This window comes from Erithacus rubecula (assembly GCF_903797595.1).
Source record: "Erithacus rubecula genome assembly, chromosome: 3".
Taxonomy (NCBI): domain Eukaryota; kingdom Metazoa; phylum Chordata; class Aves; order Passeriformes; family Muscicapidae; genus Erithacus; species Erithacus rubecula.
In genome coordinates, this window is record NC_136689.1 from 14,554,623 (window position 1) to 14,698,801 (window position 144,179).

The 144,179-nt window shown below is 44.2% G+C and overlaps 3 protein-coding genes across 8 annotated transcripts; 1 reads left to right on the top strand and 2 right to left on the bottom strand.

Annotated features, from left to right (window-relative positions):
- Positions 1–271: 271 nt before the first annotated feature.
- Positions 272–57,781, bottom strand: JCAD (junctional cadherin 5 associated). Of its 5 annotated transcripts, none has more exons than XM_079302914.1 (4): positions 28,032–28,157; positions 15,474–15,835; positions 5,569–9,224; positions 272–1,604 (listed from the first exon to the last, which is right to left on the bottom strand). In XM_079302914.1, exons 2-4 carry the CDS (start codon positions 15,773–15,775, stop codon positions 1,570–1,572), a joined length of 3,993 nt encoding a protein of 1,330 aa, XP_079159040.1. In that variant the 5' UTR covers positions 15,776–15,835; positions 28,032–28,157; the 3' UTR covers positions 272–1,569. The 5 variants fall into 5 exon arrangements, with proteins under 5 accessions (XP_079159040.1, XP_079159041.1, XP_079159042.1 ...); XM_079302915.1 differs by lacking the exon at positions 28,032–28,157 and having other exon boundaries at positions 15,474–15,698; positions 15,796–15,835; XM_079302916.1 differs by lacking the exon at positions 28,032–28,157 and having other exon boundaries at positions 15,505–15,637.
- A 43,843-nt stretch (positions 57,782–101,624) lies between these two features.
- Positions 101,625–114,310, bottom strand: MTPAP (mitochondrial poly(A) polymerase). Its single transcript, XM_079300014.1, has 9 exons — positions 114,169–114,310; positions 112,281–112,453; positions 111,474–111,707; positions 110,973–111,197; positions 107,796–108,007; positions 105,655–105,881; positions 104,378–104,470; positions 104,209–104,282; positions 101,625–102,514 (listed from the first exon to the last, which is right to left on the bottom strand). The coding sequence occupies exons 1-9, from the start codon at positions 114,305–114,307 to the stop codon at positions 102,176–102,178; spliced, it is 1,716 nt and encodes a 571-aa protein (XP_079156140.1). The 5' UTR covers positions 114,308–114,310; the 3' UTR covers positions 101,625–102,175.
- Positions 114,311–117,716: 3,406 nt separating this feature from the next.
- MAP3K8 (mitogen-activated protein kinase kinase kinase 8) lies at positions 117,717–136,340 on the top strand. Of its 2 annotated transcripts, none has more exons than XM_079300047.1 (9): positions 117,717–117,933; positions 120,962–121,088; positions 121,899–122,259; positions 125,343–125,507; positions 126,963–127,224; positions 129,622–129,728; positions 133,655–133,807; positions 134,421–134,667; positions 136,092–136,340. In XM_079300047.1, exons 2-9 carry the CDS (start codon positions 121,054–121,056, stop codon positions 136,223–136,225), a joined length of 1,464 nt encoding a protein of 487 aa, XP_079156173.1. In that variant the 5' UTR covers positions 117,717–117,933; positions 120,962–121,053; the 3' UTR covers positions 136,226–136,340. The 2 variants fall into 2 exon arrangements, with proteins under 2 accessions (XP_079156173.1, XP_079156172.1); XM_079300046.1 differs by having other exon boundaries at positions 117,825–117,929; positions 120,961–121,088.
- The last annotated feature ends 7,839 nt before the right edge of the window (positions 136,341–144,179 follow it).

The following is a 144,179-nucleotide window of genomic DNA, read 5'->3' on the forward strand; positions in this document are numbered from 1 at the left end:
CAGATACTAAGCAGGCTAATTCAAGATCAAAGGGCAGAATGCATAGGCTTTATTATAAATTCTGTAATTCATGCATTTGTGTGTGCAGATAAAATATATTTAAAGCCATGTATTTAAATGCCATCAAAAAGACACTTGAACTTCTCCGAGCAACAGCTGGTGACTTCAGGGAAGAGTCCAGTTTTGCTTATTTTTATACACTGGCCTAATCCAAAGTCATAATCTGAAAAAAGGAACAAAGTATAAGAAAGCAAGCAGGTATTTTATCTGAGCCACTCAGCAACACTGGGACAAAGATCCAAACCCATTTTTTGGTAATCAGCGTCCCTGGAATGGAATGGCAGCAGCACCAGCCTGGAGAATTCTCAGTGTGTTTCAGAAAGTGGCTCCAAGGGTTGAGTGGAAAAAATTAGAAATTAACCCTGTAGTAGATAGATAGATAGATAGATAGATAGATAGATAGATAGATAGATAGATAGATAGATAGATAGATAGATAGATGGATGAATGGCTTTTTTTTCTTTTTTTCAGAGCAAAATAAGGTAGCACTACTGAGTTAAGTGGCAATATGGTATGTGCATTAAGATATACAAGTGAAATCTGCTTGGGGCACCTTCACTCAGAGGAATAAGTCTTCTTAAAATATAATAATAATTATAATAATAATAATAATACTTCTTTATACTTGCCACTTGTTAGCAATTGTTTACATCGTAGAAAAATAGATAGTATTCTGTAACAAGAAATATAGTTACTTTGTTAAAACGGGCTATTTTAAACCAGCTACTATTCTTTCATATAAAGAATTTCTAAACAGCAAAACAAAAATAGGTAATACTGAGTGCAAAACAGCCAGTGGTATACTTTGCATTGGTTTGAAACATAGTTGCCAGCTACTATAATTACATGTTCTGTACACTGTACTACAAAAGTCTTCCATCTTTTAGAAGCTTTTGGGTTTTGTTTTTCTTCTTTCTAGGTGGCAAGTAAGTATTTAACCCAAGTTAATTCAAAATCTGGAAGTCAGAGATTATTTCACAATCAGTCTCTGCTACCATTCTTTCACATTCCTTTCCCCACACAGTGCAGCAGCACTTTCTACTTATGGCAAAAGATCCCTTAAGTTAAACAAAGTTTAGAATGTAGATACTTAGAAGTTTAGCTTATAGATTCACATTCTTTTAAAAGTAATTTCACTGATTTCCCACATTTACATTTACACCAATGTAACACCTCACTTGATGCATTTCAACATCCTTGCTAAAGACTGAAATAAAGTTCAGAAGAAAATTCTTTGCAAATGGTAGGTATTGTCTTAAACACTAGAAAGCCAGACAGTTCCAACGTAGAAATCAGATTTTTCTGTGGTCTCCACAACAGCTTCAGACATGAATAGCTAATTCCTAGTGGCAGTGGTAAAGGCATTATCAGTACACCATGAACATCACAAATGGAGACAATTTCCAAACATTAAAGAACAAAAACCAAACAAAAAGCACCCAGAAAATAAAAAATCAGTGAAACATTCTTAGTAGAGCAGGAATTCCTCTGTTCTCCTCTTCATTAATCTCACACCTTTTCAACTTTGGTGGGGTCATATGTATCTGGAAAAAAAACCCAAGAAAACACTATTAATAATGTATTGTGAAATCTATTCAATATTGCCAGGTGTGGAAATGACACATATTTTCCCTAGTTTTTATTTTAAAAAAAAGAAAAGCTGATAATGAACTTGCTGCATTAAAGATACATATCGCATTCCTGACACAAATTCTGTATTTTTACCAGTATAATTGAGGAACAACTCAGATCAAATGCATAAAGATAGAATTTGGGAAGGCCTTGGGTAGGTAGGAACAAGCACACTGAATGCTAAGTGATTACTTCCAGTTTTCAGGCACTTTGACAGGAAGAAAAAGACATGAGATTTTTTTCCCCCTTGTACTGAACACTAAGGTTCAGTAAACACTTTAAACATTCTAGCGGGGTGTGTAAGGTTAGCTGAAGGAGTGGTTATGCCATACAGCCATCAGGGACTTTTCATTTGATTGCAAAGCCTTCATTTCAGATTAATTCAACAGAAAACAGGAAAGCACAGCTGTGTTGCATCACTAAGGTTAGCCTGTCTCACTTCAGTCTGCAAAATTGCAGCTCATGTTTCAGCCTTTTTCACTAAAGCACTGGACTGGCTTATTAATACTCTCCTTCACTTCCAGCCTCCCTCCTGCCAGTTCACAGGACATACCACAGGCTGGTTTTCCCTTTCCCAAATCCCCGAGGACACTCTTCTATCAGATTTGTTAATCGGATTTATCCCACTGCTGGCCATGAAGTGAGCAGACCTGAGCCTTTTCCTCCACCCTGGTCATGTGGGACAGGATTGCCATGAAAAGGCTTTGCCCTGTGAGTTCTGCCTGCCCAGTGCCATCATGCAGACTGCTGGCTCACCCTTGGGGTGCCCTGTCCTGGCATGTAGGGCTACCTGGGGAGGAGCGTGCAGGCGCAGTGCCCGGCCAAGGCGGCACTGCAGCCGCGCTGCCGCGTGCTGCTCCTGCTCTTACGCAAGCTGAGATCTGCGCTAACCTCAAACGTCCCTCCCGTGGGCTGCACTGCCACAGCTCGCCTTCCAACAGCTGAGCAGGAAAATACTTCCACACAGAAATATCACACTTCGGAGTAAAACGTTCATCCTCAGGACTTTCGCGCTGATGTGAGTGAATGTCTTCATTCAAACATAAAAAGCGTAAAAATCCTCCAGGGAAATTTTTGCTCCTACGTGCAACTGTCCATCTGCGACATCCACACTCATGTCAAGGGGGAACTGGCTAAAAAAGAACTTCTGGATTTGGTCCCAGTGGGTGGATTTGTGGTGCAGAATCTTTTATCACTTCTCTTGCCCACCCTCCCCAAGCTGCTAGTCCAGCCAAGAAAGGAGTCTGTGCCAGCCTATGATTTCTGCTAAGCCTTTTCTGGTATTTCCAAATAGACACCACATGAATGTAAAAAATCAACAGGAATTAAGTTTTTGAGGGCTAGTTTGCTTTAGGATAATGCTGCACCTTTTTAAGTTTAATGCACTGATGGTGTACGAAGATGCCTCTAAAGCAGTAACATTTTTTTGATTGTAAATATTTTGCCATGTAAACTGTTAGAACATAAAATTCTGAAGTGTTCTGTGACAGGTTGACCTAAAAATAAAAATGGATTTGCATTTCAGAAACCTGATTTTCCTAAGGCCAGACACATTCACATTAACAGAATTCCCCACAAAATTTCAGGTGCTAGCTGTTTCAGGGAGTGGCAGGACAGGGTTGGGGAGGAAGGGAGAAAACCAGGCCACAAGACAGGGAACCTCTGCATGGCTCAATGTATTTCCCTGACAGCTTACCCATGCCCTCAGCACCTAAACCAAGAACACAAAAGTGCCAGACTGACAGGCCAGGTCACCTTTTGGAGGGGGACAGAGCTCTAGCACTGATACAGAAATGTTTATTCAACATCTGGTTACGCTCATTCAAAATGCTCTCTACAGAAACAAAGCCAGATTAGCAGCCTCATGCCTTCAAACAGCAAAGGAGAAAAGACATCCAATGCATTTGGGAACACTTGGAGATGTTCTCCTAATGGCAGTATTTGCATAGTAAGATGAGCTTCTTGCATTCAGTTTTGGCAAGGCTCTTACTCTGAGATGATTGTTCGTCTGCCAAGCTACATTATACATGTGAAAGCCTGTTTCTGCTAAGGGCTGCAGCCTCTGTGACAGGCCCAGCCTGCAATTATGAGACTAACATCACCCTACCTTACTCCAAATAAAGTGGCCTTTTACAATGGAATATTTGCTCTTTGAAAGCAACAAATGCAATGTTTTCCCAGGATTAATTCTCATTTGGGCTTTCAGTGGTACCAATGAGCTATTGAGAAAATTGGAGTGAGACTTAACAAAGGAAGACACAACATCAGGCCTTTTTACAGACATGAATCTACAGTCCCTCTGTAAGGTGAAGCTTTTGGGGCCATCACCAAATCAGGGTCTCTTTGGATGGGAAGAGACCAGTAGAGGAGCCACCTGCCCAGCCCATGTGTGTCACCCTGCAGTGCTGGACAGTGCAGCAGGAAGGGATGTTCATGCCATCCACACAAGGGCAGGGCTGTTATGGCTGTGAGGGAACTGCTGCAGTGGGAACACGCTGCAGAATACAAGCCTGGCATTGTCAGCAAGAGGGATAAATTTAGACCTAATTTACTGCAGAATAACTCTCCAATAAAATGCACACAATCTGTTTTGATACATCCCTGAAGTCATGTCACCACAACAGTTATTTTCTTCACTCCAGCAGAAACCCCAAGGGAGGAAAGCATATGAAATCCATGTGGGGCATACGAGACCTGATGGGTTCAAGAAAGCTGAATCAGCCTGTTTGAAAAATCTGGTCTGGAGAAATACAGTTCAGAGCAGAAAGAGACAAATATGTGGGATACAGAAAAATGCATGGAGAAAAAGGCTGAAAGGCTGCAGGAGTCACTGCTTAGAACTCATACAAGCATTTCTTTTCAGCTGGAAATATATAAATCCAGTTTAAAGTATACTCCATTTAAATTCAGTCCCTCTGTACTGAAAAACTGTGAACAGATTTATATCAATCAGGTAAATGAATAACCTGTGCAGATTTCAAGATAAAGTGTCAACTGCAACAGAAAGGATGGAAAAAGGAAGAAGATTAATACTAATTTAACAACTTTCATGCTGTATGTTTGCTCACTCCAATCTATTTAATGGACTAAGCAGGTGGCCTGAGATCTATCCCTTTAAACAGGTCTCTAGGAACAACTGATTTTCGGTTGTTCAACAAAATGCTAAATGAAAAATGTCTTAGAGAGGGAACAGCTCATGGTAATTTAGGGATTCATATGGACTACACAAGTTTATATGTTTTAGAGAGATCAGAAACACCAAAAAATAGGGGAAGAAAAAAAGGTGTTCACTGAAAAAGTCTACTTTCCATTTGTCCTGGGGTTAACAGTTATTCTCAACATCTGATCTGGAAAATATTCATGAAAGAGAATTTCCAGGCCCCTACATGCAGCCATTTCCCAGAGGCTTCACAGAAGAACATCAGATATTTATTTTTAGTTTCTTCTGAACTATGATATAGTATGTGTCTACTTAAGTATTAGAGAAGGAAAAAAATTGGCATTCAAGGAACAGCTATGATTAAATCACCACATGTTCCCAAACACTGGCATTAGAGTGACTGTCTTTGAACTCCACTGTTTTAGCCTGGCCATTCCCTGAAACAATTAGACAGAGATAAGACCTAAGGGAGCACTCCAGTCTCTGTGAATGAATTTCCATATCACAAGTGAGTTTTACAGTAACTATTCCTAAAATGGGAGCAGAGAACACTCATCTTTTCCACAAGGAGAGCATAGTGGGTGGCTCCCAGATGAGGATAGTACCACCTACAGCCTGTTACTATTTGAGCAGCATTACGTGGGCATAAGCAAACTGGTCATGCCCATTACATAAGGAACGAGTACCCATCTGGATCTCCCATAACGGGATCTTACCTAAAGAAAAATCTCTGTCGATCCTCTTCTTGTCCATTCCACCTAAACATCCATTTTCACTGAGAGAGATGACACGCTTGGAAACAGCCCCTGAGCTTGCCAGCTTGCTTCCTCTCTCCTCTGGTACCTTTGACAGCTTCTCCTCATCCACCTCCTCTCCCGAGTCTGCGCTCTTAATGCTCAGACGCCTCATCCGCGACACAGAGTCAACTTCCTTCATCCGCACCAGCCGATCCATGGCGGTCCGGCTGGGGGGGGACGTGAGCTTGCCTTGGAGGGTCTCGATCACTTTCGAGGTGCTCCTCACTCTCTTTTCCGAATGCTGATAAGCAGATGACTTGCAAACCAAGTTTTGGTCCTCACCTTGGCTGGGACTCACAGGCTGTTCAAGAACTTGCTCAGTTACCAGTGGTTTAATGCTGGCTTCCTGCAGAGTGGCCTGGCATTCATCAGGGTATAAAGATCGTCCTGCTGCTCTGACAAAGAGAGCACTCTCTGTCCAGCCACACTTTCGTCTGCCTTCATAAGAATCTTCTTTTTTTCCTTCTTTCTTACTTACTGTGCTCCCTGTCGTTGATGACTCAAAGTCCTGAGCACCATTGGAAGGGCTGGTGCCTGGGTGGGGCCCAGCATGGTCATCTGGAAGGAGAGACTCCACTGCTATATCTATACCTAAAATTCTTGCAGCTCTTGCCTGCAATGACTCATTTACAGGGATTTCCACTGCATTTGCATCTGAAGAGTGATCAGAGTTGTTAGCACCAAGTTCTGGGGCCACATCAAGTCCCACTGACCTCAAATCTGGCTCAGAGCACCTTTGGTTCCTCTTGGTTAGTGACAAGCGTACTACTGACCCTCTCTCTAATACACTATCATTTGTGGGAGTTGCACATTTGCTCAGTTTAACAAAGTCTAGGTAATTTTGGTCTTCGCTCATCTCCTGCAAGACAGGGTTGTTAAAAGGATTACTGTGACATGAACTACTTGGACTACTGGACAAAACTCTTTTGACAGGGCCCACATGAACTGGCTGTTTGCTTGTTCCTCTCTTGGCTTCCCCCATCCCCATTTCTGCTATCAGATTTCCATCTGCTGGCCTGACTCTTTCATTGCTCCCTCCTGGCTTTGAGGAGCCTTGGGAGCCAACACATCTTGGCTCGCCACCATGCTCTGGCCCTATGCTCCAACTTTCAGACTTACTTTTAACCCTTCCTGACCTAAATACAGGCACCTCTGGCACAACCATTTCTGATTTCCCACCATGTTTTGGCTCCTGGATTGATTTCTCATTTCTGAACTCCCTCCTTTGCATAAAGGCACCTGCCTGCAGAGGAGCTGCAGCACTTTCCAAATCTTCTTCACTGCTTGCGCTCTCCTCCTGCCCTTGCAGCTCCTTGTTAAAACTTTCTAGTTCACTTATTGCATCCCAGGGACGGCGACTTACAGGTTTCAGCAGGAACTGCCCAAACGGTTCTTTACTGTTGCAGGAAGCACCTGGTTCTCCCTTAACTACATCTCCCTTGGAAAGAAGGCCATTTTCCCTCTCTTGGACAGGCACAGGCTGGCTCTGGTGGGCTTTTGGGGAGGGAGACTGAAGGACTGAGGTTCCAGTCCTGGAAAATGCACTGTTGCTAGACTGGCTGAGGTGTGTCTGGCCCTTCATACCGTAGCCACTCTGCCTGCAGCCTGTCTCACCAGAAGGAGACCCTGTCTGTTTTGCCCCCATTGTGGCTACTGTACATCCCGGGAGTTTTGGAGATAGAGGTTTGCTATTATCAGGCTTCCCAGGCTTTGTAGCATGGAAAAACTCTGGGCTCTCAGGTTCTTCAGAGAAACTGGTCTGTGTCTGCTGGTCTTTGTACTGATCACCTGGCCAGGAGCCAGAATATTTGAGCTCTCTGTGTTTTGTAGGCTGAATAAATCTGAGGTCATTCATTTGTTTGAACTCTTCTGGTCTCCACAGCTCTTGTTTTTGTAACTCATTTTTATTGGTCATGCTTCCTGTAAGCGCTTGTAACTCCAAGTCTGTTGAAGACATACTTAAGAGACTTTGTTCTTGCAAAGCTCCATTGTTATCAAACCTATTCTTATCAGGGCTCTGAGTTATGTTGTTGTTCCTATCTGTATCTGGCAGATTGGATTCTGATTTAACTGGGATGGAGACCAAACAAAATATAGTTTCATTCATTTTTTTCTTTGAACTCTTCTTGCTCTGCATCCCAGTTCCAGGTTCAAACTTTTTCACTTTTGTAACAGTCTCACAGGTGTTGTCCATATGTGAATTTCTTACAGAAAGTTTGCCTTTTGTGTACTCTATGCTGGCTTTGTTATGGGGGCTGTGATTGGTTGCACTACAATTGTCTCTTTGGTCCATCAAGGCACAATTTTCCTGATCTCGGATGGATGGTGCCAACCATCTGTTGCTGTGGGTGGAGCTGTCGGAAGTTCTTTCTCCCTTTGCAGAACTGGACAAGTTTGATGCATCCACAAAGGCACTGTTGTACTGTACTTCAAGATTTCTCTCTTGCAAAGCACCAGAACTGGGACTACGTGCATTTTCAGTGTGGTTAGAGTTGCCCTGCAGACCTTCCAGTGGCGCAATTTTAATATGCCGTATCCGAGGATCATCAAAGGGAATGTACTGAACGGAACGCAGGTGGTCAGCAGGGCGCCTTGCATGGCTTTGCTTCCCATGAGGAAAATGGTTGTCTTTGCAAGGGTCACCCCCCACTTCAGAAGTATTCATGGCTGGGCGTTGGCAGGGGACAACCCGCTCTGCAGGACCCTGCGGATCACTGCTGGCGCACGTGTTGGTGTTAGGCACTTCACTGGGGGAATGTGGGGTCACGTGTTGGTGAGGTGGGGATTTGTAAGAAGGAGGAGGTACGTACACTGGGGGCTCCAAACCAGAGTCTGGAATGCCAGCATCTTGCCTCAGCTCACTGACTTTGGCTAAGTAGGAGACAGGCTCCTCTTTCTGGTAGTGGTCCTGGAAACCCACATTTTCTGCAGGTGCCCTGGTCTGCCGCTGCAGTTCATAGGATGGAGGCTTGAGAGGTCTCCCATACTTGGGCTTCACCAGGGGAAGGACATGGCCTCCTGTTCCATGGTGCTTGGCTGGTTCCACACTCAGTCTGTTTGGGGGATAGGAGGGGGTTTTAGCGGTGCTGAGCGAGTTGTTACTGTTGGTCAGGGAGGGCATTTCCACGCACCTCATGCTCTCGGGTGAAAGGACCCTCGGCAAGGACTGCGATTTGCCCCTGCTCTGGGTGCTGAGTACGTTGTCTCCCATGGTCAGCGAATACAGCTCTTGAAGCAGCTTCTCCCTGTCACCCTCAGACATTTGCCTTCCAACCTTTTTTGGCTGGCTCCAGCTTTCTACTTCCAGGCTTCGCCATTTGCAGTCGCTGGGCACTTCACAGCTTTCCTGCAATCCGCTTCTTCTGCCATACCCTGCACCTGTCCCCACCTTCAGCTGAGTCTCCTTGGGGTGCCGGGGTGCCCCTGGGGTTGCAGCCAGGCCTTTCATCTCCACACTGGCTTTCTGGGAATAGCCCAGGAGCACACTGAAGTCCTGTCCCCGTCTTCTCCAGTAGGCGAGATCTTTATCAGTCTTGGGCTGAGGAGACCATGCTAAATGAGGCCTGTCATAAACCCTGGAAAAAAAAGCAGTGTCAGAGGCAGTGTGCACAGGTGCTTGTTCTTTCCACCATGGGTAAGGTCATTAGGAGGTCAAATGATGAGTTATGCCAATGGGGTTTTGTGTAATCTATTTGCAAACAGATGACAATTTTAATGATAGGATTTAAAAGTTAGTCAGTTAAGATGGGTAAAGGAAGGGACAGAAGCTCTTTTGACATGTTGTTAACTATGCAAAGGTTTTAGAAAGAGAGACAAATGCACCAGTTACCTGCTGTGCAAACATGCACAGCTCTCCTTGATGGACATTAGAAAACTCCCTGCTCACAGCGGGCGGCTTGGAACTAGAAGATCTTAAAGGTCTCTTCCAACCCAGACCACCCTCTGATTCTAAGATGCCATTCTAAAACCAGAAATTACTGTCTTGAATTACTTCTGTATCCTGCCAAACCAAAATCTATATATCTCAAGGAGACTACTGCAGTATTCAAGTATAATAGGATTTCAAGAAGCAGAGGTAGGGAGAACAGGTAGATGTCAATATCATAAGATTTCATAAGATACAGTCTGTAAGAAAAAGGATTTGCATTCTGGTAAAAGTGCTGAAATTAAACATGTCTGTTTCAGAACCAATTTCTGTTCATCTTTCTGAGGGAACAAATTTCTTCAGGGTACTTTGGAATAAATGACACATGTCGCAACAATGGTGATGTATCAACACAGTTCTGAATAAGATGGAACCAATATTTAAAATGTAAAATACTTCAAAAGAAGTATAAAATTCTTAAATAAAAGAATATATTAGTGAAACATGAAAGACACTAGACATTGCAGATCAGAAATTCAGAGCACAGTTTTACATGAACAGAATAGGTTCTCTGTCTGTTCTGAAGAAAGTGTAAACTGTTTTATACATTCCTGCAGAACAAAATTGGTATCCTTCTACATAAAAAATTAATTTTCTACTTGAATTGCATTCTGCTATTCTTGTACCTAAGGTGTCCAACAATATAACTGCCTTTACACTATGTGGCTGCCACCAGCATAAGACTGGAAAGAAAAATCAAAATTGACAGAAATAGGACAAGTATGTAGATAGAACCCAAGAATTTCTTCCTCTTCCCTCCACCCCAAGGTATATAAACAGTATCATCAGGCTCTTTTTTTCCAAAAACAATTATTTGTTTAAATAGGACTTTGCGAAGACATAATACAAGTCAAAATTCAGAATGAAAATTAAACCATCCAGATTCACAGCAATTTTATTTTATGTATATTACCTTCATCCTATGAGTCTAAAAGTTTAAAAACCAGACTGGGATAAGGAGCATCTTGTTCATATTAATTCAATTGGATTAAGACTGAACTTCTGAACAAAATGTTCTGCCTCTGAAGCATGAAATAGAGTTTGATTGCTGAAGCCCAAGAAGGAACAGACATCTTCATTAATCAATGAAATATAACAGGACACCTCCTATATCAGAATCTGATTGTAGTAACAACCAACACTTCCATCTGGAAACACACAGCTGAACAAATTCTGTCTTCTACATTTTCATCTCATCCCCATACTGCTGTGGCACCATTTGCATCTGTGCTTACAAAATGAGCTGAGAAACGGGGTGCAGCAAGAGTGAGGAGGAAATGGACAGTTGCTCTTTCTGATTGATTTTATCCAGGGAGAACAGAAATTGCAGGAAGTACCTTCGTAGATTCCAAGATCAGAAGAGACCATTACAATTATTTAGTTTGACATCTTGCTCAGCAGCACAGACCATCAGAGTTCTTTGTGATGATTCCTGCTTAAGTGGTTGCACATCTTAGAAAAGCACCTAAAATTCTCATTTTTTAATTTCCAGTGATGTTGCAAAGCTGAATTCACCATTTTAAAAAAAAACCATACAAAGTAACCCAAAACTCTTCTCAAAAAGAAAGAGAGACCCTGCATTTATTAAAAGCTGTTTAAAAGATTAATTTTATTTTTAAGGTTAATACCTAGGTTCCAGTAATGAACTTTAGAACATTATACAATCCACTGTGTAAATTGTACTATGCCATCATTGCAACAAGAGTGTAAAAAAGACATTTAAAAGGAGGCATTTAGAGCATTTTAAACCTAATCCTTTCTAAGATCTACTCACAGGACAGACAGTATCTGTCTCTCTAAGTCCTGGCTAAGGCACTAGAAGTGGTTATGCAGCCAGCTTCTATCAGAGACCCTGTAAACTTCTGAAGGTGACACTGCACTGTGCAGTGGGAAGAGGATGCTCCAAGGACCCTCCAGTACAGCTCCATCCTGGAGTCTCCTCTGCTGTCCCTGCTGCAGAGCAGCTCCTGCACACCTGCATGCAGGCATGGCAGGCAGGAGGCAATGGGGCAGCACAGCACAGCCACACTGCTTGTGGACACAGCTGCAGCTCAGTCTGCCTCCCTCCAGGACATGTGGCACTTCTGGCTCTTGCAGTCAATAAAGTGGTGGAAGGGGAAACTTCCAAGAGCCACTCCAAGTTTAAAATGCTTCACTGCAGCCTCAGCAATGCTAGATCCCTGAATGATGAGTACCAGCCATGGTGCAGTCTTTCATGCCCAAGACATATCACCAAAGAGAGACTTCACAGCCCCTCTGTGCAGCTGCTCATCTCTGACTATGCCACTAACACAACCCTGTGTCTCTGCACATGTGCTGGTGCTGATGCACAAAGAAATGCACACCTGGACACAAGTGCCTGACAGCTGAAAGGAGGATGGAGCCAAGGATGGAGCAGTACCATGGGACCAACTGTGGAGATTTAAGTTCCAGGGGCAGAGTGGTCCCAAGGGAACAAGGAGGTGGATTTTAACATTATGAACTCTTTTATAACAGGCCTGCTTCTCACAACTATCACATTTGCTCTCATAAAGTGCACTGAATTGATTCTACATAAAGCTAACTACATTTAAAAGGTTTTAAACCCCCAAAACTATCTCTAGCTTTCTGTGAATTTTAGGCTTTTACCAGAAATGAGGCCATCAGTCTACCCTCCCCTGGCTGCATGACCACATTTGACTGAGCTGTCTTGCTCAGAGCCATGGGTTGAAGCTGCCCATTTCTCCTAGGGTGACACAGGACCAGCAGGACCTCACATGATGCAGACAATGGGCCAAAAGCAAAGGAGTGGGGCAAAGGCATCGAAGTCCAAACCCTGCAGAGTTAGGCCACTGCAGGGCTGTGTAGGGAATGTCTGTCCCTACTGCCAGCATGCAAGGGGAAAGTGTTGGGCACTCAGTGGCTCATCCTGCATGAGCTGCAGGCACTGCCACAGACTATGTGCCCCACAGAAAGCACTGTTAAGAAAGTCAGCAAGGTGGAAAAATCTTCAGAGGGCTGCTCTGGACTCTGGCAGCTTCTGTTCTATTTTGAGATCCTATCTTCACATACAGTCTTCTGAGACCAGCATTGGAAAACACCAGTATACTTTTTTAATTATTCTAGCAGGTGATCTCATTATTATAGTATCTATTTATTGCTAAATTTGCTAGCTACTAACATAGTTCCACCCACACAAACAACTAAGCAAAATGCCTCTTTACTTAGAACAGAATCAGGAGGGAGTTCTCCTGTGAAGAGAGAACTCTCATCTACACCCATAGGATCAGCTTTCCCATTTTCTTTGACTTTTCTCCTCCTCCAAACCTTTACTATGTGGCCTCTGAATGCTCAGTTAATCAGGACAGCCAGGACAGCCCTCTCACCATCTGCTCCCTCACACTTTGCCTGAAGAACAACAGGATGGAGCCAAACACCACTTCTCCATTCCACCAGGGAATCACTCTCCCCTCACAAGCAGCAGGAGCAATGGCTGTGAAATCTCTACCTTCCTCAGCAAGGTTTGATTAGCAGCACAACCTTAATAAGCAGAGACAACAGTGTCATTCCCTGGTCATCATCCCCTTGGTCATCACAAAACACCACAAGCCCTGCAAACCTCCCTGCAAAGGCAGATATGAGGCTGGCAACATCACTCACTTCCATGGTGGATGGGAGGTGATTAGCTCTTCTACATCAGTGGTGTAAACAAGAGTATGGTGCAGATAATTCCCTGGACAAGAAGCCTAAGCCATGCTCTGAGTTGCTGTGGAGCTGTCACCATCTGTGAAAGACACAAGGTCTGTTCTTGCCCTCTCCTGCTCTGTGCTGACTGGGAAAGCAGCACCAGGAAATGGTGGCAGGCAGCCTGTGATGCCCAGAGAGTCTTGCTGGATGATCATCTCCTCTTTGGGCCCAAATTGTCCCCAGGTCTCTGCAGTGTGCCAGCCTGGCAACAAGCAGCTGATTTCCCATAGAAGTCCAGAATCCAAGCAGAGATATCAAAATCTCTGTGGGAGGTAACCACAGCCCACCTGTCACTGGCCATCACAGGTATCTGCTGCTGAGTTTTAGAGCAGCTCACACACACAGCAGCCTCGTGACTCAGGAGTGGCTCTGGAGGAGGACTGTCCCCTGGGCTCAGGAGCTTACACAAGGTGCTGCAGTGCTGCAGCTTCCCAGATCCAGCCTGGAGAGCTCCCTCTTCTCCTCCAGGACCAGCTGGGCCACGCTGCATAGCAGAAGCACACCACACTGCCACGCATGGCAAGGAAGGGATGATACAAAGGTTTTCCCAGCTGCTAGTGCCTTGTGAGAGTTCCCAGTAGGCTCACTGGGAATCAGAGTTTGCTGAAACAGTAATAGCAAGAAAATATTTCTATTTTTATGGAAGTGTGACAAAGCCATTTCCAAGGTTGTATTCCCTATTTTGTGCGGAAAAGCCATTTTTAAAAACCAGGATATAATATTTAACTATGCTGTAGACTGACAGGTCCCACCCTTTGCACTTAGAGATGTTTAAACTCTTAGAGAGCATTATTTGGTATTTAGCCAAGGCCAGCAATTACAGATATCTCTGCCATATCCAAGATGTGAGCCCCTGTAGATGCACCCAGGGGAGTGGGAAGCAGGGAGGCAGCAGCTCTCCCAAGCCCCTGTGAATCTACACAGGCTCTGACTAACAGAGTGCAGGAGCAGCAGTGCTGTGGTTGCTTCCAGCCTTGCACAGCAACAGTATTTCTATTTCTCCACACTGTTAACTCAGCACCAGCTTCCTCAGCATCACTCCCCTGCTTCAAAACCTTTTTCTCTTTCTTTGTTTTTCAGTGTCTTTTCTCACTTCTTTTGTTGTCCAGTTTACTTCATCCAAAACACACCAGAAAGGATCCTCTTAATTCTGTCCTTCCTTCTCTAGAATGAACAGTTCCACCTGGAGACCTTCACTAGGATTTGCTGTCCTGGTTTAGAGGGCTCACATCTCTTCCTGCCCATTATCCTAACTGGCAACCAGCAGCCACTCCTGCTCCAGGCACTTGCAAGGGGAAAGGATGTGGAGGGAAAGAGCAGAAGAGCCCAGGAGCAAGGGGACACATGGCTTTGCCACATGTTACTGAAGGTCTTTGTAAGAGGACAAGCTCCCAAGGCGACGGTGTTTTGCCCTGCTTTCAGTTTCAAGCCCGCTCAGCCAGAGGAAGGGGCTTTTCCTTGTAAACCATCGTCATACTTGGGCTGTTTTCCAGTCCTGCTCGAGCCCCTTCCTTTGTTCATCTGCAGCACTCAAATAGCAGCAGAACAATGGCTGAGCCCCGGTGTGTACACACAGCCCTTCCTGCCCCGCCGCGCACGTACGCGGGGCTGAGCCAGCAGGGCAAGTGCAGAGTGACCACAGCAGCCTCCACTGGCCTGAGCTGTGCTGAAAGAGCAGTGCACAGGCACCTTTCATGCTCACTCCACTTGCTAGGAGAGCAAGCAAGTCCTCAATGCATGTAGGAATACCCACCAAGAGCTGCATGTGGCTGAACCCACAGTAAAACACGGGTGTGTAAGCAGCAGAAAAAGCTGTGTGCAGTTCTAAATTTGAAGAAAAGGAAGACCTTTTTCCCCCTTTTTTTACCCCTGTGATAGAACTAAGGTTTCCTAAGTCCATCAGAAAGGCCTTTCTCATACAGACCACATTAGTAAAACATACTTTCCCACATTCAGCCACTTCCCATTATCCCAGTACTCCCAGAGGCCTTTCTCCAGCAGAAGGTGAATGGATGTGTCACTGGACGTGGACACCCAGTGAATGGAAACGTTACTAGGATGGGAGCAGGAAAGGATCACAGGAAGATGGTGTTAAGGGTTAGAGTCATGATTAGTTATCTGTCAAGACCAAAAGAAAGAGAAAGCAAAGCCATGGCATGATGCTGAAACTTACCCCCCTTCTGAAGTATGAAAAGTGGACAAACCCTGAAGGTCATGGTGGTAACCAGGACCTGCTTGCCTCCCTTGGCTCCCGTGGCTGCTTTCAGTGCTGCTTGAGCTGGTTTTCACCAGCGGTCTCTTGCTGAAGGCCCCAGCTCTGGATTCTGTTTCGATCCCGTTCAGTGCTGTTCTCTGAGCAGATCTGCTCCCCGTGATTTCATGCTGGTATCCATCATACCTGGTCTCATACGAAACAGGGGGATTTTTTGACAATTTGTATCCATGAGAAATCAGGAGGTCTTCGACACTGAACATGTTGTGCTGGTTTCACTCACAGTTGTGCCATCAGAAAGCTCTTTCCAGATGGACCCATCACTACAAAACAAAACCAAAACCAAGCAGAAGGCCACGTTAGACAAGGACAGATACCTTTGATCAGACAGTAAGCTACTGAAGCTAAAAGCCTCATCTCCTGTACTCAGTTTTTCACCCTCTTAATAAAATAGATGAAGTAAAGTACATGCAGATGCTGATGAATCATGTGGTGTCCTTCCCTAGACAATACACCTCCCTGCATTCAGCCAAGCAGCAGATGCTGTGCTGCTGCTGCTGACTCAGTCCCTTTCACTCAAGAATTCACTGATGATTGCAGCTTTCAGATTTCACTAAGGCAATCTCAAAAACTTTGCACTGGAGGTAAGCCCACGACTTGAGCAGGCACTTCCTTAGAAAACTATTTTTCTTCAGTCATGGAAAGGTGTGCTCTGTATTATGTTTTAAACTGCTGCAGGAGGAGGGGGTGGATTACAGAGCAATAAGCCTCTCCCTACAGCTCTGCATATTCCAATTAAAAAAATGTTCATATGAACAAGGACAAAATATGCATAAGAACGAAAATGAATTATGCAACCACATGAGAAACCCAGGTAATATCATGCAATACCCCAGTTACAGAGTCCTTTTTACAGATTATTTTCTTTTCTCCCTGCATTAGCCTGCTGCAATCCTCACCTAGAATAATACAAAAACTAAGACTTAAGTATGCTGTTTTCACAGCACACTTCCATTGTGTGTCATGACTGGAAATAACACGTGATGCCCAAGTGTATTGCATCTCAAGAATCTGCAAGACACAGGATGGAAGGTTTTTCTTCCCCCATGACAGCCCTCAATTCTGCACTGACTGGAGCAAAGATCCAGCAAACTGAATTAGTTGGCTGAAAACAGTCTCTATTATCTATATCACTCTCACAGCTTATAATGGCAATTAGAGAATGCCTATTCTTCCAGAATTTTAAAATGTGTGGAAGGTAATGTTCTGTTCTGAAGGTTGTACAAAACAATGGACCCATCCTGACACATGCCTCGCTGTTTGAACTGTGTTACCAAAATAAATAAATTTTTAAAAGATGGATAAAAGGTAAAACACACAGAAATAGATTTATGTAAAATATAAACCACAAGATTATTTTCCCTTCATGAAGAGTTCATTTAACACACCTAGTGAGTACTGCATGTCCTTAATAGTAGCAGATCCACCTGAGGATCATGAGCTTAAAAGTAGACTGTCTGCAAAGATCATGACACAAAAGTGTGTTTTATACACTGGTCTCTACTGCTCTTCTTGGGCATGAAGAAAGAGAGAAGTCTGTTCACTACTGTTCACAAAAATTTACTTGAAGTGGAACAACTACTGAGATGGTTGTTGCATGTTTGTTAGTACTAAATCTCTCAGGCTACATACACACAGAAGTGGATGGCTTGGCATGCTATATAAACCAGTTTCTGTGCTGCAGCACCCTGTGTTATGGCCACCTTTTGCCTATCCAGTGCCCCATCCATTTTCTGTCCTGCCTTGACTCCAGGATGCTGTGCCAGCTGTGGAGCCAGTCTGGCCAGCTGCTCTGGTGTGCATCTCCCAGGCATCCAGGGACCCTCCAGCTGCCTCCACCTGCACTGCCCACAGTGGCCACAGCACTCGCTCAAGGAGAGCTCACAGTGTAGAAAAACAGACATGATTTCTATGCAGAGCCACAATTTATCCTGCAACACCACAAAAGTGCATTTCCAGCCTGAGAGCCTCCTGAACGCCTAAACCGGTTTGTCCCTAGAGCTTAATGAATCTCCTCCCTTTTCACGCATGTAACACTACACATCCTTTAAAAACAGAGAAATAAAGCTCTGTGCTGAAGATATTAGCCCATGATAGAACAAGACTCCAAATTCCCAGTAAGAGCTCTGAGTAGGTAAGCCAGCAGAAAACAGGGAGGAGTGGGACCCTTCCCTCATGGAAAGAAGGGAAGGCTTTATGGGTTATTTTTGAATACTGACCTAAAAAGCTGATTTTCCATCCACCCCCTGCCCAGACTGTGCAAGGAGCCAGGTATGAGCAGAGCAAAGGGAACAGCTGGCTGCTAGAACTGTTCAGCTTCTAACAGGAGAAAGATCCAATGCGACTACCAGAAACAGCAGAAAGCCCATCGAAGCACTCACAGGTGCAAGGAAGAAATGTGCTTTTCCTGCTATTATCAGGCTGGCTTGGAGAAGAGTTTAACCCTCTCTCTGCCACCCACTGCAGCCATCAGAGAGGCAAAGGTGCGTGGGTGAAAAACCTCCAGCCCATGGGGTTTACTCTGATCCTTCTTTTGGCACCAGTGGTGAGGAGCAACAAGTGGAAGTGTGCCATGTGGAACTGGTACAACTGTCTCTACCTGCTCTGCAAACTCACCATGTGTACAAGGGGAAACCCCATGCTGTTATGTGGGAGAAGGATGCTATCATTATGCCCATCACAACTCTGTAATAGGAACAAGCAAGGGGGAGAATCCTGCTCCATGGTCATGGCACAAGCTCCAAGGAGCCAGCAGTAATGGTGGCAGGCAGCCATTAGTCAGGACATTGTCAGGACACAGCCTCAAAGGGCAGTGCAGAGGTCACAGGGAAGTAGCATCTCCTGCCCTGGACCTGAACAGGGAAGCTGGAAGTCCTGCCTGATCAAAGCTTGCAGGACATCAACCATGTCAGCACCCATCCTCTGCAAGGATGCTGGCCAGCTTTCTAAATCTGGCTAGAGTTCTGGGACACTCATCCCACCCTCCCTTAAATAAATAAACCTAAAAAAAAAGATAAAAAATATCAAAGTAATCGGATTGGCAGGAGCACCAGACCATTGCTGCAGCACTGCCATGTAAATAATCTGTCAGACTGGACTGCAGAGTAAAGGCTGTGCAGAGCTTCTAACTTGAGGGAAGATCAACAGGGCTGTAAAACAGTTTGTTTTTTCAGCACTCATTTGTTTTGTTTGCAATGACATCAGTGCTTTCTGATAGGGTTTGCTTCCTGAGGATGCCTGCTATCTTGCCAGTGTTTCCGACTTGTCCCCAGCAGCCGGTACAACTCTGCACTACCTTGGAAACAGGGGCCAAGCTTTTCTCTGGAAACTTCTCAACAGCACTGTCAGATGCAAAGAAACAAGCGTGAAGAGCGGAAATCAGCATCAGCCCCCGTGTAGACAGACACAATGGAGACCCAGAGCCTGGGCGAGCAGCACACAATGGGTCAGCAGATGGAACCCTCATCAGAGCACCTCAGCTTGGGGTGCTCTGCTCACGAGCACACATCTCACCTCCGGCCTGAGCAAAGCCCAAAGCTCTCCTGAAAAACACTCTGAAGAAGTTGGTGCTAGTTTCCTCTGAGCTGCTTCTGGAACTCATTCTCAGTGGGGGAAACACATTGTTCCCTATTTATGATCTGCCTTTGTCTATAGTGTTTTTCAGTGGCAGGGGTTCCCAAGCCTTGTTGTTTTGGGGGGGTACCACCACCATCTGATGATGACCAGCACCATTGGGGATGGATGCCAGCACTTGCAGCAGTGGCAGAAGCAGGTCTTACCTCCATGCTCTGAAATTACATGCATGGTGCACTGAGCAGCTCCTTGGCAGCCCCTTTAGCCCAAGTTCCAGAGAGTGTCCTGGCACACACTGGGTGAGAGACCAGAAATGACAGAGGATTTGGTCCTGGCTGCCCTCTGTAACATCTCTCCTGCCCTCCACTGTTCGAAAGGTAGGGGAGGTGGTAACCCTTTAACTGGCTGAATACAACCCCTAAAGTCCTTCTTGAGCATGATTTGCCCTGCCCACCTCTGCAGAACTATTTATACCCATATTGTAAATGATTTTGTACAACTTTCAAGAAAAGAAAACATCGAAGGAACGTGATTCATACTGCAAAATGAAGCACACAACATCAAGAATTGCCAAAATCAAGGCACCCTGCATGGACACACAATTTGCTGCAGTTTCTAATTACATGACTTAAGGCTACTGAATTCTGCAGGACTCTGGCCTCAGTTGGTGTGCAGGCTAGGTGATGGTAGTTCTTCCTGGGCTGTCTCTACAGCAGCTATTCAAACACTGCTCTGAAGATATAGTTACTAACAGATATTTGAATTACAAAGTGTATTATCTAGATGGGTCACACATTAAACTAGCTTATCTTCACTCATGTCTGGGTGACATTATTCCCATTTCATATCAGACATGTGCCAGACAGAATATTTATGCAGACAGACTAAAGTGAAAACAGTCCTCTCCACTCTAGGCACCCAGTCTGAAGCGCTTACAACCTGATTTTTTGAGAGACTCAGCTTTAAAAGTGAATTAGGTACATTCAAAGCAACTGCTGCAAGAATTTGCCTCTGCAAATGAACCTACGTGTGGCAAATAGTTGTTCCCATCCTTATTTCTGCACCCCTCACAGCTTCTGCTGGCCAGTCCTCAGTTGGTATCCATCACCCCAATTTCTGCCTTCCCCTCCTGAGGAACACCTACTCTCCTGTCTGCACTTCCAGCAGAAGCACCTCTGTGCCTACTCTCTGCTCCCAAACTTGAGACCCCATCTCACCTATAGGTGGAGGAAGCAGGAGCTATCATTACAGGGATGATCCCACTCCAGCAGCACAGCCCTGGGCTGGGATTACACGGGCATGCTCTGCTGACACATCCCTTGGAGCAGGGAGGGAATGAGCACAGGGCTGGGTCACCAGTGGGCTGCTCAGCACCAGAGGCTGGGGTGTGCTCATGGATGGGGAGAAAAGTCTTCAGAAAATGAAATAACTCAAAACAGAGATGAGTCTGCCAAGAGCACTCACAGATGTCTCCAAGCCTTGTCACCATCGATCCTGTTCCTGAACATGATGGCACCACAGCTCTCAATCAAAAAGCTGGAGCATTTATTTTCTTTCCCTTTTCTAATGTGGGCAAAACGACATTCTTTCTCTCCTCCCCCCTAGTTCTTCTTAGAAATGGTTGAATTGGTTTAGCTGACAGTATTAAAATAAACCTAGCCTGAGAGAGAGACACAACCTGAAAGTCTCAGATCAAGTGATAAAAGCCTGACAGACTAGAGCAATGGAAAACAGGTTCTTATGGTTGTTTTAATACTAGATGGTGCTACTTGTTCCATCTAAATATAACCCTGAGCTACATCCCAGGAGAATATCTAAGGCTTTGGACATTTTAATTGCTCCTGTTTTCTCACTCTGGCTTTGCATGTGTGCGTATAAAACAGGCTATCAAAAACACATTAAACAAGGCTTTTACCTTGCTAATTTCATCTTTTGCAGGACAATAAAGTCAGATAACCAGCAGGCTGCAGTGGTGCTGTGCAGGCAGCCACCCCAGAATGCCATGGCCCTGCCCTCTGCTATGGAAACAATGGGCACCACATCCACTCACTTGTAGACACACGCTCCATCGGGAAAGATAACATTAGTGTGTTTGAAGAGCCTTCAACAATAATGCTCACTATCAAATGTTAGCTATTTAATGCAAAGATACACGGGAGAAAGAGATGGGAGAACATTAATGCAAGTTGGATGGATCCAACTTGGTGGGGCTTAATGAAGCATAGGCTAGGAGTAAGGAAGGAGTAGGGAACTAACCAGGGCTGCCTCCAAGCCATGAGTAAAACCTTCTAGAAATTCTCAAAGGAAGAGTGAAAGGCAAATATATTATCTAACTTCAAACAAAAGGCAGAAGGAGACAGATCTGGGGTATCATAGACCAAACAGCCTTGCTTTGATATCAAATCAGACAAATTATTATTCAATTCCCTTGTAAATACTTATAACAAGTGTTGATTTATCGTGGAGCAGGAGGGAGTGTGCAATCCAAGAAGAGTTTCCATCTCCCTGCTTGCTGCCTTGCACTGCAGCTGCATCCACTCCCACATGATAAAGCCATGAGAAAACACAAAATACAGACTTGTCAAGAACAAATTAAGCCTAATCTATTTAATTTTCTTCTTTGACAGAGCTGGGAGAACAGTGACTAGGGAGGGAAAAACAGTAGAAGTCACACATTGGAATGAGGAAAGCTTTGATGAATGCATGTGATAGTCCTATATGCAAACCAGGTGAATACAACAGGTATAATTTACTGTGGGCAGGCATACAAATGCTTCAAATCTGTACTCAAGGAACAGTAGCACATCCAATGTCAACCTGAAAAGACACATAAGGGCTGTGCCTGGGGTCTGATTCTATTCGGTATTTCCATTAATGACTTGTAAATTAGGAGGAAGATTACAATTACAAATCTCTGGGGAATGCTGTAAGCATTTTCAGGAATTAAAATTAGAATAAAATCTTAATAAATCAAAGACTCAGTCTGAAATGAATGACTGAGATTCAATACAGGCAGGTGTAAAAAAACTTGTTGAAGAAGAAGGATGTAATGCAAAACAAAATGGAGCAGTACAGAAAAGAGTCTCTGGGGCTAGAGTCACAAAAAGGGAAGACATAATTTGATTCAGTGATCTTAAAGAACCTTTCCCAAGTTCAACAATTCTATGGTTTCAGGATAAGAGCAGTGCAGGGCTTGGTACACACAAGTTCTTGGAGACATATCAAGAGGAGCATCACACATCAGGCTCTTTACTCCTCTCAGTCGTGTATCCAATTTGGGTCCCACCTCAAGCAAGATGCTCACAGCAATGATAAAAAAATTGAGCCAAGTGTGACCCCTAGAGAAGAGGGCACAAGAAGTGGGCTTGTTTATTTTAAAGAAATGTGTGGAAGAATGAGGGTGAGAGAACAAGAGATGATTACAAGTTTTAAATATGTCAGGCTGTTAAAGGCTGTGATAACCTTGTCCTGCATCCTGCAGATGTGGATAACCAAAGGGACCGACTCAGGAGGCAGCAAGGTGATTTAGATTAGATATTAAGAGGAACTGTCTAGCCATAATGATAGTTATCCACTGTTGATGCTGGCAGGCTGTGAATCAATATAGGTTTTCAAGAACAGACTGAATGAACATCTATGAGAAGTGGTGCAGATGAAGCAGTCCTGCCTCAGAAATATGGGATTTGGGACGGAGTTAAACTTTTTAATATTCTTCCTCCACCTTTCCCTCCCCAAAACTACTGTTTTGTTGGCATGCTCCACACATTTCCAAGAAAATCAAAACTCTTTTGTCCAAATCTCTGTGTTGCAAATGGCCACCTCACCTCAAATACAAAGTGACCTTCCCCTCTATTCCCAGCCCTCCTGCTACCACTCTCTTTGACCCCTCCCTTCCTGACATCTCTGCATTTCAGGGAAGAGCCAGGGGGATGCTAAAGGGGAGCAGGTCTGGCACAGGGGTAGAAAAAGAAACTTTGCTTCTCCCCCAGGGATGGGAGGGACAGGGAGGCTGAGACACGCACTGTGGGTTGGAGATTCCTGAGCAGAGAAAAGGCAGCAGATGAGAGGAGGCACCAGAATGGGGTCCTGACCAAAGGACTCTTATCAGATCATGGATATGCACCAGGCAAAATTTCAAGAGAGTTCCCATTGCAGTCCATGCCGCTCTGAAGGCTTCAAAGCCACCAGTGCTACCTGCATAATCAACTCTGCAGACTACACGGGAGAAAGATGTGCCAAAGCCTCTGCTGGAACATAAGCCAACTTTATGTTGGCTCTGCATGTCTTCCCAGGCCAGTCCCTCCCATTCACCTCAAAGAAATTAAAAAGAAATATGTGAATTTTTGTGTTCAACTCTCATTACCTGTGGGCAGGAGAGTTAACATTTTTTCTGTAACACAAAGATTCACAGACAGTGAAAATTACAGCTCACATCCTCTTTGCATTCTTTGAGCAAAAAAGACCTCACTGAAATCCTGGAGGAACTGTGCCAGAGAACAAATTAATGATACAATGTGTCTCCCATAAAATTAGGAAGTGGGGAGGATGAGAGGAGCAATCTTAAAGAGCTTATTTAACTATGAGAAGGTAGTTATTCCTGTCCTGTATCTCACTGGTGCAGATGCATCTGCAAACCCACCATGGCATGAGAGAGTGCACAGCATCTCCCAGGGCAGATCCCAACCAGGGACAGCTGCTCTTCAGGTGCTGCCATTAGTCAGGAGGTTTCAGATGCTGCTTTCTCACATTTGCCAAGAAAAAATGGTAGGCAAAGGGATTTTATATATATATATTTTTTTTTTTTTTTTAATAATGTGAGTGTTTGAGTATTGGGTTCACACAATGCTGAAAAACATGTCTGACTGTGCATGGATGGGAGATGGTATCTGAAATAAGTTTGACTTCTAAATTTGCCAATCCAGGACCAATCCAGGCCTGACTGAGCACTGATGGGCTGAGGCTCTTAAGCATCCAAATAGATGTAAATGCATAACAGGGAGAGAGGATATGTCCAAGCATGCACAGATACCACTGTTTGTATTAGCTGGTTTCCAAAATGTCAACAGCTTGCTTTCACTGATGATAGTCAGCACACTAGTCCACTGAAATTGGCCCAGATTTTTTTTTCAGAGAAGGAACAATTGTTAGAGAGGACTCAGTGATACTCTGTGCTCCAGATAGAACCAGTCCTTACACCAATTGGCAGCATATGGTGTATTTCCTCAAATGACAGCTTTTGTCTGTCACAACAGGAGAGCAAAATAGTACATTTATTACACAAAGCATAATTAGTCAACTCTTTGCCTCCCAAAAAGGAGCTGCAGAAGAGGATATTTTTGAGGACTCAGATGAATGCTTCCATGCTGTTTACAGTTTTGTATGGAGTAGTCCACTCTGTTGGAACACAGCACAGGGAATAACATTTGTTGCTCACATCTTAAAACCAAGATATTACAGGCTGGTCATCCCACCTAAAATACCTATGGGCAAAGTCCTAATAAACTACTGCCACATTAGGACTTCAGAAATAAGTATTATTTTTTGTATTTTTTTTAAAGAAAATCTCTTCATCTGTACAAGACAAAAGAAAAAAAAAAGGAAAAAGGATCTCAATAATAACTTTCTTTATTAAATCTTTCAGAGCAAAAATTTTTAATAAGGGATCTATCACATGGCTGAACTTCTTTGAGGTGACAGTGACATGACTTATAGAGCCTGGGTTCTGTGATCAAAAGGATTACACACATTAGCATCCTACTAATCACAGCAGGACAGGCCAGCCCATCAGGCCAGGACTCCAGGAGGAGGGATCCATAAACAAACACTTTCTCCTGCTCACAAATGTGGCTAGGAGCAGGAGCCTTCCAAGGTTGGTGTGGTCTTCTCTTCCTTCAAAGAGATAAGGATTGTATGTTCTGGAGTAAATAAATTCTCAGCATAGTCTTACACATCTGTTTGTTTACTCATTTTGGACACCACCATCCTCTCCTGTGTGTTATCCCTTGCATATTACCCTTGTACATATAATCAAATGCCCTCTCTTCCGGACTGACCCTCTGCTTCTTCCTGTATTACAGATGCCTTTGATCTTTCCTTCTTGGATCTGTGTGTCCTGACTGGTAGTCTCAGCAGGATTTCCCTCCGACCCCTTGCTCTACCAGAAAATAAATGCCTAAGTAGCATTTTTATGCATTAGCATTAAAAAAAAAAAAAAAAATAGACAGATGCTCCAGAAGGCTACACACAATCAATGCTGTGCTGCTGAGGACCTGTGTGTGCTGGGCAGGGCTACACACCAATAAGGCAAGCCCAGGCTGGTGAAGGGTGACCCACTCTCTGAGCATAGATAAGCCCTGGACCAACAAGGTGAGCAGTTATCATCACAAGGGAGATGGATCACCCTTCTGAATTTCTGAAACAGCTGTTCATTTCCTCTCCCTTCATCAGCTGCAGAGTGCTGTGAGCATTTTCAAAAAGCAGAACCCAACCTTTAACTTTTTTTTTCCTTTTTTCAACTATCTCTGATTTTTTTCCCTTGCCTCACCATTTGAGACAGTCCAAGTTATGGCTGACAAAATCCATTAATATCCTAACTGCAATACTCTTGGGCAAAGAGGCTCCTTCAGCTTTTTGCTCCCTGCAGGCACTGCCTGTACCAGAAGAGCTGAGGGTTATTTCTAGGTAGATGTGAAAAGAAGCCATCAGTTCACACGGAGACCTTAACAATTGCATCAGGACTGCTGAAAGGCTGACCAGCCCCTTCCTCCACAGCTGGAACTGGAGAGCAAGTTTCCCCAGCAAGCCCAAGTCCACTGGCTCTTGCAACAAAGCACAATAACAAGGTAGCAGAAAGCGAGATAACCCTTCCACCCAAGGATTAGAAAACAACATCTGTTAAAAAACAAATAAACTGGTGTAATGGCTTCAGCAAGAGACCCAGAGGATTTTAGAGATGCAGCCTGTGGCTTGGTCAACACATTGTGAACGGCAAATTACAAGAGAACAATTGTTTCATACCAAGCTCTCCCACCCCTGAACTCCCACAAGGTTAATTAGGATGGCCTCTGGCCAAATTAATTAGAGGAGAAGATTTGGGCAGGACTTTGCTATGCACTCGCAACTAGTTCCAAGGTGACCAAGAAGTTCAGAAATGCCTCACTTTCCAAATAGAGCTAGCTTGGCAAAAAACAAGCTCACATGTGCCATGCCATTCTTCTGACAATCAGGAGAAACACTTAAAAGTAATGTTTCCCTAACTAACAGCTAACATAGAAGAACTTTCTGCATCCTTCCCACTGAACAATATGCCCTTGTTTATTTTCTGTGTGCTTTTTAGGTCATAAGAGGCCAATGAAGTTATGCATCTAAAGAACAATATAGTACTGTAATATGCCAGTTGGTACACACAGCCTGGCAGACCCTGAAAGATCTGTCTTTTCCAAGAGCTGGCAAACGCATGTGGCAGCGTGGAGAAATACTGAACATCAGCATAGGAAGGGAGGATGCAGAAGAGCCCAGCCTTTGAAATGACAGACTAAATTGGTATTTTACCTGGTGTTCTAATGTGCCCTGGTGGTACATCTTAGAGATGACCCTGCCTTGAGAGGCACAGCCATGTCCAGCTTCTCTACCCCACGGCCTCAACTTCCTCCTGCTGCCCAAAGCATCTTTGGAAAAGGGAACAGCTGTCAGGACCACAGAGTTTCCTCCAAGTGGCACCATGGTGAGTGGTAGAACGGCACAGCATAGCAGGGTAGGGCAGATCCAGCCTCTGTGATTACAAACCAAGTGCTGGCACAAATTAAGGCCCTGCCAGTGGCTGCATCTCTGATCTGTAGAGCCCTTCTCTGTCATTAATCTGATATTGTTTAGTTTGAAGCCGGAAGGTTGCTATTTTCCATGTGTCTGTTACCCACAAAAAGCAACAGCCGTTCTGGGCAGAATCGGAACTTCTGAAGTAACAATGAGAAACGGCTCCAGCTCACGCAAAGAAGTGCAGTTGAATACTTTTCAGCAGGACACAATTCTCATTGTCACTAGCCAAGATTTAATGTCTTGACTCTGTGAATCAGACTGACTACTCAGAGCAGTTACATCGTGTGTTCCCTTAAAGACATGGGCTGGAGTAACTTAACATGTAGAGTACACGCTAATAAAACGGCATTATTCTCAACTCTTGACCAAAAGACAAGGAAAAAAAAAAAAAAAAAAAAAAAAGGAAAAGAAAAAGAAAAAGAAAGGGAAAAGAACCCAAACAACCACTCATCCTAAATAGATGCAAGAGTCCTTTGGCACAGATCCAGTGGCAGACTAAGGCCATGATTTGCAATTCTGAGGCAATTATGAAATGACATAACAGCACAGATCTCCATCTGACAAAACAGCTGGGGTTTTGTCTCCTTTGCAACAGGACATGGTTTAAAACAACCACCAGAAAGTAAAATAACCCGAAGAGCCATTTGACTACTGTGTAAATATCGGAGTGCAGATGAACACCAAGAGGGACGGCGCTTGGTGTTTGAGACCCCGGTGCCACATCCCCTGGGTGGGTGAGAGCCGGCACCGAGCGGCAGCCGAGCCCCGGTCCGGGCGCACGGGACCGAGCGCAGCGAGCGGCGGCGAACGAGGGGGAGCGGCGGCAGCGAGCGGCACCCACCAACTTCCCCGGGACTGGCGGGGACTCGGCTCGGGGCGGAGAGCCCCGCCAGAGACCGCGGCACGGGGCAGAGCAGAACGAGCAGGTGCAGAGGATGGGAGCCCGAGGGATGTGCCCCCAGCGCCGCGGGTCGCTCCGGGACACTCCGGGACACTCCGGGACACTCCGAGCGCCCCTGCCCTGCCCTCCCTCCCTCCCGCAGCTCCCCGGCCCCTCCGCCCCGCACTCACCGCTCGGCGCCGCAGGACCCGGGGCGCGGGATCGGGATCGGCGCCGCGGCTGCGGGAGGCGCCGGCCCGCGGCGGGCGGGGCTGCAGGGACGGAGGGAGGGATGGAGGGAGGGAAAGAGGGAGGGAAGGATGGAGGGAGGGATGGAGGAGGGATGGAGGAGGGACGGGCCCGCGCCCCGCCCGTCCCCCCGCGCCCCGGCCCGCCTCGGGCTCCGCGGGACGCAGTGTTCACTCCGGAAAGTTGGGCGGGCAGCTGCTGCCCTCGCTCCCTCTCCACAGCCGAGCACAACTCACGGCTCGGCTGAGATGAGCGGCATCAGCCTTCTCAGCACAAGGGAAAACGGGTCTATCAAGGATGGAGAGGACACGAGCAGATCTTTCCAAAATTTGCTGCTCCTGCTGGCACCGGCCACGCACCCAAAGGGTTTATTTTCCACTTCGTTTTCAAGCGTTTTGGAAGCATCATTGGCTGCTTGCTTCCCCACCTCTCCCCTCCCGATTATTTATTCAGCCTCTAGAAACAGGTGAATAATTTGCAAATCTCTTTTGGTTTAATGACACTCTCCAAAAGAAGTATGTTTGTGAATCATTTACTTTAGTAATTGATTGTGCCCATCAGCTGCTCGCCCCGTCTTAATTGACTTTTACCCCAGGCTATCAAAGCGCTTTTAAACATGTTCATAAATTGAATCCTATTCAATATGTGCTGTAGTTAATAGTGAGGAAACAAGGGCAGTAAAGTTACGTGATGAGTCCAAGGTCACGGCAGAAGTCTGCAGGAGAGCCCAGAACTGAACACAGGTCTCCTGGTGTCCCGGTTTCACAGGGCTCTGGGACTAATCGTCATTGACCTGCTTTTCTGTGTACATCTCCTTTTGTCTTCAGCAGTTAGAGCCTGCAGCTGCTGACACATGGTGCTGCCACCAAGGACAATGACACCAGCAGCAGGGGGACCTTGGGCAAGACCCCTTGAACCCTGCCTCTGTAGGGTACATGTGGAGTTCTTTGTGGCTTTGCTGGCTGGGAAACCCCTGTATTTTCTCGTGGTAAAGCCTGGTAGCTGACACAGCAGTCAATCAGAAGAAGGTTTAGGTTTTGCCACAGAGCAGCTTCATGTGGGTGTGACAATAGCAAGGGTTTCCATCAAGGAAGCTATGTTGCCAGAACTTGCAGGGTTTTTTTTTTTTTTTATTTAAATATCTCGACTCCAACAGGCAAATTTGGAGTTCTGGATTTTTTTAAATACTTGTCTCCTCTGTGTTGTAAGAAAAAAATTGCAGAATTACTTTCTCGTCAGCGTGGCTGCAGCTCTGAGCTGCTTGCTCTCCTCGGTTGTAGGAGACAGTCCTGTTTATATCCCTTCTTCCCAAGACAAAAGCTTTTGCTCTGGTGGGGTAGTCATTGTGTGTCACACAGAGCAGGTCCTTGCTCCTGAAGATCATGGCTCTCTGTTGGGAAAGATGCTTTCGCCCTGGATTTAGGGGATAGAAAGAGGTGAGAAGGGGGAGAACAGGCTGGACCATTCCAATGTCAAAGTGAAGGGACATCTTTTTGTCTTCATGATGTCACAACCTGTAAAGAGCATGATAAGAGAACAGAGGACAGCAATCTCAGAGCTGCCTCTTTGCACCTGAGGCTAACTTTTGCTACATCTCTTCTGAGAACACTTTGTGGGCTGCAAAGGAGGGTGCAGTCCTTGGAAGGAAGCACTCCTGCAGATTTGTCTGGAGTCCTACAGTCACTGAAGATTCCCCTCAGGTGAAGTCAAAGGACCTTGAAGTTAAAAAAAACAGAGGAAAAGCTCCTTTAAAAAGAAAACAGTGCGCATGCTCCTAGGCCTCCTGGTACAGAGAAAAACCTGAAAATGTGAGATGAACATGCTCCACAGTCAGACAGCAGAAAGCAAACATGATTTTTGAGGCAATCAGAGGGATGCCTTGGGCTGGGCTCACAATTAACAACAAATGATGTCTGGTAGCCCCAATCCATGTCCAAGGCAGATTGCCAGAGGGTTGGTGTAACATGTGAAGCTATTAGTCTGTGATTTGGGAAGTCTGAGGGCTGAGCTTCTCATCATCAGTGCAGCTTTCAGGGAGTCCCTTTGCTCCTGCAGCATCTTGCCCTCTGCCTGTTAGAGAGCAAGTTCTTTGGGCAGATGTTGCTTCTTGTTTTGTCTTTGCCCAGTGCTCAGATCAGGGGGCTGTGGTCTCAGGTTGCTACTGCAGTTCCAACTGTGACTGCCAGAAGGGAAACAGAGGAGGCAGGAAAGCAATTCTGCCTTTTGATGGTCAATGTGCACAGCTGATGGAGCATTGCTCGCCTGCAAAGCCCACACTCCTGCAGCTGCCTGAGGAGATCTCCCTCTCCTGGCTCTTTCCAGAGAAGGGGACCATAATCAGGCATTCTTGAGGTTAGAGCTTCATCCTTAGAAAGGCTGAAAGAACTAAATGTTGGCTGAGAGAGAAGCATACAAATGACATTTGTGGAAGAGAAAAAAGCACTAAAGCCATGTAGGTAAAAATCAGTGTGTTGAGGCAGGGTGGCTCAATGGGGCAACAGAGGAGAGAACTATTATTGTTCCCCTGCAAGAGGAGAGCAAAGGAACCATGGATCAAAAGCTGATGGTGGCTGTATGCACAAAGCTGAACAGGGGCACAGTGGGGCTGCATGAGCCCAGCAAGCAGTAGAGCATGGCAGGTGTCACAGCAGACAGGCTCAGGCCAGGATCCTGTGGGACACGGCAGAGCAGGTCTGCGTGCCTGGGCGAGCGGCGAGCGCCAGGACTCGGCTCCCCAGGAGATGAGCAGCGCCTGCAAGTCTGGCCTGCAAGTGCCATTGTGGACAGAAATTGTGGAAAACAGAAACACACAAACATGAGCAGGACAGCCAGATGGGGAAAATGCAGATGAATTAATTTACAGGGAAGGGAAAAAGAAAAACACAGAGAGGTGCTGCACAGCAGCCAACTCTTCAGCAACAGCCCTGCAGCGTGTCATCACTGCAATAAGTGAATGGGAAGTCAATGAAAGTTATTGCTGCTCTATGCCTTTATAATTCTCTCTGGCCTCAAAACCTCCCTGATTTGGAACCCTCTGTTTATGTTTTATGTCCCATCAGCAGTGTTGCTGCTTAGGGCCAGAACTTTCCTGCCATTCCTACAGAACTTGTCGTGGGCTTGGAGCCTTATTTCTGGAGGTGATCATTCATCAGTGCTTTTTACAGTGAAATCAAGCATACTTTTTCATTATGTGGTGGGGTTTGAAGTGATTAGGTGTATTAATTACTCCCCAAAAGACTGTAACAGGTCTTGTTTTAGATCCAGTTGCTGGGAAAATATTTAGGAACATATGCTGAAATCACCACATACCTGAAGTTTACCATAACTAACTAGGCACAGATGTGCTATTAAACCCGTGGTTATTTTTTCCTCTTGTCCATCCTATATGGCATGTTACAGCCATAAGATAATAAACTTACTTGGCACAGCTGCTTGTCAAAAACATATAGCTATTACTTTTTTGCAAGAAAAAATTCACATTGCCCATCCTGACAGTAATCACCTGTTTATACAATTGGCACCTCTTTTTAGCTTGGAACAGAGAAACTTCATATGTTTTATTGCTACGTCAAGGGAAACACTAAGCATTGCTGTGGAGAAGGGAAGTTTTCATTTGCCAGTTCTCTGGTGCTTCTTTAGCTGTATTTTGACTTGGTATTAATATAAAGTATGGCACATGAAAGTATGCTTGAAGGAGGAAAAATGGGGGAAAAAAAGCTAAAAGTAAAAGACTAGTTAACACAGAAGAAGCATACACCCATATCGTGTGAGCTCCTGAACATTGTGAAAACTGACAAAAAGGCTGAGGGGTGTGGCACACAAATTACCCTGCAGAATCTCGCTGGTTTACATTTGGGAAAATTAGGTAGTGCTTCCAAAACTTTTGAAGTGCTAAATATTGTTAAAACAATCCTCACAGCTCTTTCATACAAGGACTTGGCTCAGGGTACTCAGAAAATAACTAATGAGTTTCTCATCATAACACCCAAGAGAGAGGGGAAGTTATGACAGTAATTACCCCTGCCACCCAGCTGAGGAACAGAAAAGCTAAGCCTTGTTTTTCAGGGGTGTTTCTTGACTGAAATATTTGTACAGTCATTCAGCTGAGAAGGATTAGAAGCTCCAGCTGGCCCCTCAGCAAGGTGTTGAGGGGAGGAAGAGTGCCCCCCAAAGGTAGGGGAAGATAAAAGGAGAAAAGTTATGCAGTAGGAAGGCATGCTGGTGTTGGATCTACCCTACTTTTCTTAGTTAAAATTTGAATGCTTTCTACTTCAGAGAAGACTAATTCCTTCATTCCCTTAATAATGTACTATAGATTTGACAGTACAAGCATTATGTAACAGGATACAGAGTGGTACTGTACAGTTGTTGTGGCAGCTCCATCCATCTCCATGAGGCTCAGCTGGGACTGCCACACTGGCATTCCTGCAAGAGGTGTGAGCTTCACTTGGTAAGGAGGGAAGACTCACAGACACTGGGAAGTGAGACATGCAGCTGGGAAAAGGTCTTTTTTCCAAGTACAGGTTTTAGCTTGATTTCTGTAATAAGAAGAAATTAGTAGGAGCTGTGGATTCCATTAACATCGTTGTGTGCTCTAGTGAATGGGGAAAACAGACTTCAAACAAGATGAAAGAAGAGCAGCCTTTGGTCAGATCTCAGGAGTTACCATAATGTGTTGATGATGTCTGTGGAAAGAAATGCCCACCTCACATTTGGTTGTGAGTGCTCAGCAGCCACAATGCCCCATGTCCAGTGTAAGCCCAGTCAAGCAGTGGGTTCCACCCTGTTCTCCCATCAGATATCTGGTACAGCTCAGCACCATCCCACTGTGCCTCCAGATTTACTGTGTTAAGTTCAGATACTGACCTGTTGGAGTTACAGTGAAGACTGAAAACAGACTCAGGTCACCCATAGGCATTAGCTAAAAATTCTTTGCCTTTTTCATCAAATAAATTTCAATTTTACTTGCGAGAAAAATAAAGAATCAACTTCATCTTCAAAACAGCTGCAATCATATTCTTACTAATACAGATAATTTATCTTGCAAATACATGATGGGTGCTGAGCAGGTCTTTATTTGGTCCTTTCTGATATACTGCCTCCCTCCAGTGGATCTACATGAGCTGGTTTTATGAGATCAAGGGGAGAAAGCTATCTACAGTAGGTTGTTTGAGTTTTTTAAATAAGAAAATTTGAGCACAGTGGCAAGGGCAGAGAGTGAAGAAAAGCTTGTTTGCAATGGGAGCACTCAAAAAGTTCAACAAGAGTTTGCAAGACCCCTTCATGTCAGCGCATTCCCACAGAGAACCTCACCCAAAAAGCTGAAATTACAGTCCTTCCTAGTTAAACAAAAAATAGGAGAATGGCTTGTAATTTTTGAACCAGGAAAGCTATGTTTATCTTCCTAAAAAGAGCCCCTTGAAGATGTGCCTGTCCTGCAGGGTTAAGGAGCAGGCAGAAAGCCCCAAGCCTTGGCTGCTCAGCACCAGCACCAGGCACCCTGGGCTGGGGATGTTCCTGTTATCTATCTGACACAGAGCAGTGTGGCAGCTTTCCGTATCCAAACACATCTTGACACTGGAGATTGCACAGATCCCAGCTCTGGAGGGAGGCCAGGGATGTCACCCACCCCAGGCAGCTCAGGGAGCGGCAGGGGGGCGTGGGGAATCCTTATCAGGGGGCAGGGACGAGTCACGGCCGTCTCCAGCGGCTGCGGGGTCAAGGGACTATGACTCAACTCCATCCTTCATGGGAAAACCTCTAAATGCCTGGCTACCCCATGGAATCACACAGGAGTGTGCTGTTATCTGTGGGGGTGGTACAGACCCACCTCTGCTTCATGCAGAAAACCAGGAAAAGGAAAATGCAGCTGTGAGAACATCCCTGCTGTACAGAGTCAGCTTTCCAAGCTGCTTTCCTCCTTTCTGCCTGCCTGTAGACAGGTTTAGTGCAGTGAGTGGGGCTGTGTTTCAGTCCCACAGTAATAAACTTGCCCTGTGCATGCATATCTTAATCTTGAATTAAATTCTTCTTATTAAACCCTCTTATTCTTTTACATGCACTTCTGCAGATACTGTTGTCATCTCCATTTCTTATCTACTCTCCACGGGAATTGCTTTTTGAAGAGATTGGAAAGGAGATGCTTTTTTGGAAAAGTACTGGTACCAAGAACTTCTCTGAGCAGCATTATGGAAGCACAGTTTTGTTGACAACCCTTTAAGTTACAGCAACTGTGAAAAGGATTGCAGCACCAACACCACAATGTCAGCTTGCACTGGACTTCATTTCAGTTTGGAAGTCGTTGAAATCTATTAGCTATGTTGTAGAAGTTTATACTGGTATTACAAAAAAGTCCTACTTGGAAAGCAAAGAAATTCAAATTCTCTGGCCTGAAGATCTTCCTAATCAAGCTGAATTTTTCTATTTCTCTTCTTCCTTCATTTCTCCTTTTCTTCCTTCCTTCCTTCCTGGACCAGAGAGAAAATGGAACCAGGAACCAAAATAATAGAAGTTTTATTTTTTTTTAGGCAAAGTCTCATTCAGATGAATCAAAAGGCATCCATGTGCATTTTACTAGATGGGTTTATTCTGAGGTCACCTTATGCACAATTTATGCAGCCCCCAATCCACTAAAGGACTTCCAGACTCATCTGTGGAAATTACACCTCTACCTCACCATATTTTCTCTACTTCAGATGAGAAACAGACACCACTGATGCCTTATTTGTCACACCCTTTCCTCCCCTGCATCAAGCTTCACCCTGCCATTTGGGCATACTGCAGCAGTGATACAGAAGCATCATTCAGGCATCCCTTAGAGGAGACAGGCTGTTTAAAGACCAGGGTGCTGTGGGACATTTACATCACAGACACTCTTTAATTGCATCTCCACTGTGCCCAAACCCAGTCATCCCCTCAGGCAAGTCCCTGTTTTGGGGGTCCCACATTCCCCTGCCTACATGTGAGGCCACATAAGTTCTGCCTTCACCTGACAAAGACCTGAACCCAGAGGGAGATCCTTTGTTCAGGCTTTTCAGAGTGCTCTGGGAGAAAAGCAGCCAGCAGCCTCTGAATGAAAGGAGATTAAACCCTCCCCTGGATGTGCAACTCCCAGCCAGGCAGCCTACATCAGAGAAGTCAGGCTGCATCCACTCCAAGGGGAAAGTTAAAATAGAACTGAATCTTCCTACTTCAGCTCCATCTTTTGTTGTGCCCTGCAGGCAGCGTTCACCTGAACGTGTATCCTCCAAAGTCAGAGTGTGTTTGCCTCAAGTGAAAAATGGCACACACATTTTTGCTCCTATCTCTTTTTATTCCATCAGCCTCTCTTGTCCTCTATTTTGCATTAATTTAGTGGTCATGAGCAGCACCACTAACCATGTCGGTTCTTACCATATTTCAGAATGGAAGCTGAAGAGTGAGTTGCAGAAGTTGTCAGGTCCTTGCAAGTGGCCACTCCATATTTGAAAATAGAGGCAAACAATCCTTGCTGAACTAACAATGCTGCTTTAAGATGCTGTTGTCTACCTGCCAGGATCCACCTTCCCCTCTAACAGAGTCAGATGTATGGATAATGGGACCTGCTTGCCCATTTCAACACCAAGTCAGTTTTTCTAGCCTGGTTGGATTTCTGGACTGCACTGGGATGAAAGTTTTGCAGTGAACTTCTGCTGAGGGGTGTTTCCTTGTACAAGTGAAGGAAACAGCTTGGGGCAATGACACAATAACCCAGTACAGCTGTTTCTGCAGTGATCATTATTTTGCATTCTAGGATGCATTAAAATAGCAGCTTGGAGCATTTCTGTTGCTGCTTATCCTCTGACTGGGCTGTTGTTAATGCAACACTCACTCAATGAAGTGTTTGGGATAAAGTCCAAAAAAGCACTTAGGTGCCTAAACCCAAGACAGCGATTCACAGCTGCCTAAGGACTGAGCTTCCCCCTATTGTATGCCCCTTCCCTGAACCTCTTTAAAATCCTGGACTTCTGCAGTAGGTGTTGTCACCTTGACTGGGCTTGGCCACCAGAGCCTGCCTGCTGTGTCTGTGCTGTCCAGCAGATGAGGTGTCTGTGCTTGGGATACTCAGACACTCTGTGCATGTGCCAGAGCTCTGAAGTAAGCAGCCACAGCTGCTCTTGCTCAAACTGTGGCCAGTGCTGGCCTTTCCAGCTGGCATAGCCACCGTGGGGCTCTGCAGCCAGAGGGTCATAGAGAGAACAGCATAAAGGTGATTTTATGCTGCTGAGGGAGGAGGCAGCCACTGACCTGGCTTGAGTACGTTTTCCCCATGTAACACTCTCCTTATCCCTCTCTCTAGCAGGGCTCCACAGTAGAGCTGATGGAGATGCCTTTCACAGAAAATGGGTGATTTCTCCTCCACTGCTCTTCCTCCTGGTGGCCTGATAGTGAATGGTGGAGTCAGGTCTGATATCTGCTGCTTGTGTAGAAATTGGATGGGTCATGGGATTCCAGGCTAAAATCCACTCACACTGCCATCCATCAATAGAAATCTATACAAGAACAGCTGAAAGGCATTCCTAACAAGGTACAAAATTCCTCCAATAACCAACTCTTCTATTACATTGCAGAGTATATCTGTCCAAGTGCCTCTTTTTCCAAGATAGAGCTTGAAATAGCTAGAGAAATCTATCAAATTGCAGTGACAGGGAGTGAGAAAGAGCATAGCTGTTCTACTACAGCTTATTCACCCTTCTCCTGAAAAAGCCACTTATGTCCAAGATAGCTCTGAGTAAACGACAAATGGAGGCACAGAGTTCCCAGTGCTGGGAAGTGGTTATTTGGGATGGCAGCACTCCTTGCTGCATTATGTTTGGGTGCTCTGACATCCTGACCACATTAACGTGTCTTGCCATGAGAGCATTACACTTTTCCAGGTTTCTCCTCCTGTCTGATAAAGCAGTTAGGGCTCTGTGTGACAGACATTTGCACTTTTCAAATACAAATCCCAGGTAGGGCTCTACATGCACAGGCTGTTTTCCTCATTAAGCCCTTCAGTTGCTGCTCTTCACCTAAATCCAAGCTGGGCTGTAAAAGGCTTAATCGATGCAGCACATTCACTCCTGATGATGTCAGGGAGCCACTCTACCCATCTAACAGATGAGCTGATCTGCTAGCCAGTAAATTTTGGATGACAAGCAAAGTTTATCATGTTAAACCAGATGCCATCAGCACCCTTCAGTTCTGCAAAAATGCTCTAGTTCTTCAAAAAGCTATTACTGAGATGTGTAAGGAAAATATGAGATCTGAGCCACTTCCTGCTCCAGCCTTCTGCAGTTGGCACATCTTCCCACAACCAGGAGAAGAGCCCAGTGTGGAAGCATGGCTCTGAAATGATTACAAGGATGAGATTTTGTGTCTTCTCTGCCTACATGTGTCCTCAGCAGGAAAACTGCAGAGCAGCAGAAGAGGGAAGATGAGAGCTACTGTGGGACAGAAAATGTATCTCCTGTAGGTCTGTCCATCCATGTGTGTCTGTCTGGGCTCCATCCTCCAGCCCTGCTGTGATCCATATTTCAAAGGGGCCATGATTCCTTCTCAAGTTACTGCTGCTGGCAGAACAGCAGAGCTGGCAAGTGAGCTCTCAGGAATGTCTTTATCCTTCACAATCCATATGAAATAGGTCCAAGTAGTAATATTTCTGGAGAGCCAGATACACGGACTTTGCAAAGGTTGGGAGCAGCAAAGCACACCATTAATAAAACAGTCACACTGCTCTTGGTTTTGGTCTTATTGTGATAATTATAAGCAGAAGTTTTCTTTTGTCTGGTCAAAGATTTCTGCTGCTTCAAATTTAGAGCTGTCAGAGACACTGAGCAAGAGGGCTTCATTCAATAGATGGCATTATCTGCTTCAGTAAGTGCCATCATTCTGCTCTGGTAAGATCAGTGGAAGAATAAAAGAGGAGCTTGTCTGAGCACCCACTCTCCCATCCACTGTTGACACTACGGTAGCTCAAAGTCACCTACCAATGGTGTGTTGCCTTAGAGGAAAATTTGATTTTATATTTTTATATATATATATATATATAAGAGCATATTCATCCCAGTATGCAATGAAAGCTAGAACTACTTGAATTTTCTCTTTTTTTTTTTTTTTTTATTAATGCTGACTTATTTTAACGTGGTATCTTCAACAGGGAGGGAAAAAAAAAAAGATTCTCAAAATACTGGGAATTAGATGCAAAGAAGAAGCTGCTCATAATTGTCTTTTTTTATGCTCAGCCAAACATGAATAGAAGTGCCTTCTGGCAGCATGAACCTGCCCAGGAGTGGGGATTTTGTTCTGATAGTCAATAATTTTCTCTTCACATTTTCAACTGGTAGGTCTCAACAGTTACCCTTAAGAATCAAAATCTTGATGCTCCAGAGGCCAAAGCACCCACCATTTCACCTCATTTGTAATAACAGGTTTATCATTTACACTATGATGCCTCTTTTAAAGGAAATCCCAGTGGAATTAACCAATACTCAATTTCAGGTGCAGGAGGAAAATGTGCAATGGAGCATATTTCTGCTAGAGACAGACTTTCGTGCCTGGGTAGGCTGCAGTGGATATTGCTGAAAAGGGCAGCTTTTCTGCAAAGTTCTGTTATATCCCCTCAGCAGGAAACAATTATCTGTAATACCAATTTCCCGCAGAATTTTGCAAATCCTTCCCTACAGGGATTTCACCTTTCTTTGTTTCCCCTGCACAGCACAGAAAGTCTGACTGCAGTGATACAAAATCAGATCTGACTCATTTTTATTTTCAGCCTCTGGCAGCTGAAAGGAATAATCTCATTTTTGACTAGAAGGAGATGAGCAAACAGGGTGAGGGCTGGTGATCTGACTCCCAAGGGGACCTCCAGCATTTCCTTCCCACTGTGTCCATTTAGTGGTGAGATGCCCAGAAGGAGGGAAGGGTGGAGGATGCAGTGGGGTGGTCTCTGCTCTAGGGGCACTCATGCCTTGGAAGGAGAAGGGGCCCAAATCCAGGCATGCCATGGCCCCAAAACATCTGTGAGAAGGAGCACTGTCATAACCAATGCCTGCCTGGAGATGCCCCTTGCAGCACCTGCTGTCACCCCGTATGTTGTCTGAACACTACAAAATCCCCATGGCAGAGCCTGTGGCTGCCTTCAGCTGCTTCTCTTTCAGCTGCAGCACGGTGTTGTGAGGAGGATTACAGCCATGGTAACCAGGAGTCACATTTTCAGCAGTTTTCTGCATTTTTTGTCTTTGTGCTGTCCCCTCTTCCAAAGCAAGCTATCTCCCTGCTCAGCTTCCTGAGAGTGTGGGCACAGCCCTGCCTGTGCCAACAGCCCCAGAACCCACCCATGGCAATGGGAGGACTCTGCCTTTTTCTCCCACCCTGGAGAGGCACTCTGGGCTCAGTGTGGGGAGGCTCAGGCTCCATGCTGGGCAGGACATGCCCAGGGGAAGAGGATGTGTGGGGTTCATTGGGGAGGGGGCATATGGGGCAGGAACACTCTCCTTGAGCAGAGCTACTGTATAGGAAGGTTTCCTTGCATAATGCACTTTGCTCCACCTCTATGGGCATTTTTAGAGGCCCTTGGCCATGTGGTTAGGGATGCAGGTATGGTGAGCCTGGGATATTTTCCCGTTCCCACAGTCTGGAAGCCCAGCAGCACTGGGGCCTGGCCACTGGCTGACAGGGACAAGTAACCAGCTGGGTTATTTGGCTGCATTTCTCCCTGAGAGGAGGTTGTGTTGTGCTGCCAGCCCATCTGCAGCAGGCAGTGTGTGGCTCTGCCATAGCCAGGGGTGCCCCAGGCCATGCAGTCCCCGTGGGTTTGGGACACAAGAGGAGCTGGCTCTGTCCCAGTGGGGCATGGGGCTCAAGGCAGCACCTGCAGGAAACCAAGCTGACAGCCTCCTCCACCACTGTTTGTCCCTCTCCATCCCCAGCTGCTTATTAACTCCAGCACAGCTGACCTGACATTCAGGTAAGCCAAATCTGATTTTCCAGCTGAGGGATCCCTCAGATCTTTACTGTTTCCAAACAGATTTCATCAAGGAAAGCAGCATGCCCAGCTGCTGGCTGGAGGAAACTCAGACCTTTGCAAAGCTCTGGCTGAGGAACAGGGAGGAGGAGGAGCACAGGAGCAGTCTGGACACAGCCCATGGCTGAGGGATGCCTGCTGAGCCCCTGCCCTGCATGGGGATGCTCACCCTCCCCAAAATGCACAGTGCACCAGGGTGATGCTGGTGCTGAGCTCCTGGGGCCACTCTGGTGAATTTGGTAAGGCAGAAAAGGCAGCAGTGGCTCAGCCTTTGGGGGTACAGGAGAGATGGACAAATAGGGTGAAGAGATCCTTAAAATATAAAGAACACCTTTTGATATTTTTTTGAATTGTTATGTACCTGGTACTAAAGATGGACAAATGAAATTCAGATTTCTTAAGGTATTTTGTTTTTCAAAAACTAGGCAGAAATTACAGCTGTCTGTTAAAAATACACTGCAAAATACTTCTCTAAAAGCAGCCTTTTTGTGCAAAAAGTGGAAAAAAAAAACAGTGACAAAATTATACTTTTGGAAGAAAATTTTTAAGTCACAAAAGTCTAAGTAGCTCTGCTCTCCACTGCAGATGCTTTCAGACCTGCTCAAAGCATGAGCATGTGGAGCTGTGATTTGCCATTCTTTGGGATGTCTGTGCTGTTGGCCTTGAAGCTGCAGGAGAGCTGCTTTGTTTCCACAGCAGAAATGAGAACAGAGTAGGCTGCCATTGTCCAAGGAGTGTGAGTGCAGACACACAAACCCACAGCACAGAAATTTAAAGCTATGGATTTAATATGGATTTTTATGGAGCAATCTGTTGGGCTGTTAATACAATCTGATATTCAGCCCTGATTATCCATTCGTACTCATGGTCTTTGTACTTGTTAGACCTCTCTAGCAATCTTTAATTAAAAAAAAACTCTCCTTTTTCTCTTGAGATCTCAGATGAATGGGGTAAAAATGTCATTTGCATGATAATCAAGGTCTCCTTCAAGAAAAGGGTAGGATCTGGATAAATTGGCTACAACTTGGCAAGCATGGGAACATCCTTCAAAAGTTTCTTTTCTTAATTGTAGAGTCCAGGTGATTAAATCCAGATCCAGTTGATCTTCTTAATTCCAGAGTCCAGGTGATCACAGTGTCATTTTTGTTGAAGCTGGGAGAGCAGCAGCCAAGTGAAGATGTCCCACCTTGCTCTTCTTGCCCTCTCTCTGCTGATGTCTGTAAAGGGGGTTGGTGGCACCAGATCTTGGTGTCTTTCTAAAGGATTTCTATTTTTCAGTCTCAGAGTTTAGTTGTTATTTGAGTTTGAACATTTTTCATTCAGTTGTAGCATAGTTGTGATGTCCCATGACGTGACACAAGATTTACAAATATCAACAGTCCAAGCTGACTCAGAGCATCCTGGCTATTTCTGGGTGCCATGGGAGAAGCAGGGATCACAGCCTTCCTCCACAGCACATCCTTGAGGAGGGTGTAATTACTGAATTTGGTTTGCTGACTGACAGCCAGAGCCAACCCAGCCTATGACAGCTTCTTAATAGTGAAAGCTTATCTGCCAGCAGTGCCAATGAAAATAAATCACCTACTTGCCTTATGCTCTGAGTAGATGGAAACAGAGTCATCAATGGTCCTGTGTACTTCTACACTAACTCAACGCCCACAGCATTCCTTTTTTAAAATCAAATTGCAGGATTTTGAGAAGGTTACTATGTACTGAAGTACAGAGAGCCAAGGTTCAGTGAGTATGAATTATGAGGTTACAAAACATTCATTGTTTGTTTAAATACTGTTTTTTCAAATTAGGTTTGCATGTATGAGTGTAATGTTCTCATTGACTAGAGCAGTGCACAATAGACCACCCACAATCTGGGAGGGTGCCACGAGTTTGTCCCTCTGTGGGCAGACACCACTTAGTTTTTCATCCCCATTCTGTCAATGTATCTTCAGCCTGGCCTTACTTGTTCCTTCTAGATCAGCTGGAACCATATGTGGATCACATAATTTTCTGTAGTGACCTCGTATACAGTAAAAAGATGATTTTAAATGGAAAGTTCTCAAAACCTGTAGAGTTGAGACCTGTACCACTGTTCCAAAATTCAGCTTCAGCATTTCCCACTCATTCCATGTGGGAGTAAATCAAAATGTGATTCCTCTGAAGTCAGAGATTTACATAATTTTAATGCAGGGATGAGTGAACATACCTCATCTGTCAAGGGGGAACCACACGGCAGGTTAAGTTTTTTATGATATACTGGGATCTCAGCTGCTTTGCTGTAGTTTTGTCATCATCCCTATTACCAGTCCTCCTACATTCATAAAAAAGTAAGTGAGCAGGCAGCCAAATACCCTGCTCTGTGTGGAGGAATTACTTCCTCTCATGTTGCCTTGAGATAAAATTACATAACTCAAAGCCACCAAGGGCACAACCCCTGGTTGTATTTCCATCTGGAACATATGTCCTTGCCCCTTCCCCCAGCACTTGCAGGGGAGATGCTTGGACAGGTTGTTATTTATGTCAGCACAAACTGGTGGTACCAGGCACATCTCTGTGGTGGTGGAGGATAGTATGAGCTCCAGCATCATTGTGAAGCATATGTATGTGATGAGATAATACACATCTGGCAGTGAGCAGCTACTGGAGCTCTGTAAATCCCTTGGCCTGTAGTTTTGTGCAGAAGAACCACCTCCAGCACAGTATATGGCTGTATAGGCTGGAGTAGCAAATGAAAGGTTGTGTTGGTCCTTACAAAGCACAGAGCTGTGTGATGCTGCTTTTGGATCCCCAGCCTAACCCGTGGCCAGATGCCCCAAAATGTCCCCTGTTGCCTGAAGAGAGAGACAGGGAGCACCCAGGTGTCTCAGGACCTGCTTGTACATCCCTAGGGTTGCTTTCCTGCTTCACATCCCAGGATTTTAGCTGGACCAAGCAGCTCAGTGTCAGCCCTTGGGCTGTGTATCCCACAGGTGATGTGTGCTGCCTGCAGGAGTGTTCCCCCAGGAGAGCCCCCACACAGCCCAGACACCCCAGAGCACAGCTCCAGCACACATCACTGCCAGCACCCCCTGCCCAGATGTGGATGCCACATTTCCCACATCTGGGACAGGAGAGATGAGTGCTCAGGTCCCTGCTCCAGGTGCAGGCTGTGCATTGCATCCAGCTGCTTAGGATATCCACCCTAAACCCCTGTGTTATTAACTCAAGGTCAACATATAGCTATGCTTATTCCAAATCATGAGATTACAAACACCATTAATATCCACCCCCAGTGGGAAGCCCGAGAGAGGCAAACCTGCTGTGGCACACACAGCACATTCAATTCTGTGATGGGTCACTGCCAGCACAGGATCCCTTGGGATGGGTGCCCAACAAAATTCAACTCTCTCTTGCACTGCCCTACAGCTAAACCAATTTCAGCTTGCTTCCCCATGGCTTTATGTGGTAAATTGGTGGGATATTTGATCTCCAGTACCAAGAATAGGAATGAAGTGTCTGATTCCAGTGCATGATATTCTGTAAATATCTATTTGAATAGCCAGGTCTGAGTAAAAAAAAAAGAAATCAGAGGGATATGGAAAAATCTTTTTATGCCTATAAAAGGATCACTTCAAAACCACAGGATTTTGTATAGGAACCTTTTCCCTTAAATAGTAGAAACAGTCACTGGGTGCATTCCATCAGTATAAAAAATGGGGGTTAGATGAGAGCTGCTGTGTACAGCAGCAGTTTCCTCTCCTTCCATCTCTTCCTTTCCTCCCCCCATTACACATGTACCTTGTCTTAACCCCTGAAAATGTGTTTGTAAGAAACATGAAAACAGCATAATTACTATATATATGTATATTTATACACATAGATATAATCAAACCCATACCCACATATATTTATATATGTATATGCTGTGTAGTTAAAGAGGAACTGCACAGTAGGATTTTTCTGCATTCTTCTTGAAACACCTTTCCCACAAAGATAAACAAAACTTGGCAGTAATTTTTGCTGGGTATCTAAAATGCCAGCTCAGGCTCCTCCTGCAATCTCACACCTACAGCCTCCTCCAGAGCCAGGGCTGTAAAATCCAGAGCTCTGTAGCCATGAGCCAAATCCTGCCAGGCAAAACCCCGCTGACATCACGGGGATTAGATGGGTGGCTAATCAGGACAGTGGGATTTGTGTCAATCTTGTGCTTAGGAAGTAGTGTGAGTCCCCCAGTGGTCAGTGGGGTGGTCTGGGGCTGTGAGGGCACCTGGAGTTCTCAGGGTGAGCAGCTGTGGGGGTGGCACTGGGCTTTGGGGAATCCTGTGTGTGCTGCTGTGGGAAGGAGCAGGAATGTGGGAATGGCTCTCCCAGGGCACAGGACTCCAGTGCCACCTGGAACAAGGGTCCTTACCCTTCCCTTTCCACCTCAGGGGTCCCAGGCTAGCAGAGGACGGGAGGGGAGACATTTCTGTGACTCTGGGGTTCATTGGTCCCTTTGTCTCAGAGTGGGTTGGTCAAAACATTTCCATCTCCAAACTGGAGGCAGGCTCAGTCGAGACTGAAACCTTTTCAGAGGGATTTTTGTAAAACCGAGGTGGTGTCTTAGTGGTTTATAAGAAGAGTCTTGTGTTCACATTAATGTGATGAAAATTTCGTGCAAAGGGTCCCCAGGGACTCAGGCTGGCTCCAGTCCATCATTCCATCCCATGCCTAGGTGAATCCTTACAGATGTCTGGATAATTTGTTCTGAAAAACCTTTAATAACAGAACCTCCACAGTCTCCTGAGACAAAGTATTTCAATGTTTTATTACACCTACTATTAAAAACATTCCTTAAATCTGTATTAAGTCTTTCTTAACTCCCTTCCAGCCAGAGCAGGTACACACCCTGACTGAAATTTTAGAATGTGGCTGATATCTACAGCAGGGACAGAGACCAGTTTATTCATTTTCTTGATGATCACTCCTTTATGTGCTTGAAGGAATTATTTTCTCTCTTTACATTTCTGTTCTTCAATCAAACCCAGTTTCTTTTTACTCTCCTGTACATACTTGTATGCACCTTTTTTTGAGGAATACAATCTCCTTCCATAAGAAAAATCTTTAGGTGAAGACTCACACTAGGGGAGCTGAACTGAGGGAAGAAAGATGTCTTACAGGCTGCATTTCTATCTGTGTAGCTTACAGTGATGCTTGGGGTTTTGTTTGGACCAGCATGGCACTATGGGTGCACATACACACATACACAGCCCGAGGGCCTTTGGGGCTGCCCAGCAGCCCTTGGAGTGCCAGCCTGTCCCAGGGACTCTGGGGACAGCTGTGCAGCCATCCCTCCCAAAATGCACCTTTGGGGATTTCAGTCTTTATCTCCAATTCCCCATCCCAGCAACCTACAATCAGCACAACACCTGCCATAGCTGCAGCAAGCTTATTGCTGATTTCCACATTGCCTAAGCTGCCACTGAAAATGTTGGTCAGTTCTGGTGTTAGTTCTGGGATGAAGGGAGACCCCACAGTCCCATTCTAGGCACTCCCTTGGTCAGCAGGGAATATTGACACCTTTCACATACAACATTTTAGTGGCTTCACCCTTCCCACAACAGTTCCACTCAAAGTTCTCATTTCTGCTCATTTCTGCTGTTTCCTTGTGGAAGGGCTGGCACTGTCATGGTTGCTAGAAACCAGGAGGGAACTGCGCTGTGCTGAGAGTGCACACACTTACTCCTGCTACGTGTACTGATCTAGAAAACACCTCCTGAACATTTTTTAATGTGACCTGGCAGCAGACCAGGGGAAATGGCATGTTCTTTTTCCAGTGCTTTGGCCCAAAGTGTGTTTCAGAGACTTGAAAGAATAGTCAGTCAATTAAATGTGATAAACGAGGCCATTTGTCACCAGCATTTTCACTTTTCTATAAAGTATAAAACGAGATAATGAGCAGGGCTTGAAGAAATCCTTTGTGGAGTTGGAAGCCAAGGTCACATGATATACAGAAGGGATTTTCTGCCTCTCCCATCATGAGAATGTGATCTGACAATACTCACCCTCATGACACAGAAATCAGAGACAATGTTAAGAGAGAGGGGGAAAAATCACTAATGGTTGAAAAAACAGTGACATGAAGATAGGAAAAGAAATGCACTTATTTAAGGGCAAATTTCCCCCACTGCAAAGTTCCTGTGGTAGGTGCTGGTCAACAGGAACACTAACAAAGAGACAGCTGGACAGTACCTTCACTGACAGCAAAGCCTTGAGCAGCATTACCAGCACATCACCCACTCAGGGGACAGCAGAGCACCTCTCCAGGGCTGGCAGTCTGATGGGACAGATGGATCACCCATTGCCCCATTGCAGAGGGGAAGGGACAGAGCTGAGATGGGCTGTGGGAACTGTGGGAATAGCACTCTGGGACACCCCCCAGCAATGCCACACAGCTAGGTGTGCATGCAGCCCACAGCAGTGGTGGCTCTGTGGTGGTGTCTGCATTAGTACAGGCTTGTGTTTGTGGCTGGGCTAGAGCTGGATATGAATCCAGAGCTGGAGTGTCTCCAGCTCTCTTTTGAAAAATAACACCTTTCCTTCTGGCAGGTTATCAGAATGTGCTTCCTTCTGCGTGCTGTTCTTTTCTATCATGTGTATCTAGGAATTAGGAAACATTTGCTCCAATGTGTGAAACCTCTCTGCACCTGTGGGACATGAGCATATTGATTGCATTGACAGCATTTCACCCTGCCCCGTTTGCCACCAGGTCAGTGTTACTTCTGCATCTTTTTCCCATCTCCCCTCCACACGTACCCACTTGTGTAAGAAATAACTCTTTTTTTTGTTTGTTTGTTTTTCTTAACCTGTTTCCTCAACCAATCATCAGTTTATACTGAATATATTGAGGCAGGAGCACCAGTAGTATGCCTGTGCACAAACAGGAATGGATATTTTGAGAACCACTGACAGCTGGTCTCTAGAACCTGTGTTTTATTTATGTCTGCACTGTGCTGTCTTGGCAGCGTTTGATTTAGCTCTGGGATGAAACCCCTGACTTTTGCAAACATGGACAGACTCACACATGCCTCTGACATTAAATAAGTGATACATACAGTGCAAGGAAACACAGATTTTAATAAAACTACCCAGATGCACCAGCAATGGGAGGTGTTGAAGTATCTCAAAAGACTAAGAATTAAAATCTTGTTAGAAAAATTTTAGGCCAGGAGGTGCCAGCCAGGTACCAAACAAGTAAATGCCAAACACACAGCTGAGTCACTGATTCAGCACCAGGTTAGGCTCGAGTCCATGAGTTTTCATCTGATAATGGGCTTTGTGCCTGGCCTTTGGGGAGGGGTGCCCTCCTGAGCACCCCAGTGACCCAACAGCAGCAGCCTACAGCCAGCTTCACCCAGATGAACCTTTCCTACATCACAGTGGCTGCCACAGCTGGGCTCAGTGCTCTTTGGGGGTCCCTTCCAACTCAGGATATTCTGTGATTCCATGGTTCACAGTGAGGTCTGTGCCCGAGGGGATTTTTCAGATGGGATTTTAAGCGACATGACTGGATCCTGTGCTGTATGAAACTGCTGCTAGGAGCAGTTTGCCTGTCCCTACCCCCACCAGAAGCAGGCCAGCCCCAGCTCATGAGTTGCCCTGGCTGTAGCTGGCTGAAAGGGTGGGATAATCCTGCTGGAGCCCTTGGTGGGCTGCCCGCTTCCTCTCCTTCCAACTCACTTGCTTCCAAAACAAATTCCTGTTGCAAAAACTCAGATCCTTTCAACTCCACATTCCTGCATGTAACACAATCCCTTTGAAAAGGAGGTGAACTGGTACAACTCAGTGAACTCAAAAGGAAAAAGATCCCAAATAATTGATGGAAATGGCTGGAAACAAACATCTCATAAAACAACATATTTCTGATAGCAGCACACAGCCATGGTCTGTTCTCAAAGGCACAGAGACTCACCATGGGTGAGCTGTGGGAGCCAATGCCAGCACCACTCCCCTTCTGATGGCCAGAGCTCCTGGGATGGCTGCCTGCAAGAAAAGGTGGTTGTGTGAAGGTGCCACCACCCATTCCACCTACAGTGAGGAAAATCCCCTCTGTATCTCCAGCTATGGCCAAGGAGTGAACCCTCAGCCCCTTCTGAAGCAGAGGCTTTCTGGCATCCACTTCATTTGTTTGGGTTTAAAGAGGAGGACGTGGACAAGGAGGGGGAGGGTCTGACTCCCACAAGTTCAAATTTTCTGCTTTGAGAAGATAGTTTCTTTGCAACTCTTTCAACAATTTTCTTCTTGTTATTATCTCCACAGAAGGTTGAGCATCTTTAAAACTGCATAAGCTTCCCTTAGGGAGGCTTGTTTTCAGATCCCTTCTCAACCCAATTTGGAGCAGGGATATCAAAGGCAAGGCAAATATGGTCCCCTGTTATGCTGGATCCATTTGGAGCTGGTCTGGGCAGCTCAGCTTGCCATGATGTTCACAGTCTTTCGAAATATTTACTTATCTGACCGACAAGAGAGTTATTTAATAAGTTATGATGTCTGCAGTTTTGTGTAAACAATTTACAGTGCTTTGATTGATGCTGGATGCTGTTTGGAGAGAGGCAAGATGGACTGTATATACTGGGCTTCACTTTGGAGAGTTCAGGCTCAGGACTGGGCAGTATTCTACCTAATAAATAACAATAGTTAAACATTGGGACTCACGCTGCTTCAGTGCTCACATAGCCACACAAACAAGGCTGAATTAAACCAGAGCAGACATTGGCCATGCAAACATCTGAGACCTTTGCAGGGGTGCCTGGTACAGTGGCCACAGTTCCTGGTTTTGCTTTTGCCCCATGCCTAACCCTCCAGCCCTCACTGGGCAGAAGGCAACAGCTGGTTTTGTGGGCAGGACAGCCAGAACAGATGTGGAGCATCACACTTCAGCTGCTTCTCCAGATCTAGGAGGGTGAAAGCTGGGAAGTATCACCATGTCCAAGAGGCAGCTCCAGTCCTTGCAAGAATACAGTAAAATAAGTGGGCTTGCTTCTTTTGGCACAGCCTCAAGTCATGCTACATGCCTGGTTTCCTCAGTCTTGCCCAGTTCAGGTTCCCAGGGGCTTCCAGGACAAATGAGATTCCAGCTGCAGTACTTTGGACTACACTGCCAAAGTGCCTTTTCTGGGTGAATACCTTCCATTACAGGTGTGTATTATCATGAGAAAATTGGTGTAGGGGTATTCCCATCTCCAGTGGAGCCACACAGGAGTGTGATTGCTGTGAGCAGTTGGGTGTGCAGCTCAGCTGGTGAGACACAGCTGGAGGCAAGCACAGCAGAAAAGACAGGGCTTGGGCTAATATCAGACTGAGAGGAGCTCAGAGGCTTTCATTCAGCTCAAACTAGAAACAAGTTGTTCAGTTCTGAACCATCAAAGTGTTTCATTTCTGGAATTATACAGCTTGGACATGTCTGAAACAACAGTTTCTGGACCATGCAGTTCCTAAAATTTTCTGTAATATGACTTTCTGACCTAAAGATAGGATCCTCAGAAGATCCCCTGAAGTAGAGTTGCCAGGCCCAATGGCTATGCAAGAACTGAAGGGCAAAAGTTTGGAAGGAGAGGAAAAAAAAACCTTTTCTAGCTACCAAGTAGCTGTTCAGATTGACTGTTCCAGGCAAAAAAAAACCCCAAAAAAACCAACCAAAAAACCCCCCCTTTATTTTTGAAATCGCATTTCAGACAGACATTTTGACATTCACTGTCAAAGGTCTGCTCCAGGTGCTGTAAGTAATAATAGCAGGAAATAAAGAGGGAATTAACCCTAAAACTGGCACAAGATGTCTGCGTAGATGAGCGCTGGATAAAGGCTTTATGTACCCATGGAGAGAAAAATGTACTTCCTCTGAACAGAGAAAAGTAATGAAGTATTGATTTGAAATTATTGAACTGTGATACTTCATCCATGCTGCTGACCATAGCCTTGCCTAATGGAGAGGAAAGTGCAAGAGAACTTTCCCATTCAGACTGGAAAAAGGAAAAGAATGTCTGAGGCACACGTTCCACATATTGCCTTCACCAGGGGAGAAAAGTAATGCTCAATACCCTCCTGATGTTCAAAACTGTTTCTGCAATCATCTTCAGCTGAGAAAAGGCTGATTGATCTCCAGCTTCACCTCTGGTGTTAGCACTAAACAGGCTGTATCTTTTCATTTCACCTGCTGAAATCTGCACTCAGAACAAGAAGGATCTCAAGCAAAATGCAGCCTGCCTCTTCCTCCCAAGAGACCATCCCTACACTGCACTTAGCAAAGAAATACAGATTTTGGGGGGACCTGAGGGATATCAGGCTGATGGCACCACTCTTTGTCTCCTTGGAGATGTGTCTTGATGTAATTAATGGTAAAGAACAGGGGCAAGAATAAAAATGATTCAGAGAAGCTTTGGTATTTTTCCCCAGTTCAGCTCTATGATTAAACCCACACAGAGCCTCAAATGAGGAGATGAGCCTCAATTATGAGCTAAGGAGCAGCATAATGAATTATCTTCTTTGCACTTACTTTAGCTGGTGAGTAATTCAATTTCCACCCCAATCCATGTTGGCTATGAAGATTTAGCCAATAACTGATTCATAAAGATGCAGGAAGAATGTAGATTTAGAAATGCAGAGGAAGGACTGTAGCCTTTCTCCATTTAAACATTGCTAATCTAGTGCAAAATTTTTAACAGATGACATTAATACTACCAACACTTCTTTGCAAGTCTACCTTCGATGGAAATTAAATACAAAAAAAAAATGGCCTGCTAAATGAACAGTTTGAATCCTCTCTTTTATATACAATAAAAAAATATTTTTATTTGGGATAGTGAGTCCCTTCTTAGATTTTCAGTCTCTGGCCAAATAGCAAAGACTATGTTGTGTGTTTTATGTATTTTAGGGTGCTCTGCTTTGGAAATTCCCAGAACTGCAGGTTATGAAGTTATAATTTAAATACTATTGAAAATATCAGCAGCTTCAGCCTCCTCCTGCTCCCCAGCAGTTGTGAGCTGCATAGGGTTGACATTGTTGTGTTTCCAGCCTCATCCGTGGTGTGTGGGTACCAGTGGGAAGAGAAGGCTCTCAGAGCAGTTTTCCTGCATCCAGGAAAAGAGCTTATTCCTGGAAGTTACAGGATTTTTGGGTTCCTGGGGCAAAAACAATATGACTTCTGAAACTCTGCTCTGTGACTCTGCAGCTGCTGGAGCAATTTGAGGGCTGGGTCCATAAATCCTGGGGAGCAGAAACTGGCTTTCAGAGCTGCAGGATTTTCAGCTCTGGCAGAAAGAGGTGCTGACCCACAGCACTGTGCTCAGGCAGAAAACCAGTTTAATTAAATTTTTAAAATAGTGTTTGGGGTCAGTTTTGTACAGCAATTTACAAAGAGCTCAAGGGATGTTATTGTTTAAATAAATATTTAAGGGAGATCACTCTCAATTTAAACACAGTGAACTGTATCATGTGAAAAGCAGCAGAATTTATTTATACATATGCAAGAGGCCAAAACAATCCATTATGAGCAAAGGTGTCAGATAACATAATTTTGTTTGATTCTGTTTTTCTGTGGGAAGTTACTGACAAGGGAATTTCTGCCTCATTCCGATGTGCAGCAGGGATGCAGGCCCTGGCAGTCCTAGCCAGTGGATGCACAGTGCAAGAAATCCTCTCTGCAAGCCCCACTGACATTTTGCTGAGGTGTCTGGGGGTGGAAATGCAAGGCTGAACTCCAGAGCCAGCACAGCAGCAGGACCCTGTGCCTGATGGGGATGGGAGAAGGTGGGTGTGGGTGGCTGTGCACCACCCATCCCAAGTGTTGGCCAGGCTCTGGTGGACACACAGTCACAGCCATGGTGGCAGAAGGCTGCCCTCTGCAACCTGGGCTTGCTCTGCAGCCCTTCTTGATTTGGCTGAGGGTCAGGGATGGTGACTCGAGGGTTTATTGTGTGTGGTGGGTACAGAGCTGGAGCCACATTCTGTGGTGGGACACAAGGAGCTGCTGCCTGCCCCCCAGACAGACAATGCCAAGGGCATAAACACCCAGCTGGTAGCAGCAGAAGAGAAGAGAAAAGGAGTTCACTGCTGAGGGGCAAGACATCTAAATAAAAGTGAGAAGATGCTAAAAGGCCGTAAGCAGTTAAAAGCACTCAGTGAGTTTGAGGTTGTTAGGAACCTTTGTGTGTCACAATTCTCATGCACATATTTGGATTATGGGATTCACAAGGGTCTTATAATTGATAAAAAAGGATGTGGGGAATCACATTTGTCTCACCGTGGAAAACCTGAATTTATGTCTGGGTAGGAGTTTCTTAAATTCACCAGTGCAAAAGGCTGAAATGCTCATCTTCCTCACCCTGTGCTTAGCCTCCTTCTTTTGAAAAAAATAAGGCCTTTTTGCCTTATCAGAAATGAGTATTTCTTTCCTGATATGACTGTGTATTCACTCCCCTTCTGCATCTGAGTTGAAAGACAATAGAGCACATACTTATCCAGAGTGTCCCTGAAATTGGAGGATTCTGTAAAGGTCACTCAGCCCAAGTGACACATGCTACATGGATGCATTTGGAGACATGGCAGATCCCCTATATTAAGCATGATTGATTTATATGGGATAACACTGTTTGGATTACAAGAGTATTCAGAAAGGGCTATGCCTTGGTAGGAGACAAAATTCGTACATCCATTCATAAGAAAATTCATTGATGTTCCACCCTAACACACATTGCTGGACAGCAGAATAACATGAAGACATATTTATATCTGAATTGCAATTGCAGGAAAATAGCAACCTTCTCTCTTCTTGAATCAATTTGATTCTCTCAAGCCACAGGTTCTGGAGACAACATTACTCTGCAGTTGCATTCAGAAACCCAAGTTTCTGGCATGGATCAGCACAGAAGACTTGGCCCACACAATCTGTGGAAACATCAGGGTATGCAAAGCAGGTTAAAAAAGAGCATTAATTTCTGAGACAAAACAATTCATGTTCATGACTAATTGGAAACAAATGAGTAATAGTATTACACAAAAGCCCCATTTTGTCCATTGAGGAACCACAGAATTAATTGCATGTACTTTAGTTTCCAGCAGAGGCAGAGTCCCAAGGCACAGTGTTGTGATTGTTGAACTAGTCATGTTGTACATACTGGTTTAATTCAGACCAAAACTGTAGGAAGAGCATGGGACTCTCTGAGTGGAGTCTGAGCCTCAAGTAGGTCAAACAATTCATCAAGCAGTGAAGGTTTTGGGTTTGCCTCATGAGGTGACCTGACTCTTGCCCTGGGCTGTGTGCAGTGCAAGGAGCTGGCTGGACCAGCTGGGGTGGCAGATGAGAAGGCAGCATCTCTTTCAGAGCTGTGCAAGAAACCTCATGCACAGACCTGACTGCTTCATTCATGGTGCTGCTCCCTACTTGTAATCATCTCATCAAAGCTGTAGGAGCATCATCTTCCTGGATTTATTTATTTTGTGACAACTTCCACAAGAACATCCCCAATAAGTATCTCTGGTTCTTAACTATCAGTCTCCCCTCCTCTGTAGTCATTCAGCACCAACTTTAGGGACATCCATTTTCTACCTTAGGGATGTCCATTTTCTACTTTGACCCTTGGAGCAGAAGCCCATAAGTATCCAGCACTCCTTTTCCTTTTCAGTTTCAGTTCTTCTGCAAACCCCTGCTTAAAACTCCTGATTGTGACATCCTTGACTAAGGCAAGGCTGTTAGTGCAGCAAGCACTGCCTGCAGCACTGGCCAACACTGTCTCACAGCTTCTTGGTGCTCCTTCCTCTCTCTGTAGCTGTCTGTAGGCAGCTCTGATCTTCTCTCACTGCTCTCACAGCTCCTGGCCTGGTTCTTTGTTTCTACACAGTCTCACAGAGCTGGCTCCTGATGTGCACATGGGGTTCCCAGGAGCTGAAGAAGATGATGAAACTTCACAGTCTCTGTGGAAGGAGGGTGTGTCCAAGGTTGCTCCATAGTCTATACTCATAAAATAAATTAATTAAACCACCTCTCCCTGCCAGTCCAGCAGGAGTGGAACAAGCAGACTGCAGCTCCCTACCTGTTGATGTGGAAATCACGTCACAATGAACACTGAGATTTTGCCATCTGTCTCCAATGTTGCATATGCAAAGCATACAAAAATAGGCTACAAGAATACTGTAAAGACTGAAAAATCCATGAGGCAAGAGCTGCCAGAATTAGGCCTCCTTTGTGCTATGTGTTATGGTACAATTGTTAATTAGATGAACACACAATATTTTTCCAGAGGTCTCAGCTTTATCCCATGGTACCAGATGGACTTTTTTTCACTGGAGATATTATATATAGAATTTTGTTTTTTTCCCCTTAGAGTTCAGTGTAGCCCTAGACTTTATTTTCCTTCCAAGTTCTTCTCAATAAAAATGACTGATTTTCCCAAAACTTGGAACTACAATGACGCATTTCACTATAGTACCTGGGTTCTTCACATGTGTCCTTGAGCTCTAGTACCTCTGTCAAGGGTGGTGGCTCTTTAGCCATTTGAATAAAATGGAAACAGAGACAAGCCTGTGAACAACATCTTGACTGTATCAGGCACCAGTTTATCAGGATCTTGGCCACTCATCCCAGAGAGTGGCCAACACACATGGGGCTGTGCAGGAGTGTTCATCATCAGGCACACTGGACATGCTTGAGGCAGGGCTCCCACCAGCTCCCACCCCAGAAAATGACATCAGGAGCAGGGTCTTATGGCCCATGCAGACAGTGGGGCACCCCACAGCCCCTGGCTGCAGACTGGGGAGAGCCTCAGCAAGATCTGGCACAGAAGACCCTGCAGGCAGAGTGGGACTGAAGCCAGTTCTGAGGTCACACTCATGTTCTCAAAAAGGGACCAGGATGGGGCAGCTGAGGTTTCATATCAAGCTCTGGTGTGCCCAGACTCTCCCTATGGCTCACACCTTGATACCTTGATCTTCCTGGCCTGCTCCAAGTCCCCTGACTCTTCATTTGTACCATGTACTCCTCAACCCATTCCCATTCCCATTCCCCCAGTTTTAGCATCTGAGCACCAGATCTCTGCTCAGCCCAGCGTTGCTGGGGTGCCTGTCTGCCATCAGGCTGTGACAGGAGAGAATCAAAGTGTTGTTCCCTGCCTGCCTTTCCACTGACCATCAACTCTGTCCTGAGCAGCATTACATGAAGAGCCCATCCTCATTGTACCCCTTGAGCTGGGATGACTCTTGGACTGCAGAGAGAGGACCCAGGCCCCTGTGGTGCTGTGGGGAAGAGCAAGGATCTGCAGGAGCTTGGTAGCACTGACTGTTTACACAGGAGCACTGGGGTCAGCACTGGGAGCTGCTGGGATGCTGGGCTCAGATCACTCATATGGGAAGGAATCTCAGCAGATTTTGACTGCTCAGCCTTAGCACATCCCTAAGAAGTTGCTATTTTCTCTCTTCAAAGGCTATTACTATGCCAAATTGGAGGAGATTTGCAAAGTTTTAAAAAAAATCACATTCCTAACAGAAAGCTGCCAAATTTCAGATCTCAACTCCAGAGCTCAGAGGGATAAGAACTATCCAAAGAAAGGATCACCAGGTTCCCCCCTCCTGTTTCTTCCTTTCTTTTTTTTCCAATTGGGCAACAATTCCTTTTTCCCTATGCTTATTCTTGGAATGGACAAAACTGGCTGGACAGTTTTGGCTGAAATTTTCCAGAAGAGAACTTAGCCCAAGGCAGACAATCAAGTTGGAAGAGCTCAGTCTAAACTTTTCAAGTCTGACAGAGTTACAAGCAGCAGCGAGGGCAGTCCTATAGCAGGACAGAGATGAGTAACCTTCATCACAGGAGCTGCACAAGATCCCACCTCTGACGCACTCGGAGTCAGAATAGCTGATGATGCTGCTCCATTCAGGTGCATCTGATCACAATTCAGATATGTCACCAGCAAAAAAGCTTTAAGTCAGTCATCCCACTGAGCCTTCCCACACCCCTTCCTACTCGAACAGCTCTTTCCATCCAACAACTGATGACACAGAAAAACACAGCTCCCTCGCCTCCAGTATTTGTGAGCTGTGTATGTGAGGCTCGGCTTCTTGGATAGAGGCAGCTGATGCTAAAATGGGACTGCTCTCTGAACTAATGTATTCAAAATTAATAAAAGAAATAAAACAACACACTCCTCTGGCATGTTCCCATGCATATTTTCCATAAAAGTTAATTTTTCCACAAGAACAAGTTGTGAGTTTGTGGGGGTTTTGCACTGAATCTTGATACGGAGCTTAGAATTCTTGGCACTGCTTAGGACGTTAAAATGACATCAGCTCCACTTTCTATATTGGAATTTTATAGTTCCTGCCTGACCGCATTTCTTTGTTTTGCACATGTTCTCTCTCCTCTTTGCTGCCTCTCTGCCGAGGTGTGCTCAGGGAATCAGGCAGAGCTCTGTGTTTGTGTTCCTTACAGCCTGCTGTCCCTGCCTGTGCCCGGCACCCCAGTGATAAAGCTGCATTTCTCCCCAGGACAAAGCAGCACTGTTGGCTCAACCTTCTCCTGTCAGAGAGCTTCCCCACAGCGTGGCAGCTCTGTGCTGGGAGGACCTGGTGGGCAGGGTTCTCCTCTCTGCCCTGACCCAGCAGGAGTGAGAGCATCCTGCCATGGGGAGTGACACGACAGTCACTAAGGGACACGGGGACCGGGGAGGCCAATGACTGCACACAGGACAGCGTGAAACCAGCCTGTCAGGGCTGGCAAAAAGGGATGGGAAGCAGAAGAAGGGGAAAGTGAGCATCTCTGTGTGCAGAACAAGCCTTTCTCCAGGAGTGACAGATAGCACCTGGAGCAGCACCACACAACGAAATCAAACTGCCCCATGCCTTGGGGCAGGGAGGGGCAGCATTGTTTTAAATTTAGCAAAAATGTGAGTAAGGGTGTTTGCATATTCCCCCAGCCTCTGAACATCGCGGGGCAGGAGGGCTGGTGTGCTGCCCAGGATGCCCTGTGAAAAACAGCACAGGGCTGCGAGAGTTAACAGGCTCTGGCTCTGCGAGTACAGTTCCACGGGCATTAGCACAGACATCACGCCTGTTTCCTGGATTTCAAATAAAATAAGGATTCAAGGAAAGATGATCCTTTTCTGCATCCCCTGTGACTTGGAAAGCAGTGAGAGCAAATGAAGGCAGTTAATTATCTGGCACGCCGCATCCAAACATTCCCGAGAGCGCGGCTCCGCCGTTCTGTGGAGTCACGCTGGAGCAGCATTAGCATAGACTCTGTAAACAGAGCCAGAGCCATCCTCTGCACAGCCTCAGCCTCCCAAAAGGCACCACAGCAGCTGGACAGACCCAGAAGGGGCTCTACCTGGCACTCAGCAAAACGCCAGCTCTGCTTTAGCCTGGCTACATCACACTACTACCCGAGCTTGCTATTTTACATGCTCAGCTTCTCTGATGTGTGATGGAGAATCACTGCTCCTTGCTTCTCTGTGCAAGATTTATCATTTCATCATTTCACTGTCGAGTGGAAATAGCCAGAAGACCAGGCTAACATTTCAAGATTGTGAATGCAAACGCTTCTTGCTCTATAACAGCAACATTTTGACAATTGCTTTTGCAACAGGCTTTTTGCAATCATGTTTATAAGCTCCTTTACAAGCACATGCAACCGTATATAGAATGCAGAAAATCTTTACCTTGCTTGCCCAGAGGAGAGAGCCTGGCTTCCTCTCATGGATCAGAAGTAGGATGGAAAACAAACCCGGGAAAGAGCCTTGAACAGACTCATCTGCTGAGAGTTGTTTAAATCCCGAGCCTGCTCCTGCTCACAGCTCTAAGTTTGTGCTCTGAATAGAGGCTGTGTTATTTTAACCACAGGATTTCTAGTCATGGGGGAGGAGAGATGGATTAGGTACGTTTGCAATCTAATGCTTCACATTTACCTCAATTGAAATGAACCACTTTTAGCCTGATGTAAATAAGTACAGCTAAGATATAGATTTCAAGAGCCCACTAACCAATTATGCTTAAACTAACATGCTAAATAACTGTGGAAAATTCCAGAGGAATAAGATAACATACTTTTGTGTTCTTTCCTAAATAAAAGGCATGTGTGGAATTTCATGCTAGATACTATGACAAGTGAGGGGTAGCAGATGAACTGCACAAACTAACCTATGCAAGGTGCTGTTCCTCATAAAACAATATTCCTGACACCTGTTAGCATGGATTTCAGGAGGCATCCCAGAAATTTGCATTTTCATGGTTTGTAAAAAGTACAGATACGAGGGATTTGAATCTAGTATTTCAAAAGAACAAGCAAATCTGTCTAAGTTAATAATGCATGATTTTGAAAGGTCATGGGGTCTGTAGTTCTGTGAGAGCACAAACATTAACCCACTGAACTGGTGCCACCTCCAACAGCAGTGTAAGCTGGATACCCTCCTGCAGCTCATGGGTTGCTACAGAGACTGTTAAGTGCAGGCAAAATCTGATGCCTAGGACAACTGTTTGTGGTTTTGTTGTTTAACCCAGCTCAAACTCTGCTTCCTTTCCTGGTTTATGGTACTTTAGTGTCACAGCTGATGTGATTGCAAAGCTCAGCTACAGCCCAGGCTTCCACAGCCACTGCCCAGGCTTACATGGTCACCTCAGAGCTGATGAGAAAGATATTTCCTCACTTTCTGAGATGCATAATTTGAAAATAAAACACATTCTTAAACTTTGGGATTAATTGAGAAAAACAATTTGAATGCAAAGCATTAGAGACTAATGGAAAAATTCCAATTTGTCTTTGACAGCAGAGGCTCCAGGAACACAAGTTTAATTCCATTTTGGATAAAACCTGGCTCTATAAATAACATTATCTTGCACTTACATAACGCTCTTCATCCCAAAGCGCTGCCGGGTGCTTTGCAGATGTAATCATCCTTTCTGAAAAACGCGGGCAGACCTCCCAGGCAGCCTGGAGGGTGGGAGGATGGGAGGATGGGAGGGTGGGGAGGGTGGGGAGGAGGATGGGGAGGATGAGGAGGATGGGGATGAGAGGATGGGGAGGATGGGAGGATGGGGAGAGTGGGGATGAAAGGATGGGGAGAGTGGGGATGAGAGGATGGGGAGGATGGGAGGATGGGGAGGATCAGGGCCCATGCTGTGCAGGAGGAAGGCAGCAGAGCAACCAGCAGCAGCCTGGCTGTCTCCTGTCCCTCAGGAGCAGCCCAGCTCATGGGTGCTGGCTGGAATCATGGGGACTCAGCTTGTTGGGTCACCCAGCCATGGCTCAGAGAGCTCTTTCTGTGCAGGTCTGGTGTCTTCAGCAACCAGCAGTGGCTCAGAGCCTGTCACCCAGCTCAACCTGCAGTCCCTTAAGTGGACTGAAACATCTCCAGAGATGCCAACCTGCTTCTCAGAGCTCGGACTGAGCTCTCTGAGCTTCCCCTGATGCATGGCTCAGTCTGGCTCCACTGAGATTGGGGTTTTGTGGGGAAAATCAGTGACCTGTTGTGGTTTAGCCCCAACCAACAACTAAGTACTGGGCAGCTGCTCATTCCTTCCCCACAGCCTCCCCAGTGGGATGGGGAGAAGAAGCAGATAAGGGCAAAATCTATGAGTTGAGGTAAGGTCAATCTAATGACTTAAATAATTTTTTATTTTAAAAAATAGTAATAATAAGAAAAATGCCCAGTACAGTTGCTCAGCACCTGTTGGTGACTGACCCTGCCAGCCAACTCTGCAGTTTATACACTGACCATGGCATCCTATGGCATGGAACATCCCTTTGGCCAGTTCAGGTCAGCTGTCCCAGCCTGGTTCCCCCAGCTTCTCGTGCATGAGAAACTGAGAAGCTCTTGACTTAGCACAAGCACTGCTCAGCAACCACTCTAACATCAGTGTGCTATCAACATTATTCTCATACTAAATCCAAAACTGTACCCTCTATTAGGAGAAACTAACCCCATCCCAGCTGAAACCAGAACAGATCCCAAGTATCTGTGCCACAGCAGAGATGTGCACCTGAGATAGACACAAAATGTCCCCAAACCTCCCATCAGCCTAAATCCAGATCATGAACCAACTTCTCCTTCCACCACTCGAGCAGCTCACTCCACCCAATCTGGCTTTCCTTGGCTGTAATTGTCATGACACCAACTCCACTGATGCTTTTCTCACCCTGCATGGGACCCCAGAAGGAAAGCAGGCATGAGAAAGGCTCACAGGCAGGGACGGGGGGGAAGCTCCAGCAGGAAGGGCCCAGGTATCTCAGTTTGCAGATACTGGTGTGTCAGGGAGCAGAACACTGCACCCCAATGCTGCAATCTGCTAGAGGGGACTTCTCTTGTGGTCCCTGTTGCACCTGGATGGGGGATTTTCTATGTACAAAGAAAGTTTCTGTGCTGCAGATGGGTTTATTTTTCATTTTCATTTAGCTGGTTCAATAGGAAACAGCAGGAGGACGAGAGGCCAGCAGACTTTGCTCTGCAGGTTAACCTGAAAAGAGTCCATTTTTCCAGAAAAACCAAAACCACAAAACTGGGAGGAGGGAAAGCAAAAATAATTTTGACTTAAGTGAAAGCTTTTGATCCTAATGCATGGTTTGGTTTTTCTAGCTTACCTCTTAGGTCAGCCTGTGCTCAACTTACAAGAAACAGCACTTTAAAAACAAACATAGAGGAAATTTAGAGTTTCATTTCTGAAATGTCAAGGCAAGACATTTCAACATTCCACATAACTCCTGTTTCTTTGGGATGTGGACAAAAGTACTGACAGAGGGATGGGTTTAGTGTTTGTTTCCTTTGATGCCCTAGACAAGTCAACAAGCTGAACACAAATTCACCACCAGTTCCTGCAAGTTCACAGTATTTTGCAAAAAACCTCCAATATTCCAGAGTTAGACTGACACAGCATCCAGCATTTGGGAATCAAACACCTGCTTATTGATGAAGTTTTGCATTTCCCCCCTTGCCTGATGTGTCTGCTGCAGTACAGACCATGAACACACTGCCTCCAAAACAAAGGCAGCTCCACAATTCCCCTGCTCTCCTCACTGTGATCCAAGCTGGAATGGCTGCTCCCAAGAGTGAACAGCAACAAGCCATTCCTGGCCTGTGAGGGGAGCATTCCCTTTCAGCAGCCTCTTGCAGTGCTGGATATTTCTGCACTGCAATCACACTGGCTGAGCTCTGGGAGCTGCAGTGCTCACCTGCCTCCCATTAAAGCCTGCAGAATAAAACACAGACTTACTTAGGGATTCAGTTTTGCACTTCAGTCAGCATTTGGATGAATTGAGAACAAATGGAAGGAAATTTGAAGCAAAATGAACTGTACAATGAAGTACAATTTTGCAGCAGCAAGAACTCCTACACTGGCCACTCCTTCTGAGATAATGGGAGGAAGAATTCATAATGGACATTGTCAATGGGAAATTACATGTTAAAAACTTGACTAGCTGCTCATCTATTTTGCATGTTTTTCTCCCTTTTTTATATAGAGAACTGAAAACTGGAAGTGAAAAGTTTCTATTTCTTTTGAATTGGGGAGCTGCTTCTAGAAGTTATATTGCAAATCCACACCATTAAAAGATCTTCCATTAGGATTCATGCAAAACTTCGTGTTTGATCTAGAAAACATAAGTTTTTTGGGAAAAGGAGCCCATTGGGAATGGTAACAGACCACATTTTCACACTTCTCTACAGTTTTGACATCTGGTACTTCTGTTGTAAAAGAAAGAAAGTGTTTTCTTTAGCACTCCATGAAGTGAGGCCCTGAACCAGCCCCTCACCCTATCAAGCACAATAAGAAACAAAACTGTGATAGTTGTCAAAACAAAAAAAAAACAACCAAAACCAAAAAACAAACAAACAAACAAAAGGGAGGAAAGTGAATTTAAGTTCATGCATCTGAATTATTTTCTTCCTAGATTACAGTGCTTGCTTCTGTTCTATTTCTAAAATTACATCAATCATGACCATCAGAAAACATAAAACACCAAATGATGTGACAAGCTAAAATCAAACAAATTTACAGTTAATTGCAGGTTAATCCAGGCAACTCCACTGAAGAGCTTCACGTTTGTTTTCCACAAGAAAAGTTACATGACATCACAAGACTTGAGGTAAGATGCTGCACAGACCTGCTCACAGACATTCTCCAAGCCTTCATCTCACCTAGCAACCCCAAGGAATTTGCTAGAAATTACAAAATGTGCATGAAAGTTCTAAAACTTCCGAGCCCCAAAACCCTTTGCACTGTCCAGGGTGGGCAGAGGGACGTGGGGTGTCCCTCCCTTGTTACACTCACATCAGCCCTGACATCTCCTCTTGGAGAGAATCACAGAACCACAGATGGATTTGGGCTGGAAGGGGCCTTAAAAATCATCTAGTCCCAAACCCTTGCAGTGAGCAGTGACACCCATCACTAGCCCAGGCTGCTCAGAGCCCCATCCAGCCTGGTCACAAAGGATCTGCACAATCTGCCTTGAGCTCCTTTTTTTTTTTTCTCTTGTTGTAAAGCAAGACAGCTAAGCCAAAGCTAATTCTTCTCCTTCCCAAACAAGGAAGATGCCTGAATAATGCACTTTGTTTCATACATGAGGATTTGATCCCCAGATGTATCACAGACTCCCTGCATCTCTTTTGGCAAATCACCTTTGATGGATTCTCATACACACTGCAGTAAAGCCAAGTCATTATAGTTACTATATGAGGCAAGATCCCCAAAATATCTCATTTCCCCTTGTCCAGAGTTCTTTGGATAAATTAGCCCATGATTTTACTTACTAATGGAAGCTGAGCTCTTTTGAAAACCTGCCTGCACTTGGCAGCCCCAAGTTCTTAGGAAATTTTACCTCCACACCTCTCTGTCTCCATTCCCATCCATATACTGAAATAAACCATCTTTCCTTGAAGCTTTTGCCTGGATTTCCTGTTCCAACACGAAGGCAGGCACCTTACCTCATGTAAGGTGTCCTAACCTGTGTTTCATGGCAGGGCACAAACCTCTGGCACACATCTGGCTGCCCTGTTGCACAAATATACACTGTTGGCAACAGGAATTGAACTAAAAAAAGTAAACTGCACACAGGAGGGACACTGGAAAGGGAAAAAAAACATCATGTCAGATTCCTCTTTGATGCACTTTAATCAGTTTTCTCTTGTAAGATCCTGAGTGTTTGGGACCAATTTTTGCTGTGTACACTTGGAGGGTTAGAAGGCATATTTCTTGCAAAAGGTAATGTGGATCTTCTCTGAGTTTTTAATAACGAATATGAATAAGGATGACTATGTTTTCTGTAGGGTAAGCATCAGAAGGAGCAAAACACCAGGAGTTCCCAGGAATTAGAGAGAAACTGCACTCAAGGTCAGAGCAAACTGACCTTTTCTCAATGTTATGGCCATAGCAATTTTTTTTTTTTTTTTTTTACTCATGTTTAGCACAGGATTTCTCAGGTGCTGGAACTGCTCCTTTGAGCTGTGGAAACTTACTCACAACCTAAGGTGCAAAGGTCATTGTACTCAAATTATGCACTGGCCCTAGCAGACCAAAACTCATTCCTTCCTGTTTGCATTCTAGAGAGTCAAGGCTCACACTGTGGATAGGCACTGATGGGCAGTGCACAAGTATTTAGAGGCAAAGGAGAAAAACAAGGCAAAGAACTTTTTGGCAAAGTTCTGATAATCAGACTCAGATGTGCACTAAGACCAGAAAGCTCATAGTAACCATTCCTAACAAAAATTACAAGAAAGCAAGTTGATGCAATGGCTGGCAGTTGAGTTCCCAGCTCCATCCTTCAGAGACACAGCTTGCAGGCCTGACAGGGTGGTGTTTTGGAAATCCTGAGTGCATTGTAGAAAGTTGTAAGTGCCAGTAGCTTTTCTAAAGCCAGGGCATTTGGCACTTTCTGGGCCAAAGCCTGCTCTAGGCTGCGCTGGGGATGGACTGGCACTGCCTGCCAGGGAGCTCATCCCAAGGCAGCTGCTGATGGAATTGGGGTCAGCCCTGTGTCATGGTCTGCTCTGCTTTCACCTGCCTCCTGCAAGTTCGAAATCTCACAGAATGCCACAAGTCTTAATTTGGGAACTCCTACTTCATACTGGTCTGTTCAATTTGAAGAAATCATCCCAAAAAATTGACAACTGCATCCATGTTCCATATTTGTGTCCAGTCCTCACACTGCACAGAGCCACACTCCTGTGCTTGCCACTGCAATACCAGTTTTTGGTGTCAAAATCATCATTCCAGACTACTCAGGGAGGACCCTGCACAAGGACTGTGATGCAGTGACATTTCCCATCACATAGAAGTGTCTGTGAAGACAGAAGCATGAGCATTTAGCTGAGCAAAACCAAGGTGCAAATTTCTCAGTTTTGTGTGCTACCCCTTTGTATGGATGCTCCTGAGTTTGGAGCTGGATTTTTTAAACTGTAAGTAACAATCCATGTGGATTTCACTCCTTACCAGCCCCTTTGCTGGGCATTTCTCTACAGGTCTCTACAAACAAACCCTGTCAGGCTGTTCTGGACTATATGCAGGGAGTAGCCTGGATATAAAGTCTTTTGCTTTCAGCAAATCTCTTCAAATCAATTTAAGACAGGAGCAGTTTGAAGCTCTTACCCTCTGAGAACTACTTGGCAGCTCAAATGAGATGACTTAGGCCAGGCTCCAGAAGATGTGACGTTGTCACAGCAGGGTCAGCAGCAGCCTTAGCCAGCATCCTGATCCCTGCTTGCAGAGGGGGTGAAAAAAACCACCACCCCTGTCCTCAGCCACGAGAGACGAGTGAGATACCACAGGCACTTTCTCCTCAGAGCACCACTGGCTCTCTGGGCACAAAGCCAGGCTGGTGCTCCCTGCTGCTGCCTGGTGCCTCCCCTGCCCAGATGTGAGTGAGCCCTAGCCCAAGGATGGCCAAGGAGAGGAAGGCAAGGTAATGTACTGCCAAAATTCAGGCCCACACAGCATTTTCCATTATTATGCAGATTTGTCTCCTTGGTTTCATTACATTTTTCCTTTTCCATTTTGTTTGTCTTCCTTTGAAGGAGATATGGTTGAATTGGTTATGAATTCTCAGAAGGAAAGCAATTAACCATTGATGATTCCCATGCATCTGTGTGTGCTGGTATTCCAGCACAGAATTGCTTTACAATATGTCACCCAAACTTAAGTTTCAAGCTTTTTAACTTAAATACTTTGTTTGCTCCATTTTAAAGGATCAGAAACCTGTGATGTTTTAAATTGCTGTCTTCAGGACACACTGTATGTCATTGTCAGATTGATGACTCAAAGAGCAGCTCTTGACCTGTGCCTGATTCATCTGCTTCTGCTACCTCAGAAGTCCACAGCACAGTGAGGAGTATGATATGGCTGGTGCTGGTGGTTTTACCAATACCTCAAAACCACTGGCAAATCCAAGTTTATAGATTATAGCACCAAACTACAGAGAATCCCTGCCACAGCCAGGATCCAAGCACTGTCCTTTCAGTGCCCCTGCTCTTTTCACAGCTTCCCTTTTCCATCTGCTGCAGCCTTGTGCTGTCATGGTGTGCTGTCCTTCTCCTTCACTGCTCTCCCACCACCAGTCCCTTGAGACTGATAAAATTTGGGAGGGGCTGCTAAATGTTCAGGAGGCTAACTGGATCAAAATGTGAATCTTAAAAATTAAGGATAATCCTCCCCCTGCAAAATCTGCCTCTCATCTGTCCAAGTGACAGTACCCTAATGCTCAGGGGATTCTGTGTTTGCACCTCATGTAACAGGCTCTGGCTTTCCTCTAATACTCCAGCTCCTAGAATAATCTGATTATGTGAAAATGCCTTATGTGAAAGTTTATTTGAGGAAAATATTAGTAGCTCTCTTGTTTGAGGAGAAAAGCTCAAACATATGAAACTAAGGGGATCAAAATCTAGGAGGCAAATTAAAGAGCTGTTGGATTATTTTTCTCAGCTCCCCCCTTAGCTTGTGAGGTGCTCTCTCACTTGTGAGACCTTCCTCTGCCTGTTAGGAAGCTCTCTAAACCATAGGGCATGTGTGAACATGCCATTTCAGTCAGACAAAACCAAATTGCTCTTTAATTTCTCCTGAGCATTTTCTCCTGCATGCTCAGCTGGTGGTCACTCAGAGAAGAGCTGGCAGTGGATGTGCTGTGAGCAGATGTTGCCAACAATGTGCTGTTCATCCTTGGAGCAGCCTGGTGCTCATGGTGCATGGTGCCAGGGGGTGTTTCTCTCCAGGCTCACTGCTGGGTGCTGTGTTGAGTGGTGCCTGCTGGCTCCCAGCCTCTGGTGTAAAGGCAAGACCACCCTGTGAGCAGCTGGCCATGCTGGGGAGTCTGTGCTGCAGCAGGGAGGGGTCAGCAAGGTGCATGAAGGGCTCACACCAAGGCTCCCACTCAGGCTGCACTGGAGAGGGCATTTTGCTGCATCACTCTTCAGCATCCCCAGCAAGACTGGTCTCACCAGGCAGCAGGAAGTACTCACTGCAGAGAAGACAAAACCCCTTAATAATTTCCTTGAACAGATGATTTTTTTGCATGAGGTTTCCTCATTTGAAGCTCAGCCATCTGCTCTGGTCCTGCAGGGGCAGGATTAGCTGACCCTCAGGGCACACTGCAAGGCAATTTGCTTCCAGGGCTTTTCCTAGGACTGCAGGGAGGGCCAAAGCAGCTGCAGTCTGCAGCGTGCCCAGCTAGGGGAATGCAGCACTAATAAGCAGCACTAATTAGTGCTGTGGTAGTGCCTGAGGCTGTGGATGGAGACAGCTGCTGTCATGCACTGGATGCAGCATCTTCACTGTGCCTCTTCCTGGCCAAGAGCTGGAACCCAAATCCAGCCATGGTGTAATGGCCCCGGGGAGCTCCTGGAGGCAGGGAGGGCTGGGAAATGCCCTGGAGCCAGAACTGGGAGGTGAGATGTCCTTTTTCAGCCTCCACTCTCTATGAGTGTCCATGACCCCAACTTCTGAGCATTCCCAAACATGCCTGAGCACCCAGCAGGTGTGAGAGCAGAGCAATCTCCTGGGCTCTGCCTGTTCCCTGGCTGAGCTGGGAACCACAGCAAGGGCAGAAAAGCTGCTCTTGCTCTCTCCTCTATACCTGGAACATTATCCATGTTAATTCTTCTACTTTCCCATCTTCTAGAAAAGTCCATTAGCAGTGATAGTAAAACAAAACAAAACAAAACAAAACAAAACAAAACCAAACAAAATTACCACCAAAACCCAGAAACTGAACCCAAGAAGTTTATCCAGTTTAGAAGCAGGTGTGGCCAGGCTGATCAGCCAGGGCAATAAAACATAGGGTCCCACTGGTCACATCTGATGAATAAAATGGTGTTAGGCACTGCAGTAGCATCCTTCCTGTGGATCCTCAGCCCCTTGGGGACTGTGTCCTGCTGCTGTCTGCTGCTGCAGCTGTACTGCAGGGTTTGTTTTGATGGTTATTGTCCTGCATTGATGAACAGAAGTGTTTCCTTCAATGTTTTATTTATTGATCTTCCAGAATAACATTCATAGTTTTGAAAAATATAATTAATCTTATAAAGGTCAGCATTTTAAACTACTCATGTATTTCAACATAGTATTGAAAAATATCACTATAATAAAAATACTGTGTTTGAAACTTATAACCACCACAACTTTGGTGAAAGAATAGCAGCTAGGTATTTTTGGCCTGTCAGTCACATTCGTGGGAGTGCCTTGCAGTTCTGTATCTCAGATTTGCAGTGTGACAGTACCTTTATAGGCAAGGTACTGCTGCCAGAATGGTGAAGGGATTTATCTCCAAGTGCATAGTTTCTACTTGTTCATATTGGAGGACTGACAGCAAAGCAAAGCAAGAAATATTTTCTTTCCTCTTTCTTTCTCCTTCTAATTTAAACAGGAGGAAGCCGTCTTAAAATGACTTCACTTCAATGTGAGATGGGAAATTGCTTAAATGACTGCTGTGAGGGAGAAATAACAAAATAACAGAGAGAGGACACCAGGGGAAAATGGTGAAAGCAAGCAACATTTTCTTTTTGCTTGGTGTAACGGACAAATTTCACAGTGTGTGCTGTTTGTAGGGCTCCATCCAGCCAGGCTGCTAATCTCTCCCCATGGAGAGATGGTTTTGAAAGGAGGCCTGAGGGTCACCACCCCTCCAAGACACCTGAGAGGGGCTGCAGCAGCCCCAGGAATGCAGGACGTACTGAAAGGATCTTTCTAATGTGCTTTGTAGGACTCCTTCCCACTCTGAGGAGATCATGACTGCGAGATAACAGACACTCCCCAAAAATAACGTGGAGTCCTGGTTTGGAGGGCAGGTGTCTGCCAATACAGGCAGAAGCTTCTCTTTGAAATGGAGAATGTAAACCCCCTCTGTTGCACCCCTCCCTCCAAATTATTATTATAATTTTGAAATTAAGGGGCTGTCAGGCAAAGATAGTGGAATTAGGAATAACAATCCTTTACTAGGAAAATTAAAATAGAAATAAAGTATTACAAAGTACAATCCCAACCCTGACAGAGTCAGAATACAACCTGACACCCTGTCAGTCAGAGTGTTGGCAGCAGTCCCATTAAATGGTGGCTGCATCCTCCTGCAGTGGCAGCTGTGATTCTACAGTGCTCCTGTAGAAAGGTGCAGATTTCTTCTGAAGGTCCAGGGATGATGTGGAAAGATCCAGTTTTCTCCTGGAATCCAATGGAAAGACGGATAACCTGCTATCCCAAATCTCAGTTTTTCTCTGGGCAGGAAAGGCTTGGCTCCTCCCCTGGCTGGAGCATCTCCCAGTGGGATTATGTAATTTTATCAGTCACACAGTGGGACTCTATGGGCCAGCAGCAGATGATATCTTCCTGGAGGGAGGATGGGTTGTGGAGAAGATAAAGATGATTGCCCCAGCTGGTTTAAAGATGGCCCATTAGCAGATGGTATATGCCACAGAGATAAGGAGTCACTACCCCACCTGGTTTTAGCAGATGGTGATAGAGTACACATTTCTGGCCATATCAACCCAACACAGGTGGGCTCATGCATTGTAACTCCACAGCTGGAGGACAGCACTGGACTGCAGCTGCCTGAGGGCTCCTCTCTCCAGAGGTGCCTCAGCTCTGCTGCCATCTGAGTCCTTTGGCAGCAGAAGCTGGTGGTGGTCCCTGGCTGCTCTGGCTCAGCTTTGTCACCTCCCTGTGCCAGGGAGTGATGGGAGGCACCTGGGAGCCAATCCTGCAGGACCAGGAGCCATTCCCCCAGTGCATGGCCTCGTCTGGGTGGACACCAGATGGTGCCAAAGGCTGCAGGGCTGGAAGGTGGGTCGGATGCTCAGTCATGCCAGAAGTGCTGCCAGCCCCACACCCTCCTGCCTCCCCCACCTTCCTCACAAATGTGTCACCCTGCAGAGACTTCTACCCATGAGCAGCAACCACAGAGAGCCATGCAATGGCCCCCATGAGCATGGGATTCAGCTGGGAACTGGGAGTTTTACCAGGATAAGGACTGAAGTGAAGGGGCTGTTTTGGCAGGAGTGGTATTTCACAGCTGTCAAGTGTGCTGACTTGGAGTAGGAAAAGCTATTTATGTTAAGCCATTACAAAAATTGAAAACGATTTAGCACTAATGCCCACATTTCACTTCTCTTTCAGAGGAAGATGTAGGGAAAAACTCTGTGCTCTCAGCTTTCTGTGTAAATGGGCAAGTTTCCGTAGGAAAAATCTCTGGCCTGCTAATAGCTAATACAGAAATTACTCCACTTTCTCCCAGCTGCTCTCTAGCTCTCCTTTCTAGTTAGATATGCAAGGGGAATCAAGGAATATCCAGCTACAAAATGATTGCTTAAACTTGTTGTATTTCAGGATTACAGCTTGCCTGAAAGAGATTTTGCAAAAAATTTGTGTCTGGCAAAAAGATAAGTGGGAGCTCACTCTTTGATAGAGAGGATACAAGTATTATTTCACTGAAATGAAAATTGATTTTGTTTCCCTCCATGAAACAATTCAGCTAATCAAATCAGAGAAATACAGGAAATCTCAGTTTGAAAGAATACAGAAATATAGCTTTACAGTCAATCATCCTTGATTCCCTCCAGGGAAACAGGCTTTCCAGTGGTCTTGCCATCATTGCACAAGCTCAACAAAACCCATAATACCTATGTCAGGGACAGTGATGTTGAGTGCTGCAGAGATGGTTTGACAAGTGTCTTGGGTTTTCCAAGGGGATAGAGAAGAGCAGTTCCATAAAGGCCCCCTCTGCTCCTGGCCTTGAACATAAACACCAACTGCAGAGGTGCTGCAGAACACACACCTTAGGAAACACAGCAAATTCAAACAAAAGAGCCAGAGAAAGAGTGAAGAGGCTGCAAAAACAAAGTGGATCTTAAAATAAAATGTGTGGTTGGAGTAGGGGGTATGAAGGCTCCCACAGCATAAGGGAACATGAAAGGAGAAAATGTGGTTTGTGTTTGGATAGTGGCATAGGGCATACATGAGTAAAGGAGAAGACCTGAAATTCATTTCAGAATAGAAAACATGTCCTTGGAGGGCCTGCAAATCATCCAGAAAGCAGGGCTTGCTCTGTTCACTGCCATGAGACACTCTACCAGCTCCCCTGGAGAAAATCTTATCAAGTAGCTGATTTTCAGTGTGACCTTCAACTGAAGTGTGTTAACCCTGGCACAGAAGTGGTTTTCTTAAGTTTCTGGAAGTGCTGCAATGGGAAAGTCATTGAAGCAATCATAAGCACTGCACATAAGCACAGTCATAAGAAAACTCTGTCAGAGGACCTGGCATCTCCAGGCTGGACCAAAACTTGGGAAACAGATTTTAATTCTAGATCTGAGAGTAAACTGAAGTGTGACATTGAAGAAGGCATTCCACCCATCTCTACTTTACTTTCACCATACATAAAATGAGCATAATTAACATTTCTGTATTGTGCTTTCTGTTCTACTAATAAAAATAATGAATGTGAGTCCAATATTGATTATAATTGTTACTATTAAATAGAAAATTAATTAGACAACAGGCCAGATCATTCAGAGCTTTATACCAAAGGCACTGACTGCTTTCCCATGTGCTACATTCATGTGATATTGCAGAAATCCTGCTCTCATTGCCAGTGTGGCCACAAGGCTCATGGACCTGTGAGCTGCTGGTCACATCAGGGAGGAGATCTCTCAAGGAATGTGCCACTGTTGGTCACTTTGGGCAGAGGAACACAAAAGCTGGTGTGTAGGGAACAGTCTCAAGCCCTAATGAAGGGCCAATATCTGAGTTCTACCCAACCCACTGATTGCAGGGACAGAGTAATGGTCTGTTCTTGCACCCTCCCTGCTGGTAGGATTTCTATATCATCCCTTTAGCATGAAAATCCTTCCTCACAAATCAGCATGCATTGTCACCTACACCTACCTCAGGTACAGCTGTATAATTTTGTGAAGGACTTATGAGGACAATCACAAACTGAAGTAACATAACTGACCTGACTCTGCTCTCAGCTGGGATTCAGCCTGAGGCTGCTGCATTATATTAGCTTGGGTTATCTGAAAAGAAAATGGCTTTGACAATTGGGATGGATTTGAAAGGCCCTTCAATATATGCAGTTCAGTGGAAATGTGAAAGGGTGTTCTTCACCTCTGTGGGCTGCCTCAGAGACAGGTGCCATGCTCCTTGCAGAGGAACATTGTGCATTTCAATATTTGGGGTTGGCTCTTAGCTCCCTTGGCCCATCCTCTCTGTCTGTGGCTCTCTTTACTCCTCACCCAAACCACCTGCCCTGTCTCCAGGTCCTGGTGCCTGCAATGAGCATGTTCAGGCTCTGCACCAGGCACTGGAGCAAAGGTGGGCCTTTTAAAATGGGCTGTCTTGTAGCAGCAGCTTCACCCTCAACATTGTCCCCAGTTATTCGAGGTGTGATGTCTTTATACAAACAAACATTAAGCCTTAAGCTTTGTCTGTGAGAAAGACACATGTAACAGACTTGTGCATAACGATGCAATTTACTTAGCAGATGTTATCCTCCTTAAGGACTGCTCTGTATTTCAGGATCAATGCTAATTACACACACAAGAAAATGGCTGGAAGACCTGGCTCACAGCTACCAGATCCATATTTTGAGGTGACTGTGGGAACACCTTTCTCTAGTGCTCAACAGCTGTTTATTGGTGGAGATTTTCTTAGCAAAGAAAGAAGAATCACTGGTCAGGAACCTTCATTGCCTTTAAGAGGCAAAAGAGGTTGTTTGATTTCCTTTTAACTTTACCTCAATAGACATGTTTTTAAAACAAAACAACCCACAATTCATGATGGATAACATATGGGGAAAAAAAATAACAAATAATTGCAGAAAATGATGGGTTTTTTCACCTCTTAAAGAAAGTCTCTGCTATTGAAGAACTATGTAAAAGCAAAAGCTAAGACACAGCTGATAGAAAGTCAGTATGGAATGAACTGGTAGTAAAACTAATGGGGGAAAGTTTCAATAGAAACACAGGAATCTCTGTCAAAGCCAGGACAGGAAGAAAAAAATCAGCAGCTCTGTGACACTGATGTGTCTTATATTAATGTAATATAACCCACTACTGCTTTTGTAGCAAAAGGAGTACACAAGCAGGTTGGAGTTTCTCCTTGCCCACACGAGCACAGGTGGCAGCACACCAGACACTCAGGCTGTGTCTCTGTGTGCCACAGGAGCTGGCTGGGCTGCCTGGGCCAGCCCCCACGAGCCCCTGAGAGCAGCAGGGGCTCTCAGCCCTGCCTGCTGCTGCTGGCTGTGGGTCAGGCTCAGCCAAGCCCCCTTTTCCCCAGGGGTGCTGTCAAACCCCAGTAGTCAACAGAGCACAAGTTGGTAATGCCAGCTCACCCTCACCCCACCATACAGGTGAAGGGGACACTTTGGTTCCCAGCTGTTCATCCTCCATCTCTCACCATCCTCCCTTCACCTCCAGCCCAGGAAGATAAAATGGGCCCATCTGACGTGTCACATTACATTTGATGTGTTTAAATGGGAAAGCCTGATAGAGACCAGATATAGGTTTCCAAGGGTGAAGTTAAGGACTGATGGGACAGGTCTAGAAGGGACAGGGCTGGAGGAGGCAGGATGTAGGGAAATAAGGCTGGAGGGGACAGGACTGGCAGGGGCAGGGCTAGCTTTCCATGTTGGGAAAGCAGATATCTCTCAGCTGGATTTGTGCTGTTTGCTCTGAAGTACCTGAATCTGCCTGGATAGATGGGGTGTTCACTCTCTCCAGGTGTTCATTCCAAATATGTGAACAATCCCCTTAGAGAGAATTTATTGTCTTTTCCTGTGCTCCCTTCTGCTCTGCACATTTCTGTAGGCTGGATGAAGGTATAGGCAGGTACTCCTGGTTGGGAAAGAAGAGAACTTCTCTTCCTTCCCTTAGCTGCCACTGGAATGTGAAGCATTCTGGGGACCAGCAGAGAACCAGACACAGCTCCACAGCAAGCAAGGATTTCTCTGAATTTTCAGAAGTAGTAAATAGTCTCAAGAGCTGATGAGGGGAAAGAAAATCCTCTTGTTTTGGTCTCAGCCAGCCTGCTGGCTTCTTGTTCACAGTGTCCTGGAGAAAGGCCTAGGAGAGAACAGGCATTTTTGGATGAGGCTGAAGTGTGCATAAATGGTGCAGGCAGACGGTGTCCAAGAAAAAGGCTCTCCAGAAAGAACACCTGGAACAGAGTGATGAGGGGAAGTATTCCAGGGAGAGCAGGGTGGGAGGGATACAGCAGTGCTGTCCCCAGGGCAGGAGCAGTGCACTGGTTTCCCTGCAGCTGCAGAGCCACCTGCCTCTGCCTGGGACACAGAGGGAGCCAGATGTGCACCTGCTGTGCCATTGGTGCTTCCCTGCAGAAACCTTCCCAGACACTAATCTCTGCTCAGGGCTTGCACAGCCAAACCAGGAAACTTTCCCTTTAGTGACACTTTTCTCTCTGAGAGGAGGAAACTCCCTTCTGGCCTTGACTCAAAGTATCTCCCTTTAATTTCCTGCCTTCATGCATTCCAGTGTTTTGGGTGAGGTGGGGGTAGAATAGCAGAGTCTTGGGAGGGATGGTGAGATGTGCCATCCCCTGGGAGCAGCTCCTGTTTGTTTAGCTGTCAGCTTCACTGCAAACATGGAGCTGCTAAACAGACCCTGGAGCTCTCCACACAATAAAAACATCCCCTGAAAAGGCAGCAATGCCTCTCCCTTGCCATGGGCAGGGAGCTCACTCAGCAGGGCTAGTGGGATGGGGTGGGATCTTGTGAATCACTGTAGCAGCCTCTGCAGGAAGGGTTTGGGAAGCTGTGAGGCATTGAGGAAGTATGATGGGCATAAATGCAAGGAGTGATAACTATCCTTTGTAAAGCAATATTTGAGGTTCTCAGAGTGGTTTTGGAGTTTGTCAGAGTTGGATTCAGAAGTCTGGGATCACTGCCTGCTTGGGTGGTTCTCATCTGACTAAGCTCAGATATTATTAAAACTTATCCTTTAGGCTCTCTTTGAAGCCAACACAGTGAAAATAAGCACTTTAGGGGTGCAATTCTCCTTCTAAAGGAGAGGTCTAAAACAGGTGACAAAAATGTATCCTCAAAGTACCTGTTTCCCTCAGCTGAGGATAAAGAGCCTATAGTGACTTGCTCTGCAGATATCCTCTCTGCAGCTCCCCAAAGGAAGGCACTGTAAGTGAATCTAAAGAGAATAAAAATGCAATGAGAGAGCTCATCAATCTGGAATACAAAGAGCAGCAAAATCTAGAGCTGGATGTCAGAGGATGGGAGTTGTAGATCAAAGGGAAGATGTTTTAGGAATGACATTAACCAAACATGGGAGAGGTTTAGCATAGACTGGGATGGATTTTCAAGCCCCAGAAATTTTCCTACAATGTATTTTTAAACAGAAATATTCCAGTTCAAAGGCAAATTAATTCAGGGAACCTCTGACCTGAGCTGCCTGGGAAGTCGGAGCAAATGTGTGTGAGTGTCTTCTGATTCTGTATTTGGCAAATCTAAATGGTAAACTGAAGACAGGTTTCACCAGCTTTAGTACCTTTTAAAATTTGCAAGTTGCTGCAATACAGTGATGAGAACCGGATCTGATGGACATTAGTAATGCTGAGCTCACAGGCTCCATTTGCTGTATCTGCCACTCCTTCACCAGGGCTGCTGGAAAGAAAAACACTTCTTTGCTTGGACTGTCCAAAGCTGCATCAGGAAAGCAATTATTTTGAAAGGGAAATGACTGAAATCATTCAGGGTTTTGCTCCACAGAACAAAAAAAGGGACACAATTGAAATTGGAATGGTGTGGAAAGACTGGGGAAGGCTTATTTTCTTGACTGAGCCACCCCCACCTTTTTCCCACGTAGGTACTTACTGTTCCTTCAGACACAAAAATGGCACAGAGCTGTGCTTGGGAAAAAAGGCTGAAATCAATTTCACAGAAAGTCAGGCAAGCATGTTTTCCCAGGCCAAACACTGGGAAAAATAAATGCATTGTTTAGGAGAGGCTGAAGTGGAAAAGGGGCTTGAGGCAGGGCAGCAGTGAAGTGCAGGGTCCCCACAGCTCTGCCCAGGTCTGGCTGCTCCCTACCACAGCAGGGCTCTGAGCAGCACCTCATGCTGCTGCACATCACACAGTTAAACTCTCCTAGAGGCATTCAGAGAAACAACATTTAGAGAAAAAATACTCTGACATGACCTGTCTGCATCTCATGGTTTTCTTGCTTAAAAGAAGAAAAAGAGAAGGGTTTGTGTCAGCATGGGCATCCCTCTCTTTTAACCCTTCATTTTATCAAACTGTGTGTGTTGTGATTTTCCCTTTCTTCTTACATAGGGATGGAATTCCTCTGCCATGTGGAAAGGCTTTGAGAACTGGGGTTGTCCAGCTGGAGAAGGCTCCAAGAAGATCTTATTGTGGCATTTCAGTACTTGAAGGAGGTCTATAAAAAAAGATGGGGAGACACATTTAAGCAGGGATTGTTGCAATGTGACAAGGGACAGTGTTTTTAAACATTGGAAGGAAGAAATTTTTTATTAGGAGGTTGGTGAAAAAGTTGTCCAGATGGGTGGTAGATGCCCCAACCCTGGAAACATTCAAGGCCAGGTTGGATTTGGTGCTGAGCTGCCTGATAAACTTGAAGATGTCCCTGCTCAGAGGGGAGGAACATTTAAAGGTCCTTTCCTACTCAAACCATACTATGATTCTGCCTTGGAAAATATTTTTTGTCTGCCTGACAAAAGAATTTCACAAATTATTTTTTTTTAAATATGCATGCATTTGTGTATATAAATATACATACCTATGGCATGATATCTCCTGCTTGAATGCACTATCTGGGGCAGGAAGAACTCCTCAGAGTCCTTTGGGAAGATCCTGAGATTCCCTGTTCACAGAGATCCACAGTAGTGTAATAGGATGTGCTGTTCACTTGATGGCCAGCTGGGAAACTGTGAGACCACCACACCTGAGTGTTTCACAACCCTTCCTCATGCACATGGCCACTTTTGCTGCCCCACCCCTTTTGGCTGTCAGGGTTCCTCCTCCCAGGTCTCTCTGTGTCTCCCTCAAACACCCTCAAAATGGCACAGCTTCCCCTGTAGACCTGTGCTCTGTCCCTAAAGTCTGACTACTCCAATCCCCCACAGGCAAATTCTTGAGTCACCACAGATTGCATTGTTATTTTGAGTAACTGAAGCTGGATATTAAAAAGATCTGTTTAATCTTTAAGTCTCATCCCTTTTTTCATATGTAAAGATCAAATCCCTTTTGAGAGGCTATGCTAAATATTTAATGTTATATTGCACTTGATCTTCACCAGAAGCCTCTCAGAAGGTATTTGTGAAATCCTAGGCTTAATTAATAGTTGTTCTTCTTAAATTCTTCTTCTTCACTTTTTTTTTTCTTTTCCTTTTACTTCCCTGTAAGAAAGAGCAGTTTCTTCTTAAGAGGAAACAAATAAGTTTCTGGTGTATGAAGGATGGAAATATCCCCCAGGGCATCCTGGCCAGAGGGGAGGTGCTGCTGCCCATCACCTCTGAGCTCTGTGATGTGCTGGAGCAGCACTGGCACCAGTGGGTGAGGAGCCCCAGCAGAGCCCCTGCCTGTGGGTGGCCAGGGGACATCAGAAAGGTCAGCAAGGAGACTGAAAAATGGACCAACAGGACACAACAGGGCTCAGCCCCAGGCTGGAAAGCAGAGCACACATGAGGATGTGCTGGGAATAGCCCTGTCCCAGAGATGGGACACAGCCTCTGCTGGCTGCTGGGACAGGGTCTGTGCTGACCTCAGCCTCATTCCTCATCTTGCTGCTGCTTGGACGGGGGACAGAGCAGGATCCCTGTGCTGCTGCTGCTCCTGCCTGTGCAAGCCTGCAAAGAGGGGATGGCTGGGCTGGGACACTGGGAGAGGGGCTCTGCAGGGCAGAGGGGGACATGGCCCCTCCACAGGGCACAGACTGTGCTGCTGACAAGGGCCTGGAAGGCATTGCCACGATGGAAAAACACCCCAGAGCCCCTGTGCTCTCACACACATCAGTAAGAGCTCCACTGCCAGCCTGTGAGAGGCTCCACTGTCCAAAGGAGCAACAGAGATTAAACAGTAGCTCATGGCCATGTGCTTAGAGAACTGGCTCACTAAAGAAGTCCTGAGTTTGACTAGTCTGCATAAAAAAGAAGATATCAACACAGGGAGAATTTTATATGTGAATTCTGTAGGTCTGGTCCCAGTTTCCTTGGTTTCATGTTTCTTAGGGAAAAGAGGTGATTTTGCAGCAGGATGTTGCTTCTTCATGGACTGCAGCCCCAGCCAACACAGAAGGATAACATGGAAGGTTTTGCTCTATGTTCTGTGCTGAGTGAACAAAAGCATAAAAATACTTTCTAACCCCTAATGAGAAACACAGCAATCCTTGTAGTCAATGAGCCATTGAGGTTATGGATGAGAAAGATCTGTAAAATTAGGTCAGGTTGAGCATCCCTGTGCCAGTGCCAGAAAACCTTACAGCTTAAAAGGCAAATTTTAAAGCAGGGCAGGCACACACATTTTAAAATGCACAGAGGCTATGCAAGGGGTTTAAGTCATGCCTGGGCATCCTGGTCCTAGCAGTCCTGCTGGGTCTTGGTGACAATCAGTTCAGAAGATACCAGTTTGCTTCAAACATTCATTTTACCTAGGCCAGTCCCTTACCCTTATGATTTTTTCACTCAGGTCTGTAAGGGAGAATAGTTTTCAGCATTGTGAGGTGCTCCAGTCTTATAGTTATAGGGACTACCTGAGTAGTAAAGATACCTGCTCTACTGACCAGGTGCAGATCAGCAAAACTGGAACTTTGTGTGATGCAGGCTTGGGATATGACTTCTCAGATTCTTGGATATTTTAATATTTAACTCATGGTAAAGGTTGACTGAACTGGAGAAGCTAATCTTTGGGGAAAAAATGTTTCCAGGGATTCTGGAGAAGGCAAGGATTTGAGGCTGTGGGCATAGGGAATAAAAAGAAATGAATCCTTCACTCTTTCTCTCTGCTGTTTCAAGTGTTGCAGGAGGCAGGACTGGGCGTAAAACAAATATTTTCCAGCTTTCCAACCTCTTAACCTCAAGCTCCAGGGTTTCACAGTTTCCGAGCCTGTTACATTCAGAAGGATACAGATTCCTTAGTGCTCTTGCTCCTGTGACAGCTCAGTACCTTGCTGAGAGAGAGCAGTGAGGAGTTCAGCAGGGATCTGCTGGACCTGTGTGGCACCACATTCAGGAGAGTGTTTCTGGGGCTCACAGCAGCCTCCCTACAGTCACCATCCCAGCTTTAGAGGAACACATTCAGAAGGCAGGACAGCTCACAGGTGTATCACAGCCCCAAACAGCTGTCAGGAGGCACTTTCAGCCCTCCTCATCTCCTGACTTTGACAAGTTTTAGGTAATTTTCAGATTTTGGTTTGTTTTTTTAGGAAGTAAGATCCCAGATGCTCTGAGAAATGACAAAGGAAGGAAAGGTCTGGGTTTATTATCCCTGTGTTGCTGCAATGTTGGACCAGGCTCAGATCCAACAGCTTCCTTGCAGCTGTGTGGTAGAGAGAGAATTGGTGCCTCCAGTGATGAATAGAGCCATTTGGATGTGCTGCCTGCCTTTTTATATGTACAGGGTATCTCTGTTCCCTGTGGGGCAAGGACACAGTGTTTAGGAGAGGAAATTCCTCTCCGTGCACTTGCACTGAAAAGAGCCCATGCAGCATCCCTGAGGCATAAACCAGTTTCTCTTCATGGCCCTGTGCTGTGAGATGCTGAAGGATGGGCCAAGCCCAACCCCTGGCTCACAGATTCCCTCCTGATCTTCCTCCTGCATCACTACCTGATCAGTGTATCTAGAGTGAAGCCACGAAGAGAAGTCACAGAATTTTGTTCACAGGACACTCTTTTAGATCTTCCCTTCTACAGTCCTTTCCTTTTCTTCCACCTTCTGCCATGTCTCCACGTGCTAGAAAAGCTCCAGACTGTCCTAGGATGATGCTGTCCCTGCACAGAACTGGCAGATGCTTCTGGTGGTGGCAGTCCAGCCTTCCTCCTCTCCCAGTGCTCTTGAGGGACACATTCACCATCTGCTGCCTCCAAAGTGCCGGTTTCCACATAGCACTGGTGCTAATGAGAAACATCAGGATCACTCCTGCAGAAATTATAATTACCCCCTGTAACTGGGTGATGATTTTAGTACCTTCCCACTGGGAATGTGTCACTGAAGAGCAGACCTAACAAGCAATAAAATAAACATCAGCAGAGCTTTCTCCTGCCTGGCTGTTGGGCTCAGCACCCACCCATGGGCACATATAGACCCACTCCAAAGGGCTCCCTTTGCTGCACCTCACCCACACTCAGTGCAAGGCAGAACAGAGAAGTGAGTGTCTGCACATGCAAGAGGCATCCCTGAGGATTAGTCTGTCCAGCACAACACAAGCAGAAAAAAACATTACATCTCCATCAAATAAACAAAAGGGGTTGTTAGGCTCAAACTTGCCAATGATTGCCAATCTTAGAAGAACAGAAATGTTAATGCCATACCAGTCTGGTACTCAAGGGTGAAAAAATGCAATTTTATTTTGTATGACAGCATAGAAAAAGCCAAAAGCAAAACAAACAGTCAAGAAGAAACATCACAGAATGTAAAAAAACCTTGTTGGGCTGTTTCCTTCAGATTTTACACACATGCCCGTCACATGTATTTAGATACCTGCCCTGCATATATTTCAGATACTTCCCTTGCTCACATGCTGGCAGCTCATTATTTGGGAAGCCAGGCTAATGTGTGGCCAGGTGTGAGCTGTGATTTCCCAGGCCATGTGGTGCCCAGGTGCACAGGGCAGCCTCCCACTGCCCTGCACACACCCAGCATGCTGGGATTTTCCTGCCAGCCCTGCTCTCCATCACGGGGTGGTGACAGTCAGCACAGCATTGCTGTCACCAAAAGGGCTCGGCTTACAGAGAATTGTGGCTTTGAGCAGCAGAGCTTGTTGTGCCCCATGTCTCCTAAAGCAGACAGCCTGGTATGGGTTTTTTTGCTGGTGCTAGGGCTAGCAGATGCTGGATGTGATGATCAAGTGTCCTCCAGGCAGGAAAGGCCATGAGGAAGGTCACTTTGCAGGAGCAAAGCCCAGGTCTGGGTCTCTGGGTTGAAATATGGCTTCACTCCCAGTCAAAAGCCCCAGGGACAGAGTGACCACATGGACCTGCAGGAAGAAAAGGAAGGGGCAGATCAGCCCAGCTGGTTTCCCCTGTCTGCACCATTGCCAGTGCTCTCTGCTCTGATGTGTCTGTGCTCTGCAAAGCACCTGGCTGCCACAGGCAAGCATGGCCTTTGTGCTCTTAAAGGTGGAATTGCTTCAGGATGCCCTGGTGAACAAAGGAAAGCTAGCAGGAGGAGGCTTTTCCCATCTGGGAGGGAGTGTGGGAGGAAGTGTGGTGGGTGACTCACACAATGCCAGCCCAACAATTGCAGGAACTTGCTGGAGGAAATGACTAAAATAGCCACGTGGGGCAGCCCTGGAGAGCAGGCTTAGATAAATAACCTGAACATGAAAGATGAGCTGCACTAGGTGAGGGAAAGCAAGCAGGGAGGGGAAGAGAAGAGATCTCAGAAAAGGATGGTGGAGAAATTGGCTGCCATCATCAGTGGCAAAGGACCTCCATGGTGATGGCTTGAAGGTCAGCACCAGTGCCAAGGGCTGCAGAAGGACCCTGGACTTTCACAGATTCTCTAGAACAGGCGTTTCAGCTCATCCTTGCCTACTCTTGATCTGGACTAGGCACCAACTAGATGTGCCAAAAAAAAAAAAAGCCAAGCGAAGACTTCTTTCTCCTTCTTTCACTTTTGGGGAAACATGGCCAGAGGAAAGTGATACCAGCCTGACTGCACCAGGAGGAAGGTGTTTCCCATGTAACTGGGAGGGGAGGTGCAGCCCCCATCCCTCCCCAGCCAGGGAGGCAGAGCTGCTGCCCTGCACCATGAGAGCCCAGCTCTGCCACTGGAGCCCCAGGAGCACCAGGGGCTGCGTGCAAAGCACACAAAGCCTTTGCAGAGTTTATGTTAAAATGGGAGCTCTAATAATCAATCTTCCTGCAAAACAAGTAAACAGAGGGATGACACAGCAGCAGCCTTTGTTTTCAAAGCGTTCTCCCTGTTGGCTATTACTGAGACAAATTTATTTCTTCATCATAGATATTTCCTATACAAAATATATAGTTTAATAGCTTTGATCTCTCCACATCCAGTACTTGAAACTGATTCCAAGTTTTATGCAGTTAAACACTACCACATGCTTCAAAAAGTCAGTTCAGCCTTCCCTGTAAACTAGTGTAAATCAGAGTAAGAATGTGAACTGCTTCTTGCCAAAATAGAGGGTGTGTTTCTTGCCCACGCTAAATTCCTTTCCTCATCTCTGCTCTGCTCACAGCTAGCCTGCAGTGTAGCAGCCTGGGTTTATGTGACACTATTACACCCCACACAGGAACACTGCAGCCTTCCAGTGACTCAGAAAAATGCAGACCAAAGATTAACAGTCCAAATCACCAAGTTAATAAAGCCTTTTCAGTACTGGTTAATCCCTTCAGCATCCTGGTTACATTTGTTTGTCAAAACACATGAAATCTTGGGGAAAAAATAGGAAAGGGGTGGGGGGGGAATCCTCTGCACAACATACAGGACAACAACCTCTGGAAACTCATCCAGTCCTTCTCCATCTCACTATCCCCAAGGCCATTTTAAGCACAAGGGTATCATTCATTACCATGACAGCCCAGTTCAGTCTCAGAGCATCAAACATCCCTGTCTTTGTAGGGAAGTACATCCTCCAGCATCCTGATGAGGGGATGAAGCTGAGGGCTGGAATGGGTAGCAGGGTGTCATTGCTGCTGAAGGCAGCCAGTCTGGTAAAAATCACATTGAAACAGAGCCCAGTTTGGCCTTTGAGTACTTAAAGATTTCTTTCTGAATGTAGGGCTAACATTTCTGCATGTTAGGGCTAAAATAAATAGCACACATCCAGGAGGGCAAGGAGGCAGAGTTACAATCCCACTGGAGGGGAAACTCCTGGGTAGCCTGGGGTGACAGAAAGATGTGCAAACATGTGGGCAGCCAGGGGCTTAGACTGTGGCTTTACTGGGGATAAGAGCTTGTTCTGAAGTGGTTGATGCTTTCCATGGTACTCAGCTGCTGCAGACAGGAGAGTACCAGGCTCTGATGTGTAGTGCAAAGCTGTGTGATTTTCCTCCATCCAAACATCCTCATAAAGCCCGGTTAGCATCAGGACCAGCACATAAGGAGCATGGCTGATGCTGAAAATCAAATTATTTTTGGAAAAAACTTTTTTCTTTGCTTTGGGTAGAGCTCTTCTGTTCTGGAATTTACAGGAGACCTCAGTTTCACAGGGCAAACACAAAACACAAACCCGTTGGAAACAAGGTGCCAGGAGCCTGCATGTTCCCCAGAGGGCTGGCTTTCACATGAGCTGCTTTCCTCTGCAGTGTCCCTGGGCAGAGCCCTGGGCTGTGGTCCCTTGATGCTGGTGGCAGCTGGGAGGGCAGGGCTCAGCTTTCAGGGCTGATCATTGCCCTGCAGCACCCAGAAGGTGACCCAGTAAGGTTTGCAGACATTTCTCTAGTCCTGTCCCAGTTTGGATCTGGATGACACCATTTTGATCCACTGAGAAGTGGGATTTTTGCAGTTCTGTCCTGTGCAGAGCCTGCAGCACTGTAGGAGCTTGTCCCTGCCCTGGATCAATGACAGGAAGAGCAAGCACCTCAAGAGGGGAGGAGGACATAGATTGATTGATCTGATTTCAGTCTGTGCTGCTTGCACACACTGAGGGCTCTTCACAGCTGTCTGAAAAATCCACTTGATTAGAAAATACAGAAACAATTAAGCACTTACTGCTGTTTACTTTTGCAATAGGAACAATTGATCTTTCTTCCTTCTGACTTCCACCTCTAACCCTAATTCCTTGCTCTGCACACAGCCAAGCACAGTCCAGACAGGGGAAACAGTAAGAGAGATTAAGATTCTGGACTTCAGTTAGAAATATAAATCAGCTTTGAAATAGTCACATTTTTTGGCCTAACTAAAGGAAGTCATCTGTACAGAACAGGTTATGGCCACTTTCTTTGTTGTAGCTAGAAACATGCCAACTTCCTGGCTGCTGGAAAATACTTCTTTTTGTTGGCTTTTTCATGACAGTGGGATCATGTAGCTGGCAATGCTTGAAGAGAATCTTAGATCAGGGGAAGAAAGACACTAAGCACTATAAAGGCTCTGCTGTGGCAGTGGCTGACAGCATGGCCAGGCACGAACCCCGTGGTGACACAGGAAAGGAGCTGAGTGGAGGATACAGCACAGGCTCCTGCTCAGTAAATGGAGCACATTGGAGGGATCAAAAATGCCTCATAATGCCCCTGTTCCTTTGGGCCGTTTATTTTCATGGCTTTGTTCTGTATTTGCCTCACTGGGGATGACACATTTCCCAGCAGTGTGTTACTGGTGGATTTTCTGGAGTTGGTGACTCCCAGGTCATCCCTTGTTAGCTGGCGGGTGGGTCCTGGCATGTCCTGGGGCACATTGCCACACCAGCAGAACCAGTCCCTGTCCCAGGACCTGCCTGGGGGTCTCAGTGCTCTCTCCTGTGCCCTGGGGCTGCAGAGCTGCTGGCACAACCAGCCCAGTGTCTCACCTCACTTGCCAGCAGAATGTTACTATTCTTCTGAAAATGGGTAAGAAAAGTTAACTATTTGCTCTGCCTGAGCATATATTAAACAGATGCAGCTTCCCCCCTTTGGCTTGTTGCTTCTTAACCCAAATCACATCACCAATTTTGTTTATGCTACAGCCCTCTAAAAGAGTTGTATTGACTCAACTGAAGTGGACAGTGGGAATGACCATGATTTCTGCTGGAACAAAAAAATTCAGCACCAAGCCTCCACCTCATGCATGACAAAGACCAAGAGAGACACCAGAACAGCCTTTGGGATAATTACTTTGTGTGTCAGAGGCAGTAATATATTTTCTTTTTCCAGTGAAGTGAAGTTACAAAGTTATGATTTAAATACTTGAGGACTATAGCAAAGGGAAGGGAAGTGCATTGAGGTATAAAACATATGAAATGTCTCATGGCAAAGAATAGCTGAGAAATGTGCAGGAATAACAGAACTTCAGCTTCACATCTGTTCTTAAACATGTAAAGCAGCTAAAACTCCACTTGACACTTTCTACTGACAAATCTGGACAGGCTGGAGCTTATATTAAAACTATTTTCTCTCTGTAACCAGCTACAGAAACTTCAAAGCAAAATGTACTGTTCTTCACTTTGGTGTCCCTCTGTCCTTTTGGTGCTTAGTGTCCCACATGACACTGATGTTGGATAAAAGCTCTCTTCCCTATAGAGGGAACATCTCCTGCAAACACAGTGGCTGCACAGCTCAGTGGCTCTGAAGACAGGGAAATGCCATCTCTTTTTCTGGAATACAACCACCTTCCCCTGGCCATGTCAACGTGGCTGCTGCTGGCTGAGGCTGAGGCTCTGCAAACAGAGCTCAGAGAGGTGGGGATGCTGCCTTTGTGCTGCCAGCACTGACATCCCTGTGCTGGGTTACCTCAGCCAGGACAGCAGCAGAAGCCTGCACAGGCACATGGCCATCCACAGCATCCTTCACAAACTGCTCAAACACATGCAGACTCTCTGATTTCACAGCTCTTTGTGGGCTGCTCTGTTGTTATTGCCTTTCTGAAGGATGGTGATTTCCCACTGAGCTCCAGAAAAATGTTCTGTGGTTATGGGTGTGACCACAGTTTGTGCTGTGTCATTAGGTCAGTGAAGGGATTCCATGGGGTGATGCGAGATACCAGGGAGCAGTTTGGCTCTGGTGGCATTTAGAGTGTGACACAGATCTGAAGAGATTATTTCATGGAGTAAACACAGTATGACCTGGTTCCTGGTGCAGTTAAGTAAGGTGTCCACTCTGACCTTCCCTCCCCAAAGCAAATGAGCAATCTTTACATCTACTTAGAGAAATATAGATAAATATACTGATATATGTGTCTGTGCATCCACATAAATATTCTACTGGTCCAGGCATCTTCCAATGCAATTCTTATTCCTCCTGAATACCAGTGAGGATCTTCAGGGACAAAAGTCTCCCAGAACAGGGTTGCAAGAGGCAGCATGTATCACCATGTCTCTACCCTTCTATCTCCAATACCCACCATGGAAAAGGACAGCAGTCGTGCAACTGTCGCTGCCCATCAGCATCCCAGCACTGGAGAGACACAAAGAGTACCAGAATCTACTCCAATCATCTCTGTCCACTGAGTGTGGTTGCAGAAAGTCAGATGTGATCAACCTCAGAGCACAAGAGATTGCTGCAGTGCACTCCTTTGTCACGTCAGAGGCAGAGCAGAGGCTGTGTGCACCCAGGCTGTTCCTCTGGAAGCAGGGACACAGACCAGCCTGGCTCAGCATGCTGAGGCTCCTCTAGCAGCACCAGCTAAATATTTAATTTGGTTTCTACCCCATTAGTGTCCTCCACAGCACCTTCTGGTGACTCATTTAACAAGTATTTTGCAGGGTGTGCCTTGGCAATGGGATTATCCCACTGGGTTCTGTAGAAATCACTCGCTGGTCATATGCAAATTAATAGAGAAGGACACCAGTAATTAATTTTCTGTTATGTGCACAAAAGGAAAGTGCTTTATGGGATGCATCTCATTTTTCTAACCAAGCCTATGGCTAGGATTTCCCTCCCTCCAAGTTCATGCTCTAGAATGTGGAACTGAAATCTTTTCAGTAGAATCCCAAACTGGCAGGGGCGTGGGTTTGAAGCTGGAGATTCTTTCTGTTTAAGGGCTCAGTGTGCCCATCGTGTACTTGGTTTTAGACATCTGGTTTATGCCAAATGCAACCTGCTCTGGGCTTGCAAACACTGGAGATGAAGCCTGTAACTCACTGTGAACTGGTCTCCCACGGTGGGAGTATAAGCTGATACATTTTTTTCTCCTTCTTTTTTTGTCCTGTAGCATGGGTAATATTTTCTTGAATAGAAGATCTTCTCAGCTAGCAGTGTCCAAAATCCAACTGTCACACCATGGCAGAAACTACAGAAGCATCCTGTCTCACTGAAAGAGCCAAGAAGGAAAAAAGAGTCAGTGTGGGGCAAAGAGGCAGATTTCAGCATCCAGAGCAGACAGGAAGATGGGGAGCAGGCTGGGGCCGAGGCGGGTGCTGGGGGACGTGGGCACACACAGAAAGAAATGCAGTGGGGCTCATCCTTTCCACAAGCCACAGATGGACAGGCAGAGGCCAGGCCAATATTTCTGAAAAGGCTGCAGCGGTGTATTAATGCAGAGAGTGTTCTGCTTGAGGAGGCAAACATAAGAGACAGACAAGCACTTTGGAAAAAAAGCTGTCATTTCAGAGCACGCCTGCTCCCTGCAAGCCTGAGGACCAGCATGCTTGGCAGCAGCCACCAGGAGCTCTTTGCCAACCTGTCCAGGCCTTGTCAAGAGCACAGCCAGCTCAGGCCAGGCTCAGTGGTGGGGCAGGTGGGCTGCCATGCCATGCTGGGCTATCCCATACCTGGGCAGCCAGGAGAGGGTCCCCAGGGAGCAGCTCCACAGCCTGCACCACCCCTGATGGACATGCAGTGCTGCCATTAGCACATTTTAACATCATTAATCTTTCAGGAACATTCTGCAGTGTTCTAAAGCACACCCTGGGTAGCAAGTTAAATTTGTATGTTTAAACAGAGTCTTTTCACCTTTTCACTGTGAAGATGCAGCAACAGTACAGCTTGCTGGGGATTTGATGATGTCAGTGTTGGGGATAGGAGGAGGTAAATGGAAAATCTTCACCAGAGCTCAACTCCTCTACAAAATGAAGCTGAAATTATCAAGCATACCACAAGGGTTTAAGCATGCAACTCTTGTGCCCCTCAGAGCAGTGAGTGTGAGTCCATGGACATGCTGCACTGCCCTTGTTCCCTCACAGGTACTGAGGGAGGAGGAGGATGTAGAAATAAGGTGCTGGAGGTGAGTGGGAGGAAAAGGAAGGGAAGGAAGGTATAGAGGTTATAATTACATGAAAAGCTGCTGTTGAAGTAATTTTTTTTCCTGGAGAATACTGCAGAACTGAACAAGGGAAAAACCTCAACATGCTGTGAGCACTGCAGAGAATTAAGAGAAAATTGCACCCTTACTGTACAATGCTATAATTACCCTGAGATCAGAGCAAGAAAGACTTACATTCAGTGGTCATGTTAGGGAACATTTAAGCAAACTGGACATATGCAGGCTCACAAGACTTCATGGGATGTGGCCATGACTGCTGAGGGTTAGCCAATGTCATTGCCAGGTCACTCTGTAACCCTGGTGATCAGGAGAGATGCCTGAAGACTGGAAGAAAGAAAATACTCCTCCTTTTTCAGGAGAGCCAAAAATAAGATCTAGGAAACTTTGGCAGAGAAGACCAATGGTGTCATGGGCTGCATGAGACAAAACTTTGCCAGCAGGTGCCCTCTCACACCTGGAGTGCTTTGTCCAGTTCAGGGTTCACCAGTACAAGAGAGACATGGACACACTGCAGTGTCCAATGAAGGATCATGGAGTTGATTGCAGGACTGGAGCTTTCTCTTACAGAGGGGGAAGTTTGGTGAGCTGGGACTGTTCAGCCTGAGAAGACTAAGGGAGGATCTCACCCTTATGTATAAATACCTGAAGAAAGGGTTTACATGAGATGGAGTCAAGTGTGTTTCAGTGATGCCCAATGATAGGACAAGAGGCAATGAGCAGAAGCTGAAATGCAAGAAATTCTACTTAGACAGAAAAACATCTCTACTGTGAGGGTGGTCAAGCACTGCAGCAGGCTGCCCAGAGAGGTAAATGGAAAAAACTGCCTCCATCCTTGGAGACATTCAACATCAACTGCACATGACCCCAGGGAACATGTTCTAGCTGACCTGCTTTGAGCAGGAGTTGGGTGAGATGATCTCCAGAGATTCCCCACCCATCTTATCCAGCTTTATGAGTCTGTGATTCCAATGTTACCTGGATTCAATTTGTTATTATTTTCATCTCTTCATTCAATGATTGATAGAAGGACATTTTTAGTGAATTACTGTTTTTTGTTGGCAAGAAGCATCTGATATACCAGACTTTGTCAGCTCTCAGCCCAAACAGAGAAGTTTACAGCTCTTCAGGATTAAACACTGCAGCTACTACACATACTCAACAGGTGTTGAAAGAATTAATCTGTAATAATGAGAAAATTGTAGGAAAATGTCACAGAACAAATGGTAACATTATTCTGGTTCATGCCTACAGGACTGTGAACAAACTTTCTGGGAAGACTCTTTTTCAAATTCAGTTTCCTTACCAAAAAGATTCTTTTAAGGGAAACCCAGGACACAGAGAAATCCATGGAGGGATGGGAAAGATTTCCCAGTTCACCTGGGATGTCAGCAAAGCCCTTTCTAATCAGTGGCCTCATGCTCCACCCTCAGGAGAGAAGTCCAAGCAGGTTGGTTCAGAGCTTGCAAGGAGTGCTTTGGTGTCTTTGAAGTGTGCTCCTGCAGAAGCAGCTATTTCATGCTAAAACTATGTATTTTTAGCACAGCAGCTTGCAGCCTCATGCTGTGAGAAAGAAGCTGAGCCAAGAGAGGGAGGGCTGATGCTGCAAGGTCTGTGGCAGCAAAACAGATGCATAATTTCATGCTGAAAGAAATCACCTCCTTATACAAGCTGCCTCCTTTATCCCTCCCACCACTATTGGTGGCATTTATCTTTCTAGAAAGCGAGCCTACCACATAGAAAAAGCAATTTATCTTCTCCTTTTAGGAGATGTTTTTGCTGGCAGAGCCAGAGATCGTCTTTGCTTTTCATAGTTTCCCAAGCACTTGTGATGGAACATTTCTAAACACCCTCAAGTGGAGCCCATCAGTGCAGCCATTGCATGGCTGGAGCACATGCTGGTGGTGCTCAGCTTTGCCAGCCCCTTGCCCCTCTGCTGGTGCAGGGCCATGTGCCCAGAACAGGACAGCCTGCAGCCTGTGGTGCCACAGGGAGCTCCACAGAGCAGAGACCAGCAGCCTGGGCTGTGGTTCAGCTAAGCAGTAAATGTTTTTTGACAAGGAACAGCAGTGTGAAGTTTAGTCTGTGCTGCACTGAAGTCATCCAAAATTATGATCTACAGCACCACCCCACCCACTGAGTTGCTACTCCTGGGAGCAGACCACCCAAACTCTCTCAGTGCATTGCAGGCTGCTGCAAGGCTGTGTCCATGCTGTCCCTACACACTGTGGGATGGAGAGCTTTCCAACAGACTATTTGCTATCACCAAGGACTGGTTATGTTTAAACTCCACACAGATATAAGTTTTTTCTATTAATGCTGAGGATAAACTCATAATCTAAGCAGGAGTAGGTGTTTCGCTGCCTTCTGACTGTCAGGATTTGCCCATTTCCCAGTTGTAGAATGCACAGAGGAGAGACAATATTTATCCAGAGTGTGGACTTAGCACCAGAAAGGTGTAAATGGTGCAGCTGTCCAGCACCAACTAAGCTGGCAGGTGAGAAAGAAAGTATACAGAGAGTATATAAAGGACCTCCCCAGGGCTTTTCCCAGCTCAAGGGAAAGTAAATTTCAGAGATAGGCGTGATCAGGCCAGAAGTGGGGGGATGGCATAAGGGCCAGGCCCTGACTTATGTGATTTTATGATGAAAAGTGTGAATCAAAAGGCACAGGAGGTCACAGGCAGCACCTGCCCTGGGCTGTGGCTGACACCTGGGCTCCAGGGGGTTCTGCAGAGGGCTCACCGTGGGATGCTCTGTCCCAGCTGCAGAGGAAGCCATGGATGCCCCTCATTTGGTGTATCCCTGTCTCTCTGCTGGGCTCCCAGGAATGAGTGGTGAGTATGCAGGATACACATCACACAGGAACAGATGCAGCAGCTGCTTGACAGGGCACAGCACCTCTACATGCACGTGGGGCAGAGCAGCTCCAGCACAGGGAGAGAGCAAACCCTGAGAACCCCAGAGATCCCCACCCAGGGAAAATGGGGCTCCAGGTCATAATGCACTGGTGTTTCAGATGAGTGATGGGCAAAAGGCCTGTGTCTATCCAACATGAAGCTAATTGCTTACAAGTATTAAGCTTCAGACTCACAAACTGAAGCAACCATTTATGACAGAAAATTTTTTCTGTTTGGAATTGTAGTGGATGATGAGAAACTTAACTCACTGGTACCTGTTTGTAACCCAGGTGCTTGTGGCAGGCTGGTTCTCACCCAAAGTCCACCAGCAGTGCCTGTTCTCAGGCTGGGTGCAGTGCACAGCCACTCACGTGCTGACAGCAACCATCTGCCTGCCTTTGCTCTCTGGCTGTAAAATACAAGCACTATTTCTTCAGGCTGGGTAAATGCCTTAAAAGGGAGAAAACAGAATTAACACAGTTTCTCTGGTAGGGTTGAGCAGCATGCAAACACTCCCATAGACTTTGCACACAAGACAGGCAAAGGAGGGAATTGGGCCCTTTCCATGTTAACAGATTTATTAACTTCCCTCAGCTGGAATTTCCATTTCCAGAAAGAAATAGAGCACTTTGCCCAAGGTTTCAGAATTGCAGCAAAACCCAGGAATGTCACAGCAATCAGGGTTTTCTCTCTCCCTTTGTGGAAGGTTGGGGTGATTTTCTCTGCCAACAGAAAGCAGAGCAGCCATCACTCCCATCCCTAGGGATGTCAGATGATGTGGGGAATGCATCTTCCCAGGGAATCCCCGAGGAGGGGCAGTGGGGGAAGATGCTGAGATCTCTCTGAGACACAATGTACCCTAAAACTCCCCCAATTAGAGCTCTGGCTTGTTCAAGGGTAATTACTCTCCAAAACCATGTTGAGGATAAAGCTTCCCATGTTACCTCTTCTTCAGCTGGAGAAGCAAAATCTGTGGGGTCCGTGCTCCTGCACTACCTCCACTGATTACCTATGCAAAAAAAATATATATACATTTTATGTAGATGTGTATAAAATGCTTCAGAACTATGAGGGAGGAGCAAGAAAACTTTCATGAGCAACTGAGAAATCCAGCTTTGAACAATGTCAGGATTTTGTTCATCTTCTCAGCAGCACCTTTCTGGCCAAAGGGGAAAATCAAGGGGGACTCAATTTCCCTTAATTTTTATAGGAATCAGACCAAACCTAGCACTTCTTAAGAGCAGCTTTATTTAGATGAGTGCATTAAATAAATGCATATAAAAATAGCCTAATATAACAGCAATTATTACACTGTCCAAATCCAAATACAATCTTTATGCCAGTCAGCCAAAATGTGTGTGATAAAGATTTAGCAAAACATGTTTTTTTATCCTATAATGCTACTTCTTGTTCTGGTTTAAAAATTGTATTTATATGGAAAGATGAGTGTAGCACATGATCTATACTCTTTTTTTTTTTACTTATTTCAGCAACAAACAGTAATGGCAGTGTGAAAGAAGGCTATAATAATTTATTTAATTAAAAATATCACCACTATTTAAACATTTGAAATAGCCATCCTTTGCTTTTATCACAGCAACAACTGAGCTGTTTGTTGGATCAGTTGGATCAAGTTTCCAGACAACTTCCCGTTCTTGCAGATACACACAGGCTCATTTACAGGAACAAAGGCCAAACTGGAACAGGGAACTGGCTCACCAGACCCACTGGCCATTCATCACAGCGTGATGCTTCAGCAGAGGACATGCTCCGTTTCCTCTTCCCAGCATAAACTTGCCTGTAATTGATTTCTTTAGCGAATTTTCAAAGTTGCTGGAAAGATTTGGGACTCAACACTGGCGCCCTTTGAAAACTCACATTCATTTACATGCACATGCTTCTCTGTATCAGAATGTGGTGCTCTGCTCTGTGCTGGCATGCATTTCACATAAGAGTGCAGGAGCAGAAATCAAGATCCCCTCCCATAATGATTTATATCTTTCTTCATAATCAAGAACAATCAAGATCCTCAGCTAGAGACTACTGTGGAAAGGCATTAAGCTACAGATACTTCCACAAACACTGTCTAGGGCTTTAACCCTCCTAGAAGAGAAATCTCACAGTGTACCTGTGGGCAGGTACACACAGCTTCCCTGTTAGGTTGGTTTTTGCATTGTTTTTTTTATTTTAAAATAAGCCTCACCAGCAATAAGAAAATAGATTAAATTGAATTCTTGTGATGAGGCTGAAATAAAAATATCAGTTACCACCCACTTCCCTTCTGAACTGTGCTGTAACCTCAAATCATTGCTTATAATGTTATTTCACACTTATTATCACCTGACTGGGTATTCTTCCTGTATGAGACAGATTTTCATAAGATAATCAACAGAACTCCAGAGAAAGTAATTGCTATAAATGTTCAAGACTGATAGAGGGAGGGGAATAGTTTCATTTAAGTCCACATTGTACTAATAAGCATGCCAAGACAAAGTATGATCACAGGCAACATTACATCCAGCCATCAGGATTTATTTCCTTCTTTCAAGAAGAAAAAAAGGTACATGATCTGATCTCTGATCTTGGAACACTTGGAACTGCTTCAAAAATCTATTCAGCTCTCAAGACGTGACAAAGAGAGAATGTTTTTCCTTGAATGTGTGTGGTGTGGAACCTAAAAAAAAAAAAAAAAAGTGGGGTTTTGGCAGTAATGTTTGTCACAACGTATATTTGAGCAATGTTGTCAGGTATTGCATGTTTCTCCCACTGGTATGAGAAGAAGTTGACAATTTAAAGGAGATGCATCATTTGGGAAAGATTGTTCTCCCCAAAATAGGAAGGTGCCTCAGCTAGCTGTAGAGCAGAATTAGCAGTAAGGCTGCTGTTTATGTAGATGATGAGCACAGAGGAGCAGAGGGACAAATCTGGAAGTGAGAGCATGAGGTGCTTGCAAAGGCACAAGCCAGGGGACGTGCCTGGTCCAAAGAGTGCATGGCACTACCCAAACACACACACAACAGCAGTCCCAGGACCCTCCACTGGAGCACTCAACAGGGAAAGTGAAAAGCTTTGTTCTTCATCTTCAACAACCAGAGGCTTTCCTAGAAGGAACAGACATCAGGGGAGAGCTGCTAGACTCCCATAAAAAGACATGTCGTTTTCATGCATGATGTGCAATGGGGTTTGCAGCAAAATGTTTTAATGTGTTACAAAAAATTACATTTCCAAAGCCAGTTTTGACTGAACAAGCAAAACCCAAACTGACTGCTGAACAAGTTTCTGAAGCACAGACATTAAAAGGCACAAGGCTGCAAGAAAAGTCCTGAGCTAACCAAGTTAACTGTCAATTTCCTCTGATTTTTAGGTACATCATGTACATGTACATCAGCTAATGTAAGGAACTCATATTGGAACAGCAAGACTGAGTATTTCTAAGGGCCTTGGCACAGAGACAGACTTTAATTGCAGAGCTTGGGTAAAGAGTAAATGAACTGTTTAATGTGAAAAATTAAACCTCCTCATATATAGACAATGTCCAGCTCTGCCAGCTAGACAGCAAGTATTTGACAGCAAACTGTTCATAGCCTACTTCCATCAGCAGAACAATTTAAGTTATATCAGAATATGTTTTTTGATGCCATGCTTCCCATTCCCAGACATCTTTGTGAAGTCTGTGAACAGAGATGCCAGCATATCCCATTCTGACCTACATAGCAAACAATTGGACTTGTGTTTCTACTGTGTTATCACCAAAATGAATCACTGTCATGTCTCCTCAAAGGCCTGGCAAGATGGAGACTTTTCTGCTGGGAAGTGTCAGCTGAATCCTGCACCTACTGCTCTCATGACACCAACTGCATACTTAGGGTTTATCACAGAAAAGAAAAACATCCAGCAGAAAAAGGCTCAGCTTTGGATTTTACTCTTTGCCAGAAAAAACATGGGAACAAGTGAAGCACAGCTCTGGAAGCTCCAGCTTATTAAACTCCAGGGACAACAAAAACAACCAAAAAAAATTCATCATTTTTTTTGAAAAACAGAATAAAGATGCTAGATAAAAATGTGCACACGCACACACAAACCCATTGCACAAATCTGAGGAATAGAAATGGCCATGCTGTAGCATCATTGTTCACTATTCCTTTATCTGAGAAAAATTTAGGGATATGCCCTGCTGTTCCTAGACTCAGGAGGAAAAAGTCTTGCTAGGAATGGGGTATGAAGATGGCAAACCATTCTCTGCATTCTCAGGCTTCAGAAGTCCCTCAGTCAGCTTGGCAACTAAAGGTCATTATTGACTTAGGAAGAATAACCCCAGGGGAAGTCATCCCTACCAGGAGTGAGCAGCTGGCAGTGGTTAATATTCATGGTCTTCTGCTGCAATGGTGGGTAGGACCTGAAAAGGTGTAGGAGATTTGGACTACGTGTTTTTGAATCAAGCCTGCACTAACCTATGTGATCTGAAGCTTCTCTCTCACCAGCATTTGGAGCATAAAATTCTATCACTTATGCCTAACTGCCACATACTTGTAACCCTATACATGTGGGATAAAATTAAATCAAGACAAACAGAGATGCCTGTATTCCCCCTTTATAATTTATAGGGATAAAAAGCAAGTTTTTTGCCAGGGCAGGGTTCAGGAACTTTAGATATCTAGCTAGAAAAAAATTCTTCTCTTCCCAGTAACAGATATCTCACAAAGTTTGTCAGACATCCAAAGTGTTATTTCTGCTCTCTTCATTAAAAACCATGTTTTGTAAGTGACAGAGACAGACCACCATTTACTTAAACAAATTATTAATCATAAAGTAATTCTGGAAGGCAAGAAATGCTCCATCTCCAACCACGACTTGACAGCATTTTGTTTGACCTTTGTTCTGTTTGGAAAACCCCCAAAGTTAAAAATGTTTGTTGGGTGAGTTGAAGCAGGCTAACAATGAGATTGGTTTTTTCAGAAGTTTGTTTTCTTACTTCTGCAGTGATCTCTGTAGACTGGGTCATTTAGAGACCAACCCTTCAAAACCACTGCTCTTTGAAATGCATCCTCATTTCAGTAATCTCTGCCTGCATCTGAGGAAGGAAAGCACCAGATATGTTATTCTTTATCTTACCCAAGAATTCAACAGCACAATGGAACAGTAACTTACTGAACAAATACAGAGGACATGTTTTATTTTATTATTTATCTCATAGAAGAAATGTAAAATTAATTGCTGCAACACAGTCCAAAGATTGAAAATACAGTAAAAAGGAGGACTAAAATCATAACAGCCTAAGTGGCAGAAGTGTTAAAGTCTGTTGCTGACTGTAAGCATTGATATTCTTAGGATAACTGAAAATTATAATATTCCAGATTGATAAGCCAACTGCAATGCAAACCCTCTTAAACACGGGGTTTAGAGTAGAACTGTAATCACTAAGGTCTCTAATGTCTCAACAAAACAGATTGTGGTCATTTCAAATGAGACCTTACTTTGCAAGCTCAGACATCAAGCAATTACAGCAAACCCTCTTTTGATTGGTGTCCAAAGATAATTTTCGAAAGGAAGAACTGTGAATCACCTTTAAGATTCACAGAACAATTCTATGTATTTTACTTTTGGAGTAAAAAGGTCTCTGAATTTTATTTCATTATGCAGTTGGTAATGTTTTTTTTTTTATCTCCTGCAATGGCTAAAGTACTCACCCTCCCTTTTATTGGATACTGCAGTTTTCATTCAGTATACTCCCTGAAATCCCATCCCTCTATAAAAGTGCTGCACCACTGGACTACAGAAAATTAAGGCGAGAAAACTGGTTCAAAGAGACAAGGCAGTGACACTTGATCTTGCTGGATTGTTACAAGTGTTCTCTTCCCCTATGTAATTACTTTTGATTATTAATCTAATAGTAAGTACCATTTGTCCAATTGCCTGAACCACAAAGCCTCTATGTTTTCTCCCAGTTCTTTCTCTCATCCTGAAAATCTCTGTAAATCTCTCCTAGAGAAGGGCTTCAGAAAACCAAACTTCAGATTGAAATATTCAGAAAGAATCTTTATCCCAACAATCCAACTTCTAACATGTTTCCCTTTTCTCTGCAGGAAAGCAATGTCTTTCCTCTGTCCAACATGAGAAAAAGCAATACAGAATTATGGAAATTGTTCCATCTCATGGAGTCAGCACCACAAATGAGAGGCTATGCCTTAGCAATTTCTGGGGTTTTTACCTCCCCTGTTGGGCTGTGAGCATAATACCTACAAGACATATTCTGGGAGTTGTTCCATGCAAAATTCCTGTACAGGGCTGCACTGTATACATTGACTACAAATCTGTATACACAAGAAAACTCATCATGGGAACAAAAACCTATCTCTGAAGTCATTCTGTGAAACGAATCAAACATGGTTTTCTCCATAACAAGGGGGAACAGAATGAATCCTGAACAGTAGAGCGCTTCTCAAAAATTTTCAGGGAACTTCTGCTTTCTAATATAACAGACTGTGTTAAATAAGTCTCTTTAGTGAAGAGACTTCCCAAAAATACATGTTCAAAGGTGAGACCTAGCTAATTGATGCCTCTACAAGCCATGGGAAATGCACTATGGAGATTCAGTCTACAGAAGAAATGAAGCAGTAAAAATAATAGAAAAATTACATTTCAATGTGTGAACTGCCTTATGAAAACTGTTTCTTGAATTCAGCTGTATTTACTATTGCTTCAGAAAATACTAGGGGAAGTGAAATACAATTTTTTTACAGGTCAGATACGATGAAAAGACAATGGGAAGGGTGAAAAGAACCAGGGAGGTCCTGCAAAAGAAAGCAAACCAATCCTCTGCTTAAAGAAAGTATGAGAAACAAGTCTGCAAAAGCAATGGATCAAGACTTTCAACTAAGAGGATTTATGGAGAAGGAGATTTTATCTCCAGGCACAGGTTAGCCTCAAATAAATCCTAACCCTTGTTTTAAACAAACTGACCCCAAGTTACCCATGATGTTTAGAAGAATTTAGTACTAGAAGAGAACCTTGGTGGTAATTTTGTGATAAGCAAGGGAAAGCATTTGGAAGAGAACTTTTCAGTGAACAGCATGACTTTACTTTGAAAAGCTTCCTAATTGTTGATTCATCATATCTCCAAAGCAGCCCAGTCTGGAAATCTTAAACTCTCTTCAGCTGAACATGGCATGGACCTTAAACTAGTTTGCTTGCAAAATTATTTAAATAAAGTTTCTTTGTCAACCTTTTCTTTTCCCAAAGGTACAAAATTTTGTTAAGCATAAACATAGCCTGCACTTCTGGAAAGTATAAAAAAATTTGAACTTGCAAATTTGTTTTTATGAGGGAAGACTTGCTGTTCTAAAAACACAATTCCTCAATGGCCAGATACCCAGCACGAGCATGGAGCACAGGGAGGCTGTGGCTGAGAACCTGATGCTCTGGACCTAGAAGTGACACAGCACCACAAATATGTCAGATCCAAGTGGGACAAGCTCTGCTGGGCAGCAGCATCCTGGATCACACTCTGCACTTGTGGAAGCAACAAGATTGCAGAGACACAGCACTAAGGTGCCCTAAGGTGATTCTGCACCTGCATCACCATCTCCACATGGTGCTGTAGCTTCTGGGGCTTTTCTGCCAGTGCAATAACACCAGTCTGGTACTCAAGGCTTCTTATTTTCTCACAGAGCCTTTTAGAAATTAATTTTAGTCAGGATTTGAGTGTCAGGAGTACTTTTTAAGTTGGATATGCACAGTGGCCATATCAAAGTGCACAGTGGCCATAATCTACAGCTGCCAGGCAGCTTGTGGACATGGATTGAGAGAAAATACAGAATATGGTGACAGAACAAAATGGACCTCAAGAACAGTAAAACCTTATGAAGAGGTACCCACCTAAAATGTACAGATACAAATATGTGGCAGCCTGGGAACAAGCAGGAGGAGCTAGAGCTCTTTGTGCTGTTACTACAACACTGGGAGTAACAGCTGTGGTAAGAGGGCTTGCATGTGATGGGAGCACTGTGATGAATGATATGAGTTCCTTTGGAATGACAGGGAAAGAAGGGAAGACTCAGGGCTTGCTATGTGAAGGAGACACTTGTAATAGTCAACATTTTGATTGAGAGCATGTTTCAGGATCAGGAAAAAAATCCACCCAAGAGTGACAATGATGGGGCAGCATATTTCAGCCCAGCCCACCACGGTGATGGGGACAGTCAAGCACTAGAACAGGCAGTCTCCATCCTTGGAGATTTTCAAGGCCTGACTAGATAAAATGTCCTGGTCTAATCTCACAGCTAATACCACAAAAGAAGGCAACTGGACTAGGTTCAGAGCTCTCTCCCAACCTGAAAAATACTGTGATTCCAAGTCTAAAGAACAGAATCCGAGACAGGAACTGTAGCAAGAAGTGTTTTGTGACTGTGTCTTCACAAGCATGGCACTAGGATGCTCACCCAGGAGCCAATTGTAGGCCAAGGCTGCAGATTCCCAGGAAGTTATAGAGGAACGGTTGCAGCAGAACTTATTCCTGCAACACTTGTGAGCATCAAACATCTAGGGAAACAAAAATAAAGATCCTGGCAACAAATGTTAAATTTGAAGTTAATATCCCAAAGCATATTTTCTCAGGACAAGGAACTTCTGAATGTTTTCAGTTTCCCTAATGATTTAAAAGCCGGGAAATATGAGACTTGCACTAAAAAGTATTTCCAGCAAGGGAAAGGGGCAGAGGGGCAAAACTGTGTTTAATTCACTGGTGTTCCTTACCTGTGACCTCACAAACAGCCCCATCACATACAATAAAGCAGATCAGCACCAAGTTTGAGAAGAAACTAAAACTTACTGCTTTGCTCTTGCAGAGACATTGTTTACATTTCTGGAGCATAGGAATAAGCTCTCAAACCTAGATAGTAATCAGTCTTTCCTTGACATACATCCAGCTCTTGTTTTCAGTGACAGAAACATATTGGTTTCTAAATCCAAGCATCTTCAGTGTAAGACTGCTGCCCTCAGGAAATGATAATCATACAATCTCTCTTGATTTCATAAATACACCCCCTCAAGTCTTGATTCTCCTCCCACAGGTGGCTTCAGTTTCACTCAGCTCTTCCCCAGACATAACTTATACTTTAGGGAAGCTCATGGTCAGCCCTCCACCTCCTCCAGCTACAGCCTCTTCTAGGAAAGCTGCCTGCTGAGCTTATTTACATCACCAGTGAGAGCTGATCCTTGCAGCCTCTGGGCTTCAGCTCCTGGCCACCAGCCCCCTTGACTTGTAGATATCTGAAAAAATAACCTGTGCATTCCACTGCTACAACACTGCTTTTGGCTTCTTTCTCCTCTTTCCATAAACTGGCCTGCAGCCATGACAAGGGTTCAGATCTATTCCCAAAAGGGACATGCAGTCTAAACAGAAAAGTGATGCTGAAAGGCGCTGCGTGTACAGTAACCATGTTCTGCCTTGCCTTTTAAGGAATATTAAGCAGCTTGCACATCTATAACCATTTACAAAAGAAGCTTGTGCTCAGCATGGCTCAACCATACAAATTCAAAATTCACTATTATTTGTCTAAAGGTGTCCTGTACCTATGTGTCAAAATTCATATGAAGTCTTTCCTACCTACGTCAGTGGATCACAGTGAATATAATCAATTAGGTACACCCTGTCACAGTTCTGCTGCATGCTTCTGTCCCTGGAAACCCATATTCTTATTATTACACTATTACCCATTTGGTCAATCTAAAAAAAAACCTAAATTCAAAAGTACTCAAATACTGCCCTTATCTTCAAAAAATTACATAGTATATTCCTGGGTAAACTGCAGACAATGTACCTCTAGGTTGTGTAAAAATTAAGGCAGCAGCAGGCTCCTTACAAAATGTGTCAAGCTTGCTATCAAAGGCTTTGTGTTTGCACCAATAACAAGTTACAATAAACTTCATATCAGCCTTCAAAAAGAAGTTCTAATACCAGGATTTAGGTAGAAAACTAAGTTTCAAAATCAGGGTTCAAGCCTGAAGAAGTTAATAGAATTAATTTCAGCAACCAAGATAATGACCATGTAAGTCATTATCTAAGAAAACATTTATGAATCAGAAATGGACACATATATATATCATTTTAAACTCTGAATAAACTGTTATAGAATTGACCTGAAGGTCTAACCCTTTAGTTTGCTAAATGCTAGAAGATACTGTCCCTTGCCCAGTTTTTACAAGTACTTGGAAGTATGAATTATTTCCCACAGTATTTCCAATGAATAACATACCAGAGAAGAGAAAACACACCTATAGGTTGCTCAGATCACACCATTAGAAAAAAATCTATGCAAGATCATATACTAGTGCAACAATAAAGAGTCTAAAAGTACTGAGAATGAAACAGTAATCATAAAATTGATGTTGCATCTATATGATTATCTCTGAATACAGTAATTTCCTTTATGAAATTTCTGTTAATGAAGAAAACACTCTGTGGAATTGCTAACAGAGCTACCATTTAGTCTAATGTATGAATCACTCTCAAACTGGACAGGTGAAATACTCAAAAATGTACTTTTAAAGTTTGATATTTGCCTGCTCTCTATGTCCCATTTTCTTCCTTCCTTCCTCTCCCCCTTTTCCTCTGAAAAGACTTCTTTTCATGGCAGATGCAAAGAGCAATCGATGTTTTAAGTCAATAAAAAGCATTGACTGCTGGTCCAACTGATCTGGAAGGAGGACAGACACTGTTCTGCTGAATTATCTCAAAACCAAGGCAAGACTGGGAACAGGATACCAGCATAATGCAGGATTCTCTGGATCTCTGCATAGGACAGATCTCTCTGCAGGAATGCTTTGATGTTACCTAGAAGGCAGCAGCTTTGGGGAGAGTGATGAAGCAAGAAGGGCATTCAAGAACCCTTGCATGAACCTGAAATACAGGTTTAAAGTGAAGCTGAATGCAAAATAGGAAACAAGTGTGGGTGGAGACCAGTCCTGGATAGTGAGAACAAAGGAGAGTTAAGACATTTTAAATCAAGTGGAAAAAAAAATAGCAAACCCACTTTTCCAACACTAAAGAGTAGCACTGTCCTTGGAGAGCTGTGGTGGTGCAATGTTTTATGAAACTGCACACCTGACTATCTAATTCCATTCTCTTTATTTTGTCTTGGCACTATCTACATGAATGGAAAACAATTGCAAAAATAGATAGATGCACTTCGGTTTTACTGGCTCCCAAACCACAACTGGATTGGAAACAATGGTTCCAACATATTTATCATCTTTCAGACTGTGGTTTCTGGAAAGGTGGAAAGGTGGTTGTTTCTTGAGCTTTTAATTAGCATATCATTTGTATGCTAGCCAAGAGAATTCCCAAAGGCTTTTTCCCATACTGCTCCTGTCAGCCTTTTTTACAGAAGAGTGCCCATCTGAAGGCCACTTCCAAAATGCATCTGTAAAACTTACATTTGAACACTCTTCATACATAAAACAGATGGCAAGGTGAGGAGTAAGGAGGAGAAAACTATACAGAAAGAAAGCAGACCTGTACAAAAATCATCACAATTAAAAACAGAGATTGCTTGATTCTCCACTCCTCATATTAGAAATATTAAAAGTAATGTTCTTTGGACTGTGTGTCATGTTCAATTCCTAAAACAGAATATTAGCTACTGTGTTTCTGTGCTTAAAGTCATTTTCCCACTGCTTTTTGTTGACTGTTTGCATTATTTAACTTTAAAGAGTCCAAGAGGCTTCTGATTGTTTCACTTCCTATTCCTTTCATCCTGTTCTTCATCTTGCTGGAATTGCTTTTTCCAAATGGTATCAGTAGAGTTGCCAGTCCCCAAGGTTCTTTATCCATGATTTGCTGAGTTTTATCTTCCTTCTGTAAAATCCAGGCACTTTCTCTGGCCATAGCTACAAATTTCTCCAGCTGTGGCTGATTAACATTCTTGCTGATATTAAGGTCTTGTTCAAAGGGATTCCAGATATAAAGAGGAGACGACTCAGGCTTATTTACTTCCTTTCCCTACAGACAGCATAAAGCAAAAGTCATATGTACATTATAGGCTGAACAAGTAACAAATCACTTGAGTTATTACATTAGAATGAAAAGTGTTTTGACCTATTAGAGAACATTTTACAAAACACACAGTCATTATTAATCAAGTTAATTTTCCTGTCAACCTGACTGTGTGATTCCTGTTCTCTGAATATGCTCAGTGGTTTTCTTTGCTGCATTCAGCTTAGATTTCCTTCAAGGTAAAGAACACACAACTACAGCTTAACCTATCTTTTTGGCCATTCTCCCATTTGCTGTCCAAAAAACCTCAGACCTCACCTACTGCAACCTCCTACTCCTAATCTCCACTAGCATATGGGCAGCATCAGTGTGTCACATTAACCTGCATAGCCCAGTTTGACAAAACACTGCATGCACTTAAACTGTTCAAACCATTCCTCCCACACTGTTCAGAGAGCTCACAGTGCTGGTGTAACTAAACAAGATTGCTCAGCTGGCTGAAATTCCTCCAGTTTGGTCTGTTTTTTAAGCACAGAGCTATTCAGGTCATGGTCCACTGTTAAGCACCTGGTATAGTACAACACAAATAGCTGACAACTATGTACTTTGTTATTTAAATGCACTTCCATCTCAGTGCTTATTAGTGTTTCTTAGCTGGCTGGTTCTGCACAGCAGAACCTCTTCAAGCCATTCTGCTGCAAGCTCTAGCAGGAACCCACCAGCTCCTGCTGGTCCAGGAAGTGTCCAGGTAAAGGTTACACACTCTTGCCCCAGGGCCAAGAGCACTGTCTAAAAACAGCAAAAGCACAGATACTTTCCCTGACTAGCTCAGGCTCCAAATGTGTTTTTGCTTGCTTTTATCATGTTTAATAGCAAACAGAAGTCCTCCACCTAAATAAATCAGTTTCTAGGATCATACTGCAAAAAGAGCTCATTAGCCAGTGATCCACAATGCCCAAATGGGAGACAGAACAAACGAGTGTCCACACAGGAACGTGGCACTGAAGCACCATTCTGGAAGCAGCCCAGCAGGAACAGGTGTGAGTTATGGAGGTTACATTTTCATGCACTTGTATTATACCTGCATGCACACCCAGATCAGTAGGATGACTTAAACACATAAAGCAAACTGCAGTGCTAGCACAAAATTATCATGCTATGGCATGCTTACTGAGCTGCAGCACAGTTATGTAGGCTAATGCAAACTGCAGTACAAAACTGCAGTGCCAGAAGCATACCCAGAACTCAGCTGTGAGTTTTAATGCAGGCTCTGGTTGGGTCTGGACTCCCAACTTTAAATGCCAATCTTGTCAGCTCACATGGGTTTGTCACAGACTTTTGCTGTGACAGACATCATGACATTTTAAAAGTTTTCCTCCCACGGAAGCAAAATAGCTTTGACTTTTTAAAACTGTCACTTTTATTACAGGGCTTTTCAGTAAAATCACACTAGCTTTGCATCAGTTTTTGTTTTCCAGAATATCCAAGTAATGATACTGTAAATGTTCTTAATGGTATTGTAAGTTACTGGGCCCCAGGAGGAAAACACTCCCCCTTCACAGAAAGGGCTCAGTTTCCATAAAAATGTATTTTTTATATATAATTAAAGATTACAGAAATTGTTGCTTAGCATATATAGTTTGTCAAATGGAAGACAGAGAGATTCAATTGACAATGATGAACAATTAAGGTTCATTTACCTTTCGAAGATTTATGGAATTCTTTCTGAAATCAAAGTTTCCAAAATATTCAAAAAATTCACCCAACAATACATCTAAGGGAAAGAAAACAAAAGCCATCAGTAACATTAAGGAAAAGTTTGTTTTTAATATGCTCATAAAAAAAGAAAATTGATGAAGATCTACCTACCAAGTGTTTCTGTATTTTTTGTAGGTTTAATCTTCCTTAAATCACTAACAAATGAGCAATCATATCCTCCAATTATATGCTTGTCTTTTTCACCTGAAAGAAAAATTGTGGGCATATTTTGAAGTAAAAAACAGTAAAATGCCATTGTGTTTAATAAAATTCAGATAAACTGAAATCAGTGCTATCATATTACACAAATCAAATTAGAAATTCACAAGTGAACTTTCAGGTTAAAATTCAACTTAAGTGGTAAAAGATTTAAAAGAAAAAAGTTATAGATGGGCAAAGTAAAAGCATCATAAGCAAATGGCACGTGTTTAAAATCCTACGGGACTAAGACAAATGACATCTTCATATCTCTGAAAATACTTCTTATAAGTAACAAACAGGGTATTTCTGCACAGAGGGCTGTATTACACACTTAGCAGCACAACTCTCTGAGGTTACTACCTACGTGAAGGTTTAAAAAAAATCAGATTCAGAGTGTTCACTGTCTTTTTCTGAAAATCTTCTGAGAATTAGGAACACTCATGTAAATATCAGAACGTATGTTTTATGCATAAACATTTCTACAAAATTCTGATAGAAATGTTTAAAATTATTTTAAAGCAACTGACCACAGACCTTTTTCTCCACTGTAAGCACTCAAAGCTTCCAAGGAATCATGTCAATAAGCAGAAGACATGAGTAAGGAATCAAGAACTTGGGGTGTCAGTCTGTATGCTTTCATACAATTCACTGAAGATAACACACCCTGCATGCTGTGTAAGAAACTGCCAGGACAGATCGTTTGGGGAGATACAAGAATTATTTACAAAGGCCTGAACGGTCTCAAGGATATTACAAATTGGGAGAACAAAACACAGCCTTTCTTTTAAGCATTTGGTAGCTATAAAACAATACACATCATATCAGTCTGCACAAAATCCTTAACTCCAGAAATGTTCAAGACTCTACAAGTCTTCTAAAAAACAAAATTAAAACAAGTTTTAGCATTGGAGCACTGAACAAGTAAATTACATTTAATTGTATAAGGGACAGAATAAGTCTAACCACTATAAAAAGCATTAGTATTGTATTGAAAAGAAATTTATTTTGCCTTTAAAGATGCATTATTTTCACTAAAAAGTACATGTAAAACTTGTGTATTCCCTCAAATTTGAAATACATATAATATTAATTAGCATTCGAGAGCATAAAGAACTTGCTTGGGTTTAGACAAAACAAATGTGCAACAAACAATAAAGTGCAATAACCACAGAAACAGCTGTGCTTACCTGCCAGCTCTTTAAGCTGGTCTAGGGTTGGAATGACAGGAGGTGATCTCCTCTGCAGGAAGAACATGACCATGATGGTCAGGGAGAAGTTTGTAATCCAGGTGCCAGGAGCGCTGTTTGTAAGGCCGTGCACACGGGCCCAGCAGCGGACGGTGAACACCAAGGCTCGCACACGGGGATCCAGGCAGCCGTAGATGTACAGGAGCTCAGAGCTCCTGATTGCAATGCTGAAATGGACACATGCAAATGCTGAGAGAACTATGAGGTATCAGATGCAGTGTTCATTGTGCGTTGTAAGAGAAGGGGGCTTCCATTTAAAAAAAAAAAAATAACTTTCACACATTTTAAAAAATAAGAGAGAATCACAGAATAGTAGAATGGTTTGGGTTGGAATGCCAGGAATTGTCCAGGATTAAATACCTGGTAGTTTTCCATAGAAAATAAATAATGTGCATTTGCACTGTTTCCTGTTACTTCGTTCCACATCACGGTGAGAGGAAGAAACCCCCAAAAATAAAAAAAACCACCATCACATACTGTGGAGTAAAACCAGGCAGAACTGAGGTGAAAAAACATAATTTAGCCACAACTGCCTTTGAGGTACATTAGATAATATCTCTATCCTAACACATAATAAAATGCAACCTGAACTTCATTTACTGCTTTTATCTGAAAAGTAATAAACTGCTGCACTGAAAAATAATCTAAGTGCAGAGACACAATGAAATCCACAAAACAAGTCAGTTTGACAATTTTCAAATGATTACTGTTTAGTCGAGTTGAAAAAAATAACTAATCTAGAAGGATAAAGGATTTCAGATGGATCAGTTTTTGATCTCCTTCATCACACTGTCATACAACCATTCATGTACTGTACAAATGGGAGGGCAAGAAAAAGTAGAAAAAAATTGGAAGTACAGCATGAGAACAAAATTTGTTTTGGCTCAGTTTTAGCCTGAAGTGCTAAAAGTTGTTTTAAAAATTCAGCATAGCCTTTTGGGGATATTTACTAGGTCAAAATGTTGTAACACCTGGGCTTCCTAAATTTCAGCCATGAGGTGCTTTAGGGCGTCCAGAGAGATTTGTTTCAAATAAAAATGATAACAACGCAAGACATGCAGTCCCAACCAGCCAAACTATCAGCAGTGAGTTACAGGGAAGCTTGTACAGAACTACATGCTGGCTTTCACTGTGGCTGCATATACAGAAGTAATTTTATTGTAAGAAACTTGTTCAATATTGCCTTAACCGTATATTTTTAAACAGAACTTGGGTAATTCAGAAAGCTGAGTGTATGTGATTTGATTGCATCTGATGCAGACAAATCACAAAACTGCACTAAAACTCACATCACGGAATCACAAAATATTCTGAGTAGGAAGGGACCCACAAGGATCACCAAAGTCCAACTCTGACCCTGCACAGGGCAGCCCAAGAGTCACACCACGTGCTGAGCATTGTCAATAAGGCTCTTGAACTCTGTCAGGTTCGGTGATGTGACCATCTCCCTGGAGAGCCTGCTACAGGGCTCAACCACCTCTGAAAAACCTGTTCCTAATATCCATCCATCCTCGATGTCCCAGGCACAGCCTCAGGCCGTTCCCTGGGCTGCTGTCAGCGGTATCCTGCAGAAATCGCTGATATTTTGGACTCCCCGCAGGGTCGGCAGCGGTTCCGGCTGCTGCCGGGCGGCGCGAGGGATCCTGTGCCGCGGGCGCCCCCTAGCGGGCTGAGGGCCCCGCACGGCAGGGACACCGCGGCAACTGCCAGCCAAATTCCAACCCAAACCCTAAAAGCCAGCGTGCTGGAGCCGCTTCATCTGAAAAGCAACCAGGAAAGGCTGTGCACACCCTGAGGTAAGCAATGAACACCGACTGCCTTGTTTCCAGTTTTACAAACCAACCTCATCCCACAGACTGGTTTTTGGGTCCTCAGCCTCAGCTAGAAAGCATCTCCCATGCTAAAGAAAGATAACTTGAGGATATCAAACTCTAACCTCTAGAAGTCAAAAAGCACCTCTTTTACTTTCAGAGCCAACATTCACATTTGTTAAGAACATGGAAAAGAGGAGACTAAACCAGTTTTCAGAACATTTTAAGTACATCACAATTCTTCACAAACGTTTTAAACCCGGGTCTCACCTGTTGCTCACTGACAGATCACACTGGAATCCTGTCGGCTGATGGGAGAATTTCACCAGAGGGCAGCGGGCATTGAGGATCTTCTGTACATTCACACACCCAGGACCAAAATTATCGAGGCAGTCACCAATCACAGAAAGAATCCTCTGAGTTGCTAATCTTTCCGATGGTAATCTTTTCATCTGATACTCCATTTCAAAGGGACCCTTTTTCTAACACAGAATTTTAAAAGCAAGCTGTTAGCTCTTAAACAGAAGAGACATTTAAAAATACTTCTAAAAGACCACCACAATTTGCAAAGGAGTTTGTACAACTAGAACTGAAAGACAAGAATTATTCAAAGCAGTCTACCAAACTTAAAATAGGTAAAAACATATTGCTCTCTCTTTTGCATTCTTTTCTGGTGATTAAATTTATCCAGGCTAATAGTGATCAACTTACTATAAAGCTACATCTTCAAACAGAAGTATAATAGTACTATATTTCATTACTGCTTAAAAAATGTAATTCTGGAATTACCAGGACAGCATAAATGCTCTGATTGCAAAGAGGAGCACACAATTACAGAGGAGCAACACAACAAAACTACCAATAATTTCAAATTATCAGTAATTTCATATCAAATCCTCAAAGAACAATGCATTATTAGTAAATCAAGTAGCAGCGTAAGGAAAAATGTCTTTTTCATTAAAAAAATTTAGCATTAAGTAATTTTACTTAATCCTTCAAATTAAGATAAGATTCTGTAAGACTTAAAATAATCACTTCATGTCATATATATATATAGTTTCCCTGAAAGACAAAAATACTGTAAAGATATATTATAACATCAAAAAATAACTTCTCTGTAGGTCTTTGTATTTTGATTTGCTACACTTCTAGTTTTTACTTCAATAAAATACCTGTGAATCTCTGTTTTGTTTATAGTCCTGTGTTTTTAAGACATCAGCTAATTTTGTTTGCTAATCCAATGCTTGACACTGACTTATCCTCTGCCTTGTAACAAGTCATGGGTGAATGCATACTACACAAATAAAATTAGTGATGTAACTGAGATCTGAGATAACTGAGATACAGAGCACATTACTTTTTTTGTCGGCAAATTAGTGACCTCACAGACAGGTGAAACAATTCAGAAGTTATGGACGTTGCAACCTTTCCCATGAGGTCATTCCAGAGGCAGAATTTCCGAGTCTCTGGCATTCACCGAGGTGACTGTTCCTGCTCTCTCCTGCCAGGCTCTCCAGCCAGCACCACGTGCAGGGGAACATGCCCGGTCCCTAATCCCATCTGGGGTCCCTGCAAGCTGCAGTGGGGCTGGCTCTAAGTGCAAGGAGCCTGTAACCATCAACATCGAGGCAGTTCATAGGAAAGATAAAGATGGGAACTCAGCTGACCTGGTGGTGGGCTGGTGTTGATATTTATATTCGTGACAAAAACCACAATGGGCCTTTCCAGATAGCACCTCACTATCTGTCATAAACTGATAAAGACTGTTTTATAATGATACAGTAGATATTCTTAGCAAGTAAAAGAACCTTCATATACTGCCTTGGTGCTAGCTAGGGGGTATGAAGCACTGATACACTTGCCCCAACCCTGTGGTTCTTCCTCTATTCTTGTCATGAAGATGGGAAACAGCTGAACAACTACCATTGCTAAAAGTAAACTGTTACTTTTGGATAAACTGATACAGTAACCTAAGCAAGAAACACAACTCTAAAATATCACAGAGACCTGTTTTAAGTCATTCACCAATCTCCCAAACTGCACAGGGGTTAAAAATGCCTTATCTGTGGTCTAAACTCCCTCTTGGTAAAGAATGTTTCCATTTCTGTCTCTTTTCTTAAATTACAATTAGTAATCGGTTTGCCCAAAGGCTCAAAACCAGTTATTTCATGTAAATACGTGCTGAAATGCCTGATTCTCCTCATTGCTGGCACCTCCTGAAAGGCTACAGAAGAAATCAACATAGCTTTTCCACTGCTGCTAAATCACCTTGTAACTAAAGCTACCTCCCCTTTGTCTCCCCGGAGGAGTGAGTGTCTCAGCCATTCACAGGTAATCACAGCTGCTAGTAAACTCACTCATCATCAAATACCTTACATTCCACAACAGAACGTCCATCTCCACAAAGGGTATATATTAAAGAAAACAGCTAGCCACCCAAAGTGCTTTGAAAATTTATACATTTTATATTTTAAAGTTATTCCATCAAAATTCAAGAGGCAATTTCACTGTTTAAGCATCAAGATTTTAAAATTTCACATAGACATGATGATTCTTCTTCTTCAGCTTACACATTTCCATTCATTGTGATTTACCACTGCAGTATTACTGAAAACTATATACATCTGAAGGATTATTTCTTTAAAAGTAACTTACATGTCAATATACAAAATTCACAGAGAAGCTGAGAGAACTTTCAATCTTCAAAAGGTTAAGCCCACTGTGGGAAAAAAGAGCTAGTTTTTCCCAAACTATCTGTCACCACACAAATAAAAATATAAGTTTCCACACCATGAGAATAATTTCCTTGATTATTCATTCAGAATCTGTGACCTGTAAGTACTCACCATGACTATCCCACATCCTGAGCTTTCACACCTCCACACACTCAATATGTGCCTATAAATATATACACACCCCAGTAGATAATCCAGTTACTTTCCTGGAGCATAAAGTTATCTCTTCAAGGTAAGGAAAAGAACCTAACAATCCCCCCAAAATGTAGATGTGCACACATGCACAAACTTACTTTGCTTTAGGACATGGAGGACCCTAAAAAACAAAGTCAATGCTTTAAAACAAACATGCTTTAACAGAGCATGGCTGAAGCACAGAAGCAACAGAGAAGAAAGCACGACAGTAGAAAGGGAAGGGCTGACTGCTGAAACAATTTTGGAGGATGAGGGTTTTTCTTACATTGAAATTCACCCTAATAGTGCAAAATTTATGTAAACACCAAATCATTTTCTTCGTATTGCAAAGAAGATCTCATCCACGTCACATTCAGTTTTTGAAGTCTTCAGATCCAAACATTCAAATAAACTTATTCACACTTTATGGTATGAACCCATTCAAAACCTACATAAACTGATTCATGTGTGTAAAACAGCAAATGAGCTGCTCTGTTGAAGAAATCCAACAAACAGAAGATGCACAACTTAATCTTACCATTCTTGTAGCTTGCTTCCCTGTATCACAGAAATCCAGAAACATGTCCACATCAGATCCCAACTTGCCAAACGTGTTGACTGAAGAGCCAAATGGCTTTACTGTGCTGTCTGGGAAATATGCACATGCAAAATCCCGAACCAAAGAACAGGCCAGGAATCGCAGCTTGATGTTTTCTTCTGTAAGCTGATACTCATTCAGTAGAATGTACATCTGACTGCTTATCTAGTTCAGAAAATAAACACTGTAAAAATACAATGACCCATCTTCTATTAATGTATATACTCATCTATTTAATATCAATGCAATTAGAAGGTTATTTTTCAAAAGTTCAAAACGGTTTAAAATGAATAATTTCATTTATTTATTTCAATGTAGGAGAACCATTCACATAAAATGCTAATGTGTTACCTTTTTTTAATAAAGATAAATACCTTTTTAAGTTGCTGAAATGAACATGTCTCATTTTTAATTAAGAGAGAATTAGAAACCTCTACTTACACTGTCTGCAAGACAAAGCTTTTCAATAAGGTCCTTCACTGGAATGTGACACTGAGGAGAGAGGTGAAGTGGTGTCTCTTCAATGCGCTGACTCCCTGGGTTTTTCAGTGTGAAGGTAAAAAGTCTTGATTTAAATGGGACAACATGATGCTCTGGAGCACTTGGGATCCCAACAGCATCCTGCAACGAGGCTATACTGCTCTTTTCTGAAAACTCTATCAAAGCATTGATGCCCTAAAACATTAAGAATAGAAATACAGGGTGAGATAAATGCATACAATACTTGAACTCTACTGATATGACTCAGATCTTCCTGGGGTGCTGAGAGAGATTAAGATGAAGCCTGAAGCCTTTTAGCCCTGAAGCCAAATGCTAGGTCTCCATATCTCAAAACATTTTAGATGCCTTTTCACAAGAGGTTAAAAGTATTTAAGATGTGCTATTCTTGGCAGCAAGCACTGAACATGAAAGTTCTGAACTATATTAATCTTCACAACTGAAATACTCAAGAAACACACAAAAAAGAGCTATCTCTATTGTTAGAACAATGAATGGTGCTATGTGAAAGTTTCAAAAGATTCAGTGGAAAACAGGTTGCTGGCTATTCTTTAGAGGTGTTGCTTAGCTGACTTATGAACAAAAATCAACTGCTCAGCAAGTTGTGAACATTAGCACAGATAAAAACTGACTTAAGACACTAAGTGCATATAATTTGCTTAATTTATGTATGAGGCCTTAACCAAATTTTCTTTCTGGTATTTCTTTATATATTAGTCTAGATTTTAGTTTACATTAAAAATTACTTACACGATTTTCAAAGAAGAAATGACTCTTAACATTCCCATGACTGGATAAGTACTGCAATAATTTTTTTTCATTGATTTTTGATGGGCACTTTATTAAAACAGTCCGTTCAGCTTGATCCAGTCTTTCTGTTTGGACTTCAGCAAATGTCTTCTTTCTGGTACTGACTTCAGCATCTGTGAGAAGAAACAAGCATCAAAAAGGTGCATGGCTGGTTTTAGTACATTTCATCTCTTTCTCTGGATTGAAAAACTGAACAAAGGTTTGTCCTGGCTCTTGAAGATCATGACAGCAAAAGTGAAAAGAATGAAGAAAGACTGAAGGACAATGAAGAATGAATGAAAGAAAGAAATACAAGTGTATTTCTCTCACAAATGCAGACATTTCTAATAACAAGAAGTAGGAAAGGTAGGAACAATGAAATACTGATTTCTCTTGATGCACAGGAAGCTTCATAATACAAGGAATCTTTGTGCTTTAATTTGTGTTTATCATCAAAAAACTCAGCACACACATGAGAGTTTGTAAATGCCAGCTAGGCTGCAAGGCAGGTCTAGACCTTTGGCAACCTCCACTGAAATGACAGTCTCTCTTCACTACCACAAAACCAGCACTTCAGAACAATTCAACACTTGCTATTTTTACAACTCAGCGCCTTCCTTTACAGTAAACTCCTACGCACAATTTTCACTTAACAATACACTTTCATCTACTCCAGCACAATAAACCCACAGCCCAGACACTGCTCATTCTGGCAGCCCGTACTGCTGCTGACAGCCTCCAGAATTCACATGGAATCAAGACATGCTGAATATCCAGAAACATGGAACTTCTTTCCACTTTGCATACAGGCAAAGGGGCCATCTCCCAAATCTGAAATCACGATCACTTCCCTGCATAGCTTTCAAACTAATCCACTGACCACATCACACCAGCAATGTCTGTGAACCTGCTGCCTGTTAATACTTCCCTTTTGTCATTGGGATTGGGAAGCTGGGGAGCATTTCCCAGCAGCTACCATCTGCCACAGGGATATTCAATAGAGAGCTCCTTATTTTGGTTTTGGTTTTGAAGAACCCATGGCATATTGTGGCCTCAGAAAAAAAATTTAAGTATCATTACATGATAATTGTTAGTGTTACTTGATAGTATTGCTTTTTTAATAATCTTTAATTTTATAAGTTTACTGAGCTCTCCCAGAAGCTTGCAAATAATAACCACAGTAGCTCTTTCAACAGCCTAGTTTTATATAGCATTTTTAATCAGAAAACTAAGGAAGTGCATTATGAAGATGGTATCACAGTTTCCATAGAAACAGAGGATGAAGTGACCAATATGCAGAAAAGACAAGTCCCATGGATGGGTGACATGACCAGGAGGTCTCTGCATTAGACCAGAATGGCTGTTTTTTGCCTGATTTACTACCTGTACACGCTTAGCCATGCAGAGATGTCGTGACCTCTCGACTTCTGGCTCTGCTGCCCTTGCCCAGGCTGAGCTGGCACTGATGCACAGCAGCAACAGACACCCCGCACTAGCTCTCGGCTTCTACTAAAGACACAGAGACAGTCACGCGTTTCCTGAGCCTTTCTGAAGGGGTCTCGGGATCAGCCCCGTCACTTGATTCAGCTCTAGCTGGTACCTGCGTTTAACACGCCCAGTCCCGGGCACTGACAGCGGACCCTGGCCTGCAGGGCTGCAGCCCGAGGGCACAGCCGAGCTCTCTGCCCGGCCCTGCGGGCTCCTCAGCGCAGCACGGAGGCACCGCCCCGGCGGCTCCGGTGGGGCGAGCGGGACCGGCGGCCGCTCCCCTCCCCGCGCCCCCGGCAGAGCCGGCTGTGCGGCACCCAGGCCGCAGCGCATGCAGCGCGGCCCGCGGACCCGTTCCTACCTTCCCCCGGCTCCTCGGCAGCGGGCTGCGCGGCGGCGCCGGAGCGGCCGAGCCGGGCGTGCCCGCGGGCGCCGGGCCCGGGGAGGCGCAGGCGGCCCCGCAGCAGCGCCAGCGCCGGGCCCCCCGTGCGCAGCGCCATGGCCCGCAGCCGCGCCTCTCTGCGCAGGCGCCGCCAGCCACGGCGGCCGCCGAGGCTCAGCCCGCGCCGTGTGCGGCGGGACGCGCTGGAGCTGCGCGGGGCGCTCGGGAGCAAAGCTGACCGGGCAGCCCGGGGTGCGGGCAGCTGCCTGCGCCGGGCACACGGAGCCGACAGCTGGCAGCGGTGTGCCCTGGCAGCCAGGAGGGACAACCGTGTCCTGGGGGGCAGCAGGCAGCAGTGTGCCCTGGCAGCCAGGAGGGACAACAGGCAGCGGTGTGCCCTGGCAGCCAGGAGGGACAACCGTGTCCTGGGGGGCAGCAGGCTCAGCATCGCCAGCCGAGCAAGGGAGGGGATTGTCCCGCTCTGCTCTGAGGGCCTTGGGAAGTTTGCAGCAAAACTGCACCTTGAAGCCTATGTGCAGTTTTGAGCACCACAATGTAAGGATATAAAGTTTTTAGTGAGCATCCAAAGGAGGGCAGTGAAGACAGTGAAGCTCCTTGAGGGTAAGACTTAAAAGGAGCAGTTGAGATCACTTGGATTGTTGAACATGGAGGTGATGGAGGAGAGACCTCACAGCTGCCTCATGAGGAGAGGAGGGACAGGCACTGATCTCTTCTCTGTGGCCAGTGACAGAACCCAAGGGAATGCCCTGAAGTTGTGTCAGGGCTGGTTTAGGCTGAATATTAGGAAAAGATTCTTCAGCCAGAGTGTAGCTGGGCACTGGAACAGGCCCTTAAGAGAAGTGGTCACTGCTCAAAGCCTGAGAGTTCAAAAAACTTTTGGACAATGCTCTCAGGCTCATGGTGTGAATCTTAGCATTGTCCTGTGCAGAGGGCCAGGAGCTGGACCTCAATGGTCCTTGTGGGTGCCTTTCAGCTCAGCATATCCTGTGATTCTGTGAACTTCCCAGGCCAGCCTGAGGCGTGTGAGAGCAGCCGCCTGCCCTGTGTGAGGAAGCGCCCAGTGGCCGGGCAGGGCTGGCTGCCAGCCCCCGTGTGAGCCCTGCCAGCTAGGGCACGAGGGTGAGGGCGGGCATGGGGTGACCTGAACGGTGGGATGGCCGAGGTGATGGGGGTCTAATGTAGGTTTTGGGCAGACTACTTAAAAAAGGGAAGTTATACATTTGGGCATCACATCAGTGATGTTGCCCAGTGGGACTAGGGAAGTGTACTTGGCATTGGTGAGGCCATAACTTGAGAGAGGTGTCCTGTTCTGGGCCCTTCAATTCAGGAAGGACCTTAAGGTACTGGAGTGAGTCCAGAGAAGGGCAACAGAGCTGAGAAAGGGTCTGGAGAATCAGCCATGTGAGGAATGGGTGAGGGAGGTGGGGTGTTTAGCTTGAAGAAAAGGATGTTGTAGGCAGGTGGGGTCAGCCTCTTCTCTCAGGCAACCAGAGACACGACAAGATGACATAGTCTTAAGATGGGCCAGGGTAGTTTTAGATTGGACATTAGGAAAAATTTCTTCACAGAAGGGAGGATTAGCCCAGAGAGATGATGGAATCACTGTCCTTGGAGGTATTTAAGGAAATACTGGGCATGGCACTCAGTGCTATGGTCTAATCGACATGCTAGTGTTTGCTTATAGGTTGGACTTGATGATCTCAGGTCTTTTCCAACCTGACTGATTTTGTGGTTCTGTTTGTCTGGTCCTGGGCCAGGGCTGTGAAGCCAGAGTTACAGCAGTGAGGGCAGCACATGGGATCAGAAGTGAGGTGCAGAGAGCTGCAGGGCACCCAGCAAGCAGTCATTGGTCTGCAGCAATGTACCCCAGGCATGTACTGAAGAAAATGGAATTTTCTTTGGTTTTCAAAAACAGTCATTTATATAAAACTTGTGGGTACATCTGTAGTGTATGTTAGGGTACTTTGTGTGTGAGTAGTACAGTGCTGTATATACTCTTGGCAGTCTCCCAGTAAGTCAGGGTCTGTAAGTAATTGCCATGACCTAATTATTTTGGTTTTGTGTTCTAGGATGATCATTAAGAGAGAGAGTAGATTGCTTTTAAAATAGAGCATTTCAATTTATATCCTACTTATGCATGCCATGGAGTACAAACTTGTGTTCTCTCCATCTCTCCATGGCAAATTTCCTCTGGAATCCTAAGTGCCTAAATTCATTGATGTGGAGAGAGGAACTCCTCCTCTTTCCCTCTTTGAAGTTGGTCTAAAAATAGAAAAGGGTTTCATTAAAATTAATTGTGGGTTTGGAAAAACTAATAGCACAAGCAAGTTCCTGAAAGAGGATACCCTGAGTACCCCAGCGTGAGAGCTGCTGCATGTTCAGGATGTGTTACTCAGCCTCCTTAACCTCCCACTTTCAAGGTGCTGCCAATTCCACCCTCTCCTTGGTCTGGCCTCTCCTATAGCCTAATTTATTCTTCAGCCCTTCCTCTCTTTTTTCTTTCTATAATCATCTTCAGCTTTCTTGCCTTTTTTATCACAGGTTTTTTGTTTGTTTGCTTGCTTTGTAGTGTTTTGAGTTTTTTGGTGGGTTTGGTTTTTTTTTTTTTTTTTTTTTTTGGTTGTAAATGCACTGGATGGTGCAATTGAACAAGGTCAAACTCAACAAAGAAGACACCTACTTCCTTATGGAGGCTTGCCAATTTATTTAATATCTGTATAGTCTAGAAAAGAGACCGTGTATGAGCAAAGGTTAACCCTGCTAACAGAGTTCCATATACATAGTTATGATGCTAAGGAAAAGAAAATCCTATAGTGAGTCTAAACCCTTGCACATTTCAGAATGTCATTTGTGAAGTTCTTTGGACATACTTTGGACAGTTTTGAATGCCCCAGGAGAGGTGGCAAACATAAACCCTTTAAATAAGGGAGTCAGGGTATCTTGATAATATAAACAGAAAAGGACTCGTATGAAATGCGTATAAACACCAAAGCCTAAGGTGAATGTTTGTCCTGAAACTTTATAATGATGGTTTTGCCACTGACTTCAGTAAGCAAATAGTCATTACACTGCAGATAATGAACCAAAAATCGCTCTTGGGTCTCTTGACACCTTGAGACAGATTCAACTCCACAGCTCCTAGGGCTGTGGCAGCTGGTTTTCTTAAAGGTGCTACTTGTCTCCTTAAAAACGAACTGACTGAAGAGGAGCCATTGGGTAGCACAGTTTTGCAAGAATTACTTCCTTATGGATAAGAAATAAAAAGTAGTTGTGCTCAATTTTAGCAATTACCCCACTCATACTACTGTATCTTGAAGCATTTTAATAGTACTGCCGCTAACAAATTCTTCACATTGTTGTCCTAAATTCCACCCGCGTGTCAGCTGAAGTTTGATTCAGGTAATGTTTAAACTCGTAGGACGCTGGTGGACGCCCTCTAGGTGCGCACGGAAACACGAGGTGGTAGAAAAGGGATTTACCGATTGCCGCCTGGGACGAGCCATTGCCACCGGGCAGTGCCACCGCTGGAGCAGGAGGCGATCGCTGGCCGGGTTTGAGGCCGGGTTACAACAGCGCAGCGCCCGCTCCTGCCGGGAAACCGAAATAGAAACCGGGGCCGGGGGCGGGCGGTGCTACCTGTGCCTTCCCCGCCCCCGGGAGTTCCCGCGGAGCGCAGCGCAGCGCAGCGGGGCGAGCGGACGGGCGGCGCGGCTCTCCCGGAGGGTGAGCGGGGCGGCGGGGCACCGGGAGCCCGGGCGGGATGGAGCGGAGCGGGACGGGCTCGGGGTGTCTCGGGTCCCGCAGCGCTGTGGCGGGGCAGGTCCCCGCTGCCCTCGGCCGCCCGAGCGGCGCCGTGTGCCGGGGGAGCCGCCGGGGCTGCGGCAGCTCGCTGAGCCCGGGCTGCCGGGGCTGGGGCCGCGCTCTGCGGCTGCCGGAGCCGCGACAGCCGCGGATCCCCGATTCCCAGGGAATATGGGAAATGCTGTCGAAATTTAAGCTGTTGATATTTCTTGTTCCTTAGCAGTAGAAGTTTTTTTTTTCAGAGGGATTGTGTTTTTCAAGGTCTGTCTAAGTTTTCTTGGAAGTAAATAGGGACTTTTTTCCATTTCTAATGGGCCGTCGCTTGTCACTTACACTAGAAAATTATTTTCTAAAAGCAGCACAAGAGATCTTTATTATGGGTGTATGACTGTGTTGAGCCAGTCTATGAAGTTTGTGGCTAGTTTGTTTGGTTGCGTTTGTTTGTTTGTTTGTTTTGGGGGGGGGGGGGCGGTGTTGAGGTTTTTGTCTCCGTGTTTTAGGTTTTTAAATTTTATTTTTACTGTAGATTTAGTTCAATCTTTTCCATCGTTGATCCCTGACACACAAAAAGTCCCACAGGGGCTTAGCAGTCTGGTGTGCAGTTACTCTTATTTAATATGATGAATATAAGGATGGTCTCTGGCAGCACACTTCTTAGGCAAAGGGGTTGAAAAGCTACGCAGAGAATAGAGAAATAAACCTTTGCCTTACAAATTACTCATGTGATGATGTTGAAATATTGGCAAAACTGGAGAAAGAGTCTTGTGCTTTTGCAACTGACCTAAGTGTTTGCATGCAGTTTTATTTTTCCACTGCAGGTAAACCCACTTTTTCAGCTGAGAATAAGTAAAGCATGTTTAGTGATGTCATTTCTTCATGAACCTAGATTATATAGGATGATTTAGAATATTACATGGGTGCCCAGCACTGATACTAGTACAGGATTTTAGGGATAAATAGGAAGAGTGAATTCCCCATTGGAAAATGGACCTTTTTTTTTTTTTTTCTTTGCCTGTAGGGGAAATATATAATATTAAATTGCTGCATAATTTAGAAAATCAGCTTTTATAGTCTAGATATTGCTTTTATTGTTTTTTATTTATTTATTTATTTATTACAATTTACTAGATACAGAGAAAAATTAAATCCTTTAGGTTGGAAAAGACCTGTAAAATTATCAAGTCCAACCCAGCAGAATTTAACCCATGACTAAGTTGTGTCACGTCTACATGTATGTCTTTTAAATCCCCACCAGGATGGTAATTCCACCACTTTCCTGGGCAGCCTGTTCCAGTGTTTGACAACTCTTCCAGTGAAGAAATTTTTCTTAATATCCAACACAACTTGAGGCCATTTTTCCTTGTCCCATCACTTGTTATTTGAGATAATGGTGAAGGGTTTGCAGGTTTTCTCAAGCACTAAAAGCACATAACTGAGATTATGCAGGTTGGAGTCACTTCTTCATCTTATTCAGAGCTTTTTGAGTAGTAGTAAAATTGACAAGAGTATTATTAGTATTGTACTGCAGTTTGGGAACATTTTGAGGAACAGAGCAGATCTGGCACTTCCAGAAAGCTACATTTGGTCTAATCTGTACAGATGCTTTGTGCATGAAAATGCTTCAGAGAGTAAATTAGTTTAACTCTGGTGCGTATTTGTCTTTATCCACAAAGACCAGAGCATCTAGAGGTTCATGTTTTTCTTCAGAAAGTCCCTCAGGACTAGTTTGTAACTTTAACTGACTTTACACATGAGGTCTCTTGGTTCCTTTTATGACAGCAGTGTTTCTTTTCTTTTGAACCCCACTAATTCAGCACAAAAAAAAAAAAAAAAAAAAAGCAATGAATACAAGTCCTGTTCTGGGGAAAAATAGAAATCTCATTTCTGTTAAAAAGTAACAATATTCAGACTTCGTTTAGAGCCTATAGCTTGGTCATGGAGCAAGTTGAGGTGATAAGGGATAGAAAACACCCACAGCATCTTTTCCTATTTGTGACCTCTCTGAGCACCCAGGATACAAAACCTGGGGCCTCCCCAATGAAGTAGTGCTAGTGACCACAAAGTTTCCAACCTGGCTGCCCTAATGCTGGGCATGTGGGTTGACTAGGGCCAGGTGAACTGGTGTAGAGTGCTGGTGAAGTCACTGTGCCTGTCTTGGGGGAACGGGGGGACACAGTACAACTCTGCCACCATCACTCCCAGGGCTTGAGCCTGAGAAGGAACATGCACTCTGTTTGCCTTTCCTGATGCTGCATCTGCTGTCCTGTCCTGCCTTTTGAATTTTTAGCACGTGGTCTGACTTCTTTGCCAACTCAGACACGTCATTTTACTTGGTTTTCTTCACATTAGGACTGACGTAAATACTCTTACCCATGAGAAATATGTGCCACAAAGCTTCTGCGTCCTTGTGGTGAGGGTAAGAAAGATAGAGATCATAACCAGAAACTGTACCTGGGTAAATGCATTGCTCCATGGCCTCAGGGGACCGAGTCTGCTTGAGATAAAGTTTTGTTTGCAGATTTTCTTTCTTTCTTTTTCTTTTTTTTATAAGTGTCTGATTGCCTAGTTGATATCTTTTACCCAAAATAGTTGGTGTAGTGGATTATGAAAAAGGGAAATGAGAGCTCTCTAAAGAGGGCATGCTGTAGTCAGTTCTGCTAAAGGAAAAGGAGGTCCTACTCTTTGCTTAAACAAGCATGAGACAGAGAGAATATAACTCAGAACCTAACTGTGGAAAAACTATTTTTCACTACTACTTGGAAATATGGATGATACAGTAGCTTGATTCTTTCTTGAGTTGGCATCTTTTTCTGCAGAAAAATCCCCTGTTATCTCAGCCTTGTGATTACTAGCTCTTCTTTCCATGAAGCAAATGATCTATATGAGTACAAACCAGTCCTTCTGCTTGAGCTGGTATGCAATGGCTTTATTTGTTTTGCTTTTTTAATAGACTGCCACAGAACACTGTGAAATTATCATCAGTGGTAAATACGGGTTCAGAAAAACATGATGACTTCAGGGATTCTATTGAGACGTTTTTAAATGGTTTTGAGTGATGTAATCAGGTTAAATACAAGGTAAGTGCTCTAGACATTTAAGTGTTGGAAACTATTTGTGTCAGTATTTTAATGAATGACCCTACATACCTTTTTAACTTGAATATGTAACCTTTTGGAATAGAACCCTTCTTGGGAGGTTGAACCCAGCTTGCTGTATGTAACTATTTCAGCAAAAGAGTTGCAATAGTAACCTAAGAAGTTATTGTCAGGTGTAGAGGGAACAGAACAAACTGCTGGGAGCCACTTCAAAAGCTCATTGCTTTTATGATAGCTCTGTTTCTGACTTTCTTCTGAAATTCAGAACAAAAATTTCAGTTCAAGTCTAGTTAAAAAACACAGATTTTATATCTCAGGTGGTGACAGTTGTGTTTTGTACAATGATACTAACAGATGCCTATTACTATTTTCTACTTCCTGGATACATCACATAAATTGCCAATACAAACTTAAATATAAACTAATTGAGAATGTTAATATCTCTCTTTATGATTCTTTTCCAAACAATGGATTCCTTTGTTTGTTTTGAGGGTGGTCCTTCATTTTTGCATTTCTGTTACAGTGCTGTATTCTTACTGTACCTGTTCCTCTTAGGGAAAGCTTTATCATAATAAATTCTAAGAGTGAATGACAGGAGAGGTTAACTATTAACTTCTAAATAAATTCCACTATTTCAATATTTTCACTATTTCAATATTTCTCCATTTTATCTTTACCCAGGATCCTAATTAAGATTTTATTCATAATACAAGTTATTAATTTAAAATCTGAATTGATGTGCAAATTTAGGTGAAAAGTGTTTTCAAGTTTTTTTCTTTTTTTTTTTTCCAGGAGTGATTTTGCAAAGTGGACAGTAATGGAGTATATGAGCACGGGTAGTGATAGCAAAGAAGAGATTGACTTGTTGCTAGCTGATCTAAATATGTCTGAGGTGATAGCCATCATGGAAAACCATTACCCAGGTGAAGACATTGCAGTCTATGAAGACAGCTTAATTACAATGTGTGAAGAGGCAAATCAGAATGATGAACGTGCAGAATCATTACTGTTTTGTGAAAGGGAGGTCTCTTTGATGTCCTCTGTCAAATATGGGACTGTGGAAGACCTGCTTGCTTTTGCAAATCAGGTGTCTAACACTGCAAAACAATTTAAAGGATGCACACAACAGGAATCTGGAATCCTCTTGAATATGGTACGTACGCCTGTTTTCCTTTCACTTGGCATTTCATAGACCATTGGAATTGGACATTTTTAATGATTGTAAATAAAGATCAGTCCCAGGAGTAACAGGCTGTGTTTTCTTGTGCAACCCTGGGGCTGGAAGGGGTCTCTGAGCCTATCAAGTCTAGCCCCTGCATCCTCAGGCAGCTATGGAGAAAGGTCTGTTGTTCAGAAGGATCCACTCTGTTATCTCCTAGCATCCCTGGAGGTTAGAAAACATTTCCCAGTGTTGAATACAAACCTGAGACAAGCAGCCAAAAAGCAAAATCTACAACTCATTTTGTCCTTTTAGTACTTAAATGGGGCTTATAAAATCCACAACTTGTATTAGAAAATGGCAGAGTGACTTTTTAGAAGGGCATGTAGTGATAGAATGTGGAGAAAGTATTTTCAACTAAAAGTGTAGAGATTTCTTTACTCTGACAGTGGTAAGGCTCTGGAGCAGACTGTACAGAGAAGTTGTGGTTGCCCCCATCCCTGGAAGTGTTCAAGGCCAGGTTGGGTGGGGCCCTGAGCAACCTGACCTAGTGGGTCACATCCCTTCCCATAGTAGGGGAATTGCATTTAGATGTTCTTTAAGATCCCTTCCAACCAAAGCCTATGAACTATGATGATTTACAGGTCTGGGAGACAGCAAGAGTCTTCTAGTACCTTGTGTTCATGCAGTAAAACATGCAGACTCCCAAAAATTAAGATCTAGGATTTAACAATATAGTTTCTAAACTTGCTATGTCTGCACAAAATGTCAATTGCAGTAATATAAGGAGAAAAAGCACATACTATCAAGTGTGATTTTAAGTGTTACAATATTATGTAATACCTCACACTGCTAAATTCAAATATATAGATATGTTGTTTTGAGATGTTCCCTGAAATTGTTTGTGTTCTACAAGCATCTCTCAATATTAGTGTCATTAAACCTTTGTTTTAGATCAGTTGCTCTGGAGACAATCAGTGTTGCAATGGAATTCTATTCACATGTGTTGGTGTTCTGCTGTATTTTCTTAAGATGCTTGACATCTATCACCTTAAAAATCCCGAGTATTATCTATTTTATATGTGAACACTGTTTGCTTGAGGCTTTCTGGTTACCGAGGTGCAAAATACCTGAGCATTCAGTAACCTGAGTAACACAGGGTATTGCTTTATTCTGATTTGGAGGGAGCATTACAGTATTGCAAAACAATCGCTTTTCAACTCTGTAACATTGAAATGACACTTAGTAATATTAAATGTTTCCTATGCTCAGGGTAGACACTGTTCTGCATACTCGTGGTTGTTTTGCTTGCAGATGCATACAATCGGTATGAACCAAGCATTATTAGGTGCACGTGATCCCATTATGCAACTGAGGGTTGGAGGCAGGACATTACCTGTGCAGGCATTTCAGCAGGGGCATTGCTCTGTAAATACCTACAGCATTGTTGTTAGGGTCAGGAGTGTTTCTGATTGCCTGGTGACCCTCACTGGCTGCACTGTGGCTTGCATCACAAAGAGTCTTGTAGTGTGCAATCTGGATTTCTTTTCATTAAAACTGAACTGAAAGATGCATTGCAGCCATAGACAGATGTTCAGAGGGTCAGGCTAGGAGCTAGTCCAAAAGCCTCCTGAAAATGTGAGTAGTGTGGTGGTCATCACTGTTTTGCTCTGCAAATCAACTCTGCTCAGCGTCTCTTCCTTTCCAGGATAAGGTGTAACCCATACAGATTAGTATCAACCCTTTGAAATGCTGAAGTAGACAAGCAAGATGGACAGATTGTTAGACATGTACAGATTGATTTACCCTACCTCTAATAAGTAGAGGGAAGGCTTGTTCTCTCTATCCTAAGCAGTACACTTTTTATGAAAGGACAGACCCCCATGCCCCCTTGGCCAACGTTTAAGAACTTATCCTCCCCAGATTTAGGAACTTGGAAAAATTAATTTATTTTGTGTAGGTACAAATCACAAATGACAATTTTAGCAGTCAAGAAAGTACTTTTCTAATTGAAAAGCATGAAGGGAGATTAAGAATGAAAGATTATATGTTACATCTTAAATAGAAGTCTAAACCAAATAATCTTCCTGATATATTATCTTAAAAACAGTAGCTGAAGAGCTGAGTATTTGAGGCCCTGTGACAGACATGAAATGATAAATATCCTTGATGTGATTTTACATCTCTTCAAGAATCTTGATATAGTAGCAGTAAGAAGATTAATGATATTCCAGATACTGTCTGAAATATTTTGAAGCACATTCATAGGAAAGATTAATAATTTTGTAGCTGAGAGACTGAAGAAGTAACACCAGAGATCAAGCAGTACTCACATGGATGCAGTTAGTCATTTGGTCTCTTTCTGTCGCATGCAGAGGGAGGGAGCTCGTTGGGAGAAAGATTTAGAGCAGGATACTGACAGGTGCCCTGAATCTCCTCCTTGCCTGGTTGTTGGCACAGAAGAACCAAAGCTCCCACCATTACCCACCTGGAGGAGGCAATGTTACTCCCACTCTTCTTTTGTAAACTATGATATAAAACTATAGGATAGTGGCTGGTAAAATCGAGGCAGACTTCTTTGACCTTTTACTAAGTAGCAGAAACTCCAATATAAGATGGAAAACTAAACTCCTAGGAGTGCATTGTGATATTAGGAAATGCTGAAACTCTTGCTCACATTGTTGTATAAGATAACCTGTGAGTAACAGGTATGTGGCATAACAAGTTAACAGATTACAGGAAGGACAAACATGTGCAGGTAAATCTAATAACAAGAGGTGGGTAATTTCATTAACCTAGCTGCTGTTGTTGTTGTTTCAAGACAATTAATTGCAACTTACACTTCATAAGTTAGTCACTGGAGAGAAACATGGATGCCTGGGCTGTGAATGAATGCCACACCTCACATGCTGTTCCCATTTGCTGTTACTAAATAAAGACTGCTAAACAGATCATGTACATCATACACATAAGTGGAATATCCTTTTTTTTTTTTGTCCATTATATGTATAAAATTAATCAGATTTGAAGTAATTTTAACTTGACTGTGTTTTTTTATTATTTATTCAACTCCCCAGATCACACCCAAGAACGGGCGCTATCAGATTGACTCGGATGTGCTCCTGTTTCCATGGAAGTTGACTTACAGGAATATTGGTTCTGATTTTATTCCTCGGGGAGCTTTTGGGAAGGTGTACTTAGCCCAAGACAGAGAAACCAAGAAGCGAATGGCATGCAAACTGGTATGTTAGTTCAGTAGTTTTATCTCTGAGCAAATATTGTATGACATACTACTTACAGTATATTTTCAAGTATGTCTGTATCAAATTCCACTGTTGGCTGATGATCATCTTGGTTTTGTTGGCCTAAACAAGGTGGGGGAAATGTACACTTCTCTTAGCATGTTTAAATTTTTTGGCTCTAAAGCTGCAAATGTTTCAGCATTTTGAATATATCTGGAAGTCTGTGTAACTGGCACATGAGCTGTGCTGCAGAGTGGATTTTCTACTTGTTCTACTGAACTCTCCATGAAAATATCAGTGTGAGATCCCATCCCCTGCTGAAGCTGGTAGCAAAATCCTGCTGCTGCAGAATTTTTAGGCTCTTGTCCTTTAACTGAGCTTCTCAGACTTCAGTTTTCTTTACTTCAGTGCTATTGAAGTCCTTGAGAACTCAGTAGGTGCAACTATTACTGTTTTGGGCACTGACAGAGTTAAGGCTGTGAGATGCCTCAAAAGAACTGCTGAGCACTGTCCTGTTTTTATGCAAGACAACATTTTCTTTGAGCTATGCCTTCTAACATACTATTTTGAATTGAGCAGTAAATATTCAGGGGCAGTAAAAGCTCAGTTGGCACATTGCTCTATATTCCCCAGCTCATGAATAAGTACCTGTATTAATTTTGTGTGAAAGAGTTGGGCAGGCAGCTCTATGTCCTTCCTCTGCAGGCCATGTGTCTATATGGGGCCAGACTGTTAGCTGCTCCTGCATAATCCACTGCAGAATTAAGTATCCTAATATTTCTGAAAATACAAACAATATCTCCCATTGAATAGATGAGCCTCTTATTTGGGTCACAGACACCAATCCAAGGGAAGAAAACTAAACAGAGCAGTAGTAGCTTTTCTGTCTGTAAGCAAACACTGCTTTTATTGTCTCAGCAATCTGCCATCAGTACTTTTTAAAGAAATATCGTGCTGCTGGCGCTCCCTTCAAAGCAGGTTTCATTCCTTGCAAGCCATAAACCAGTGCTGATAAGCACTGAATTGAGGTCAGTAATGGGCCTGAGCACTGCAAGCACTGATCCACCTGTCAGGTGGGTGTGTAGTTCTGGTAGTGCAGATGAGTGCACAAAGCTAATGGAAAAAGCAGTGGGAATTTTATCTCCTTCACCAGGAAGTTTGCATAAAAGCTTTTGCGTAATCACTGGATTTTGACGGGAATAACTCTTGCTACACTGCTTTTTCTGGAAGATTGCACTTTTTATTTGGGCATGATTCCAAAATATCTCTCAGCTTTTCACAGGAACTCTCTGAACTGCAAAGGAAAAATAGTCACAGGAACAAAGGAAAGCTTAGTAGTTTAATAAGTGGATGCAAGTGCTGTACTTCCTTCTTTTCTCTTAATCTGTAGGATAACGAGTGTCCACATGGAACTTGTTTTTGTGGTGGATAACTGGTTTTGTTTCAATGTCCTAGGTCCCAGTGGAACAGTTCAAACCCTCAGACGTTGAGATACAGGCATGTTTCCGTCACGAAAACATTGCTGAATTATATGGAGCTATTTTGTGGGATGAGACGATCCATCTCTTCATGGAAGCTGGAGAGGGAGGATCTGTCATGGAAAAGCTGGAGAGCTGTGGTCCTATGAGAGAGTTTGAAATCATTTGGGTGACAAAGCATATTCTGAAAGGACTTGACTTTCTCCACTCAAAGAGGATTATCCACCATGATATCAAACGTACGTCCTGTGATTCCTTGGGGGAATTTCTGGTCCTGGCTGGGCTGGGGCCCTGGTGGAGTTCCTGGGACTGAGCTGGGACATGCAGCCTTATATCTGTGAGTGGGAGGGATGGATAATGCTTAACCAATGGCAAGGTCAGGTTCTGGATAGTTATACCCACCTATATAATTATATATAGGTGATAGTTATTTTCAGTATTAATTAATTCACTCCAGCAGAGAGAGTAATTAGAAAGATCCTATGCCATTCATGAGTAACTCAATTGAAATAAAAACCTAAAGAGTGAAGTTATCAGTCTGTGTTCAGACAGAAGTTTCCTACTTTCAATATAAATTCATCCTGAATGTTTCCATGCTCACCTTCAACTTGCACCTTCCATTAGGTTTTACATTTCTACACAACTGTTCATCAGTTTGAGGCACTTTGGAAGTAAATACATAATTTGTGCTGGGTTTTTTTCTTTCAACAAGTACAACAAATTTTAATGTATGTTTGCTTTTAAAAAACTCTGGATATTAACATGTATAAATAATCAAACATATTGATGTTAAGTCCAAATTAAATATATTAGTACTAAATTGCTTTAAAATTCAAATTTAATGTGTTGCATTTTAATTAGTATTTAATACTGTTGCTCCCAGTAGCACCTCAGCCCACAAATGAATGCATCTCCATGAGTTTATTTAGCTAAATGTGAGGGTTTAAAATATAAATATTCAGACTGAAACATTGCAATAGTTCACAAAAAATGATTATTAGGAATTGCTAAATTTTTCTCAGTTTTGCATTTTTTTAAAATTTAGTATGGGTCAGTACTTTAGATGTAAGCCTTTGAGATTCTGACAGCTACAAAACTGCTTATTTTTTCCCTTAATTTTTCTTTCTCACTTGTAGTAAGAATCTTTCCTATGGGTTTATTTTGATAGGCAGTAACAAAGACATTAATTAAATTATCTAAAAACCAAACCAGCCCAAAGCCTACTATGTCTAGGTAATGAATAGGAGAACCAGCCCATTGTGAATGAGGTGGATGAGTGTGTTTCACTTTTTCCAGCCTTTTTCTGTTTCCCAAAACCTCTGATTCCTTCCTCACTCAATCTGCTGCTTTTGAGCTGCTTTGAGTCTATTCTGCTGATACAGAAGATGAGGATTTTCTTGAGAGGAAAAAATGCTCTGAGCAAGGAAAGGGAGGAAGACATTCTAGTTCTTGGGAGGTGTTCCATGCTCCCCCTCATTTTAACCCTTGGTTGGAGAGCAGTTAAACCATCAGCCTGTTTGGTAGGGGGAGCTTCAGTCCAAAATCAGCTGCAGCTGGGGCTGGGTATGGTCCCAGGCAGGCAGCAGATCCTGCTGCACTGTGGCAGGATTTGCACTGTCTCTTATGGGGTCTTTAAAATCCATATCTTCAAATTAATCCCTAAAATTACAGGCTGACGTGGTCTATAGTGCTGGTAAGGAGGCAGTGTTGTGAAGCATTGCTTCAGGAATCAGTGCTGCTGAAATCAAGGCTGTCCTCCCACTGGATGGTCGTGGTAGGCACTGTCAAGATGGAAAATAGCCCACAGTTTCCTGTAAGAAAAACGTGTTTCTGTTGGGTAACTTGGAGACTTCATTTTACCACATCTTCTGAAACAGCAAACAAGGATTTCTCAAGGCTCACACTGAGCACTACATTCTGAAATATTTGATCAGAAATACAGCTGCAAACAAAGCCTCTGAGTACAAAGTTGTGCCTTAGGCAGAGTTTTATGAAGGAAAGTAAATTAAGCTCCTAGATACTGCTGCAGTTCAGAGGGAGTTTGAAATGTTCAGTCTTCCATTACTTTTACAGCCATTGTCTGTCCTCTGTTGTCATGCTGAGCTGCCCTCATGAAGCAGTGCAGGTGACTGGTGTGGCTGCTGTGCAGGGGTCCTGATTACTCTCTGCTTCTCTCTTCACTTAAATTATTACTCTAGAAAAGCCTTTTGGTGAGCAGCAGTTGTGCTGTCTATAGCCAGAGCTGCACAGCATGATCTCCACTTTGGAGACCATTAAACATCTTCAGAGCACTGTGCTATGGTGCCTACCAGTCTTCTAGCTTCCTCCTCTACACTCAGCCTTTTTCCTCTTTCTTTGTCTTTTTTTTTTTTTTTTTTTCTTTTTTTACTCTTAAGCTAAGAAAATGACCAAACATGGATTCTTTTACATAACCCACTCCAGTCTGATTTTTAAGATATGATTTAAAATTGAACCAAATCATTGCCAGACCTATTTTGCCTAGAAGGATATTGGCTGGAGAATGTGGTTATGCTAATCTATCTCCCTTTTTAGGATACCATGTGAATGAAACAAGAGTGTTGTGAAATAAATACCAAATGTGCCAGACACTTAAATTATGTAATTTTTTCTTTTAGCAAGCAACATTGTCTTTATGTCAACTAAGGCTGTTTTGGTGGATTTTGGCCTAAGTGTTCAAATGACTGAAGACATTTACTATCCCAAAGACCTTAGAGGAACAGAGGTAAGAAGCTGAAGGGAGAAAAGCCCTTATGTTGCATTAGTCCTTGATTGTGGTGTTTAGGCTCAAATTTGAAGCTGGAGGGTTAGAAGCATGGGTAAAATAGTTACTATAAAATCTATAAAAAAAGTTACAAACATTGATAGAGTCTCAATTATATTTTTATTTTCAACTTGCTAAATGGAATGCTCTGAAAGCTGTGTCACTTTCTCTGCAGTCCCATTTGTTAGCAATTATTTACTGAAGTCAAACATACTCTGAGGAGGGTTGTTTGCAGTATTTTAGCTGCTGGTCAGAGACACTTCAAACAGGAATTTGTTCTTTGCTCTAGCAAAGATTTCTTCTGAGATACAGGCTGTGGACTGGGCTGACCTGCTCAACACTGTGCTTTGATTCCTCCTTCAAAACCACAGAAATTACTGATGTCTGGGTTTCATCCCTTAGCCCTTCTAAGCTCTGTTCCCTATCTACATGCAACACTTTTGCTCTTCAGAGGTTGTGCATGGCACAGTTCATGATTATCTGCTAAAATTGCTTTAGATAGTTTGGAGGTGGGCTCCTTTTAAATGTTCTCAGTGACTTTGAGATTCTGCACACCACTTGGGCTGCATTCCTGCTGAGGTGTTTGCAGGGCTGGAGTATTAGCAAACAACCAAGTAGCAACAGCTTGGATAGCTGCTGCAGATGTGGTGTCTGTGCTCTCTGTTGCTGGAGGAGATTGTTTACAGGAAATACTTCAGCTGAAATGTTGGCACTTACTCTTTTAATAGTCTTCCACATGTGCAAAGAGGAGATCCTTTTGTAACTGGCAAAAAGCATTTCACTTTTAGAAGGGTAGGATAAACCAAGATTTCACAGAAGGTCAGGTTTGTTTATTTTTTCCAAGATCATTGAGAAAACACTTGAATATTTGTTTTCAATGTCTTTCTAGTCAGGGGAGTTAAGAGCTTAAAATGATTGCTGAGATGGAAGCAGTATATGCTTTCTGGCACTTCATGCATGAGCTTTGTGGGGTTTTTATTTTGGTTTGGGGTTTTTTGCTTGTTCAAGGGGGTTTTGTGTGGTGTTAATGAGAGTAAGAACAGTGGTGGGTATGAGTTGGTAGGGTATTTCCCAATGATGGAGATGTGTGTAAACAGGAAATTTCCATGATTGTGGAGCAGACTGCTGAGGATCCACTTCTGGGTCTTGGAGGACAGACCAAGACTGTGTTAATAAGAACAAGTGAAAAGTGAAAACACTTCAGTGTTTTCACTTTGCCAGGTGAAAAACACTTAGTTCTTCATTTAATAGGAGGAAAATGATTCCCCACATTTTAACACCTGCAGTCCTATCCTCAGAAAGCTGATAATCCCCCCAACCCTGTTTGGTGTTTGTTGTCTCAGAAGAGCAGCAATCCTGCTACAGCACCACAGCAAGAAGTGATGCTGGAGACACAGCACTGGGAAAGGAGATTTATAGGCCAATGTTCCTGATGCTTCTGTAGGTTTTTCTGCTCACAGTCTTCATTCTAGGCATCTTCTTCCCCATGGTTCCTAATCCTGTCACCCACAAATGGCCTCTGTAGTCTGGCCTTCTTGTTTGATTGGTTTTTGTCTTCAAAGTAAAATCTTGACTTTACAAAGTCTTCTTCAATTTTGCACCCTGTATTATGCAGCCTTAAGGAGGCTCTTCCTGCATGTAATTGTGCAACCCCTGGTTGGGGCTCTGTCACTGCCAGGCAGCATTGTGCCTGTGAGCTGGCTGGTTTCTCTTACATCTGGAATTGGCAGGGACTTGTGTCCTTGAGGGAAGTGGCAGGTGGAGTAACCTTTGTCCTGTGCATGTTCTCTGGGAGTTCGGATTTTCACTCAGTTCCAAAGCACAGAAAGTCTGAATGTAGCAAATCTTCTTTGTGTTTGTAAAAATGAGTAGTTACAATTCTGGGCAACAGGATTGAAGGATAAATTATGTATAGATGGTGTAGCATGAAAAAACTGGTGCTCCTCCTTTTGTGTACAAGTCATGCAGAACATTAAACTGTGGTTGTTATGAACCTGCTCTGCAGGAAATACTTTTTCCAGGCAGTTGCTACACTTTCTGTTAGGCTTCTGTCACTTTGTTAAAATACATAAGCTTCAGTTACAAGCATTTGAGGGTAAAAAGTTGTCTGCTAAAGTTTATTGAGTGTGGAAAGTATGATTCATTTTCAGGAATGCTAAACTAAAACTAGCACAGCGTGAAGAAAGGACTGGTTTTTAGTTGGGCTGTGACACTGGTGTGACTGGCAGGCAAGTACCAGTCCACCAGTCAGAAGGAATGAGAATGGGAAGTTATCCATGGCTTGAGCTGTTTGCTTTGGTGACAACAGACTCTTAGTCTGAAACCAGAGCTTTGGAGCTCAGTTTTGATTTTTGTCCCTGTACAGTCCAGGTGCATCTTGACTATTTTCTCACCTTAAATGCAGATAGGATCTTGTGCCAGCATTCTTTTGAAGGCAGCTGCTTTTTGCTTATGTAGATTTCACTCAAGTTGCATTGTATTTGCCAAAGTCTTTTTATAGAATTAGGAGTCATGTTCTTTTCTCCTTATGAGACTTAAAGGTAGAGGATACAGATGCACTGATTCTCTTTTAGCTCTGAGGAAAGCAGTGGATAAGTCAGTAGCAGCTGCAGACATCTGCTGAGGCTTTGCACACACTTCTAATCACAAGTTCTATTTGCTGATATGGAATGTAATTCACTGGGAAAGTATTCCTTGGAATCTGTGTGAGCCCTACAGCCGTTCTCAATCTGTGGTAATAAGCAGTCAACCATGTGGTGATGACTTAACTTCCTGCCCTTGTGTCAGTTAATGGCTTTTAATGTGATTCTTTGTGTTAGGATGACTTGAATTAAAGTTTGTTTGAATCCTTTAGAGGGAAATTGGGTGAGGGAAAAGTAGAAACCAGAAGCAAATATGTTAGCTTGCTAGCCTGGTGTGCTCTGAGCTGTGCCCACGTGGTGTTGAAACCTGCTCCCCGGGCCAGTGGCAGAGCTGTGCAGGGTGTGCCTCCTGCATCCTGCCTGGCTGGTTCTCCTCCAGCTGCACGCTGAGCTGCCTTTGCTGGCAGGAGCTTGCAAGATCCTTCTTCAGACTTTTGGCAAATTCAAATGTTTTAGTGAAATGTTTTGATGGAAACTATTTTGGTTTCTGTCAAGAAAGATTAGCATTTTTGCTTTGGAAAATGGTTAGAAGAGGAATTATTTTCTTCATAGCTGCTTTGGGGATAATCTGGTGCAAAGGGCACCTAACTTTTAATTTTAATTGCCTAGACCTGGCTTGTTCCTCCATCATCTCATTCTCAGGATAATGCTCCAACATGCAGGTTAATGGATAAGGAGGAGGTAAGGAGAGTAAAGAGGACAGGAAGGGATATATCTGCCAGTTCTGCTCAGAAGGGTTGTGTAGTATTCTGTGTAACAGGGATCTGAGGAGTGAACTCCTACTCCCATTGGGTGGCTGTCAGTACAGCTCACCCTCTCTCTTTAGCTCATGCCCAGCCATTGTTCAAGCAGAATGGAGCAGTTCCAGCAGTGCCCCCCAAAACAAACTGGAAATTCAGGCACCTCCTTTTGCTGTGGAGGAATGAGGCTTCTGCTACTCATTGAACAAGGCAGAGCTGTGGCTTGAACCTCAGCCTCTTACAGCTCAGCTAAGGCACACAGCCACTGGCCTGTGGCTTATCTGAGGAGTGCAAGTCTGGAATATGGTTTGTCCAGGTACCTTTTCTTTGGCTGTACTCACATGCAGAACACAATAATCTTATTTACCAAATGGTGCTTGCAGGCACTAGTGGGATGCATCCCTTCTGAGGGGGGTTTCCAGGATCACAAAATGTCATTAAGTCATCTTTGGTTCTTGTTTTCCCCTGTTGAGTAATCTATTTTTTTTTTAATTGTTTTTTGCAGATTTACATGAGCCCTGAAGTTATCCTTTGCAGAGGCCACACAACAAAAGCAGACATCTACAGCATGGGAGCTACCATCATTCATATGCAAACAGGCATCCCTCCCTGGGTGAACAGATACCCTCGTTCTGCATATCCCTCCTACCTCTATATTGTAAGTGTCCTGAGCAGAGCCAGCTCAGTATCAGTTGGAGGGTTTCCTGTACTCTTGTTGGGAAACCTCTAGTCATATAAAAACTATCAAAGTATTTGTCAGAGAGATTATATCATCCTTTTTGCTTCAGGGGAGGGAGGGTAGAAGTGGGTTTTGATCATTTAGGGGAAGACAGAGACTGAGCTGCAGTTGTCTGTGATTTGTGTTTCAATTTACAGGCCTTGGGTTTACTGGAAGGATGGGGATAATTCAGTGGGAGAGTTAATTGAAACAAGCCCATGTATCTTCTACTTGTCTATTTTCCTTCGAAGTTGCAGATAAAAACTGGAGCCTGGTAGATTTGATTCTCTGATTCTTCCAGTGTGGTACAGAAATCTGGTAAATTTACATTGCACTGGATTTTAGGCTTACTTGAAATTTCTCTGAGTTTTCAAATTTATTATAAAATTCAAAAGTGGATTTTTTGCATGTTCTGTTCTAGTTGATGAGCCCTACTTAGGGAGGTGATAAGTCCTAATTGGGGAATTCCCAGACCATTCATGTGGTTATCTATGACTTCCTCTTCCATTGTTTTTGGAATAACAGTTTCCGTGGTGTTTTTTAATTCCAACAGATACACAAGCAAGCTCCCCCCTTAGAGGATATTGCTGAGGACTGCAGCACTTCCATGAGAGAATTGCTAGAAGCAGCTCTGGACAGGAATCCCAATCACAGGCTGTCTGCAGCAGATTTACTGAAACACGAAGCCTTGCACCCACCCCCCGAGGAGCAGCCGCGGTGCCAGAGCCTGGACTCGGCGCTGTTTGAAAGGAAAAGACTGCTCGCCAGGAAGGATCTGCAGCTGCCAGAAAATATTACAGGTAACGGGATCAGGCTCAATTGCCTCCTACTTTGTAGACTACTTTGTGTCAAATCTTGGTTTGAATGAGTGGTAAGGAACTGACAAACTCTAAACACATCGGGAAAGTGACCGGTGAAAATCCCAGTCAGATGGGATCAGACCCGGAGGTCATGAAGTGATCTGTTAAACGCCCATTGACTTCAATGGGCAGGAGCTTTGACTGAACCCTTCGAGGCTCCGGAAGGACTGGCTCTTGGAAAAGCCAGTGGCATTCAGGGCACTTCATGAAGTATAGATTTTTGTCCCAAATGGATTCAATTTGCCACTGTACTCGAGATGTTTTGTAAACTCGTGATTTGTAAACAGTGGTGAAGTCCAACCACCACCAGCAAATCCAACACGTTTTTGCCTTTTTAAGGAAAAACACACAAAACCATAACTAATGTTTCTGAGTGTCAGCAGTACAAGCCCTTTGTTCCAAAACCAAAAATGACCGTGGCACAGAATGCTGTTGCCCTTGTGCATTAGTAAGTGCTTAATGAAGGGTAATACATGAACTAGGTAGGAAGCAGCCCTTTCAAGTCCAAGCAAGATTTAGTGCCAACAACCTGCCAACAGGCTTCAAAATGCTTTTCTTCAACTTACCAAATACATTAGGAGGGTTCTGACAAAAGACAAGTGGTTTATTTAAGTGAGATAAATATTTCCAAAGATATCTGTGCAAAGTTTTGGGAGCTGTAATGCATAATTGTTGCAACAAATTCACTGAAGAAATCAGTCAGAGTTTTTGAATTTAGAATGGCATTGCACCTTCTGGATTTTGCCTTGGGCATGCATAATCCTTTGACCAGCTCAGACCATCTGAATCAATTACTTTTGAAAATGAAAAAAATATTTAACCCTTAAACTTGCACTTTATTATAGGTGCCTGGGATTCCAAGACACTCATTATACAGTATTCAGGGGAATTCTGCCATTGCAAACCTGATCTATCTTTTCAGACCCTGATTTAAAAGGAATAAAAAATCTGAAATTGATGGTCCTGTATTCATTCTCTATTGTCACACCCAGACAAAGATGATGTCATGTGTTTAGATGAAAATTTCCCTATGAAGAAGCACAATTCTCAGATGACAGAAAGTTAGCAGGTTTTTCTTTTTGCACCAAACTCCTTTAGCACTGTAGCTCAGAGGATGAGAAAGCTCTGCCTAACTGTTCCTAACTTGCTGTTTCAGTTGAAAACTGCTTCCCTCTCTTTGTCCTAGAGTTGTGGGTTGGTTTGTTAGAGTTTATTTTATTTTTGGTTTGACTTATGTTGTACTTAAAATTTTTCTAAACCACAGATTAATAAGATTAAGTAATAGGCCAAATATTCCAAACACAAAAATGAACTGATACAGCTATTTGTGCAATAATGACACAGTTTCTCTATCTTCTTTCTAGATTCCTCATTGTGTAATGGCAGCATGGAAGAGTCAGACCTGCTAAAGAGACAAAGATCACTCTACATAGACCTTGGAGCTCTAGCTGGTTACTTCAATATTGTTAGGGGACCACCAGCCTTAGAGTATGAATGACTCAGTAATATTTTATGTTCACTGGTCAGAAATGGACCTCTACCTCTTAAAGTTTGATTTTAAGACTTGATTTTCCAATTTGTACATAAAATTATTGCCATTATAGGCTGTAAAATGTGAATAGTGTTTAATTGCACAGATGATTAAGCTAAACCCTCAGGGGCTCTGATAAGCTGATCCCAAGCAGTGAGGTTTGTGTGTCTTCTGGCTGACCAACAAGAAGATGGTGGAAGGAATACTGCTGCTGGGAATGTCTTAATCCAGGATGACTTCCTGTGCTGGGCCTTGCACTTTTGTAAAACTTAAAATATATGCTTGCAAATAATGTCAGGAGAAAATATAATATAATAGCATGTGGGCTGTAAGATTCAGTCTCCCTGAGCTGTCCTTAGAAAAAAAATCTTCCTGCCATCCCCACTCCCCAAAAAAGAAAAGAAGTTATTGATTTAATCAGAGACTGATTCAGTCTTGTTTCTGTCTTTAAGACTTGGTCATTCTTGGTCTTTGAAACTTGGTCAGCCTCTAGTAATTCTTAATGAAAATCAGGGCCTCCCATAAACTGAGCTAATTTCTGTCAGCTGTCTGTGGAGTCAGATTATTGCTTGTTTACAGACGTGTTTTAGCTTTGCATCTTCCCAGGGCAGTGGGAGCTGAGCTGGAGGCTGTCCCCTCCTCTGTGGGCCAGTGAAGCTTTCACTGGCAGTATCAGCTTTGGGATTTGCACAGTCAGCTGGCCCTGACAAAGCATGACAGGGACTGACTCCTTCCTGTGTTACAGCTGCTGCAAGGGTATCTATGATAGTTTTCAAGGGTAGATCGAGTGTTATTCCCTATTGGTAACAGTGGGCAGGCTCCAAACTCTTGCTTTTTAATACTTTAACATTGTACACATGTATAATTGCTCTGAGTGTTACGGTTTGGAAGGCGTGTCGTTAGTGACATGCAATGTTTATGTTCCTATGGAAATGGAATTACATTGTTCTTGCTGTGCCTCATGCATTTGAAACATGATGTTTTGGATGATAGTAAAACTATGTAAACTGCATAGTTCTGTACATCCCATGGGATGAGAACGTAAACTTTTATAAAACTCTTTCTGATGCTTAGGATGACTCTTTATAAGCATTTGTGTTAAATGGCATACTGTGTATGTTGTACACTGAATTTTTTCTGAAGCACAGTCTCTTTTTCATGTCTGTTATTTAATGCTGCTCCTCTCTAACATATGATCTTAAACAGATGATTTCTAGTTTGATACTGATATGGTCGAATAAATCCAGCTCAGTGCCTTGAGACGTGGTCATTCTTCTTTCATCTTCAAAAACAGTGTGGGGCTGCAACTACATTTGGGCCAACACCCCCTACCATGGCTCAGGTACACTACAGGCATCATTCCACTTATTGGGAAGTAGAGTGAAGGTGATCATTAATGGATTTTGGACTCTGGTGATAAATGGCAAGTATTTCTGGCAGAATCTTCTCACACCCCAACATTCCTTATGCACTGCCTGCATGTTGCAGAGCAGTTGTGTACAACGTGGAACACTTCAGTCCTGATGTTAATTACTGCAAATAATGCTGTTGGGAGTAACCCACTTACTCTAGGGCTTTGTGCAAAATCTCTAGATAACTAATTGCTTGGAGGAGAGCTGTGTCAGCGAGCCTTCTTAGTATTTATACTGACTGCATTGATCAGGATATTCAGGGATCAGACTTTGTGGCTAACTTAAAGAAAACATGACCTAATGGTTTGGATGATCACCTTTGGTCTCAGAGACCTGTGTTCATTTTTATGATCTTTTGCTGATAGGTTTTGATCTTTAAGGAGATTCATAGAGTTAGTAGGAAGCAACTTTTCAGGTAACTGAAGGTCTGTTTATAATCTCTCCCCCACTTTCCCTTCTATAAAATGAAGGTGTTTATTGTCACCAGACAATGGCTAAAGGTTATGCAAATGCTTGTTGAGTGCCTATATACTTCAACAATGACATCCATGTGAAAATTGCAGGCTGCTAGGGGTCTTTTACCTTTGCTTTAAAAATGTTGCACTGACTTTTCTTCTATTTTTTTTTTCTGTAATGCCATTCTCCTTTCCCTCACCCAGTTAAATGTTTTAGCATGGAAATCTGCATATGGAGACAAATATTTAATACAGGCTCACTCTTTCATATTTGAATTTAGTTATGGCTGTTATATATTGCCAGACATAGGTAATAATGTTTGGCTGAGTAAACCAACAGCTCTTTATAGACACATCCACATGTCTGAACAGTATGAGGGCTTCAGGGTAATTATCACTTCAGAGGACTGGTACACAATCAACAAGCAGCTGTTCAGATATGCTGAACACCAAGCATTGCTTCCAGCTCTATCGGCTTTCTAATAGCTGAGGACTGTTTCTCAGGTGAGCCTTAGGCTGCAGCATAGCAGTAATTTCTCTCTGGAGCAATACATCACATCCTAAACATCCCACATCCCTCAAGCACATCCCACAGTAGTGATCCCTGCATTGTGCAGGTCCACTTGTTTATACCAGCACCTGGGGAATGAGGTCAGGGAAATGAACTGGGTTAGAAATATCCTGGGAGGGGGAAGATTACTCCTCTAATCTGATTGCCTGAGCAGCTGTGTACTCAGAGCAGCTGAGGCTGGAGGTGAGGGGGAGGGAATGAAAATGGATGGTGGGAAAATCCTGTGCTAAGAGCACAAGCCCCAGGGTTTGGCTGAGTCAGTGCAGAGCCATGGGATTCTGCAAACCGTTTGCCTCTGTTTGTGTTGATTTCTGGTGTGTAGTTTCATTTTCTCTTGAGGGAATACTGAGACTCATGCTAAACTGCAAAGGAAAACACAAGTGCACAGGGAAACCCAGTGCTCACAATAACTGATAGTGCTGGTCTTGGCTGGGGTAGGGATAATTTTCTTCACAGTAACCAGTCCAGGGCTGTGTTTCAGCTTTGTGCTGAGAACAGTGTTGATAACAAGGGATGTTTCTGTTATTGCTGAGTGGGGTTTACACAGTGCCAAGGCCTTTTCAGCCTCTCTCAGTGCCCCACCAGGGAGGAGGCTGGGGGTGCAGGAGGAGCTGGGAGGGGGCACAGTTGGGACAGCTGACTTCTCCTGACCCAGGGGATATTCCAGGCCAGACCACATCATGCTCAGTGTATAAATCTGGGGGGAGAAGGAAGGGGAAACACTCTGAGTGATGGTGTTTGTCTTCCCAAGTCACAATTACATACATAATGGAGCTCTGTTGTCTTGGAGATGGCTGAACACCTTTCAGCCCATGTAAAGTGGTAAATGAATTCCATGTTTTGCTTTGCTCATGTGCACAGCGTTTGTTTTGGTCTTTAGACCATGTTTATCTCAATCCATGAGTTTTCTCACTTGTACTATTTCAGTCCTCTTCCTCACCCACCTGAAGGGAGTGAGCAAGTGGCTGTGCAGGGTTTGGTTGCCTGCTGAGAATACATCAATACTGGTGAAATTAGGGAGCTAAATGTGCCTTTTATTCTTCTGGGCTTAGCAGGTTTCTTATCTCAGCCTGTGGCCCTGGGACTGAGATCACCATGACATTCCTCAGCAAGGCTTCCTGATCTCTGAAGTTTGAGGGAAGCTGCAGCAGAAATACAGAGCAGTTTTCCAGTCCCTCCCTGTATGCAGAGCTGAGGGGAATGGGGAAGGAAGCCCCTGGCCAAGTGTTAGTCCCTTTGTTAGGACCTTGGGGAATAAAATGTGTTGCTCTGGCTAATTGGGAGAAGCAAAGAAGCATCTGGGGAAGAGTCACTGGAGGTGTGACCCTGCCATAGCTGGGAAGGCCAGGTTGTTTGTCTGGGAAGGACTGGGGCGTAGGGAGATGCCTGGTGCTGTGCATGGCCAAAAGTGGGAACATTTGCATGGCTGGGAACAGCTTCCCTTGGGGCTGGGCTGGCTGCTTCCAAGGCAGGCTCAGACACCATGAAGGCTTTCTTTGCTTCCTGTGCTTTGCTTCACATCCCATGCCCAGGGACTTTGCAAATTCCCAATTCAAAAGCACCAAATCACTGTTTAGAGCCCAAGCAGCCTTTTCTTTTCTTACAGAAAAGGCCCAGCAAGGTCCATTTCTAAAACTGTTACCATCCAAAGCTAACAATTCAGTCAAGGTGAAAACAACTCTTTATAAATTGTGTGCTGACCAAACCCAGCAACGCCCAAAAAAAAAAAATCCAGGCAGACTTTGGGAGTGGCTGGTTTTAGTCCCATGGGTGCACGTGTGCTGCTTCAGGTGGTGACCAGCAGAGCCATGCTGACAGATACTGGGGCACGGTGACTCACCAGGAAGGAGACGAGCTGCCGTGACAGCTCTGCTCACCTGCACCCACACCTCCTGGCGAGGCACAGCACGTGAGCGTGGCAGGGACAGGTGGGTTGGTCCAGAGGGAGCCTGTGAGAGGGAGGATGCTCCCAGAAAATGTCTGTACCTGATCCTCATCAAAGCCACATGCAGTGGCAGCCTCAGGCTCACCCACAAACCTGGTGTCGAGTGTGAACCCTGCTCCTGCAGGAGCCACTCTCAGAGGGGGATGTCCATGCACAGAGACCATGCCCCACTGCAGGCTGTGACATCAAGCATAACTTTGTCAATATGAAAAATCAAATAATTAGTGATGTTTGCAAAGTTTAAATCCTTGCTGGTGCTCATAGCGAGTCACACGCTGAAGTGTCGTGCAGCCAAAGAAGAGCAAGGGATGGAAATGGGAGAAGGCAGGAGGGACTCCATGAGGTGTGTGTGCAGGAGCACAGGGTGGCAGGAGGGCGTCCAGCAAACCTCCAGAGGTCAATGCCACAGAGCTGTGCTCAGCCTGGGGGCTGATCAAGGCTGCTGGCAGTGCAAAGGGTTGCCTTCTTTAACTCTCACATTAAGCCAAGGTCAACTTTTCTCCCCCTTCCCTAATTGTTTAACCACAGCTGGCACTCAAGGATTGTGCAGCTGCTTGCTGAACCCCTTCCCACCCCTGGAGGAAAAAAAAGAACACAAGGGACTCAAAAAAAAAAAAGGAAAAGAAAACAAAACTTGGGGGTTGACACAAGAACAGTTTAATAATTGAAACTAAGTAAAATGTGATAACAATTGTAATTTAAAAAGAAAGAAAATATAAAACAACAAGAAAAAGAGTGATGTACAATTTAATTGCTCACCACACATTGGCCAACGCCCAGCCCATCCCTGAGTAGCAATTGACCCCTTCCCCCAGTTTATATACTGGGAATGATTTTCTGTGGTGTGGAACACCCCTTAGCCCAGTTTGGGTCAGCCTCCTGTGCCCCTCCCAGCTTTTTGTGCTCCTCCTCACTGGCAGAGGAGGAGACACTGAAAAGTCCTTGACTTTCAGTGTAAGCACTACTTGGCAACAACCAAAACATCAGTGTGTTATCAACACGAGTTTCATTTTAAATCCAAAACACGGCACTAAGAAGAAGAAAAACAATTCTATTCCAGCTGAAACAACGCCCCTCCCTAAAAAAAAAAAAAAAAAAAAAAAAAAAAAAAGAGAAAAGCAAAAATATTTTGCCCTAAGAGGAAGTCTACAAAACTCCTACAAATGTGAATTTCCAATGTAGGTCTTTTCCTTTGTCAACTCCTCTCTTGCCTGTTCAAATTGCAAGTGAATTGCATGTGGTTCTGGTACAGGTGAGTTCATGGCAGTGCTGACCCTGAGCAGAGCCTGTGTCTGTATCCCACCACCCCTGCAGATGCTCCTTCAGGAGATTCTATTTGCCTGTGGGACAAAGATCCTCTCCAACAAATTACCTTTTTCTCCTTAGTTTTGTTCAGTGATAGTTTCCAAGCCTGACCTGGTGTCCCCATCACCCACACAGCTTCCCTCCCATCTGACACTGTTTGCTCTCCCTCTGCAGCCCTGCCTGGTCCCCACGAGTCGCATCCTGCAGGGCCAGCCAGCCTGGTGGCCCCCTGGCACAGACACAGGGGAATTTTGGAAGGCTGGCACATGGGTGTGCCTGGCACTGGGCCATCAGCCCCTCAATGGCACCTGCCACAGGTGGCACAGGGAGGGTTCAGGGACCCCTGGCCTGGAGGTGGCTGGTTCCAGCTGCTGTCCTGAGCAGAGCCATGCCCAAGGATGGCAGGAGCCCAGTGACACTGGGACATGCTGGTGGCCCAAGGACAATCTGCAGCACTGGGACACTGGGGCTGGCTCCTGTGAGGACTTTGTGCCTTACAGAGATGGCAAGAGGCCAGCAAAGGCTTCCACTAAGGGATGTGTTTGTAAAATGGTCTAATGACCCCATGGGATGACTGGTCTGACTGGCTCCCTGCCCCCTCTGAGCAGGGACACGTATCTGCATCCTTGTGGGTTTGAGTGTAGGTGGTTTTGAAAGAGCAGAAGACCAGATGTCAGTGTCTCAGGCAGAGCTGGCCAAACACCATGGCATTTCCAAGTACACACTGCATTGTCTTCAGGGAAAATCAGACCATTTTCTGCATAAAAAAGGATATTTTAAAGCAAGTAACAAGTACCCTTTGAGGTTAAGTTGGTTCTTCCTTGGAAATATGAAAACATCTTTGGCTACAGCATATCAGCAACTCATTTTGCCAAAAAAGCAACATTTCCAGGAAGGCAAATAAGCTAAATAATTTGAAAAATGTTCAGGAGGTTCTGTCTCCCTTTCTGCACAGTTTTATGCAAGCAGTACCCAGTTAGATTGTACTTTCCAGCCTTGCAGCAAGGCTTTAGCATTAACTGTGGCATCTTCTCTTGGCCTTCTCTGCAGTATTTGTGGATAAGTGCAGGTTTGATAAGAAGTCAGAAGTTACCTGGAAGGAGGAGGCCTGAAGGTGTCTCTGAACACACATATCTCAAAAAGAGGTGTGATATTTCTTTCTGCACCCATGAAATTTGTAAATGGGACTAGAAGCATTCCCTCTTCCATGGGAGGGAATGATTTCCAAAGCTAATTTGTCAGGTGGTTGCTGAGGCAGCATTGCACATTCAGACCCCTGAAGTCAGAATTGTCCCTGCACATCCCTTGTTCTGGCATACCAGAGGACAGGAGGGACCACCCAGCAAACCCCTCCATAGGAAGGTCTTGGGCAAGAGCCACTTTTACATTTTTTCCTCCAGACCACTTGTTAGGACACATAGGAAACCAAACCAGCACATTAGGAAGGCTGCTGGAGATGGGCAGCAATAGAGACCTTTCATCATTGAGCTGTCTGGGGAAAGGAGGAAAATTCTGTATTTATGCAAGGAAATACAGTGCTCCTTCCAAACTTTAGCTCTTTGCAAACTTCAGCTAACTCCAGCTGCTGGATGATGGAATTTTGCCTTCCCTTAGACTCTGATGTTTTTCATGTTCAGCCTTTGCATGTCAGTAGATACTATTCTGGATTTTGCAATAGTGCTGGTTAAGGGACTTCATTGTGCCTTTTTGATCAGAAGGGCTTTTACTCATATTTAGGAAGTGTTTACTGTTCTGCTATAAGAAAAGTCATAATGTCAGAGTCAAGCTTCTCATAGGAATAATTTGTACCAGAAGCCATGAAGATGGATCACCTTCTCTGAAATTATACTCTTGATGTTGTATTTGTAAATGTTGTCCCAGCACAAACACCTCTGCCCCTGAAAGAGTGAGAAATGAGGCAGAGGTTAGACACCAGGGAAACATGTCCAGCTATTAAACATGTGCCTGCTGAGGATGACTCGTCTCTTGAACATTCCCAGATGGGTGCACCTCTCCCAAATCCCTTGAGAGATTATTCAGCTGCAGTCTTATTATTCAGCACAGACAGTGACATAACAGTTTCAGACTAGAGTTTTGAAAATACAAACACCTGGGTGCATACAATTGCAGACACAAATTCAAGCCTAATTTATAAGGTCACTTTAAATTTGGAAATCTTTATTTTTACAGACATGGGGATATATTTTCAAAGCTTGAATGGAGCAGCCCAAAT

Coding starts and splice junctions, on each gene's coding strand:
- JCAD (XM_079302913.1), bottom strand. CDS start 15,775: ATGTTCAGTGTCGAAGACCTCCTGATTTCTCATGGATACAAATTGTCA. Junction 9,225..15,473: donor TTTCATACTTCAGAAGGGGG/GTAAGTTTCAGC, acceptor TTTTTTTTCCAG/GGTTTATGACAGGCCTCATT.
- MTPAP (XM_079300014.1), bottom strand. CDS start 114,307: ATGGCGCTGCGCACGGGGGGCCCGGCGCTGGCGCTGCTGCGGGGCCGC. Junction 111,708..112,280: donor ATTTCTTCTTTGAAAATCGT/GTAAGTAATTTT, acceptor TTAATGTTTTAG/GGCATCAATGCTTTGATAGA. Junction 104,471..105,654: donor CCAGCTTAAAGAGCTGGCAG/GTAAGCACAGCT, acceptor TTTTTCTTTCAG/GTGAAAAAGACAAGCATATA.
- MAP3K8 (XM_079300047.1), top strand. CDS start 121,054: ATGGTTTTGAGTGATGTAATCAGGTTAAATACAAG. Junction 127,225..129,621: donor TATCCACCATGATATCAAAC/GTACGTCCTGTG, acceptor TTTTTCTTTTAG/CAAGCAACATTGTCTTTATG. Junction 134,668..136,091: donor GCTGCCAGAAAATATTACAG/GTAACGGGATCA, acceptor TCTTCTTTCTAG/ATTCCTCATTGTGTAATGGC.